Genomic DNA, 144179 nt, shown 5'->3' with positions numbered 1-144179 from the left:
GCCCTGCGGTCCGTCTCTGGCTCATCCCAGAAGCGTCTCTCCGCTCTGCTCCGCTAAAGATACGCACCGAGTCTATTTTTAACAGAGGCCGCTTCAAGCGCACATGAAGCTGAACAGGAAATCACACACAAAAACAGCATACAGCATCCCGTCATTTAAAAATAAAATACCATGTACAGACTGGCCAGCGTCCTGTTTTTGTCCCGTTTTCATAACAACAACACACTGAAATCTTGAAAAAAGAACATTTAATTAAGTAGTGTACTCAGCCATGGTAGACGCCCAAAAACCACATAATGATCTCCAAATGAGCAGATAATCAACCACGGAGGTGCAAACTGAACTGTTGTTTGTGGGTTGCTCTGTTTAACATTGATGTTATTGGGTGATTTCGCAATTCTCGCGCGTTAATGTAATTCTCGCGAATCCAGCTGCTTGGGCCAGCGCTCCGCTGCGCTGCGCAGCGCTGCGCTGCGGATCAGACACGCTTCCTGTGGCCGAGGGCTTGCGCCGTCTGACAGACTGGAACCGCAGCACAGACGGAACGCGCCGCCCACAGATCCTGTGGGATCGAGGCGTAACATTCTTTAAAAAAAAACAACAACAAATGTTTGGTGGTAACATTTTATTAAAAGGTTTTAACATCATAAAAGAATATTATATTAGTTTGTCTCTCTGTGTCTTTCTCCCCTCCTTTTTTGCCAATACATTACAAGTTATTTAGCAAAGAGTGACTGAGTGTGTGACTGAGTAAGATTGTGTATATCTTTATATATCGTCACCCTAATAGCATATCTGCCTAACTCATTTTTTGGCCAAATTGAGATATTGGCCTATTTCTACTCTCCTAACTTTGCTGCATCACCCTGAATAACTGCCTATACCCTCAGCCAATCAGGACAATTGACTCAGTCCAAAATCACTATCTGCCTTTGTCATCTGGGGCGGCTGTGGCTCAGTGGTAGAGTCGGTCGTCTTTCAATCGGAAGGTTGGAGGTTCGATGCCCAGCTCCCTCAGGCTACATGTCGAAGTGTCCTTGGGCAAGACACTGAACCCCAAATTGCTTCCGGTGGCATAGCCAATGGGTATGAATGTGATATCTGAATGACAGTTGGGCACTTTACGTAGAAGCCTCTGCCATCAGTGTGTGAATGTGTGTGTGAATGGGTGAATGTGACATGTAGTGTAAAAGCAGCTTTGGGTGGTCGCAAAGACTAGAAAAGCGCTATTTAAGTACAGTCCATTTACCATTTACCATTACCATCTGGTTGACTTACGCATTTTTGAGCTACATATAAAAGGTGCCCAAGTCATCTCAAATTGACTTGAGCATTTTTGATGCTACACAAAGATGGCCGATCCCATGAAAAACAACGCTCACCTGAGCACAAGTGAAGCATTAACTCTCATCTTTGATTCATCAGGTAAGCTAGTTCATGTTTCTTAAACTTCCTATACAGTAAATGTACTTATGAACTGTGTGTTTCAACTTCTGCAACAAAGGGACAAGTACTGTAAATTAGCTACAGCTAATGCTGAAGCATTAAAAAAAATTAGCTACAGCTAATTTACAGCTTAGGCTGCAAAGGGTAGAAGTCCTATATACTGCATCAGTTGCATTTGGTTTGCTAAAATAAATATGTTAAATATAAGAGGAAAATACTTGATTTGAGTTGAGACCAGTCAAATTCACTGCGAGTGCCGTGAAAGAATTTTACAAGAAAATATTTGAATTTGCTCCTACATATTATATCATTCTCAAAACAAGATCAATAGGAAATTATAACCAGATTTAAGATATCAAGTCTTGGTTAGATCATAACCAGAGTTATCTCGAGACACTTTACAAAAAGAGCAGGTCTAGATCGACTCTTTGTTATGTTATTTAAAGAGAGGCCCAACATGAATCACCATGAGTAGCACTTAGCAATATTCGGCACTTTGGCAGAAAAACCTCGACTGGATGGGCCGAGAATGGGATAGAAGGAGACGCAGGATAGAGACAGGCAAAGAGAGCAACCAGGGCCGGCCCGTGGCATAGGCAGTATAGGCAAATGCTAAGGGCGCCGTCAATCCAGGGGGCGCCACAAATGGGGGAAGAAAAAAAGTGTAACTTAAAACTAGTTGGTATTATTATGTGTTAATATGAAAATAATAAACCCACATTAATTTAACTGCATAGCAAAGCCTGTTAAATAGTAATAATAATTATAATAATAATAATGATGATACGTTATTTTCTGAAGACGCCCCCCCTCCTCCTCCTAACTGTACTTCCTACCTGGGGGGATGGTCACTTTTTGAAGTACCCCCAAGCTCGACAAAATGTCTAAACGTCCCAAACTGTCTGGTGCCCAGGGGAGGAAAAAAAGAAAAGAAGAGGAGAAAAAACGAGACAAAGACAGAGGTAACGTAACGTTATAGTAATTATGATGTCATGACATTATTTGTCTGTTGCAGAACGATGATAACGTCGTTAACCATTAGCATAACATTGTTTGCTAATCAAATAGCTAGGTCGCCGGCGCCCCAGCTGAGTTGTTAGTTTTAACGTCAGTTAATGTTATGGAAGGCCCTAAGCTCTTATGGAAAATAGTAGTGTAACTACTCCCACCTTACCTTCCTCAGGGAAACGTGTAAATATTAGATCTATTCAGCAGGTGTTATACTGTTAAATTTGTTTCCATTTTTATTGACATCTGGTTAGCTCACGTTTCCCCAGCTTGTAATAGTCAATCAAAATGCTATTCCTTTTCCACCCCTTTATATATTATAGTTGTAAGCCTAGCTGTTTGTTGTGTTACAGTTCATATTGTCTAAAGTGTGTTTATAGTGTTAAACTTTACATCAGTGTTAAAGTGCACATCATTAATGTTATAGCATAACCCACATGATATATTGTACTGCAGTTTACTGCTTCTTTGCATTCTGCTAATCAGCATTTCACTGTAATGACAATAAAGTTGAATCTAATATAATTTGCATATCAGAAAAAGTACATTGTGTATTATACATGTACAGTATAGTGAACATCATGCATGTATCTCTTAGGTTTTTCATTTATATTATTTCATTTCATTTTATTCTTGGAATCATATGTTTATTATTAGACTGGTGTCACATACTCCTCTTCTCTCTTCAGATGCACTGTTGAGATTTCTCAGTCCCACCCCTTCAAATCTTGGGCCATCTACTACATCAAGCGTTCCTCCTATCACCTCCACCTCAGCAGCACAACCCAGCAGTGATGCAGCAGCATCAAGCGCTCCTTCTGCTGCTCCAATAGACCCTGCTGACTGGCTGTCTCCTCTAACTGATAAGGTACGAACAGAGTTGGTACACAGGTCCATTTCACATTGAAAACAGCTTCACATTCCCTGAACAAAAGGACGGACGAAGGTGTTAACATGTGTATTTTAACAGACTTGCCATCATAAGCATAAACCATGTGGTCTCAAAACAGTTGTCATATGATGATGTTGTTGATGACTTTGCTGCAAGAAAGACCAGGAGAGTAAAGCTGTAGCAGGTGATGTGAGGTTGAGGAGGTGGTGGTGTAGTTTTTAAGTCATTCAAGTTAATGCAGTACCAAAAAGTTTAATTTTATGTCAATACTGGTTTCTTATTTTGTGCAGTGCCTTATTTATATTGTATTTATAATTTATTTTATATCACTTGTTTACACTTTTTATTTTATGGGTATTTAAATCTTATACTTTATCTAAGCTATTTATATTGTATTTCATATATTCATTTCAGATTTTTTTGTATTTCTCTCTTTCTAATTCTAAGTATTTTGATTGGCAATTGCTTTCTTTAAATAAAAGATTGTCCAAGACGAAGCTATTCAGTTTCTTGTGAGTATATGTACACTAGGGGGGGCGCCACCTAAAATCTTGCCTAGGGCGCCAAATTGGTTAGGGCCGGGCCTGAGAGCAACAACAACATATGTTCTTGTTACATGAACAACAACAGACACATACTTATGGTTACAATGCCAATAATAGTGGTACACTAGTGTGAAAATTAGCAAAAAATAAATTCGCGCGAGAAGCAGAGTAATGATAAAGGCTGTAGTAATCGTAATTCGTAATAACTCTGCACGCTGAGGATTAAGCATGGCCCTTATGCATGAAATGTGTTTGTCTGTATGTATATTTATGTTATATGTTTAATGTTTAATGTTGGAACCTGTACCAAGCTGTACTGGAAACAAATTCCACCAGCCTGGCTGTGTGGTCATTAAAGAATCAATCAATCAATCAATCAATTGTAACAGTTGAAGTCAACAGGTCTACTATTAGCATTAGCAGCAACAATAATGATACTATGGGGAAGACTGATGTTAGTAGTTGTTGCAGTCGAGCAGGTCCACAGCAGCAGGTGGTCTGCAGCAACGATCCCCAGGAACCTTCAAGACAAGGGAGCTTGAGAACTCCCGGGAAGATATGTGGTTAGTAATGTTAATGGGACCAGAAGATACAGAGTTAATGAGCTGCATTAATATGACAGAGAGAGAGAGAGAGTGGGAAAGAGACAGAGAGAGAGGGAGAGAGAGGGAGAGAGAGAGAAGCTTGGTGTGTCAGATCCCCCCGGCAGTCTAAACCTATAGCAGCATAACTATGGGCTAGTCCAAGCCTGAGCCAGCCCTAACTATAAGCTTTATCAAAGAGGAAAGTTTTAAGTCTACTCTTAAAAGAAGAGAGGGTGTCTGCCTCCCGGATCCTGACTGTTAGATTGTTCCAGAGGAGGGGGGCCTGGTAATTGAAGGCTCTACCTCCCACACTACTCTTAGAGACTTTAGGTACCACAAGCAGGCCTGCATCCTGGGAGCGCAATGTTCTAGAGGGGTAATATGGCACTATGAGCTCTTTAAGATATGATGGTGCCTGACCATTAAGAGCTTTGTAAGTAAGAAGAAGGATTTTTTAAAGGGTAACTAAACCTCAGAGTTTCGGCTGAAGTGCGTCTACTCTGGAATTTCAAAAAATGCCATTAGAACGTCATCAACATATGGGGCGGGAGGGGGGAGTGAGGGTGGGTAAGACACACCCACTTATGCGCCACACACGCACGCATACAAACAAACATCCTAAACAGTACATATACTTATTAGCAGGTTTAGCTAGGTTATTTAGCCATGAGCGTCGACTCAAGAAGCAGCGCAGACACTTTTGCGACAGAAATGTCTTTTGAAGTGGAGGATTTTTCTCCTCCAGAGTCTCCTGTAGGCCACGACCAAAGCGGTCCAGAACCATATCAGTTCGAGCCGCTGGCACAGGCAGCGGGTGCCGAGAGTGCCGATGCTGAGGAGAAGGGGCAGGAGAGGATGGGGGACGTCTCTGAATGGTACACGATGCCCCCCGGAGGATTTGAATGTTATGGCTTTAACAGTTTTAAACATATAGACCTGTTTTTGCACTTTGCAATAAGCATATTTCATGGAAAGCCACTTAGATTTATTTTCTATTTACAACAGGTGCTCATGTGGTCACTGCACTAAGCTCTCTCCTAGAAAGAATATCTGCTGCAAGGAGGTGGCAAAGGTAACAGCTCACGAAGAGCCATAAAAAAACATAATCTCTTTGACCTTGTATTGCGACCTGACACTACTGCAAAGCCTATGAACACATAGTGATCACATGCATTATAAGCCTGTGTGTACTGTGAAGCATGCTCTAATATCTAAATGGGGAAGGGGGGTTTTAAGAAAAATATTTCCCTATTTTTTCTTCTCCTTCTGAAAGCGGGACGCCCTCAGAAGCGTCACAAAAACTGAGGCTGTCCCGTCGGCGACGACAGTTCATTAATCTGTCGCCGTAGTGCTCATGGATCACTACAGTGGGACTATGCTAGCGGGCCCTTAGCCCTCAGGGAAAAATACGGCTAGTTTCTCTGTCCCTTGGTCTAGTCACTACCGTGAAACCCCTACATGTCCTTCTCCCACCCTAAGGCCTCGTCCCTGACTTAAGGCTAAAATACAAAAGGGAGAGACGTGGGAAGGGGAGGGGGCTGAAGGAAAAAAGCCCCTTTATCTGACTTTATTCACTAGCCTAAATACCCGTATGAATTTATCTTCCTCCGTATGAGAGCCCTGTTAGTGGGATCCCTGTATGATTTAAATCCTAATTGCAATGAAGGCCTAGACATAGATGCCTAACATTGCTCAGGAAGGGGCCTTCTAAAGGTGCTCTCTGCCCTGTGTGTGTGTGTGGCTATAAATCAGTAATGTCGCGGTAGTGTGAATCTCATGAGCTTACCTCGGGGGCGTAACGGAGTCCTTTGAAGAAAACCTTTCTCACTTTTGATTTAATACCACTCACTCCGGAACAAAAACTCCCTCCAAAGGATTTCTTAAAGTTTTAGATGCCTTTAATTTGTTCACTCAGTTATAAATGACACAAAATATAAAAAAGAAAAAAAAAGTTAAAAACTCAAATTTGTCAGAACTGGTCTGGTTCTGTTTTCAGATGCCTTTAAATAAGGCTGAAAATGTAGAAGTTGGACAATTTGGATGCAATTTAAGAAACCTTAAATTACATTTTCTCTATCTATCAGCTAAATTTGGGGGTCTCTGGCGGGCATCGATTATTCACAAAACCTCGAGTCCTGTTTAGGTTTGTCTAACAAGAGATACCATGCAAACCCTCAATAGGCGTATTTGTCGCCAGGAGCTTACGAGCATCCCCATATGGCAGGCCCAACAGTCATCGATGTCTTGCTTCAAATCTAAATTACGCCAGAAGTTCAAGTCACAAACGGACAAGATTCAGATTTAAAGTTTTTCAGGCTATTTGCTTTACCTCTTTCTGTGAATGGAGAATCTCTGAGAGATGGGTAGGCATGTCCTGCGGAGAGTGGAGCGGAGAGTGAGCCCCGATCTCCGGACATTTGCCTTTATATAGGCCTCTGCGCAAAAGTTGGAATTTCCCAGCTCCTGCACCTGCAAGTTCACGAGGCTGTCCATGTGAGTTGGGGTGCACGTGGCCCGTCCACGTGAGGTAAGGGACCCATGTCCAGCCGACCCATGACTATTGGCCAACCAGAGCCCTACCCCACGTGGGCCAGCTGCGGCCGGGGAGCCAATCATAAGTCTTTTCACAGACAAGACCAGTTTCAACAACTCTCTGACCCACAAATAAGGACTCAAAGAGAAGTTCTCTAACAACTTAATAAATGTAAGTATAAATGATAAATGTTTAACAATACATAGTCAAAAGTCCAATAAATGGATATATGACATGGTTACATGAGTACATAAAAGTACATTGACAGAAAAATCAACCATGCAGATTGATGAAAAGACTAAAGTAACTACTAGAAGGAGAATAGTAGCACAAATCAGTGATTAAAAGTCAAGGTTAAATAATTCCTTGCAATTCACAATTCACCAATAACTTGGGTAATCAAAAGTCAACATAACTGAGTAATACTCCAAAATAATATGTAATCAAACATCATTCTATTTTCTCTAGTTAAGAAATCAGATAATAATCCATTAATTAATAAACTCATATTATAAGTTGTGAGCTATAAACTACACAGTGAGTTTACAATGTTCAAACTTATACGCACACGTATAATGAATCAAAAGAAAAAGACCAAGAGAGCAAAGGCTACAGTACATAAAGCTTGCTGGCTATAATTTTAAAGGCTGACATAAAGTCAGTGTAACTTAGGGAAAACAGGTCATAAATCTAGAATAGGATCTTTAAAGACTCAACTGCAGTAATTCTCAAGACACTCAACTAAGAGCATCAGAGGCCAACATGGCAGTAAAACTAAAAGCATACATGTTAGACACTGACACCACAAGAGGAGTAGATTTAAGATGATATAGAGAAAATAAAAGTGATATATTCTCAAAACTCAAACGTGCACAAGTCACGTTATTCATAATACGTTTTCTGGCTACTCTTTCATGCCAGTGTAAGCTTATGGAGATTTCCTCCTTATCAATTGTTTTTATTATTTTAGCTTGTTATTTATATAGTCCTATGGGCGAAATGCAGGAGTCCGAAGACATGTTACCCATTACATCCTACATAAACGCTCACTTAAAAAATATTCAAATCAAATCAAATCAAATTTTATTTGTATAGCGCCAAATCATAACCAGAGTTATCTCGAGACACTTTACAAAAAGAGCAGGTCTAGACCAACTCTTTGTTAAGTTATTTAAAGAGAGGCCCAACATGAATCACTGTAAGAGCGGCATTTAAGGTTACTTGGTTTATTTCTGTTTACAGGATATATTGATTATTTACGTTGAATTATTAAGTAAAAGCAATGAATTTTATTTGTAGCTGTAAGTGTGTGCCCTCCTGGCTCCTCAGGTGGTGAGGGCGGGACTTAACCTATAAGTTTGGAAGACGGATGTGAGACGGGGGATTGGCAGCTGGAAGCAGCGATACTGTCATTGACCGCAGCATCATCAGATCAATACAACATCATATTTTGCTTTACTTTTTGGGTTTTCATGGTTTTGATAATAAATTCCGTTTATCCGAAAACGACATGGCTCGCTGGATCTTTTGTGACTGCGCGTCAGACACACTGCTCACCCCAACCCGGATAAAAGACAAATAGGACAGGAGTTACAGGACAAACTTATAATTGGAGTTTTTTGGCCACTACAATCACCATGAGTAGCACTTAGCAATATTCGGCACATTGGCAGAAAAACTTCCTTTTAACATATTCAATTATAGTAGTCAAATATTAACAATAATTGCATTTAATTTTACCTGTCCTGTCTAACAACTGAATACAGGAGGCAAGTCATTTACACACATGTACTTACACATTCATCTGTGGAAGACACCACCAAAAATTATGCCTTTCATTTCATGCAGGTGATGCATAGGTGTGAGCAGATTGGAGGTGCAGCCTGTGTGACTTCTTACCCAGGTTTTGAACCACTGGCCCTCAACCCCTATGTGCTGCAGGCTGTGTATGGGACATACAGGAAACAGAGCTCAATAGATCAGTTTTAGGAAATCCAAGTCAGTTTAAACAGGGAATAGTATTTAGATTTGTATTTATAACATGTAGTAAACAAAGTTGGCAAGTACTCTATGAAGTGTAGAAGCACCAACATTCTGTACATACTGATTATCCTTATTTTGGAATACATAACGTTTTTCCCATTTTGGACAAAGCACTACAAAAAGGCTATTAATATAGTACGTTCATTTTTCACAGTTGTTACAGACACCTGGCATACAGGAACTTTGTGCGGTGGTGCTGGGGATACCTGGGCCAGCACATCAGGGTGGTCATCCCGTCCTGTGCTGTCACCCGCATCAGACAAGAATTCCCTTAAACTGGTGAAACTTACAACGGTTTCCAACTCCCTCCCCTTGAATAAAAATATTTTGGAGTGCTACCATGTCCACAGCTGTGTCCATTCCACCAGTTGTTGTTGGGGCAGGATGGTTTACAGTCACATAACAGAATTTAATGCAACACAAGTTTGATCAAATATAGCAGGAATTAGACGTTATATATTTGTCATGTAGTAAAAATATGGGAATATGGGATACACATTTTATGTCATTTATCAATAGAATCCCATGTAGATGGAAATGTCCTGGTCCTGGTTGAGAGGCAGCAGCAACTTCACATGGTAATAACGGCATATCAAAAACAAACAAACAAGCCCTTTGTCATATGAATAGTAGTAGGAGTCACAGTGGTATTAGTCGTAATATTAGCTGCAGTAGTTGTTGCTGTACTAGTTTCAACAGTAGTAGCAGTAGTAGCTCAATAATAATTATAATGTCTCTGTGGGAGGACATTTGAATTCAATGACCTGATTTTGTTTACACATATTTTAAACCAGTTAGATTTGTATGTAGCAGTTGTCTGGATGGAAATACTGCTGCAGATACTAGATAGCTTTTTATCAGGGAGGGGCCTCATTTATTACACTTTTGTTAATTGTTAAATATTCTCTTCTCTGTTTCACAGTTGAATTATGAACTACACCGATTTCAGAGATGTGTTAATGTCTCAGACACCGTGCTCCATGGGAAGAGTGCAACCAGGCAGTACACAGCAGTCTGAAATGTAGTCATTTGGAGTGACAGGATCTGGGCCTTTACTTCACTGGACAGGAACTCAGTGCCTGTTAAAAAAAAGGCAAATATAGTCACATAATCATCCATAACAACAAATGTATTTTTACAACATATTATTGAGTCAAACCTTACATGTTCTTATTTATGAAGGTTCTCGATCATCCAGGTCATGGTAATTCGAAGCTGAATCCAAATGGCAACTGGGCTTGGTTGAAGTTCTTGGTGGACTGGTTCTTGAAATATAAGCCTCTAGAAGCCTTCTCTTCTAGCTCCATCCACCAGTCAGTTTAAAAGCTGAAGAAGCCTTTCGGATGAGAGGTGAAACATCCTCAAGAACATCAACCAAGTCCAGTTATCTTTTGGATTCAGCTTCGAACTTAGATGTTCTTCAAGAACCGTGACTTGTGTCTCGCCACTGCCTCCTTCTTGTCAGGTCTTATGAACTGGGCGCAGAGTTTCTCCGGGTACAGAGACGTGTGTCCAGAAGCTCCTGATATTGACCTGGGTCTTCCCAACATTGTTAAAAAGCAGCTCCATCAGTGTGTCAATGTAGCCTTCAGTGTACAGATAAAACAGAGTTAGAACATACTTTTCCACGAATTAATCATTATGCCGCTCATATGTCTAAAAACAAATGAGCTGAAGTAGGATGAGTCTTCAGTGGGCGCACAGTGAAGTCCCCATGTTGATATTTAGGGTACACAATGGAGTATCCGAGTTCTCCAGCTGCGGTGGATGCATGAAGTCGGTGTGCATTCTCATTGTAGTGCATCGCAGTCAGCTGGAGTCTAATAAGAAACACATTACATTAAGATGGTCAACAAACCACTTAAACTGTTGTAATAAAGACAAAAACAGGAAAAAATGTGGGTATTAGATATTACAAATTGTGTTCTTCACTGTATACCTGCACAACATTCCCATGAAGGAGAACACCACATTTTTGGGTGCAAACTTCAGGATGAGACTGTGAAAAGATTCAATCCCTGAAGTGTGGTGTTGTGGACTGATCTTTTCCACGTCTTTGCTGCTGTATCTACACACAGGAGTTATATAATATGATTAACCCAATTCGGCTACAATAAATTATTGTTAACATGATCATATATAAACCACCAAGAGAGACTTGTATTTAAGAGAGAGAAATCTCAGAACACATAACACTGTAACCCTAGGGCAGTGGATATACAATTAAAGATCATTATGTATTGGTGAGTGAACTACTGTACTTACTTGACGTGAGCCACTGCCTTGCCTGCTCACCAACAAGGGGATAGTGGAGACAACTGGGGGAAAAGGGCATTGTCATGGGTGTGGACATTCTGCATGTGGTTGGCTACTGAACTCCACTTGGCCACAACCTCCACTGCTGATGCCAAGGTAGATGCCGACCAGTAAAGGTGGTTTACCACGCTCTTGGCCCACAGGGCAACATCCTGAGTTCTCCTATTTTATGACAACACGTCCATTTTTTTCCCAATCCCTGGGCACAAAACACAAATTTTGTAAAAGGAGATCTATTAATTTTTTGTCATTATGTTTCAATTCAAAAATGTACCCTTTCCCATATGCCAAGGGTCAAAGTAGTGGGTAATGTCTGGTCTTTGTCCCCGCAAGAACTTCTGTACCCCTGTATGTCTGTCGGTGACAATGGCCTTGATTGGTACTCCTTTAAGCTCCATGAGAGACAGACTTCGCTCAAAGCCCTCCTTCTCCATCCGTAAGCTGTTTCCAACTTCATTGCTCTGCCGATACAACAGAAAATAGACATGGGCTCTTCACAGATTATACAAAAGGACTAATATGAATTCCTATTTCCAACAGTTTTTCAGTGGATCAGTGTTTTACCTGGACTAGTTGAATGTCAATGACCTTGTTTGCTTTGAGATCCATTATAGTATGGCTCCCATACTTGGCAGAATGTCCTAAAAATATAAGAGAGAACTCTATCTATATATATATCTATATATATATTTATTTATTGTTCTTTATTTTTTTCTATGCCCTAGCCGACAATAATTATCAAACATACTCTTCAAAGTAAATTATCACCTGGTGAGTCAGCACACATGTCACCACCGAGTGTCACATCCCCACCAGCTATGGTGTCTCTGATGACATCTTCCTGGTTTCTGTTCCACTGCAAGTTGATGGTGGGAAAAAGGAGCTTAGCCTGGTGTTTGTGGAAGGTTGTTTCCGAGATCCCTTGGATTTTGAAGGCATCCATGAACTAAAAGTAAAACAGCAAGAGTGATGTGATTACATTTGCAATGTACTACTGGAACAGAACCTGTTTTTACTAATTTGGTCCTCTCTCACCTTTGATATCTTGACAAATGATGAGCCTGTGAACAGAACAGCTGCACACAGTTGAAGGTTCCCTGCTGGTATGTTTTTCACCATTGGCTGGCTAGTCCACTGGCGACTCGCAGTGAGCACAACTCTGCCTCACATGCAGGAGTGTCCCAAGAACTGTTTTGGAGATATCACAGCTCCGGGTGCAAATCGGACATGTTTTGAACAGCTCCATTACATTCTCTTCATAGACAATGTACTTGGTCATTGTATGAGGTGGCAAGTCATTTGAGATACTATGAAGAAGAGAAAAATGGAAAGACAGATAACATTGTTTTAATTATACGTTATAAGAGTGAAAATGCACCTACTTTTAACAAAAAGTTGAGTAAATAAACTAGACATGAGCCAAAAGTAGAAGGTTTTTCCTCTTGGGGAATGGCACGTAAAACTTAATTTTGCTGTTGGGTTATTGTAATGAAAATGTAAAATCTATTGAGAGAGATATCATATTATATCTCAGTAGTATTTGAAGGGGAACAACAACTTTGTTATGTAATATTAATTGCCCTTACTGTTGATGGACTCAATTCAATATAAATGTCTATAAAGTCAACTTTATTGGATGCAAACACCAGGAAACTATCCTCAGTAGTCTTGATAACATGCATGCATGCATAAACTGCATGTCAAAGTAAAATATGAACTCATATCTTAAATTTACACTAATTGTTACAAATGCCTGAGCGGTCTAGGAGGAAAATGAGGAGAAGCACAGTCCTGTTTGGCAGTTTCATCATGGGAAACGTTTATTTTTCTTCCTCCAGTGCTCAGATTACATGTTTCACAATCAACCAACCCGCATCAACCAAAATGTCTGCCTTATATACACCATCTCATTGGCTGGATCATACCATTCACCCAATTACCGACCTAAATCAAAATACCTCTAAAAATATACCCCTAAATATTTACATACACAGTCATTAATTAATATAATCCTAATAAATATTTACACACCTCATTTCCTTAAATAAATACCCATAAATACTATATAAATATATACACACACCCACACACCGTAAATCAAACTCCCCCCTGCCCACTTCTCTCACCCCCCCCCGGAACTATAAGTAGTAATTTTACTACACAGTATGGTAACGGCGCACCGTCATTACACTGATATTGATACAGCACAGTCCTATATAATAGAATATAATAATGCAACAACAGTAACATCATTTCTAAATAAAAGACTCATAACAGTGGCTGACACTGTAAACCATGGCAGAAACAGCAGTAGTATTGTGAACTAAATCCTTTACCTTGTAATGGTGGTGTTGGTGCCATCTAGCTGATAGCTTGAGTCATCAGCTGACAACTCACACCTTGGTCTTTTGACTGGGGTGGAGCTTGCCCTTGGAACCTCAGGGATTGCCAGAGCCTCAGGAACAGCCATCAGAGTGCCCTTGTCACACGACACACTCCTGTTAGGAGTTGTGGCCTGAGTAGCTGTGCACAGAGAGAGGGCTTGACATTTAACTTTATGTCCAATGAGCAGCAGCTAGCAACACAAAGTAAAATGTGGGAGAACCAGCTGAAGTTCTATTAACTGTAGGCTTATTGCAACCAATCAACTGGCTAAGGTCCCAAACTGTCACATCTACAAAAATCTGATCAATTGAAAAGGATGTGCAGTCTTGACAGTTTTATCAATATTATTATATTACATTTAATACACATCGGTAAATCGGATAAAGATCATTATGCTTTTAATGACATCGTTTACACGACATGACAGAAATATGGAGAAGCATATCATATGCAATGCTGCCCATTATGGCTCACCTTTGCTTCTCCTGTTAGGCTTCATGTTCACCTGTCCAGCAGCATGTTTGGTGCTGACTGGTTCCGTCTGGCACTTGATTTCTCAGTTTGGGCTACAACACAACATAATGTTATTTCACAATTATAGTTTACTATATAACTACTATTTCGATAATACTCGTGTTTGTAGCTGTTAAACGTGCAATCGTAGTAGTCAAAGTGACATTCTAACCAACAGAACAATTCACAGAAACCGAGATACACAGCGCTAAATAATGGTATAGGCTAACGTTACCAACCAAGCATATTACCAACTCTCCTGATCTGGGGGTTTAGTTACTCTTTAAATTCTATTCTAGATTTTACAGGAAGCCAGTGCAGAGAGGCTAATACAGGAGAGATGTGATCTCTCTTCCTAGTTCTTGTCAGCACACGTGCTGCAGCATTTTGTACCAGCTGCAGAGTTTTTAGTGACTTATTAGGGCAGCCTGATAGTAACGAGTTACAATAATCCAGCCTGCAAGTAACGAATGCATGGACTAGTTTTTCTGCATCGTTTTGAGACAAGATGTGTCTGATTTTTGCTATGTTGCAAAGATGAAAGAAGGCCGTCCTTGATATTTGTTTTATGTGGGAGATGAAGGACATATCCTGATCAAATAGAACTCCCAGATTCCTGACAGTAGTGCTGGATGCCAGGCTGATGCCATCTAGGGCAGCTATATCATTAGAGAAAGAGTCTCTAAGGTGTTTTGGGCCGAGCACAATAACTTCAGTTTTGAATTAAGTAGCAGAAAGTTTCTAGTCATCCAGATCTTTATGTCCTTAAGGCAAGCTTCTAGTTTAGATAGCTGATTAATTTCGTCTGGCTTCATTGATAAGTATAATTGAGTATCATTTACGTAACAATGAAAATTAATGGAGTGTTTCCTCATGATATTACCCAGAGGAAGCATACAGTATATAAGGTAAAAAGAATCGGTCTGAGCACAGAACCTTGTGGAACTCCATGACTAACTTTGGTGTGCATAGAGGACACATCATGAACATTAACAAACTGAGATCGATCTGATAGATAAGATTTAAACCAACTTAATGCAGATCCTGTAATGCCAATTAAATGTTCTAGTCTCTGTAACAGGATGTGATGGTCTATCGTGTCGAAAGTGGCACTAAGATCTAACAGGACGAGTACAGAGAGAAGTCCTCTGTCTGAAGCAGTAAGTAGATCATTTGAAACTCGCACAAGGGCTGTCTCAGTGCTATGGTGGACTCTAAATCCTGACTGAAAGTCCTCAAATAAACTGTTGTTATGAAGAAAGTCACATAATTGATTAGCGACTGCTTTCTCAAGGATCTCTGAAATAAAAGGAAGGTTGGCTATAGGTCTATAGTTAGCTAAGGTGCCTGAATCTAGGGTAGGCTTTTTATGATGTGGCTTAATTACAGCTAGTTTAAAAGACTGGGGTACATAGCCCGTCGATAAAGACATATTGATCATATCTAGTAAAGAAGTGCTAATTGAGGGAAAGACTTCCTTAAGCAGCTTGGTTGGAATCGGGTCTAAAAGACAGGTTGATGGTTTAGACGAAGATATCAGAGAATTTAGCTCACGAAGGTCAATTGGAGAAAAACAGTCAAGGTAAACATCAGGTTTTTGAGCAGTTTCCAAAGATACATCTGCACCAGTTAACGGCAGGAGGTTACAAATTTTGTCTCTAATCTTCAGGTCATTAAAGAAGCTCATGAAATCGTCACTGCTGAGGCCTATAGGAATACATGGCTCGATGGAGCTGACTCTCTGTCAGCCTGGCTACAGTGCTGAAAAGGTACCTGGGATTGTTTTTATTTTCTTCTACGAGGGAGGAGTAGTAGACACCTTGAGCATGCCATAGGGCCTTCGTGTATTTATTACATGTATTATATGTATAGCCATATATCCGTACAAGTGGAGGGAAGTTCGGTAAGAGGCTCTGTCGGAATTGGCGTTTTACCCACGTTTTAAGCCGTTTTTACTGTCACAGTTTTTTGCCTCGTTTATGTTATCCTATCCTGTTTTAACCGGACAAAAGCTTTCAGTAATCGAACGCTTCGTTGTGAAGTTATAGGCCAACTCCACAACACGGAAGTCTTCCGGCCTGTGAAAACGCCGGTATGCGCTGTCAGCTGTCAAGCTGCTGCATCGCTTTTCTTTTATCTTAAGTGATCAGTGCTTTTACGGATTCTACTCCCTGCTGCGGATTTTTACAACTTTTTACTGCTTTTACGGACTGCCGAGGATTCTGGACTTTTATCACATTTGCTATATTATGGACGGAGGGTTATGGCTACTGATGGATCTGAGTGCGCCTCCTGCTGCCTTACCGTTTCAATGATGAAGAAAAGCATCGCTTCAATGAAGGCCGAGCTCAGAGAGAAAGATAAGCTCATCTTGGGGTTTTCAACTGTTGCCACGGCCCAGGCGAAACACCTTGCAGTCCTGAGCTCGTCTGGAGATGGCTACCGAAATGGGACCTGCCGTTCTCACTGCTCCGCGCCAACTTCAGAACTGTTCTATAATGATCACACTGTGCCGTGGTCCGGCTCCACGATCACCGTTACTCCAGAGCCCGAGGCCGCTTCAGTCCTGCAGGAGGATCCGTGGCTTCGTCTGGGAGTGAAACCCAAAGCAACGGCCGGCTCTACTGACTGCCAGATACCCGTGGAGACAAAGGCATGTGTCGGAGGAGCTGACGTGGAAGCCCCGGTGAGTTCGACTCCACGTCAACCGGAGCCCTGGTCGGTGGCATGTAGGGATAAACACCGTACAAAGCTTCCCGCCCCTTTCTCTTCACCTCTGGACCTCCCGCTGGCCAACAGGTTCGGCATTCTGAGCATGCAGGACTTCCCTCCTCTGGTTGGACCCTCTCCTCAGCTTCCATCGCAGGCGGTCAAGTCCGCCTCCTCCTCCGCTCGCCGCAGGAGGCCGTGAGGAAGAGAAACTCCGGAGGAATCATCCCTCCGAAGGCAGCAGGGGTCCCCTCTGCTAGGAAAGGAACCATCACTTCTCTGCAGAGGTCCCCGGTCACAACCAGCCAGCCACACCCTGCGGCTACACAATCCGATGGCTCAGCATCCGTGGACACGGCGGTGGCTGGCTCGCCACACTCGTCTGCCCGGCCACGCACTGTGGGGGGTGCACCGTCCTCACGTAGGTCCTCCCACCTGTCTCCTCTTCGTCCCCTTCTCCCCCAGACCACTTTGATAGTGGGGGACAGCATCACCAGGAACCTTAGCTTTTTTAATGCCACTACACACTGTTTTCCTGGAGCCACAGTCCAGGGCATCTGGGAGAAACTACCTGAGTTGCTGCACTCACTTCCATCCTCCATAAAACGGGTAATAATCCATGTGGGCTGCAATGACACGAATCATCAGCAATCGGAGTTGACAAAAAGGGATTTCAATGACCTTTTTAGCCTTTTAAAAAACTGTGGGAAGGCTGTTTTTATCAGTGGTCCCATGCCAACGCTGTCCCGCGGGGATGAGTGTTTTAGCAGGCTCCGCTACCTCAACACCTGGCTCCGGTTCGCCTGCGGAGCTCACAACTTTGTTTTTATGGACAACTTTAATCTGTTTTGGAACCGTCCCTCCTTTTACAGGAATGACAACGTCCACCCTAACAGTCTGGGCAGCTCGATGTTAAGGGCTAACATGCAGTATGTTGTCCGATACACTCCACGTGATTGACTATTTACATTGCACACCCCTCTACCTGAGCCTCCTTCTTCTTCTCTGCCTGTAGTGGCTCCGTCCACAACACCAACTGCTCACAGTACCCCCACACTCACTAGCTCCCCCTACAGGTCCCAGTTACCTCTACCACCCCCACCGGACATTTTTCCCATTCAGACCATTACAGGCAGACGTTTTCCCTGGGCACACACACAGAGTGGTTTTAACAGAGACAATCTTGTATATGCAGACATTTCACCTCCCTGTGGTCATGAGCATACGTTCAGCACGAACATTAACCTGGCCGTGCTGAACGTACGCTCTCTTTTAAACAGAACTTTTATTATAAATGACCTGATTTTAGACAGCAAGTTAGATGGGATTCTTTTAACAGAGACATGGCTTGGCACAGAGGCACCAGTTGTTCTCACCGAGGCTTGCCCACCAAATTTTAACTTTTTATTTTCTATCAGGGGAGGTAAGAGAGGAGGGGGAACTGCATCCATTTTTAAAAACACATTAACATCAAAGGAAGTTTCTTTTAACAGTTACTCGTCATTTGAGTATCACGCCTTTGTTTTTAGCAGTCCTCCTATTCTCTGCATCACTGTTTACAGACCACCCCATCACTCCACTTCTTTTATCAGTGAATTTTCAGAGCTTTTATCGATCATACACACCACCTACAATAGAATTTTAATAACTGGCGATTTTAACTTACACGTCGACAACATCTCGGACCCACTGTCCAGAGAATTTTTAAACCTTTTAAATTGTATGGATTTTAACCAGCACGTGACACAGCCGACTCACAACAGAGGACACACCCTGGACCTGGTCATAACCTATGGCCTCTCCACTGGTGTGTCCTCTGTTGTTGACCTGGCTGTGTCCGACCACTACTGTGTGTATTTTAACATCCCCAGTTTTAACCACCAGGAGGCCCCGGTGAGAACAGTGAGGAAACGCTACATAACTTCTGAGGTGGCTGCAAATTTTATCGAGATTTTACAGAGCACTCCTGCTGAAATCTTACTCAGAGAGCAGACTCACAGAAACTCACAGTCTTGGTTCTACTGGATCTAAGCGCCGCCTTTGACACAGTAGACCATCACATTTTATTAAAAAGACTCAGGAACCTGGTCGGCCTCTCCGGTACTGTTTTTAATTGGTTCAGTTCTTATCTCACAGATCGATCGTTCTCTGTAAGTATGGATACATGTTCCTCAGGAACACATGAAATTAGGTGTGGGGTGCCCCAAGGGTCAATTTTAGGTCCAATTCTTTTTAATCTTTATATGCTTCCACTTGGGGACGTCATCAGGATGTCATCAGTCTCCTGATCACCTATTGATACCCTTTTAAACTGTATTTTAGATATTAAGTCATGGATGGCAGATAATTTCCTACAGCTCAACCAGGACAAAACAGAAGTTTTAATCATTGGTCCTGAAGGCAAGAGAGAGAAACTTTTACCAAAACTGCAGGATTTTAAACCATCACAATACTTAAAGAATCTGGGCGTCATTTTTGACTCTGAGCTCACTTTTATCCCACACATTAAAAACTTAACAAAAACAGGTTTTTATCATCTTAAGAATATTGCCAGAGTCCGCCCATTTCTCTCTCAGGCTAACACGGAGGTGCTGATGCATGCTTTATCTCCTGTCGTTTAGACTATTGTAATGCCCTGCTCTCTGGTCTTCCCAAAAAGACTATCTCGAACTTACAATTGCTACAAAACTCAGCCGCACGTGTAATGATGAGGACCAAAGGGCGGGAGCACATTACACCAGTTTTAAAGTCGCTGCATTGGCTCCCCGTGTGTTTCAAGATCGATTTTAAGGTTATTTTATTAGTTTTTAAGTGTCTTAATGGTCTTGCGCCATCTTACATATCTGAACTGCTTTTACCATATCAACCCTCGCGGACCCTGAGGTCCTCCGGCACTGGCCTTTTAGTCATTCCTAAAGTTAGAACAAAAACCCACGGTGAGGCAGCATTCAGTTACTGTGGCCCACGCTTGTGGAACAGCCTGCCGGAGAGCATCAGGACCACAGAGACTGTTGATATTTTTAAAAAGAAGCTCAAGACTCACTTTTTCAACTTGGCTTTTAACTGATTTATCCTGGTCTTTTAACTATTTTATTCTATTTTTAATATCTAATAATTTTATTAATTTATTCTTAATTCTTTTTGCACTTTATTGCTTTTATCTTATTTTTTCTATTTTTATCATTTTATTTCTTACATTTATCTCAGCCTATCTTATTGTCTTTTAGCCTTTTACTTTTTAGCTCCAGTGTTTCCTCATGGGAGCCCTCCACACTGGGAATTGTGTCTGGTCTGCCCACGGGGACGTCGTCCTGGAGATCCCTCAGGCCCGGAGGACCGTGTGGCTCTGCACTTTGTGCGGAGTCTATCCCGGTCTTTCCGGGTAGGGGTGGTCCTCTGTGCGTGGCAATCCCTGCGGGCGTAGACTGTGACCCCTCCCGTTGCGGATGGCTCCCATAGGTGGCGTTTTCCTCACCTGTTCCTCAGTGTCCTGCCATGCCTCTCTACCATGTTTTATCCTGAGTGCGTGCGTGTGTGTGGGTGTATGTGTGTGAGTGTGTATGTGCATACGTGTACATGTGTGTCTGTCTGTATCTGTGTGTGATAAAGTGTATGTGTGCCTCTGCGGGTGGGTCGGGAGGGGCAAGTTTCCAGTATTTGTATTATTGTGATATGTTTTTAATTCTAGTGATATGATTTTAATTTTTCTGTGAACCACTTTGTGTTGCATTCTTTTTGCATGAAAAGTGCTATATAAATAAAGTTTGATTTGATTTGATTTGAAGACTATTTTGCCAGAGTAAACGAGACTCTTCTGTTTTGGTGGATCGCCACATTCTTTCAAATTTACGCGACATTTGCTTCAGGTTACAAGTTTCTGAGTCATACCATGGAGCTAGCCTCTGTCGTTTAATAATCTTCTTTTTTAAGGGGGCAATTGAGTCTAGAGTACTTCTCAGCAAACCTGCAGGACTATCAACAAACTGATCAAGCTGAGAGGGACTAACATTAGCATAAGAGCTTTCTGTAGTAAAAGAGGATTTTGTGGGAAGACAATTAAGTTTTCGGTTTCAAGGCCATAAGCTAGAACAAGGTGGAGGGTGTGGTTAAAGCGGTGAGTAGGCTGGTTTACACTTTGAGTGAAACCAATAGAGTCCAAAAGGGACATAAATGCCATGCTTAGACTATCATTATCAACATCTACATGAATATTGAAGTCCCCTACAATAATTATTTGATCTGAACTCAGGACTAAATCTGATAAAAACTCTGAGAATTCAGTTAGAAAATCAGAGTATGCACCAGGAGGGCGGTATACTATCACAAATAAAACAGGCTGTAAAGTTTTCCAAGCTGGGTGTGAAAAACTCAGAACAAGGCTTTCAAAAGAGCAGAAACTAAGTTTTGGTCTAGGGTTGATTAGAAGACTAGAACTGAAGATAGCTGCCACTCCACCACCTCGACCAGTGTCTCGAGGAATATGAGTATTAAGATGACTGGGAGGAGTGGATTCATTTAAGCTGACATATTCTTCCTGACACAGCCAAGTCTCAGTTAAAGAGAGTAAATCAATATGATAATCTGATATCAGATCGTTCACTAATAGAGCTTTAGATGACAGGGATCTGATATTTAACAGACCACATTTAATTCTCATATTTTTTGGCACAACTTTGGTTGTTGTTTAAATTTTTATAACATTTTTTTGATTTACTCCTTTTTTATTTGAGTTTGAATTAACTGTAATAAAAGGCCTGGGTTGGGGGGCAGACACAGTCTCTATAACATTAACATTGTGGCTGGGAAACTGCTCACAGGGAAGCTCAGAGGAGTGTGTAGGACTACAGCTCTGCCTCCTGGTCTCAACTCTTGTTTGTCAGGTTTTACGACTAACAAACTTAGCCATATTACGAGACAAAAGAGCTGCACCATCCAAAGTGGGATGAATGCCGTCTCTTCCGATCAGACCAGGCTTTCCCCAGAATGTCTGCCAGTTATCTATGAAGCTCACATCGTTTGCTGGGCACCACCTCGACAGCCAGCGATTGAATGATGACATGCGGCTATACATGTCATCACTCGTCAGATTGGGCAGGGGTCCAGAGAAAACTACGGAGTCCGACATCGTCTTTGCAAATGCACACACCGACTCAACATTAATTTTAGTGACTTCCGATTGGCGTAACCGGGAGTCATTAACGCCGACATGAATTACAATCTTATCAAATTTAATCCATCCATTTTATCCATTGTCAGCTGTTTTAAATTGGACTAGATGTCGCCCGCTCTGGCCCCAGGAATACATTTCACTATGGCCGCTGGCTTTGCTAACTTCACGTTTCTGACTATGGAGCTGCCAATAACCAGAGTTGGTTTCTCAGCGTGTGTGTCGCTGAGTGGGGAAAACTTGTTTGAAACGTGAAGTGGTTGGTGGTGAACCGTGTGCTTCGTCTTGCGGCTATGCTTCCCTCTGAGAGTAACCCAGCCACTGCATCCCGGCTGCTCGGGAGTTGCCGGGGGAGAAGCTACGCTAGGTCGGCCCGCACCGGCTACTGGCCCTGGGGGCTTGCTGCTGACTACAGCAGCTAGTGTTGGAAAAAATTTTGAAGCTTTATAATCAAATGTTTTAGAGTTGAAGTTATATAATCAAAAGTTTTATAATGATATGTTTTAGTTGAAACTTTATAATTAAATGTTTTAGAGTTGATGTTATATAATCAAAAGTTTTATAATGATATGTTTTAGTTGAAACTTTATAATCAAGGGTTTTAGAGTTTAAGTTATATACCCATAAGATTTATAAATTAAATGTTTTAATGCCTTAAAGTTAACTTTCCTATAGTCTAAGGCCTTAAAGTTAAAGTTTTACAGTCAAATGTCTTAAAGTTTAAGTTTTACAGTCAAGTTTTTTATAGTTGAGGTTTAACAGTCAAATGTTTTATAGTTAAGGGTTTATATTCTAATGTTTTATAATAAGTTTTTATAATCTAAAGTGTTAAAACTCTAAAAGGTGCAGGGTTGGCAGCTGGCCAAGAAAAACAGGTGTCCCCCCTCAGCCCCTCCTTTTTTGTTGTACAGTGCATGAACGCGCCTAATTGGCCGGAGTGAGGAAGAGTCATGCGGAAAAGTTGGAAATGGGTCAGGCAAAACTGAGAGGAAACAAACTGAGGGAAGAGAGCCAGAGCGAGGGGGGGGGGGGGGGGGGGGCTCCAACAGGTGTTTGGGCAAGCTGAAGCCCAGCGAGGGAGGGGTTTAGAGTATAAGACCCGAGCGACTGACCCGTGGGCAGTCTTATCCGGATGGACTCAGGTTTATTTTGTTCTATTTATACGGGAATAAACTCTTTTTGCATCAAATTCTGCCAGTCTCTAGTGTTTGCTTGTCTGAGTTTTTGAAGACTTTCATTATATTTTTAAGAGTTTTTTAACCAAGTTTTATTATCTATTGGAGATTGAAATTATGTTGCAGATAAGAGAGTTTGTGGAACTTTTTTGCCACAACACTAGCGATGCTTGGTTTTCCAAGGTGCGGAGCCGCGTCTCTAATTCCGTGATCCTCGCCTCCATAGCTCCAAAAACACTACATTTCATACAAGTACCCTTATCCGTAAAGGAGGTCGAGGTAGAGCTAAACATCTGACACACCGAACAGGGCAGATCAGGAGAGCAGGAGGGAGAAGGAGAAGCCATTTCAATTGATTAAGCTAGCTGCTAAGCTAACGGCTGAGCGAGTATAAAGTTAAGGGTTTAGCAGATATGACGCTAATGCAACAACAAGAGTGCTTGATGTTTAAGTACACAGCAGCTGAATAACCACAGTGATGATAATTACAGCAGATTAATCGAATTAGCTCGAGCTCTAGCAGCAGCTACAAACAGCACAGAACAACACAGTAGCAGCGAGAAAACAGGAAATGACGCAATACGCTCACACACCATTTATTTTATTTTTTTGAGAATGTGGCTGCATGAGGCCCATTGAGACCTATTTATTACGCCACCTCCAACTATTCTATATAAAACACAGACTGGTCACGTTGTTGTGTGCACTTTACTGATGTTATACATATAGCAGGATTAGCAGTCTTCACTCCACTCATTTTTCTCTGTAATTTGGTGCCACTAGTGCAAAGTAAACTTATGCTGTGTCAGTGAAATAGGCTTATGCAGAGAGGCACAAAAGCAGCAAGATAGCACTAACAAATGTACTCAAAATACTTTGCACTTTACAGTTTTTAGTCCAGGTGGTCATTGAACCCCTCACCGACCGTTCTTGTCATCCACTTTTGTATCTTTATTCGACCACATATCCGTCCGAGATCAGCTGGGGTAGCAGCATTTTACAGTAATAACACTATCCTTAATCTCTATACACTTACTGCAACACATGTCCAGTGGCACGTTTTACTGTTTATGCCTTGCGATGAATAATGATTGACCAGATAGTTGAAACTTCTCACTCAGCATGTGTGGATCCTTTGTGACATCACTATCCTCTCTTTTAAAAGTCCTCCTCCGCAGAAGCCTGCATGTTCTTAAGTCTTGTGATGAGAGAACACAAGAAGTCCACATGTATGTGACGTAATATTTGCTGGCTCTCTCTCACTGTGTTTGTGTGTGTGTGTGTGTGTGTGTGTGTGTGTGTGTGTGTGTGTGTGTGTGTGTGTGTGCGTGTGTGTACATATTTTGGTCTGGTCTGGGGCAACATGCCAACACTGCTCTGCATCACACTACCAGAAGTAACAGCAGCCTTAACTGAAGAGAAAAGAAGAGAGGAGAGCTAACAGAATACTGTCACATAGTGTTTTATTATGACCTTGATCAATTCCAAGCATTTCAACTTCACAAATACAAATTCCAAAGACAAATCTGGACCTGAAAGATTCCACATTGAAATTCAATCAATTTCCAAGGATTTGAAGCACATGCAGCAACAGTGAAATTTTGTGTGTGCCGGTGTGTATTTGGACATTTTGTGTGTGTGTGTGTGTGTGTGTGTGTGTGTGTGTGTGTGTGTGTGTGTGTGCGTGTGCGTGTGCGTGTGTGTGTGTGTGTGTGTGTGTGTGTAATAATGAAGGCTGTCCAAAACTAGGTCAGACACTGAGGGACAGAAAATGAGTGGAGTGAGGGAGAGGAGAGGATAGACAGATATAGGAGAAATTTCAAAAGCAAGTGAAGGATTAGCTAATGCGGAGTTTGATGAAAAATAAAAGCGAAAGAGGCATTAAGATAAATTGTGATTAGGTCAGATTTATCTTGGGCAATGCAACATTTTCTTGCCCACTAACTGCACAGTCTTTACTACAACCAGGGTAAATGTATCTCTTGCAGAATTGTTAAAGCCACAGCTGTGTCCAGGATTAATATTCTAATGATGAGAGAGAGTAAAGTCTCAGACACAGACACTTAGCTGAAAAGAAAGACAAACTGATAAAATAGTCATGAAGGATAAGTTCTCATCTTTGAGCTCATTACACTTGATATGTATCTTGCAGAAGTTAAGGAGTACGTGCCATGAATTTTCAATATGTTTAGTCTTTGTCACCCTCCTTTCTCTTCAGCACATGAAGATGCAGGGAATCAATGCAGTGCCACAGCTCCCCCATATGGATGAAAATAAGTATTACAAGCTGGTGTCCTTTTTAATTTTTTTGCTGAGACAAATGATCTTACAAGTACCAAATGTTTTACCAAAAAAGGGCAACTTAATGCATCTTATGATTTTGGATTTTGAGTGCAGAGTATGCAGAGTGCATCAGATAGAATAAGGAAATAGATAGTTTTAACAATGTATGACCAGCTGGAGCTGGAATTCTGTTATGTGTAACCAGGTTTGACAGTTAATCATCACAAATGATCCTGTTTCAAACCTTTACCATGTAAAGGATCTGTGAAGAACTTAGGTTGGATAAATATGGCAGTGTGGTTGTGGAATGATTATATAGGAGATTTATAGCTTTTAAAGCAAATATTGCTTTGTTGAGCCATTCAGATGAGTTGTTTTTGGGGATTTGGGGGATAATCTAACATGTAATCTTGCGCCATCATCAGGTAAAATTTAGTTTGTCCAGTTGTTTTTTGTTTTGCAACAAATACCTGCCAAACTTCAGTACAGTAACTTAGCCTGCAGAGACACTGTAAATATAAGGCTAGGTCAAGCAGCCAAATATTGTTTTTTTGCTTGGGTGACTTTTGAATTTAAAGCCAGCTTAGATCAGGGTTATAGAGATCAGTGTCCCCTGTCAGAAGGCCTATTATATTTATTGATAGTGCCTGATACCTTGTCCAGGGCCACATTTTACTGTGTATTGATAACTGACAGTAGCATCCTTAAACTCATAAAATGCATATAGATGATACATACATCAGCAGGAGCTCACTGAGGAAGATTGATCTTTATTTATTGAAACAGCTTGCTTACAAAATATATTGCACTATAACCAGACATGTCAACCCAAACATCATTGATAGTATGTACAAAAGGAAAGAAAAAATGTCCAACAGTGCAAACAAGGTTTACAGCTTTTTTGAATACCCTGATTAAAGTATGGACAGATTCTCTGTGTGTCTTTACTTTCTGGCACTCTACTGTTCATCTTCAAAGGATGTGTTACTATTCTTAGTTACTATTTGTCAGCATTATATACACACTGAAATTTTGTGCTGACTGGCACGCAAACAACAAGAAAAGTTTTAGGTCATCTTATGCTGGTCCCACATGAAGAATATTACAACCTCAGCTGGCCTAAAGGCGTAGTGAAGGAAAAGGAATTTAAATATTCTGAACTGAGCTGAGCTAAATTAAACTCTTGTGCTTTCCGAATTCTCTGCATCATTGTATTTTTGAAATAAACAGTATTTAGTCATGTTAAGAAAGCATTTCTAGTCAAAATCAAGGTTTGTTGACAGATAACGTTTGCAATTCAACACCAAATTGTAGTAGCTATAAGAATAACAATAGGTGAATTCAGTCTAATGCCTTGTTCAAAATTGAATGGCCCAATGCAGATCAAATAACTGGGGTTTCACTTCTGCCATCCCAATGGAAACATGGGTAAAATGTGTCCTCTGTACAACAAGTTAAGAAAGAAAAGCCAGCTACTGCCCATGATTTGCTGAAAATTACCCAAAATATGCAAACATTGCATGAGAAAACAATTAAAAAATTCCAACTTTCATCAATATTGTTAACTGACATGAAACTTTTAATAATAGCTTATGAGCTAATTCTCTGTAAATCAAACTTAATTTCACTGTTGGTTCTTTCAAGCTCTGATACAGTCCCTCTATCTCCCTCCATATTATCTGTTGACAACATATATAGCTCAAATGAGAAACATTGTGGAGACAGTTGTATGTGAACCTCATAGCATCTGCTCATGAAATTAGTTGATATAATACACAGAACCAGTCATCAATTTTAATTTTAGAAGTTTCAAGTTAGTGAACAGAGATTCACACTTTTAAAGCAGCATTACTCTTTAAAAAACAATCTTTAAGAATTAATCAGTTTTTGTAGTGGGGCCCTAGTTTATGAAGTACCAAACAACATTTGTTATAGTACTTCCTTAATGAACTGATGACAGGCATTGCACTGCAAGACATGCCAAAACAGTCGAATCTAAAGGACAATACATCTGAAAAATGTGGTTGTCTTTAGCAGTGAATCAAAACGTACACAGTGTACGTGCACTGCATGCAGTTCCTTGTCTTAATCTTTGGTTTTGGATCCAAAATGGTTCACAAACATACAGGTAAATTATTCCAGTGCAACCTTCAAAATAACTTTCCACACCTGAAGTGTTTCCAAGTGCTAGATAGGCTAGATTTTTTCTGCCATGATCTCCACTGCACTCAAGTTATTTGTTTCCATGGCAGGCAACAGAAAAACAGCAGGATTAGACAATAAGGTCACAGCCAGTCATTTTAAGAAGACTGTTGCGTAAAATCCCCAGGGGTAGAAAAGCTTCCTTAGCACCAATTCGTCAATGACCCCAAATTCTCACTGTGCAATACTCTCCCTCATCTTTGTAATTTTCCACAATAATACACACCAACAAGCAGGTTGGAGGACAGCTGAGAATGCAAAGATATTCAGGTTCCTGGTGTGATACAACAAGCTAATATGAATGTTGGACCTCTGTCTGAAGTTCTACGTAAAATGGCTTTTGAGAGATCACTTGTTAAGTGCAAGCACTTGCTGTCTCAACTTTTTGAAAATTCAACACCAATCAAAAAAATAAATAAGGAATAATAATCATCTTCATAATAATAATAAATTATAAAGTTTTAAGATGAACTAAATGTACACCAAAATTTCCGGTGACTGAAAATTAAAGGAAACAATCCAACCTAAAACATGATTCACATGGGTTATTTAATTGAGTATAAAAGAAAGAACTTTTCCCAAAGCTATAGTATGGTATATGCTGGAAGGTATATCAATATGTGTTGTCTTTTAAAAGGTTGAGAGCATTGTTACATTTGAAAAACAGAGCTAGATGACAAATATCTATACTTAGCTAAACTAAAATTCTGCTTGCTTCTCATTATTTACAAAGACTAAAAGCATGGGCAAACAGCTAGCCTGGCTATTTCAAAGGTTCAGAAATGCACCTTTGTACATTTGTGAAGATCATTAGGTAATCTCATTTGTTGAATCTGCACAGAAATATAAAAAGTTGTAGTTTCACGGGGGATGTGCTGAAACTAGTACTTTTTTAAATGTTTTTTTCCCCATCTCTGTTGATGGTGCTTGAACTAAAATTGTGTTTTTGATGCTGGTAGTTGTATTTTGGAACTTTGGAGAGAGTCTTGCTCTCTGTTTCTGTAGGCAAACAAACCTTAACTGGTCTCCAATCACAATCTATCAAGTCCATTTGCTTGTAATTTTCAGATTGTTTAACTGTACCTCATGATTGATCCCCAACATGGCCAAAGAACAGAATTTGGCTCTTTGAAAACAGCTGGTTGTATACAACAAGTAAAAGTAAAAGACCATAAGATGTGGTTGAAAGTCCTTAAAAAATCCAGTAAGACTTGTACTTGGTGTGTTGTTTTTTTCCTAAGATCATATTAGAACTGCTGTCATCGATCAAGAATTAAAACTAAGTACTTTAAAGAGCCACAAAACTTACAGATGTGATAATTAAGATATCTCCATGTAGTAGCAATTTAACCTCAGTTGGACATATTTGATCTCTTTAACTGTCCTAGCTGGAATTGAATAAAAATTGAACCAAGACTTACTCTGAAATAGCTGTCAGCATGCCAATAATAGCCTGCCTACACTACTCTACCAGTCAAAAGTTTGGACACACATTCCCATTCACTTGTATGAGAAAATTTGTCCAAACTTTTTACTGGTAGTGGATGTATGTATGTATGTATATATATATATATCTCTCTCTCTATATATGTAGATATATATATATATATATAGAGAGAGAGAGAGAGAGAGAGAGAGAGAGAGAGAGATACAAATATAGATGTATACATATGTATGCCGTACTACATTTACTGTACTACATATGCACACATATATATTTATCATACATGAGGCTTCTCCCATTTCCATTGAGACATAAATGTTTAAGCCTAGGCTTTTTGGCTTGTTGATAAAAGTTTATTCCATTGCATACTGCACTCCCTACTTTCTGCAATCTCTTTCACAACTCACAACTCACCCTTTTTAATATGCAGAAGTTCTGCAGCACTATGGACAGCTGTGTGTGTGTGTGTGTGTGTGTGTCTGTCCACCCTGCTATAGAGGATAGTATTTCACACATCATAAGGTTTATTATCAAGAGATCTAGCATTTAACTGATATTAAACAGCAAAAAAAGAAATATCAGGATAAGTGCACATTCGAAACAATTGTACAAATCTTTTCTCAGACAAATAATGACATCATTATATACAGAAAGCCCCCCTCCCTTAATTTAGTTTTATATGATACAAAGCAAGTCCATACTGTTGAGACTCTATTGAAAATATGGGAGAGGTTACTTTCACTTGAGCATTTGATGATGCACTGCAGAGAATGCTTACTGGGAAAAAAAGCAAAATGGCTGCAGTGTAAACAGCAAGTGAAAGGAAAAGCCCTAATAGATAACTGATGACTGAAATGATCACAAATGATACAATTGCAAAATACAGTATAAATGAGCTAAAGAAAAAAAGCCTGTTTCATGTTACATGAGTGTTTCTTTTGACATTTTCTCAACGTAAATGTTTTCCATGTGTCATTAATTCTAAAATGAAACTGAGAACGTAACTCGTCACTGGCCACTCCAGTTGAACTTGGGTCAAGAAGGAATTAAAGCAACATTGATTGAAAAAACTAAACTTATGTATGCCTCATGTGTCGAACCTATGGAAAGAATCCTAAATAAATAATGATGTACATGCATCGTACAAGGGTACAAAGATCTCAGGTAAAAATATCAATAAGCTCAAACTCAAAAATCTTCCTTAGTTCCCTTCCTTACTTCAGTTACTGTATGTGAGTGAAAGACAGATAAGAAAAATTACACTGGGTCAAATCACTTCGCTCTCCCCATTTCAAAAAGGGGGATTGTGTGTAGAGATAACTGGCTTTGACTTTGGAACAGAACTAAAGGCATCAAAGTAGCTAATTAAGGTCATGAGCTTTACTTGTCTACAAAAGCTACTGAATCCAATCGGAATACAAATTTACTTGACAAATCAGCTGAACCATGGTCATAAGCTACTGGCTTATGTTTGCCATCTGTACAAGGATACAAAAACCTTTAATGATAAAAAAAGATCAAGTGGTCAAAGCAGGCTGCTCTGCGGTGAGCAAAATCACTGACAGTTACCACCCAACCTTTGGGCTTAAAGGAAGCTCAGAAATACTTGTGTGAATTAATGATGTAACAACAGAAAGTAGCCTTTACACATCTGTTTCATTATCTACATCAATCATCCCTGATTAACATGTCTCAGATGTGAGACTAACCACAATTGAAGGCACATCGCACAATATTTGGTGAGGTTTCTCTGAGCATTGGAGGGAAAAGTTAACTTCTTTTTTTTTTTTCAAAAGATGCTGGAAGTCATCCTACATGAAGTCTACATCTTACAAGGTCTGTTTTTAAGCAACTGTTGAAGATGGGGCTACTTTGAATTTGAAATCCGGTATATTTTGTCTGCCGGGTTAAAATAATCAAACTCACTTAAAAGTGATATTATGCTCTTCTTAGTGAGCAAATGTTTAAAGGAATAATAGGAAATATGCTTTTTTTGTCGTTTTCTTGCAGTTCGATGAGAAAATTGATACCACCCTGATGTATATCTGAAAAGACCTATGCTGGAACTAGTGGCCTGTTAGCGTAGCTTAGCTAAAAACTGAAAGCATGAAAAAGCTAACAAGAAAGCCATTTTGCCTGGACAAAAAGTACTTGCATCCAGCCTGCTTTAAAATTACAAATTGCTCTTTTTTAATATTAGATTGTTTGCAGATTGTTCGACAAACACAATGTTTAGCTTTAGAGGTAATGCATGCGGATTTGAGACAGAGCCAGGCTTGCTGTTTAGCTGTTCCAGGCCAATCACCATCTAGCCCTAGCATCATATTTACTTTACGATTGTGGGAATGGTATCAATATAGAGGAATGTAAGATTTAAGGGATAATTCAACCTGTCAAGTTCTTGCACATTAAAAGTAAAACTAAAGATAACCGCTAATATGCTTCTGACTATTGCACAAAATACTATTGTTATAGAAAGGAGATACAATATTATGATTGAATACAGTATTTCTGAGAAATGCTGAAGCTTACAAATGCACAGAGAAACCTCAAGATTTTTTTTGCTTCACATATGAACATTTTGTTATTTAAACTAATGCTTTTCCAAATCTCTCCGCAATCATTATTTTTCTGTAGCTTATGTCAGTTACTGCAGTTGGTTTGAATTTAAAAATACAATGAAGGACTGAAGTGTACATGTTTATGATCTTAAAGGGTCTTCATGCCACCTTAATCGTAAAACAATCAACCTAATCAATGCCACACAGGATTTTTCCATGCTGCAGATTTATAAGTTGATAACTCTCTGAGGTGTCTAATGAAACAAAGAATAGAACACCTGAAGATAAGAGCTTGACAGCAACACTCAGTTTTTTGTCTGATGTTTCTGACTGTCTTGTCCTTTTTTTGTCTATGTCTACAGCAATCTCAGGCAGTAGCAGTGTCTGTGTGTCACAGAGTATTAAGCGCAAGGCGGACAAGTTCAGAACAACCACAGAAAACTGGACCATTTCTGTCTAAACTAATTATTTTACAATATTAAAGTCCTTCCACACCATTGTGCCTCCCACAAAAAATTCAAACAGAATCGACGATGCAGGAAACACCTGTTTGTTTTAAACCAAAACAAAACAAACAAAAAGAAACACACACAAAAAAAATGATTTTTTTTTTAAGCAGTCTGCTGGTTTTATAATGGGACAACAGAAATGGGGGACCATTAATCCAATAGACGTAGATCTCTTAATATGCCCGAAAACAGACCACAGGGTCATAACTTTGGCAAACACTTTGCTGTTATTCTGGAGGAGATTTCACAAAGAGGCTTAGAAAACTGCAATTCTGGATGAAACTCTTGTTTCTTTACTCCTGACTTTAAACTCTAGCTTAGAGTAAAGTATTTTAAACTGTCCTGACTTTAACTCAGGCAGTGAAATGCATTGTCAGGCAGTAGCAGGAAGTAAATGCACAGCTCCAATCACACATACAAAAAATGCATTGCACTCTTCATGACTGAACAACACCAGATATTATAGTCTAAAATGACAACTTATTGTCACTGAGAGTCCTCCTCTGGCCTACTATTTACAAAACATAGCCAAGAGAAAATAATATAAGAATAATGCACAAAATGTTTAAGTAAGAAGGGTGAGCCCAGAATAAGCTGGAAAACCAGGAAGAATAAAGCTCAGACCAAACTTTTATTGTGTAAAGGTATACCCCAATTAAACGTTTTTTCTACAATACTTCAAACAGATTTTCTAGCTGCAAAAAAATAAAAATAAAAAAGCAGTGAAGTACAAAAATTTTCATAAATAAAGGAAAAGCTCATGTGATCAGCTGACTACATTCATGATGTTGCAGCCTTAATCTTGCAACCTTATCAGGTTTGTCTGAAAGCAAAAGTTGATGTATTCATTAAAATGTCAGAAGTATGTAAATGCCACAGGTCAAAGAAAGTCTAGCTTACAGCCTAAGCTCTCTCTGTGAAATATCCGACTGTTGAGGCTGAAAAGGCTCTCATCAGTCTGGTTCGGAATGTTGACTCCTGTTGACAGGTCTACCAATGAGATATTGAAAGAAAAGCACCTCCCTGTATAAAAAGAAGTGCCAGTCCTGCAGAGTACTACAGACATATTGTGTATCAAAACACCCTGGATTCTCTGTACAACAAAGGTTTTATTCATGACTGTATATTTTATGACTGTACACCAATGTAAATATCAAGTTTAATATGCGTTTCTAACCACTTTATGCTGAATTTATAATTATTTTATTAGTGGTACTTTTTAAGGAAGTATTGAGATTTACAGTACTTGCTATAATTGTCTATTTGTTTTCTTTGATTCCCATAATTGCCAAGGCCAATCCAAAGAGAGATTTTTTGTCGTGCATCACTCATCCATGTCCGAAGAAAAATATTTTGCCGCATGTGTTAATTAACAGTATTTGAAATTAATCATGTATCAATGCATTGAATCAAGGTTCACAGTTTTACTCTGGGCATACGGAGCTTGTGCTAATAAAAAAATCTGTTAATCAATATATTTTAAAAAACGCTATCATCTTACTGTATAATCCTCGTGCAGCCTACTTAAAAAACATTTTTACAGTAAATTTCTGATACCAGACAGCTCACTGAAGATATCTGAGTTCTTTAGTCAGAGTCTGTGAGAGCGTTTTAAGTGTGCTCACACACAGCTCACAATTTGCCTTTGTTATGAATTCCCAGTGACTGTCGGCTTAGTCCACTGGTGACATGACAGGTAATGAAGTTTAAATAAAACCAATGTTTTGGGATCACCATTTTGGATCCTGTTGAAGGGTCCAAGTCATTTGTATCTTTGCTTCTGTAAAGGCAGTTATATGCATTATGTGCCTCAGAGTTATGTTATGTCAATTCTACATCGGTAAGTGTAGAATTGAATTCATGGCAGTAAATATATGGTAAAAGTGTGTTTAGGGGGGCACAGTTCATCCTGCATTCTGAGAGGGCGGTGCTTCCTTGCTTCCTCGTCAGACTGATGATTGCCTTTATTTGTTTGACTTTTTTCATTTTTATAATGTGATCATTTTCAATCAGGGCAGTAAAGGAAAAAAGAAAAGAAAAAAAAATGTCAACAATGATTTTCTTTAGATGGGTTAGGAGAAAGTTTAGGGTTATGACTCTGAGTGAGGAGTTGTTGTCAACTCCTTTGCTTTTCCTTTTGTCCCAAAAGTACTCTTTCTTTTAATCGTCACTCCAGAGAAGAACAGGAGAAACTAGACCAGTCGAGAAAAAAACAGACCAGGACACTTAAAAACCTCAATAGAGCAGACCGGCAGATACTCAAACAACTCTGGTCTACAACTTCACTATGGTAAACTCTTCCATGCTGAGGAAATTTTTGTATTTGTATGTTAGACAAAAGCAGAGAAAGAAAAAGCCAGAGAGACTACGATTGTTTATGACGGGCTGATCACGTGTATTTCTGAGGTGTGTGTCTAAGTGAAAAGGTCCTCCAGTGGTGTTTCTATGACACTCCATTCACCAGCGGAGGAGCGTCCTGTTTGTCCTTCTTCATTCCTCGGTCTCTGATGGCTCTCTGATGGTGATGGCGAGATGGACCCTCACTGCCAGCACTGATGCCAACCTGGGATGAGGAAGAACCTCCTCCTCCTCGCCCTCCTGAGGAGTGCTGCACGCTACGCTCGTTATTACCATCCACACGGATCTATAGGAAACAGGAAGTACAGCCTGATTCCACACTTCACAGCTGTAAGGTGATTATATGAACAAATGCATGATCACTGATTAATTGGGACCTTTTTACCAAGTAAGGATTACTCCCAGGAATCGAGTAGAAATCTAGGAATACATTTACTCCTACCTCTGAGTAGGACAGATAGGTCACCCGACAGGAGATTTGAATATTTGACTTTTTTTTTTTAAATCAGACATAACAAAAATAGTACTGCTGGCTTCAGATGTATAGACAAGTAAGAAAGGTGACTAATTGAATTAATATAAACAAAAAAATATTGTGCCAACATTTTTTTAATCTAACAACACTCACCAATTTGTCATTTGTATAGTAGGAAAAACACATTTTAATAAATAAGGCAGTAAAAAAATATATGTATGTACATATTATAATAGCTGTTAATTTTACTCAGCTGTAACCATTAACCATTAAGATAGTCCTGAAATTACACAGTTTTAGGTTTGCTAAGATAGGAGTGATATGATTTAATCTTGTCTCTTATATATCCTTAAATCAAGCACCAGCATTTGGTCCCGGGAAATAGGTAAATACAGCCAAACACTTACCGACATCCTTTATAAGCAAAGTCTGTCAATGAAGGTAAATATGACAATATACAAAAAGTCCCTTTTCCTTACTCATGCAATACTTTAAGGTGCTGTACAGGCAAGCTTTGATTAGTTACTGCAGTAATGTCATCTTTAGCACGATTAATAATTTCATAATGCTGGCAGTTAAAAAAACGATGGAGCTGAGCCACCAAAAACATTTACTCAGCTTGTTTCTAGAAGCTCAGCTTATTGTTGTTAGGTTAGGATTCCTTCAGCGTTCATTATTCACAAAGTTGTGAGTTAAATGACTAAATAAACTAGTTTTGGATTAAAATCAGATACAGTACATCAATACAGAAGGTCAAAAAATGGGTAGGGCTGCGCTCAAATGAGCTCTGCTTGTTTCTAGGAGTAGTAGTAGTTTTTTTTGACTAGGGCTGTGCAAAAATATCGATAAAGCAAAGTATCATGCTATTTCTTTTTCACGATAATGTATCGATTTTCCCAACCCTCACATCGATACATTTTATGGGTTTAAGTCGCCCTCATATTTCCCTCAAATTTCTGTGATCATAACGACGTCTGACTGCACTCCTTGCCAATGTGCCGAATATTGCTAAGTGCTACTCATGGTGATTCATGTTGGGCCTCTCTTTAAATAACAGAACAAAAAGTCGGTCTGACCTGCTCTTTTTGTAAAGTGTCTCGAGATAACTCTGGTTATGATTTGGCGTTATACAAATTAAATTTGATTGATTTGATTGATTGACTTCGCTTATGTAGGCAAAACAGAAACGAATGCCATTGCGGAGATAAGCCTTTTAAAAAACACAAGTGGAATTTTGCATTTTTCACCCACAACCCCGTTCTGTGAAGGAGCCTTTAAAGACGCTGCATATCAAAACAATCCAAAGCCGACATGGTTCTGGATGACATCGGCACCATACCACAGCAAAACAGCGCCATTACAAGGTCCTTATTTAACAGGAGACGTCGTACCTCAATCAATACATTTACAGAGGGGATGTACCAGCGGACGTCTCTCTGTGTATGTGTGTGTGTTTGTCTGACGAGCATGTGTAGAGACGTTTTCATTTTAGTTCCCTGTCTTTAGTGAAACAGTAAGAACACTATGTTTTAGTTTTATGTTGTGGCATTTAGTGACACATTAAAATATTTGCACTTTATTTTCATATAATGTGTAATGGCAACATTCTATTCAGTGTGTTCAGTGAAATTGCAATTCAAATATTGTTAATAAATTGTAATAGAAATTTTGGTCCTTGCCATTACCCAGCCCTAGTTTAAACACGAAGCCTCTCCACTTCAAATCAGATGGACCTGGTTATCAAAACCAGCAAAAAAGATGTTAATACAGCAGTTTCTGGTTAAAAATATCAGTCTCCCTTCAATGCTATTCTTTAGACAGAGGATGCTCGGCCATATAATTGACAAAATGTCACGATTGCTTACAACAACTTCCTCATTTTTGAAAGATAACAGGAGTGTACTTTCCCCGGCCCCTGTGGCCCCATTTGTTCTATAAATTTTTCCCCTTTTCTAATGAAGAAATCCATTTTCTAAATTGGCAGGTCACAGAATTTGTGCCCTTCACCTTCAAGCAAATAAACTACGGACAAACTGCTGTTGGTATATTTGCTGGGCAATAGGCTGTTTGATCTGTCCATGGTCAAAGTTTTCATAGTTTCTATCTTTTAATTCATGTAAATACAGATCAGAAAAAAAAGAGTTATGTGAGTTACAAATATCATTTTCGTGGTCTCCATAATTTCAATTGTAAACAGGCATTGCATTTTCTTAATTGTGTTAGGATTTAAACACAGCAGAAAAGATCATTTTAGAGCCGAATGTGTGTGTGTATTACCTGTAGTGTGTCTTCCTGCGCTCTTGGCTTGGGGTCTTTAACATGTCGAGGTCTTGGGTCACTCCACTGCATGTCTTCACCTAAAGCAAGACAGACAAGTCCTCAACAAGTCCTCCCAACTCATAGGCCTCATCCCTGTGCTATCACCTCATGGGATTATAAAAAGAAAAATGTTCTGTGTCCAAATGGAATCAAAAAACCCTTACTTCACAAGCCCCAGCAGTTTAAGACAATGGCTCGCAAGAAGCAGTATAAATATGTGACAAAATCAATGTGTTACAAAAGATTAATGGTTGGAGAAAATCTTTAAAAAGCCCAACCTCAAAAAGAATATTTATGAAAGAGTGTCTGTAGAGATCTCACTATTTGATTAATTCCAATTATTCAGGCTTTAATTTAATGAAATGAAATCTCAAACTTTTTTTTAATTGAATGAAGATAATATCCATTCATTATATTTGAAATTAGCTTAATCTCAAGTCAAATTGTAAAAAAAAATTATGGGAAAAAAAGCTGTATAACAGATTGAAAATTGAGTTTATGAAGCCTTTCTTCTGAAAATATTCCAAACTTCTCTCTATAAATTACCCAAAATATCAGCTGAGGACAATCCTGATTGGAACTGAAATGAGTGACAGCAAATGATAATAACTACCTACCTTTATAACCTCCTCTTCCTCTCCCTCCTCTGCCCCGCGGTCCTCCTCCAACTCCTCTCTTTCTCCCGTCTGTTCGTCTGGGCAGGGTCCCGCCTCCCGTCATCAGCTCCTCAGTCGGGGCAAGAGACCAATCACTGAGCTCCTCTCTGTGGTCTGACTCTGTCTCTGAAGCATTTGATGCCTCTGAGTTTGTGCCTGGTTGGTGATCGGAGAACGCAAGTCAAATCTCATTTCAACACTTAACCTTTGATTAATCGTTTTATAATGAAGGCATCACCTGGGGAAAAGACTCTCTATTTCATTATCATAGCTATGTGCTAGCTGGATATTTTACCTTGTATTGAAATAACAGAAAACCAAACATAACATGTTATCCTGAAATGGGGCCACTGTGCAGCTGAAGTGAGGTAATTACCTATCCTGAAATAAGCTTGAAAATAACCTCACTTTCAGCCAGAGCCTTTCCCATCCAAACCAATTAGAGCACTTATAAATCGATCTAAACATATATAGAACACACTTCAGATTAGTATTTGATATTAAAGTCTGAGATAATTAACGTTATGTTTACATGAATAGTAATCATAAAACGAGAAATACAATACATGTTAAGTTCTCATTCATTTTGATCAAGATGCAGTCATTTTATCCAACCTGAGGTGAAAGCTGCACCACCGCCTCTACGCCCTCTGCCTCCTCGTCCTCCTCCTCCTGCATAGGGCTTCCCTCCTCCTCCTGCTCCTCTCCCGATCCCCAACCCCATGCCATTATCGAACACGTAGGTTTTGTCTTTAGGGTTTCGAGGCCCGGTCCCTCCTCCGCCACTTCCCCCTCCTATCTGCCTCAGCTGCTCGTCAATCTGAAGGCGCTCTAGACGAAGCTGATCCACTTCCTGTATATCAAGAAGTAAATGAATATAAAAACCTAGTATGTTTAAATGTGTGCAAGTACCTTGCTTTTATTCATATTCAATAACGTTTTTTGTGAGAAGCTGAAACATTTTAAAAGGTTGGCTATCTTGGAACCTGAAGAAACCAGTAAGTGTGATATGTGTATTTGAGGATTTGGTTTAGGCTTAAGAGGTGATTTCACATACAGGGCCCATACTCTGTTTTTTCTCTCCTTTGCTCTCTGAGATGTGTCTTTGTTTGCTCGAGGGAGGACCTGAGCTGTTATTGACACAACAAAAAAGGAGGACAGCAGAGCAAAGATACTATGGAGGAGAGAATAACATCAGTTTAAGTACTTAACTTTGTAATAATCTTTACATTGAGCTACTTAATGACTTAAGACAGCAGCCCGACCTCCAAAACTCCCTTTACCTGCAACACCATTTAGCTAGTTAGTCAAATCAGCGGTCACTAACGCTAATTCCAGTACTAATTTAATGAGATTCTGCATTTGACATTGATGGTAACACAAAACCTGACACGCTAATCTTCGCCCCCTATCCGGCACAATGCTCTGCTCCGACTGTAACTGCTGTGACCCTTTGTCATCTCAGCTACAAATTCCGCCCGTCTACGTCCGAGCAGCGCTCGAACATCCAAATTTGTTGCGCCGAGTTTGATACATGAACTGAATGAGTAAGAGATACAATTAAGACCTAACCACCGTAACATCTTCACTGGTTACTAACCCTGTCTCCGGCGCGTTTGTGACGTCAGACAGTGACACAACAGAAAAGATACTCAAAGGAGTATACTTCACTGGCAATGGGAAAAGAGACAATCAGAATCTATAAGCGGGTCTTCCCGGGTCTGAAAAACCTGTGTCAATGCGCTAATTTCGGTGGAAAAGGGGTATAATTTATGCAAGCCATACAGTCTGTGCGGTGGCTAATTGATTAGCTGGTGACTGAGCTGATTCACTACTCACTTCAAGAGGGGGGTTAATGGCATGAACCGGGAAACATGTGTCCTGGGCCACATTAAGCACAGCCTACTCTCCCCGTATCCACTGCAATGATCCCGTGGATACAGGAGACCTCTCCTTTCATTCCTGTCTGATTTAACATTTCTTTGCTGTGACTCTTAAAAATCATATTTTTATTTATGTCTCATGTCACTCCAGCTGTGTAAACGTAGATTATGCATTAGAGCGGAGTGTGCATGGAAACACAGACAGATCGTGTCTGTATTTATTCAGAGAGAGAACTTAATTTTTTAATACAGGACGATCCCGAACTGACGAGGGAGAGAGACGGTGAGGGTCGGAGATATGATCAGTCAAGTTTTACAGTGGATATAAAAAGTCTACACACCCCTGTTCAAATGCCAGGTTTTTGTCATGTAAAAAAATTACATCAAGATAAATAATTTCACAACATTTTCCACCTTTAATGTGACTTATAACCTGTACAACGCAATTGAAAAACAAACAGAAATCTTTCAGGGAGGTAAAGTAAAAATAAACAACTGAGATAATGTGGTTGCATAAGTGTGCACACCCTTTTATAACTGGGGATGTGGCTGAGTTCAGATTTAACCAGTTACATTCAAACTCATGTTAAATTGGAGTCAGCACACACCTGTCACCAAATAAAGTGCCTCTGATCAACCCCAAATGAAGTTCAGCTGTTCTAGTAGGCTTTTCCTGACATTTTTGTTGCCACATCTTCCAGCACAAGCCATGGTCCGCAGAGAGCTTCCAAAGCATCAGAGGGATCTCATTATTCAAAGATATCAGTCAGGTGAAGGCTACAAAAGAATTTCCAAGGAATGAAATATACCATGGAACACAGTGAAGACCGTCATCATCAAGTGGAGAAAATATGGCACAACAGTGACATTACCAAGAACAGGACGTCCTTCCAAAATTGATGATAAAACGAGAAGAAAACTGGTCAGGGAGGCTGCCAAGAGGCCGACAGCAACACTGAAGGAGCTGCAGGAATTTCTGGCAAGTACTGGCTGTGTAGTACATGTGACAACAATCTCCCGTCTTCTTCATATGTCTGGGCTATGGGGTAGGGTGGCAAGACGGAAGCCTTATCTTACAAAGAAAAACATCAAAGCCCGGCTTAATTTTGCAAAAAGACATCTGAAATCTCCCAAACGCATGTGGGAAAATGTGTTATGGTCTGATGAAACCAAGGTTGAACTTTTTGGACATAATTCCAAAAGGTATATTTGGCGCAAAAACAACACTGCTCATCACCAAAAGAACACCATACCTACAGTGAAGTATGGTGGTGGCAGCATCATGCTTTGGGGCTGTTTTTCTTCAGCTGGAACTGGGGCCGTAGTCAGGGTGGAGGGAATTATGAACAGTTCCAAATACCAGTCAGTGTTGGCACAAAACCTTCGGCCTTCTGTTAGAAAGCTGAAGATGAAGAGGAACTTCATCTTTCAGCACGACAATGACCCAAAGCACACATCTAAATCAACCAAAGAATGGCTTCACCGGAATAAGATTGAGGCTTTGGAATGGCCCAGCCAGAGTCCAGACCTGAATCCCATCGAACATCTGTGGGGTGATCTGAAGAGGGCTGTGCACAGGAGATGCCCTCGCAATCTGTCAGATTTGGAGCGGTTTTGCAAAGAAGAGTGGGCAAATATTGCCACATCAAGATGTGCCACGCTGATAGGCTCCTACCCAAGAAGACTGAGTGCTGTAATAAAAGCCAAAGGTGCTGCAACAAAGTATTAGTTTAAGGGTGTGTATATTTATGCAACCAGGTTCTTTTAAGTTTTTTATTTTATATTTTTCCCCTTTAAAGGTTTCAGTTTGTTTTTCAATTGCGTTGTACAGGTTATAGGTCACATTAAAGGTGGAAAAAGTTGTGAAATTATTTGTCTTGCTGTCATTTTTTTACATCACGAAAACCTGGCATTTGAACAGGGGTGTGTAGACTTTTTATATCCACTGTCTATCACGTCGTCACTCTAGTCCGCGATCACCCGCTCCCTCCCTCCCCCTCCTTCCCTCTGTACTCGTGCGCAGCTGCTCTCCACCTCTCTGTGCTGCGAGTCTGCATCACACTTTCTTTCATATGATGTTTTATATTATTATATGAAGTCTAATAAAGGAGACTGCGTCTCCGTGTTTATTTGCATACAGAGCGGGAAAGTGAGATCCGATCACAAGTGGTCACTGAAGACGCATTCGAGGGGCTCGTTAATGCCAGGTGTGAACAGCAGGCTTAGAGCTGACCACTTGTGATCGGATCACCCAGGACAGATGCGTAATACCACACACTCATCAAAAAAATGGGGCATAAGCCTCTTGGACATCCTGCAGACAGCCATAGGCATCCACCTCTCAATCAAAGTGACCACCCCCCCTATTATGCATAATTTTAAGCCTTAATATAATTCACATTGATAAGCTATATAAAACACATCCCCTGTACAGTTGTCATGAAGATTGTTTATAAGTAAACAAACCATCACTCAAACAAAAACTGTTGAAGAATCAACATCCAATATCATCTGCTGCTAACCTTACATGTTCAGAATAAAAATGTTTTTCAGTACAAGTGAACTAATTTCTTTTCTTATTTTAAAGTTGTGCCTAAAGGTTGTATAGAGTTTTGTTGTTAAACATAATTTAGTCCATCTAAATATCAATATATATATATAAATATAACAGTCTGCCACACAGGGGGCAGGATGTAAAACCACACCTGGGATAAATTACTATTATTGGGTTGTGGCTATTATAGTTACCTTAAGGTAATTGAGGTGATAGTCCAGCAGTACTGTGGCATTAGATATGCTCTCCTTGGTCCCCACAAATACAAATGGCACCATTCCCTGTGAGAGAGGTTCAAAAAGAGAAAAAAAGATGAATTTATTGTTGAAATCAGACGTCAGTAATGCAGGGGTATGAGGGTTGAGCCTGAGCTGTAAGCTACTTGTTTTGTTGTTACATAGTTAGAGGCATTGGTCTATTCTCACCCACTGACCTCGTCTGCTGCTGCTGCTGCTGCTGCTGCTGCCGCTGCCGCCAAGGGCTTTTTGTCACTCTCAGGCTCAATACGAACACGCACCACCCCAGACTTGTCAACCACCTCTTGGATCAGTTTGCCGTTTTTGCCTATCACCTTCCCTGTAAGAGCAAAAACATGTTGAGCGTCTGCTCAATGAAATTGTAAAATGAAATTGTAAAATCTTCAGGACTTGAAGGTTTAACAGTCTGACTAATTTTTCGAGTGAAATTCTTACCTACTAAGTTCCGGGGAACTTTGATGACATCTTCAGAGAACTCCAAGAAACTCCTCGCTATACGTACAGCATCCTGGTCCTAAGACAACCAACAAAATGAAACAAAAACTCTCTCACTTCCTTGCACCATTTATGTTAAACTTCAACATGAAAATGTAAAAAGCAAGAAGTTCTAAACTAGGCCGTACAGACATGAAGCATATATGGAAGGTAGCATATATGGCTGTCCTACCATACCCAGGAACATTAGCATTAGTAAGGCAATCGTACCTCTCCATATATGTGAAAGGTGCATGTCTCCTCATCCAGGTCTATGTTAGTAACTCCAGGGACTTTTCTTGCTTGCTGAATGTTGGCTCCGTGAGTCCCAATGGCGAGACCCATCAGGTCATCCCGAACCACAAACTGTTCATGAAACCGTGATGCCAGCTGTCTGGAGCTCTGTAGAAAAAAAAAGAAAGGGACAAACAGAGAGAAATAAAAACACGTTTTTATTGCCATAATAGAGTATTTGGATGTTAATGACTCCTGATAAAATATTTTTTATGAATATATAATCAAATTAACTTCCAAATTATCAAATTACACACACACATAGAGCGATGATAACACACACTGACATAGTTGCAATAACGATGCAAAGGGAGGAGACAGACGTTTCATTAGGAAGATCTTTTTGTCTGTCTGTCACTGTTAACAGAGAATCCAGTCCGTTGTGTACTTGTATATTTGTTGTATATTTCACTGATAAACCACAGAACTGTAGAGGACCATCAGGCTTCATGATCGAAAGTGATGATGCCAAAGTGTGTATTGAAAAAACACTCAGAAAACACAGGGTTCAATAAACTGTGCATCTTCCCTATATAATACACAGACATGGATCATTTCTCTGTCATACTGTGCATAGTTTTTGTAGACTTAGGCTAGTTTGCACTTAACCTCATTTTCATCTATTTCTCGGATGAGTTCCACATAGAACTCTTTGACGGCTGCAGAAGTCTCTCTGCATTTTCCCCGGCACCTGGCACTAATGCTTTCTTCTTCTTTTGTTATTTGATGGCAGTTAGCAAACAGCTTTCACATGCGCTACAGCAACTGTCTGGCAGCAGTACCTCATTACAACAAGGCGCCGGTAAAAAGAATGAAAAAAACATTTTTAAGATAATAATAGTCACATGAACTTTCGATTTTTATAAATAAATGACTATTTGAAATTCATGATTCATTCCTAGTGTGTATGTGTGTATATTTACCTCCAGTTGCCTGCTGGCCTCTTCGTTCCTCAGCATGAGAGACAGCTTGGTGCGGAGGCTCCTGAAGTGCATGTCACTCATCATATTGGCCCGCTTTGTTGTGACCTCATTCACAGACTGCAAAAAGAACAAAAGTTATACAGAGTCTTAGCCTGTTAGATCAATTGAGGAAATAAAGCTTTGGATTATGTGTATAAAATATATTTTAAGCAATAGTAAGGTACATTTTCTCCTGTGTTCTTCAGTGAAAAAAAGAAGTGAAACGAACCAAAATGACCAGCTGCTTTTTCTCTGAGTCGTAGGTGACACTGAACGCTCCCACAGCCTTTTTAAAGTCTTTGTGTGCCGATTCCTTGGCGCACCTATCAACACAAAGTTAAAGACAATTCATGAGATATTTTGTCATGTACTGTAATAATTCAGTAATCCTCACCTTTTACACATTTCCAAGTTACATATCATAATGATGCTAAGGCATGGTACCATTTGTAAACACCCCACTTGTGTGTTTCTCTGACAGAGAGTGCAACACAGGGGTGCCGGTTTAGCTCTGCATGTTATCCCCACTCTCTTCCCATACTTTTCCAACTCTATCCACTGTCCTATCAAATAAAGGCTAGGGCCAAAAACACAATCTTAAAGAGAGTACTACACATAAGCAGGACTGTTCAAAAGTTGAATTCGTTTGACAATGTACTTCCAGGGGTCGACAATGAGCACAATTTTCCACTGGCACTCCGGGCCAGTAACTTTACAAATACACTGGCCCTGCCATCAAAACCACTGGCCCTAAAATAATTTGTTATTTCGGTATTATTTTAACGTCAAATTTTGTTTCTCTGGAAGGGTTCTTATTAATGAATATGTGTTCAATTGTGGAATTATTATAAACTCATAAAAGTAGACCATAATAATCATATGGGTATAAAGAGGCTTCTTTTACCACTCTTGGTTCAGCAACTCTAACACCCGCATGAATAAGTAGTAATAGATTGATTGAGTATGTTACCTACCATTACTGACGCTGTTCAAATGTATGTTTAATTAGCGTGATCAGCCCGTGAGAGTTTTTGAAACGAAATCTTACCTCCTCCTACTTCCTGTAGCCGTTAAAGGTAAACAGTCCGTGGCACGTCCACTCTGTGAACGGTCTGTTTATGTAGCTACAGCGCTAACGTGCACCGGGACGCGGTGTCGCTGATAATGGGAATACACACACTTATTGCCACCTCACGTAACTGCCCGTCTGCCTCGATCATCCCGCAGGCGCATCTGTGATGGCCGGAGTGCGCGTGCATGTTTACAGTTTACAGGCAGGTGACTGACACACAGACTCTGCATGAACTGCGGGCAGTTTACTCTGTGCTCTCATTAAAAGCTGCACTATGTGATATCAGACTTTTTCTGTTCTATGTGTGGGAAACACTGCTATGGGTGTTTAGTGGCTCATCAGCGTTGGGGGAAGTAAATCTCCCTTGCGTGTGTATGAAAACTAAAACTAGTTTTAGTTTAAACTAGTCTGCGGTAGCTTGCTAACGTCAATTAGTTTGTTCTAGAATGAGAGCTGATCTGTCGCGACTGCAGCGAGTAGCGTGTAATGTGTTGTTGACAGCAGGACCCAAAGTGCCTGCAGTGATGCTGACATCGGACTGAGATTACCGCGGGGTTCTGCGTACAAAGTAACTCGTCCCGTTCATCATAACTGTGAATCTCGGGAGGGCTACTATATTGTTTACATTGTGGGCTTGTAGATCCTACTGGCACACCGGCCAGTTAAATAGTTAATCTACTGGCCCGGGGGGTTACAAACATACAGACATACCGTTGGGCCACAGGGCCAGTGCTCATGTCGAGCCCTGACTTATTGTCACATTAAAATGATAATATTCAGTACACGCATCAGTGCTTATAAAACTAAAATGTTCAAATTCTTTTCTTGGACAAGCCCAAATTATATGATTACCTGAGGCGTATTTGCTTAACATAAAAGCGTGTGTGTATGTCTGTATGTCAAACTCACATCTGCCGTAGATCCTCAGGTACATCCAGTTTGATCTTCAGGAAGGTGTTTTTGGTGGCTGGTTTATTTGGGTTGACCGGCCGTAACCGCTCCAGTGTCACTATCTCATTTAATGTGGCGTCACATGCAGCGTACTCTATTACATAAAACTAAACATAAAAGATAGACATAGACAAGAACAACATCCGGGTGAACTTGTGTTAAGTCTGAAGAAAGGATAAGAAATAATATGAGTAAAAAGTCAAAAAAATGAGAGAAAGGGAGACCTAAAGGCATAAAAAGATGAAATAAAGCTTAAAACCAGGCCAGAAAAGTAAATGGGTACTAGAAGGAAAAAAGCTTACAGCAGTGAGATGTGTCTGACAGGTTAGCCTAACTCGGATCTCCCTATTACACCTTTAAAAGTTGATGTCTGAATCCTGATCACAACAGTGAGAGCTTGAACGCAGAGAGAAACTCACCAGCATTTATCATCAAAAGCAACATCGGCCGACAGAGGAATGATGGTATACTCAGGCTGATCATTATCACTGACACACTCAAATATTTTGTATTTTTACTAGCCAATGAAAACTAGTAATGAAATCTAACTGTTGTGAGTACTGATGTTTTTGCAATGCAAATTGCTGCAAACTGATTTGTCTGATACCTATATTCTCAGCCTTTCATTACAAAATGATATTTTAACCCACATTTAGAAAACGGTCTGAACCCTACCTCTCCTTTGACCATGCGAACCTTGGCCAGCCACCATCCACACGGCTCCTTGTCATTAGCTCTGGAATATACCTGGCAAAAAAAACACAAAAGACACAAATTTTGCAACGTTTTCAACTTATCACCAAAACCTGACAAAATCACAAAAAAGGTATCTGGCTCAGAGAAATCAGAAAAAGAAGACAACTTCGGAGGCATCAGTTATTTACCGTACAATTACTTTTGTGTATATATATATATTTTTTTAATACATAATCTTTATGACAAACAAATGCAATGCAGTTTCTATGAAGCGCATATTCAAATTATTGTAAAATTGTATTCTGTTTTCTGCTGAGCACACCATCATAACTAAAACCCGACCGATATTGGATTTTGGGGCCGATGCCGATTCCGATATTAGGGAGTAAAAAAATTCCAATATCAATATATCAGCCGATATATTCACATATGTTCAAAATGTAACATAAAATTAAAATTCGGGACTCTATCAAAATGTAACATGATGGTGACACGGCTATCTCTGTGCTCTGCTCTCTGTAACACTGTAACTTCTATACTTTCTTTATGAGACGTGAAAGGGACTTCAAAAAACGTCTTAATTTACCGTTCTGTGAATGAGAACAGTCCGCTCGTGTGTGTGTCTTGCTGCTGTAAGGAGCTGCAGGTGTGCTGAGGGCGGAGTAGACAGACGCACACAGTCTGCAGCAGCGAGACAATGGCTTATTAAAACAAAACCCTGTATCTTCCTGTGGGGTTGTATGGAGGTGTAGATGTGTAAGCTTGTTGTTAAGAGTGTAACCGCTGTGAAACTAGCAGACAATAAAGCTTAAAGCTCCTGTACCTTTGTTACTATCGAACTACAACTAACTGAGAGGCAGACTGTACACACGGGATCTCGTCTGCGCAGTTTAGATGCGCAGAGGGTAGAAACAGCGGTGCTAAGAAAGCAAGCTTTCTTTGGCTGATTACTGTGATTTTAACATGAGTTTGTTGTTCACAATGTTTCGTTCTGTATGGGAAAGATAGTGCTTCCTAATGCTTCCCTTTGCTGTGTGTGCTGCTCTGCTCAGCTGTGACGCGCACTCTGGCAGCGATAGGGGTTGTCCTCATTTCCCATCATGCCTGCCGCCTAGTGCTGACTGAGTAGTTTAAGTTGTTAAGTTTGCTATTTATGTTCCAAAATGCAAAAAATAATTTTGTTAGTGTTTTTAATGGTGTCTGATTAGAACATATGTTCTGCATATGTTGGTAATTGTCATTCTTGTGCTGGCTGATAGTTGTAACCACGAGTGAGTTGGCTGTTACATTTCTTGACTTTAGTTGTATATTGTCATAGAGCTTAAGATCCTGGCACTCACACTATCAAATTTATCACTGCCCCCTCTGTTTGTCAGGAGGTGTAATGAATTTCTCTCGCAGCACTGTTAATATAAAGTAAATGATATCGGAGCTTATCGGAGGACATATGCCCCAATACCGATATATCTGCGAAGTGCGAATATCTGTCGATAAAATCGTCAGACTGATATATCAGTCAGTTCAGTATTAACTTATAGAAGTAAAAGAAAAAAAATGTTTCAAGATGCTTAAAATCCTAAAAAGACAGAAAATGCAATTTTTATTAGATGGGTAGCCCCCCTCATTATAACAAGCTCATGTTTACATAAACCATCTATGCACAATAAAGTCTGCAGCAGGAAACAAGTAAATCAACTTTTTGATGAGTGGAAACTCGAGGTGCAACGGATCATAGTTGATGTGTGATCTGTACGGACCAATTCCCTCAATTTGGCACGCATGTGATGCATGGACAGATGCAAAGTTTAATGATGATGTTTTACACAAATTTACTGCCACTGTATCCCAATGCAGAGTTTTAGTCAAAAGACATAAAACTGAGGCTGTTTGTCTTCAGTGTAATAATTAGAGGTGTCATGCCAACAATACTGCATGAACAATAGATGCTGTGGGAGAACCTAATAAAAAGTTTTGGGGGAAAAGGAGCGCCTGCTGCAAAACTGGGTTGGGAACTTAGTTTAATGTTGGATAATCAACAGAACAGAACAACAGAATTACTTCTGTCTGCTGAATATCCAACTGTGAAATTCACCACGATGCTGAACCTTGCTTGAGAACGCAGTTATGAGGTGCGTGTGTGCCTTGGAGATCCGTTTTCTAATTAAAAAAAAAGGCCAGTCATCTTTAAATATTTTTTGGAAGCTCACAGTTTGTTGTATTGACTGTGACTGAAACAACAAGTGTACTACAGGGGTCCGTTTCACAAAGCAGGTTTATTGAAAACTCTGAGTCTGTTAACCCTTAAATGAGGGAAACTCTGAGTTTTCCGTTTCACAAAGGGAGGTAACTTAAGCTCTCGGTCAGTTACCGTAGTAACAGACTCTATGAACCTAACCTGGTCGTGAGCAGGTTTTCTTCAGGAAACTCAGAGTTTCGCTCCGTCTCCTCCCTCTAGAATATAAAACCGATTCGGTTTTATATTCTCTTATATTCTGTTATATTCTATCAATTCGACTTGCTCATTCATTCAGCCCGTCTCACGCGTGTGTTTAAGCGGTTACCGAATTAAAAGAAGAAACGTTGCGTCTCTGTGCTGCTCTTACCCCTTTGCAAAAGTCTTTTATAATTATGATAAAAAAAATCAAAAGACAAATCTGTGTCAAAGTCATCATTTTTAGATTTTCCACCACCACTGCCGAGAGCACTCAAATATGACACCTTAAGTTATTGGAATTGTTTTATTTATTTAAACTAACACATTCAGTTTAATCTACATAAATTATAATGTATGTGAAGTCAGCATCATGTTAGGGATAAAGCTAATGCACATTAAAACAGCCACTGAATTATATTTCATTAGTTTAATATTTAAAATATGATTGAAGTGCTTCCATGTACGTTTTTCTCCCGCTGGATTGCTCCTAAATTAATATAAATTTTAGCTTCCGGTCGTGATTAAGTATTAAATAAATAGACCAGTTTAAACTTGCGCATTAACTCGAGCAGCAGTTTCTTCCCACGCCGCTTCTCTCTCTTTTGCAGCTGCAGCCGTGTTACTTTATGTTTCTAAAAACATGCTCGTATTCGCTGAACGTCCGCATGAGGATTTCGAGCTCCACTGGTGTGACGTAGGAGGACCTCTTTTTGTGTACCGTTGCCATGGTGAATCGTGGTGTCGGGGCTCCATTAATGCTGGCTTTTTACAGTCAGCGTACACGCACTTAACTCTGGCTGAGCGTACTCAGAGTTGATTGAACTAACTCTGATCAGCTGTTCTGGAACCGAAAACTCAGAGTTTCCTATCTCAGAGTAGATCGACTCAGAGTTCAGGGTTAGACTCAGAGTTTGTTGAACCTGCTTTGTGAAACGGACCCCAGGTGTAGCCAGTAAAAAAAACGTACTTCCCTCCGCTCAAATGTCAGTACACCTGTTAAATGTAGCAAAAGCTGCTGTGTAAAACTTGTGTTTTTGTAAAGTACAGCACACTTAATGCACTAGCCTACAGAAGGATTCATGCTTTGAGTTTGTAATGTTCACAAACCAATAATCACACAGATACTGATGTTGGAAAGATGTAGCTTTTCATAATTGAGACTGTCTCAGTCTGATTTATTCATATCAAGATGCATATAGAATTGTTATTCAGAGTTCAGAGTGACAGTCATGACAAAAGATATTAAAGATATTAGGAATCTTTTTTTTTTTTTGCTGCTCCAAAAAATGCTCCGAAAATGTTGCAAGTTGCAAAAAAATCTAATTTGCCTAAACTTTGGCCCACACACACAATGAATTTTTTCCCTTGTACTCGAACTAGAATGTATTTCTAAATAAACCACATATTTTGGAAAAACTTATTTCTGAAATAATCTCAAAGTGATAAATTATTCCCACCTCAACCTCATCACTCTCATTAATCTCCTTGCAGAACCCTGTTGGAGGAGGAAAACGCACGTCATGGAAAGGGATCTGACGTTCGGCTTGCCAACTGTGACAGAGAAACACATGTACATTGAGAAAAATAAGTGTCAATTTCATCATTTGCAAAGCGTGACATCACAGTATGTTATATTTTGTTGTGTATGTGCAATACTCACTTGTTTTCAAATGCCACAGTGACTGATCCTTCGTGAACGTCCTTCACAAAGGCCTACAAGAATCACAGATTTGAAACAACAAAGGTAAGAATAGCTGTGGCTCTGAAATAGCTTTACAAATAGTCAGTACAGCTTCATATCGGCATCAAGTGTGTAAAAGGGTTCAATGTTTTCTTTTTAACCATAACCAAAGCAAAAAAAACTGTTTTTCTTTTATTCCTGCTTTAAGCTCGAGTCAGGTTTATCTCTGCCTCTCTCTAGTTGTATACAGAGTCTGTGGCCAAGTGTGTCAAGTATTGCAAGTAGGACATGTAATGCCTAGAAGGAAAATAGAGAGATAGAAAGCTTACAGTTGCATTAGCTTGACAAGCTAATAGTGAACAATGGATGAAATGAAGCGTAAACTTTACTGACTGAGAAACATTTTCTATTGTACAAACATTCTGACTTTGTTGGACACTGATACCGCTTGTACAAAATTCCTGACAGGATTATGAATAGGCTACTATTAATAATTCTATACGTTTTTATATAAAGTTATTTATTAATTGGCCTAATTCGAGAAAAACATTTAAAAAGAAGAAAGTATATTATATAGTATATTATCCTATATTGGACATAGGGGTGTGTGTGTGTGTGTGTGTGTGCTGGTGGATGTGAGCGTGAAAGGTTGTCCGTCTCTGTGTGTCAGCCCTGCGATTGACTGGTGAACAATCCAGGGTGTAACTCGCCTCTCACCCAAGACCGCTGGGATAGGCTCCAGCTGCCCTGCGATCCCAGTGTTTCCTCTACATACATATTGCCACCGCTGCTTCAGATTTCTATAACGTGTCCTGAAGTTGCAATTAAATGACGGAGATGTCCGCTCCAAATGAACGGTCGCTGGCCCGCTCTCCTCGTTGAGGAAGAGCCCTGAAACAGTGACAGTAGTCACAGGACATCAATCACACGTGAAGTCGTGGCAACCAAATAAACAACAGCAGGTCCAGTTTACTCCTCACAGTGTTCAAACGGCCGAAGAGGGTCCGACATCGGATGCTCTCTGTCCACACACAACCGTATGCAGTTTTGTTATGCAATCTAAACAGTCATATTGTGTATGCATTGATTGTCGCTGCTTATAAAGCTTATAAAGCTTATAAAGCTTATAAAAGGTGCAGATGTCATTTGGTAACAATCGATCAATCGTTTTGATCGCTACGTCATTAATAACATCCCTCATGCACACGTTGTGCTGTTTTGAATTGCGAGAGAAAATATTTAACTTTTGTATTAATTAAACAGACTGCTAATGAAGACAGTCAACAAAGCAGACAGAGACACAAACAGAAAGAGGGGGCAGGGCCAGCAGCTGTGCAGAGAGCAGAGGTGTGACTGAAGCAAAGCAAAGTGATCAGATTAAAGTAGATTGTGAATTAAAACTTAATACAGTGAAGAAAAGAGTACAATTAGAGTGTGAAAGTCTACATGTGATGTGCTTCTCTCAAAAATCATTGATGTATGCAAGTAATTGCGATCAATTAATTAACCCCCCCCCCCCACACACACACAATTTTGTTGTTCACAATGTATGGTTCTATATAGGAAAGATGAGGTTCCTCCCTGGGATGCATCGATAGTGAGTGTACTGCGTCCTTTTAGATTTGAATACATCAGAGATGCAGGAGGCGTACGTACTGCTACTGTTAGGAAATGACTGATTTTCTTAGCCAGTTGCATATATCAACCTCAAATGAGGTTTGATACGCCTTAAGACCTTGTTGATGCTTTATTGTAGAGTTTTCATTCATGGGCGTGTCCCTGGCAGTACGGGGAACTTCGATGTCTTGCCATGAAACAGGATTTTTATTCTGAAGGGCAAGGGACACACAGCTGATCTGGGTCTGATTGTTGCCAAATGGCTCAGGAGAGCCTTCATTGCCTCCAAATTTTTATGAAGCAGCACCTGCTGTCGGAGATGTATCCTATCAAGGTGAAGCTCAGGGAGCTTATACAAAAGGTATTAATGATGAAAATCTTGTTAAAAGTTTGTTATTTCGTCAATTGGCATTGCCCTGGTGGCACAGCATAGTCTGTGTGTCCCCATTAAACAGGAAGTTGTTGTAACTCAACCATAACAGTGTTGAATCAGCACCAAACTTTCCATGGTTGATTACAGTCCCAACCTGAAGATATCAACATACGAATGTTAGATCAAAGTCATATCACCTTGTATGACATACATCTTTCAATTCACATGAAATTTACAAAGTATTGACTATACTTCATGTAAAGCAAAATCATGCATTATTATTGTGTGTCCTCTAATGCCACATAGTGAACACAGGAAGTTACATTTTACTCTTTCGTGTCATGTCCAAAGTGGGGATGGGGACGAATACTATAGTACTTGTTGTTGACGTCATTATTCGAGTAACGTTACACTACTTGCGGACCTGCGCATGTGTTGTTTTCGGCTAAAGTAGTTTAACTCAGTTAGCTTACATGCACCATGTCAGACGTGACCAAGAAAAGTGATGTCCAGAAGTACTACGTGCTGTGCAAGATATGTGGTGTTAAACTTGTATTTAATAGAAATACTAGTTCGATGCTTAACCACACACGCTTAAAGCACAATGAGAAGCCAGCGGAGACAGACAACAGGCAGTCTCGCGTCACATCATTTGATAGCCCTGTCAGCACACGTGGTTGTGATGATGCCAGAGTGAAGAAGATTAGCCTGCTAATAATGAAAATGGTGACTGGAGATAAGCTCCCGTGAAGTGTTGTGGAAGGAGAAGGCTTTATGTGAACTGATGCAGTTTGTTGAGCTGGAGTACAAGCCACCATCACTCCGGACAACAGCTATGAGAGTGGAAAACATGGATGATGAAAGCGCTAGTTTGCTCAGTAAGCCTATTTTTATTATCATCATCATTAGGGTGAATGTATTATTCACGGCTTATCATTGTGTGATGTTATTTCTTTTATTTTTCAAGGGAAACTGCAGGCTAAAACTGCTGTAAATTAAGTTAATTTAATATTTATTTTAACTTGGAATGTATGACTAGGCTGTTGATTACCCATACCACTGTGACGTTTGACAACAGAATGTTACAACAATGTTAATTGAAGGGCCTGTTAAGGTTGTTCAATAAATGCATTGAAATTGCTCTTGCTTTCCATTGTTGGCTATTTATTTACAGGTCCATGACTGAGATATTCTAACGGTAAAAAAATATATAATTTGCGAGTACTAAGGTAATTCGATCACTCGAATATTGATATTACTGGAAATGCCCATCCCTAGTCCAAAGCACATCATTTGCTGTGGATTAGCGTTTTACGGTGGCCTTTGTCGTTGTGATAAAGTCAGCAAGCACTTGTAGCACCTTGCTACCACCTCTATGCCCTGCCTCACGCTGTCTGGCGTCATGCTGCAATCTTTTTTGTCATCTGCTTCCATCACGGTGAGATTTTTGTTGTTTGTTGCCATTTTGAAACTTATTTTGTAAAGTTAACAGCCTGTCATGTTGCTCTTTCATTGCTGTGTTCATCTTTGTAGCTAAAAAAAATCAAAAGATTACACTTAGGAAGTTGACAATTATTGATGCTACATTGGTTTACATGGAAGATTAGAACATGTTTTTCTACTAATTATTCACAAATACAACTTAATGTGTTTGGTATTTTAACACCATTTACATGGTTAAATACATTGAGAATGTCTGATAGGTGTTGTGTGGGTTTCCTTCCTGCTTTAAGTGTTCAGTTAATGCTCAAAAGGGATATAAATTTGTGTATTCTCTTAAAATTTGACCTCTTTATTTTACTATCGATACAGGGAATCCAGAGGGACCGGAATAAATAAGCAGAACCACCTACTTGGGCGGGTTTCCCAGGTAGGCTATATTAACAGCCACCGAAATGTGGGACCCACAGTAGCATTAAGTATTTTGTATTATTCTATCTATCAAAGAGAATGCTTAATTGTTGGTTTTTTCTGATGTTGAGATGATGGGCTAATGACAAGCAAACAAGCTCTGCAGAGACAGGCAGACATTCTGGTGCTAAAACCATCTATAAATGCACTGATTGTGGTGCAACATATTTAATGTTAGGCTACATTAATCTCACTCTACAAAAGCCTTTCGTTTGTGTTAATATGGGATGTCATTTACAACAAGCCTCCTATCCAGACCACTCAACTGCTGATAGTGAAGTAGTGTTGTTTCAGTGACATTAAAAGAAAGTCAACAGAGCAAAGACAAACAAGAATAAGAACCAGGGGAGGTGTGGAAGACAAACCAGTGTGCAGTATTATATCAACTGTGGTACTTGAAGTAGCTAAGGCTATTTTACTTAGGCCTATTAGTTCCAGATTTGCTTCTTTCTGCTATCCTTACATTAATTCAAAGGCTTAAGTTACTTGTTAATATAGAAATAAAGGCGTAACTTGACCATTGACAAAAAATCTTCCGATACTGACACCATAATCAAGAAGTATGCCAATCCATGTACATATCATATATCATAATTTATAAGCCCCAAATAAAGTCCCCCCGTTTTACCTAGGAATTATTTCTTCTTCACCACCCTAAAACAGCAGCTAGAGCTGTACTACCAACATGGATGATTTTTGGCTGCCACCAGTAATTAATATTTTAGAGCAAAAAAGAACAGCTTTTTGCTAATTTATAACATTGCGATAGCAAACAAAACTGCAGAGAATATAATGTCAGCCAGAGCCAAACTGAACAAAGCTGTGTCATGTTATAAAGGTGTTTCTTAGATGCTTCTAAAGCAGGTTTAAGGGGCTTGCTGTTTGCTGTTTGTTTGTTTTTAGGTTAGCAAACCTCTGTTAGTAATTCCTGATGTTTTTTGCAGTAAAGACACAACTCTCCAATGCACTAAAGCAGACACAAGTTAGAGAGAGGCGTCAAACAAATATTCACCATACTAAACCATTATACATTCCAAAATCTATTTATTTATAGGTTTTTTTCAGTTATCACAGTCAAACCATCAAACAAAAAAAAGTTCTATGTCATACATAGTCTTAACCTATCCATCTAGTATATAGCCTGTATACCATCCATACAGGTTTAATAGTATGCAGGTGTGAATTTTTAAGTCTTTAATTTAGCAATATTTGAATGTTGCATTTTTAGCTGTTCCTTTTCTTTTTTGGCTTTGCCGATGTTTAGCCTGGGTTAAGTCCTGTGTATCCGCCATCTAAATCTAGTTGACTGTAACAGAGTTGAACATTTGAGAAATCTTTCTGATATTGCGCAAGCTTATATTTCCAAGCTTAAGGAGTTGAGTATTTCAACAAGTTACAAGGTTGATAATAGGATCAATTCCTATATGTCAATATGCCAAATACTCAAATAGTAAGACTTCTAGCCCTTGCCTTGCAAAAGACTCACAACCAACAACAGTGTCACCTTGAACTAAAGTATAATATGGTCAATACCAAATGCATATCCCATCCACTTACGGATCGTGTCTTTCTTATAAGCCCAAAAATCTCTGTAGCTCCGGTAAAAGAAAAAGTACCTGCCCGCTGGCGGAAACACTAGGGCAAAGCGAAACAACTCCCAAATTCGTTGAAGTTGAATGATTCGTTGATTCCTATACTATAGTACAAAAATTACTACTCTGGATAACAAAATTCCTGACCAACTGTTGGCACTATAGCTTCTTCAATTAACTACTGCTCATCAATTTACAGACAACATTGAATAACAAGCACGTCGAGGTAATAACGTTACTACTATATCAATGTATGGACTTAATATCGTCAAAATCGCCAAGTCAATTCATTGACATAGCACCTATAAAATAAATTGAGATATACGCAATGAGGTTACAGCTGCAGCTTAGCATCAGTCTTGTTTACAGATTTTCAGCGTTCACGTCCCGGTGGAGGCTGGACAGAAGCACTGAGGCCGGGGTTACAGCCAGGTATCTCTAGGCTAATGTCAGTCTGGCAAGACAATTCCATGTCCATTTGCCTAACGTCAGTGGATTATGGGGTTAATGGGACGATACAGCTCTACAAAAAACACTACCTTACCTTATAAAATGCCCCGCTGGTTCCCCTCACTTCCACGACTAGTTCATCCATGACGCAAGAAACCACAGCTCGCTAGCTAGCTAACTACCGTTAGCGATGTTAGTAGCTAGCTAGCTAGCTGGCTAGCCCGACGCTAGCCAAGGAAGACTTTGCTATCGTTGGCTTTGCTAGCTAGTCAAAATAGCTTGCCAGTTGGATCTTGGATGAGCCTATAATAACTGTATGAGACGGTAATGTTATTTCCCGTTTTGCAGGTTCAATTAATGAAAGGTTTAACATTCCGGATGTATAATAAATCAAATGCGAATAATGTAGCAGGCTATGTTAGCTTTTACTAGCTGGTTATGATAACGTTGTGTGATTACTGGTGAAGCAGCTACTGCTGGTTGCATCTCTCCATGTGACGTCTGCGCTTTCTTCCTCTACTAAAATCGGAGGCTGGTTACACTCATCCAAGGCTATTGCTGCTCTCCACAGGCAATAAGAAGGAATGGCTTTTTCACAAAGCAAGACATCTTAATAAAAATGTACATTGTCTTAATCCCACAAATAACCTCATAACGTTTCCGGACCCAAAATGAATAGCCTACAGGAATAGGCCTATTATCTTAATGACCCCTTGCTGAAACAGCATCCTTACCCCGACGTTACCTGGCCTTTACAAACATTCTGAATTGCATGATTTTAACAAAATGTACGTATAAAAGCACAAGTCATTTAGCTTTTAAATACTGATTATACATACACTTTCTTGTTTTGTTTAATTATGTGCTGGTTGAGGGCACATAACTTAAGTTCTCCCATTTGTATAGGTATAACTTTGTTTAAGGTTGACAACTATTGATTCTTTAGCTTTAGAGATTATGACAATCCCCACTCAGATTTCCCTACGAATTTCCACAATTACAGCTCTTAAAATAGCCTAACTTTTTGAGTTTTACAATCACTGGTCATCTGCTTTCAATCGGGTGGATTTGATAGCTAATTTAGCAAATCAGAACATCTGTTGCAAGAAAAAAAGCCAACCTCTCTGTATTGTCTCAACATTGCTTAATTTATAACATGACCCCAGAAATGTCTAACCATGTTTTTTGTAAGATGTCTTAAGGATGATGCTTAGGGCACCAGATGCAGTTTATTTAATTATAATGATCCTAAACAGCAAGACATGTCATGGATAACTGTACAGACTTAGACCTTTATATTCACTTGTAGACCTGGAGAGTCAGGACCAAGAAGAAGATAATAACCGATTGGTGAGCATGTCTTTTGATTGCCCTTTTCTATCGTCTTACACATTCAGCATTCAGAAGGCAGAGAGTGACAACAGTGTCAACAGTGACGATGGGCAAGGAAGGACCTAGTGGGTTAAACTTAGATAACGAAAGATAACGACAGAAAAGAACGAGAAGGCGCAGACATGGTGCCACATGAAGGGTAAAGTAAGAAAGAAAATGAAAAGAAAAACACACATGAAATATGTAGTGCCTTTGTGTGGAAGCAGTATAAGCCTAAATGGTAAAAAGCTTAGTCAGAACAGGAAAAGTACATGGTTAAAAAAACTACGCTGATCTACCATTCAGTGAAAAGTTTGGTATAGAATGATCGGAGGCTCCAAAGAATGATCTGAGAAAGGTAAAGCTATTGCAGCAGTTTTATAAGAAGTCTGTTTGTCATTATAACAACATCAATGTAACAATATAAACTCAAAGCCATAAAATTATTAACATTTTAGTCCTTAACAACAGTAAAAAAAAAACATTGTAAACTAAATCACGGGCTGACACATGGACAACTACGCTCATACTCACACCTATGGGCAACGTTTGAGTCACAAGTGAACCCATAACTATATTTATTTATATCCGAATGCTTTGTAGTTTTGACTAGATACAATATATTACTTTGTAAGGATACATTTCTGTCAGTAGGAGTCCATTATGCGGAAAAATCCGTGAGAAAGAGCTGCTGTCCTGTGGCTGACCTCAAACTCTTATGGTGTCATATTAAGCTCAATTGTGCGTAAAGCAAAACATGTCAGTTGTATTTTGTCTTGAATAAATTAGCTTTTATCCTTTAAAGGTTCACACAGGTAGCAGCAGTTGGTCTATTGGAAGACAGTGTGGCTGCAGGATTAAATCACTTCAACAATTATCAAAATAGTTTCAGATTTATTGTATGTTGATCATCTTGTTTCAAATGAGAACCCTGCATAACTCATCAAGAGTTTGTGCCCTGATAACACAAGGACCCATTCCCCATACTGGTCTTTTTTTTACTGAGTGCCGGTTATATTTATTATTCCACATAGAGACTTACTTACTACAAATAAACAAAAATACCAGACTAAATTTTAGATTGACAAGGCATCCCTTTAAGAACAAACGTTGCTTATAAAAATGACACAAATCAACTGCAACTAAAGAGAGCAAGATATAATAACAAGTAAAACATAGCGAAAAAGGAGGACAAGCCAACACATAATACATTTGAATTTTTAATTTTAAGACCTTGATAAAACATAAATTGGTTATTGTTTCAAATTACTTCAAAAGTGAGAGACAGCTTAATGTGATATATGATACTCACAACAGCAATGACTGAAAATACAAATAAAAAGGCATACCTTTTAACACCTCCCTTTTTTCAATCATTTGCATAAAAGTCAAATGTTGTCTTACTCAGATCTGGTAAGTTTGTGATATGTTTGTATGATTAAGATAGTCAAGTTTTCTTAAATGTATTACAGTGATTTATGGCAGGTTATAATGATAAACAGAGCTATAAGTATTTGTTTACAGACACCAAGTTGTGGGGTTTACCTCCTCTCATGTACCATGCACGCAGATATGATCCCGCCTCGCAACACAGTGACTGTATAAAGAGGGATGACACGTCTCCATCTCCTCTCACTGTACACAACTGAAGCTAAAATACCCCCCATGACAGGTGCTGCCATCCTGCCCTGGTGACATATTTGGAGCCAGAGCTGCACAGTAGTGAATAGCGGGTGTAGCCACTTCCGCTAACCAAAGCAAACGCTTAACTTACCGAACAAAACGGCAACGATCCCGCATGTCTTTGTATTTAAAAGCAGAACAGCTTCTTGTGTTGGTCTGTAGCAAACGTTCACATATATGATTGTTTTAGTTTCCTACTATTTTGCAGCCAGTCAGCAGGGGGCGCTCGATGTGTTTTGGCTTCACTTTTAGGGAGCTGTCATGTTGTCCATCTTTTTATACAGTCTATGGCGCAAGACAATAAGAATGAATAGGGGTAATTTTGGTGCTGTATAGTGATGTAAATGTATTCATCTGAGCCAGCTTCTTGATCCTGCACAATAAGAAAGAACAGAGGACAGAGAGGCAGAGTTTATTTTTTATAAAGCTGTTTGGATTTCACTAGCTTGTGCACAGTGTTTGGATTGCTTAATGAGATGAATTAAGAAGATCATCAGCCTGTCTGCTTAGAGGGAACACCCAGGCCTCCAGGAATCGCGCTGGGCTTTGAAGTCAATTTGAAATAGCGGCCAAACCTGTGATTACAAATTCTGGGCGCACATCGTGCACTAACAAATGTACAAACAAAATGTTTGGTAAATCTGCTGATATTTTACTTAAGAAACACCAACATCCCAGTATGAGTTTTTAATTCACAAATAGCCAAATCCAAACTTATTTTCCCCGGCATAATCTGCCCTTTCCACGTGGATTGGAATGGAGGGTTAAAATGAAATGCTTGTGCGTTGTCTTCTGATACATCCATGGGAACAGCTCTGAAATTCTTGCTAATCAAACTTGATGGCTGATGCCTTATCACCAAGGCTCCATAGCTCCAACAATAAATCCAACAAGGGGCTTTCTCACTGCACATGGAGACTGTATGGATAACATGACAGCTCCCTAAAAGTGAAGCCCAAACATCTCCAACGCCCCCTGCTAACTGGCTGTAGTATAGCTTATATACCTGCCTCCTCCATGTTAACAGACAAACTATAAAATAAAAATACGAAATATGTAATTTAATTTCAAATACATTTTTTTTTTCTATCATTAACGCTACTTTTCATCATGGTATTTATGTCCAAATGTTTCTTTTTCTGAAGGGTTTAGTTTTAATTAGTCATTTGATGCTGTTAAAAGGGCTCTTACGCCATGACTGACAGCTCTGTTGAGAATAAGGCTCTTGCAGCCCAAGATGGCAGCGACCGCTTCTGGGGGTATTTTGGCTTCATTTTGTACAATGAGAGGAGATGGAGACGCGTTGTCCATCTATACAGTCATTGATGTAGAGCATACAGCACCTCTTAGAACTGTAAATAACGAATATGGCTTTCTACAGTGTTTTATATAGCCTGTGTCAACCATGGTTCTGAAACTCCTGGACTCATTCATACGAACAAATTTTTTCTTATTTAAACTTTTCACAAAATCTTTTCTGTCTTCTCTGAGACTGGAGGCAGTGATATTGATGTGGAGAGCACATCACCTCAGACAGAAAAACGGCGGTTACCTTGAAAAAAATTCATGACAGACTAGGAAATTGCTGTGGCTTACTGGCTATCCTGAAGACACGTCTGACAAAGGCTGGATCTTTCTGTACCTCTTCACAAAAGGAAAGCTGGATAATATTTCTGTGTATGCGTAAATAAATTGAACAATGTTTATACTGTAGTTAAAAAGGCATCATTGTCTTGGTCTTTCAGAATTGTTAATTAAACCACCAATCTCTTTGTCCCATTTGCTCTATATCTTCTCATTCATTCACATTCTCAATACACTCAACCATAAGAACGATAATGCAAAAGCATTACCATTCCCTATCTTCCACTTCCTTTAAGCACAATGCTCTGAGCGCCAGGCCCAACCCCTAATCCTACTCCTAAACCACAAAAGTTACCCATGGTTTAAAAGACTTGTTTTAGGCTCGTTCTTCAGTCACCTCTCTCCTCCTCTTCCTTGACATGTACAGTTTCTCCTCTCTCTTTCCCTTCATATTGCCTCCCACTTCTCCTTTTCCTCAACATGGACAATTACTCTTTGTTTCAGTCTCTTGTATGAGTTGGACTTTCCCATCCTCTCTCTGTACATCTCTGTAGAGCAGGGATTTCTGGGCTTTGAGGCGGCAGGCAAGCGACATGAAGATAGAGTCGACGTTCTGAGTCTCCCTTGGGTCCTTAGCCGACGTCTCAAACAGAAGCATCTTGTGGGCGTCAGCGAACTTCAGCGCTGTGTTGGAGGGCACCTGGGAAATCACAATATTTTGGTGCAAAGCCTTTATATTATAGACAGGTAATAAATGATTATTATGTGTTTTGGTCCTCACCTGGTACACTCACCTGAATTTGGTCCACAAGGTCACACTTGTTTCCCACTAGGACTCGAGGTACTGATGCTGAGACACGATGGCCATTACATTCCTGGAACACAACAGGAACCACACTATATATTTACATACCATACTTACATACATTTAGCTGATGTTTTTCTAGGAGGCCCTTTTTTAACACCCTAGTCAGAAACTAGACTAATAAGACTACCCCTGGCCAACTAGTCACAATTCCAAACAGCTCAATGTACATAAATGTCACCTGTTTGTTTGTTTGTTACTCAAATTATTTCAAACAAGTTATGTGTTATTTTGGATTGTTTGCTCATGTTTAGCAGAGCACCACTTTTTAATATTATATTTTACTAGTTATAAAGCTGTTGCTAGAAATAAAGCTACTGCTGCTAATGTTAACACAAACATAAATTGAAATAACTCATTTTGATAAATGGCCTGAAGGACTTTGTTACGTAGCTTGCTCACAGCAATGGTAAAAATTATAACGGCATTAGCACTCAGAGATGCAAACCCAACCTTTAAGGTGAAAACATCACAGTGTGGGCTCACTGCTAATAAATAGTACTTGGGGACAACCAATGAGAATACACAAAAGTGAAGATATGTTGAGATGATAGAGATGAAGTTGTGCCTGTGAGAAAGACATTGGATGTGCTGTGTGGTTAAAACATTCCTTTTCAACATTTCTAGATTGCCAAAGACTATCTAATTGTTTGTCAATTAATTAAGCCAGTTACCAACCTCTATCCATGTCTGTAAATTGCGGAAGGAAGCCATCTTAGTGACGTCGTACACAAAGACCACTGCATGGACATTGCGGTAGTAGTGTTCTACCATGGACTTACGAAAGCGCTCCTGGCCGGCTGTGTCCCAAACCTGCACCTGTGGAGATATTCAAGATAAGACTGTGTTTTGATATGATGAAGAAAGGTAATATGTGCAGTATTTTCAAGTTCCAAGGCTGCTGTATTTTAGTGTGTGTGATTTTCCGGTCAAGGCTTACCATAAACCATAGTAGTGCTAGATTAACAAAATCCAGACATCCAAGTTAACTATGAGCACATTCCATTGATCTCAGGAAGTTAGAAGACTGCAGATCTGAATTTGGCAACAATGAGTTGTCTGCCTATAAGAGCTTACAACAATCAGCACATAGCAGTGTACCATGTCAACTGGAAAGAGTGCTAAGATATAACATAAGATTATCATAATCATTTACAAGCATGTCAACTTTGGTGTGGCCAAATTTCAGGTTCAAAACCACAGTGTGTCCATGGAGGCTTGCCATGTTTATAAAATGTTTCAACTCTTAACTCCAGCTCTTCCTTTTTCATTGGACTTTAGTTTGAGTGTTTCATGGACTATTTTTGAGTAAGTGTTTTCGATTTAGCCTTTTTTGGTTATTAAATAAATTACTACTTCACCAGTCTGCACCTGGGTCCTCAACTTACCTTTTTGTTTTAAACTTTAACCGTGAGTCCCATACAGATTGATTACTGACACAAAAACAGCAGTATTTGAGGCAGAGAGAAACATACAGGTGAGAGGTAATTTACATCAGTCAACATTCCTATGGTCATGGAAACAGCTTGACTGGATATTTCAAATTGAAAACATAAAATAATCCTGCAGGTTTTCGTTAAAACTGGTTAGAAAACATGAAAAAATGTTTAGAACAAGACTTTTTCAGATATTTACAACTACGTCATTACTATGACAAAGTGGTAAAAAATGACCCAACAGATGTGAATGAATGAAGGATTTATAGGAGCCTACAAGTCAGGCAAAAAGAGGCATCATATCCAGACTGTATAAGGGCTTCCTTACAAAAAATACCCTTTGAGTTTAGCACATATTTTTGGAAACATTCATTTCCATGCAGGCACTTCAATGTTTGTTTATTTAGCACCTTGGTATTAGCTGGTAAGAAAACCATATATATCCAAATATACATAATGGAAAAAAATTACCTTCACACTTCGCCTACAATTTTTGGGTGTTGCCTTTTTAAAAAAAAAATTTTTAAATCACTGCTACCGCCTAAGGATTTGGCATAATGTATGTGGATATATATATGTATATGTATATATATATATATATATATATATATATATAATATTTTATTTTGTGTCATTTATTGATCTTTGCCTTTTTTTTTATCTTTGGCTTCAAAATGTAGAAAACATTAAACTGTCTACCAACAGGTTGATGTGCATTTTTGTACATGCATGTACTGCACATCCCTCTTTATGGAATGTAAATAGTTATTGAGCATTGAATAAAATGCACATTGTTTAAAAAAAAAAAGACAACCAACGACATTGACATGGAAAGGGTTTTAAGAAACAATTTATTTGTAGCAAAGCACTACTCCTGCAAACCCTTTATGCTCTCTGTAACTACACAGCTATTTCTATGTAAAATGTTCTCAACTATCCTAAATAAAGAATTTGAAAACGAAAAAAAACAACATGTTCTTTCAATAGCACACATGTAGAGTAATGTACTATTAAAGGACATATGATCTGATCTAAGATGATATGATGTCAATTAGATTCAAAGCTTAATCCAAAAGGCACTTAGGACTTAATTTTTGAGGATGTTTCACCTGTCATTTGAAAGGCTTCTTCAGGTCTGTCAATTAAATGCTGATAATTCTTTTGTGTCCTGATGGTGGTATAATTCAGGTCATCTTTTGAGGAACATATACTGTATATCTACATACATACCTAGCATGGGACATGAGTCTACTGTGGAGCTGGCTGTGGCTCTGAGTCAGTCACCTCTCAATCGGAAGGATGGGGGTTCAATCCCTTACTGCTAGAGTCACATGTCGAAGTGTTCTTGGGCAAGACCAAAGACTATAAAAAGATGGACGACATGACAGCTCCCTAAAAGTGAATCCAAAACACATTGAGCGCCCCCTGCTGACTGGCTGCAGTATCGGTCATAAAGCCTGTCTCCTCCATGTTAACAGATAAGTCAAAATACACGGCAAATACATTTTTAATCAAACATGGTTTCTGACATGATAATTAGTTCTTATCATGCTGATTTTTGTCCAAGTGTTCATTTTTCTGACAAGTTTATTTTTTATTAGTTATTTGATGCTGTAAAAAGGATGATTGACCGCTGTGTTGACAAATATGGCTCCTGCAGCCGATCAGTTCCGGATTAGCAGAGTGGAGGACGAACAGCTAAAACAATCACTACAGTCATTGACGTTTCCATAATTGTGAACATTTGCTTCAGACCAACACAAAGACGCTGTTCTGCTGTTTAATATGCCGGCGCGCGATATCCTGGCAGTTTTTTTCAGTAAGTTAAGTGTGTGTTTTGGTTAGCGGAAGTGGCTACGGCAGCTCCGCCTGCTGATCTCTACTGCACAGTCTCCAGCTCCAAATGACGTCACCATCACTAGATTGCAACACCTATCATTAGACACCATTAGACTATAGTTATCTAAATATTTTGTACTTGGCCAAGAGAAAAGACAGACAAATATTACATTCCTTGGTCACACTTTTAGAAGGACAAAAATGTAGAAAGATTATCTTGAAGAGTGGGAAATAATGCTTGCAGGAACAAGGGTTAACTACATGATCAGGCTTAATCTAGATACAATCTTAAGAAAATGTAAATTATTCAGACATGCAGATGTAATAGGTGTAGTCTAAGGTGTAGGTATGAGTGTGTTTGTGAGTCAGCCTTAGGGGGCACCTGGAGGTTTCAGACAGTGTTTTACTGAGACAGAAAGGGGGAAGGGAGCCTACACATTTACGTGTGATAGGGAGCTACAGGCCAAGTGAGGAGGGAAGACAAGGAGGATTTTTATACATACCCACGCACAAGCCCACACACACACACACACACACACACACACACACACAGTGAAATATCTCAAGCCAAACATATAGTCACAGATCATTTAAATGAATGAATGAAGGCATGAGTAAAATTCAAATGTTGACTGATGTTATTTGTCAACTTCAACTAGTCTGTTACTATACTGATGAACAGTTGGTTTGCAAAGAATAATGGAAATCATCACATTGTAATTGATCGGACACCTTTACAGTAGGCTACTATAACCTTCATTTCTAATGCTGTTGCTTTTACTTGGGTAGAATTTGCTGTGGCTGATATATGTGATACACGCCATTCCAACAATGAATTAGATTTTATTTATGGGTTTACAAAAAGACTTTATATTATATCTACATCTTTTCATTCACCTTTACTTTTTTTTCTTTCAAAACTGATCCAATGCGGGATGATCTTTGTTTGAGTCTTTGAGTTGATTTAGTTCACAAACAAAGAAAAAAACTGAACTGTCAATGGCAGTGCTAAAGATATTAAGTTTACCATTATAAAAGCATCATCATCAAATCAAATCAAATTTTATTTGTATAGCGCCAAATCATAACCAGAGTTATCTCGAGACACTTTACAAAAAGAGCAGGTCTAGACCGACTCTTAAAAATTTTAAAAGCATAAAATCCTGTGATCAGTTGGACCTCACTGTCATTTTTAACTCTATGAAACACAAAGGTTATGTTCTGTTCCAGTTCTTCAAAATAAAAAAATAGAGTTTTAACAGAAAATATCCCTAAAGAAAGAAGGGCTTGTGTGATCCACTGGCAGACTTTAAGCTGCAGCTGCTCAACAACAAGAGAGGGGGAAGGGGGCAGGGTAGTGAGGAAACACCATTGATCAACATCAAGCCTCTCTGAAGCTTTTACCTTGATAGTCTCCCCTTCAATCTCCACCGCCTTTTCCCTGAAATCCACGCCGATTGTGGCCTCGGTCTTGTCTGGGAAGCTCCCTCCGGTGAAGCGGAAGGTGAGGCAGGTCTTCCCAACGTTGGAGTCCCCGATGACAATGATTTTAAAGATCCGCGTCTGGATGCTCAGCTCCAGGGAGGAGGCGCTCATATCCACGGAGGATGTAATGCTCGGGGCGGCATCGTTGCTGATACTTGCTCGGCCCCGGCTGGCTCGGTGTAAGTCCATGGAGGATGTTAGGATCGTGACATTGTCGTCCTCTCGCTTTCTTCGTGTGATTCCTTTTCCACCTCCACCTCCGCCGTCGCCGCCGCTGCCGCCACCGCCACCGCCGCCCGGAGTTCGGGTCTCCTCCTCCGGAGAATCGTTGGTCATTATGAGGAGGCGATGCTGAATTCGGCGTGCGTTTGTGGAGAGGAGAGGAGGTGGGCGGATGGACGTATAATTGAAGTGAGAGGAAAGGAGGAGGAGGAAGGAGGAGACCAGAGATGCAACAATACCAACGATGCTTTCTTTCAGCACAGTGTCGTCTTAAAGGGAGAAGCATTATACAAGACAGGAAAACCGGAGTTAAGCCTCTATGCAATAAGTTTTTTATTTTTTATTTGATAAGGTATGAAATGTGATGTTCAAAAAATACTAACTATACTATTACTATAACATTTCTTCAAAATGATGCCATCAGAGACTATAAATTACCTGTGGAAATACAATATTATATTGTATTGTGATACAAAGGGAAAGCATAATGGTGTCTTGGAGTAACTAAAATATCACCAATGAGTCACAGGAGTTATACTGTTGTTTTAAAGTATAAAAAGAAATGTTGTATTTATACCATTAAAACACTGCAGGTCACTATTTCAGCACTTCTGGACCCACTATCACTGGTGGAAATTAAATCGGCATACATTTAGGCTACTTAAATACTATAAAGATTAATCTATAATCTAAATCTATAAGGATTCTTATTCTCAACTACATTTCTTAGGGAAAATGTACTTTTTATTCCACTTCATTTTTTTCACATCTTTAGTTATTAGACTTTTCAGAGTGAGATTTGATTTAATCACAGGTTCTCAACCTTTCCAGCTTGTGAGTCCTTAGAAAAAACTCTCCCTGTCACATTTCAGATAACTTTTTTTAATTCTTTGCCATCCCGTCATGTGATCTCATCAGCTGGCCATGTTATCACATTCCATAAACCAGCATTGCTGTCAGCTAAGGATTCCAGGCAGGATGAGTTTGTCCTTCAGGATCTATTTTTTTAATACCAGTACTTCAGTCATTCTAATAGAACATATAGAGAAATGATTTATTCTGATTTTGAAACGATTTCACAAACATTACAAAGTTTACTCTTTTAAGTCAAAGGAAAGTAATGCTAGTTTTAACACATTATCTGTTATTGTCCAATCTTACTTTTACAGATAAAGCCGGTATTCTGAAGCGTAGTTCATACTAGCTTGCCTTCCTGGCTACATGGCTCTTGGTTATAAGCTAACAACAACAAGAGGCCAAACAGCTTTGGGCTAACACATTATCTTTTTCATCAATCATTTTGTTGATTATTAACAGGTACAATGTTTACCATGTTGACCCTTTTAGAAAAGCATGTTAGCAAGTTAGCATTGGGTAATTAGCATTGAACATTTGTTTGGGATGTATTTGGTTATGAACCAAAATACTGAGACAAATTAAAATTTTGATCTAGTGATGGGGCAAGAAGGATGATCAACACAGTCACATAGTGAACATGAATGTCAAACAAATTTAATTGCAATCCATCCAATAGTGATCAAGACCAAAAATAAAATGTCAACATCATAATTCCCTGACTTTAGAAAAAGTTATAGAATCAACAAAGTCATTACTCGTCCCTTAGGGACCACGAATATCTGTACAAAGAGTTCATGTGTACCCAGCCAATAGTTACTGACACATTTGCCATTGTTACGATAAGTTTCCACTCTTTCACCGTTGAAACAAAATGTGAGAAAAAAAAAATCCTTCTCACTCACCTTAGGAAATATAGCTGTGCACAGTGCTGTCTTGTGTCTGAGCTGCTTTGTTTCCATTTCGACTAAAGGGATGAGGAAAAACAACAAATCACTCCCTGTTTGTTGATATCAGACTGAAATGCAGGCAGAAATCCTCAAACACTTTGAGTTTTCCCTCTCTCAGTCAATGTTTCTCACAGACACAAAAAACAAAACACTGTCACACATAGAGGCACATCACTTGCTGTGTTGAACAATCCCTCACACACTGAAACAATCTCTTCCTCAGAGACATACACTCTCTATCTCAAAGGGACACTCATAATCCCTTTCTCACAAACACGCACAACAAACACACACAGAGACTCTCGCTGTGTCAAACAATCCCAATGCCTGTGTCTGACAAAGCTCCCCTTTTCCTCACTGAATGGCCTGTTTGTCTTGAAGCAAGGCTCAATGGGACATTTTTGGGAACACAAACCATCAGTGAAATATAGCATGCATTTAGATACATACATACACACATTTGGATGCATGCATACATGAACACAATTTCCTGTTTACACACATTCCTATATGGTTGTAATACAACAACCATTTGTAATAAAGCATGAAATACATTTGGTGACTAGGGCAACAACTGAGATCACTTATCATCACTGTCCTCTGACAGTCAACAGAAAAAAAATCCAACTGGGTTCTCCTAAATGACTTAAGAATGTATGAATGGGCATAGATCTGGTTGGAGATGGGCACTTAGGCCTTTGCCATCAGTGTGTGAATGTGTGAATGTGACATGTAGTGTAAAAGCAGCTTTGAGTGGTTGACTAGAAAAGTGCTATATAAGTACATTCCACTTACCATTACCATTTTAACATGTGCATCACTCTCTCTCAAGTGATATTGCTTAAATATCACCAAGGCTGTTATTCTGTCACAAGGCACAAGGTGGCAGGCTGAAGATAATCACAGCACTGATGTTCAGAACAATCAAGTGTGACATTGCTTCAATGCAGTTCTACAACCAACATTTTACCTAACAGGGATAAGCAACATCAGCCTCAACCTCTGAACACCAAAGGATGTCACCAGTAACATACAAGCTGCAAACAGTACACTGCATCTCTGAAATAGGCTAACTAATATTTTGGATTGCATAAGCAATCATCTCACACCCCATTTGCTATGTAATTCACCTCTTAAGGCTGCTGCCTAGAGTAAACATGCCCTATTTGTTTGTGAAAATCATCATGTGGATTTTGGGACAATGACATTCCTGAGTTTTTAAACAGACTATCAAATTACATTTACTTTATCTTGCATGTCTTGCAAGCATACCATGAGCTCTCTGTCTCAAAGATGAGCCAACGTGCCCTAAGAGCTGCACTGTGACTCAGGCCCTTAACACACCTGGCATCAACATGTGGTTTTCATGATCGGATCACAAGTGGACAGCCTTAACTACAGGTGTGAACGCTCCCAGGACAGATTGAGGACGCATTCAGATCCGATCACTCAGGCCACATACAGAGGTGGTCTGGGACGCATTTACATACGTCTGGTAGTGTGTACGTACGTGTCCTGGGCCACATTAAGCACCGCCCACTCTGCCCGTATCCAAGGCAACGATCACACGGATAGGGGAGATCACTCGTCTCTCATTCCTGTCTGATTTAACATTTTCCTGCTGTGTCTCTTAAAAAATTTATTTTTATTTATGTCTCATGTCACTCCAGCTGTGTAAACGTAGATTTACACAGTGTGCACAGAAACACAGACAGATAGTGTGTTTATTCAGTAAGAAGACTACATTGAAGTTTTTAATACAGGATGGTCCTGGACGGATGAGGGGGAGAGACAGCGCGGGTCAGAGATACGATATCGACAAGCATTTTTTCACAGTTTAACAATCAAGTGATCCACAGTTATCAGAGTTTAATTATGCAGCGCAGTGATGACACAGATCTGTGTGTTTCTCAGGCTCTGCCCCTGACTCAGTAGGGTCGCGATCTGTCCGTATTTCCATGAACAACCTTTGTAAAGCATAAAAACTCTACTTGCTGTGCATAAGAAGAACCGCAGGTGATCCACGCGTAGTTTATCAGAGTTATCGTGCCGTGTGGGGAGGACGTTAGGAGAGGAGCAGATATGACACAGATTTGTGTGTGTGTCTCATAGCTCAAAAATGTTGCGTCCTGTATTTCCGCACACAGTTACTATAAAGTATAAACTCCATCTCCACAAGCTATCATCTGTCCATTTGCTGTGTAGTTCATATATTTCACTAATGAACACAGAGCTGTAGAGGAGCATCAGGCTTCATGATTAAAGTTTCATTTCATGACATCACTTCAGTCCGTTTACAATGTCTACATTGCATTACAACATAAATGGTGTGGGAATGGCTGTTTAAGGTGTTAGTCAGGCGTAACCAGGGACACAGAGTTACACCTTGTTAGAGAAACACAGTCCTTTTTTTTCACCAAGTGACCATATAAACTGCATAATGCCCATCGAGCCACAGTGTCCATAAAAACCTGATAATAGACACTTTGTCGGGCATTATTCCTTACCAATGACGGACACAGATGGAAGCTCACATAAATAATGTAAAGTAAAAAACACATTGTTGAGGTAAATGGAAATGGATTTTGATGAAACATATATTATGTACAAAATAATTCAAAAAGTTGATCTGGGCCAACCGGAGAACAAAGTTTTCAGGTCACAGAGGGAGACAAGGCCACACGAACACAGCCCCAAGACCAACAAAGGTCAGTTAGATGACAGGGAATACAGTAGCAAGGTGGGGATTTTTGAACCAGATTGTGGCTCCTTGCAGGTACTTTAGCAAAGCTATGTATCAGAAACCATTTCTCCACAAAATATGTTCCAGTTTCAACAAAATCACAGGGGTGTTTTGTCACATAGTTGTGTTGTTTGTTTGTTATCGCTGCAGGAGTGAGCAAAAAAACTGAAAAGCTGGTGTAACCATAACCTTATGCCTTAACAGCTAGGCATAAAATGAATTAATACTCATCATGTAAAACTCAATTACAAAATTCCCTTGTTGTTTTGTTACAGCAAAAATAAGGCAACAATCACATAGTTATAAATCATGTATATGACAATATGTGCACCTTTGTTTTGTATTGGTGTCCCTTAATAGTCTTAATAAGTAGGCCTACAGTAAGCTCACATCATAACTATTGTGAGCAATTACTTTATGAATTGGATAAATGACATTGATACATTCAGTGATTTATTTACTAATACACATGGTAAAGCAGCAATATAGGGAATTTACATTTGAAACAAAAGAGTCATTGCTTATTGAAAAATATGGCACATACACACAATGACACACAAGTATATGGTGGATGATTTACCCACATGCGATAATTCTAACACTCAACTTCTCTACATGTTTATGAATTGTAAGTGTTTCGTGTCCAATCTGTGATGTCAGCAACAGAGTAATTGTATTTGTAATGTACAGCTATAATCACTATGAACTGTGATTCTACCAGCACAAGGACAATACAAATCATACAAGAAGTACACATTACATTTAGGTATCATATATAATCCCACAGAGAGAAGAATTATAGGTTATTTCATTTGCGGAACAAGCAGTTTAAAGCAGCGTAAAATTGTAATATAATGTCAAATTTAACAATGATGTGCAGTGTGAAAATATAATGATATGAAAAGACCATAGAGGTCAGAGAGGCAATGCTTTGAACAAACATTTAAGAAAAGGTGGTGTATTTTAAGGTCAGAGAGATCAGTATAATAAAAAAAACATATGCATTATTTAAACAGTAAAGCAAAAAACGGCAGTAAAACACCCCGAAAAGTGAAATATTTGATAAGACTTCCACATCTGAAACCTTGAGACATTGTTCAGTGGAAACTGCTTTTCAAGGTTACTCAAGCCAAGCCCTCAGTCACACAGTTTTAAAGTTCTCCCAAGAGTTTTTTTGTTATGCCATGAAATCAAATTCTTAAGTTGTATTTTTCCTGATAAAATACTTATAATTGTCACTCAGACCACTTGTAGGTAAGTAGATTTAAAGTCTGTTCCAAGGGCATTTTTAGCGTTGCATTTGTAAATGCCAGAGTTCATAAGTACAGGGTTCTGGATGAACAGACTGCCCTCTTCTGTCATATGAATCCCTCCTTGAACTGTGAAACGGTTATGTGGAACCAGCGTTGTGCGTCCAGGCAATGTCCATGAAATATCTGGCTTGGGAATACCAGTCGCAACACAATTTAACGTCACCGGTGATCCCCGGCTGGCTCTTGTAATTGAGGTCAGTGTGTTTGTGATGTGAGGTGGGAAAACCATCACTGAAACTGGGTAGGATAGTGTTGACGAGCCAAAAGAGTTGGAGGCTCTACAGATATACGTTCCTTTGTCAAAAGTGGACACCTGCCTGAGTTGGAGGGTCCCATTGGAGAGTAAACTTATTCGGCCCACAGTTTGAGGTTTGTCCAAAACAAGACCATTAGGTAGGTTCCACGTGATTGACGCCTGCGGCCAGCTGTCCACACTGCATGGTAAATTGAGATTTAGGCCGTAAGTGATCTTCATCCCCCCTGGAAAATTAGAATGACAACAGCAAGTCAATTTTGCCTAAAATGATTTATACAACTAAAAATACAAATAAGGCAGTATTGCCAGATTTTGCATTGGTTCTTTATATTCTTTTAGGGCTTTATCAAACCTGAATTTTTTAGTCAGGCTTCTCCTTTAATATAACTTGTTTGGGCAGATCTCTATACAGTAAACATCTTTGGGTGTGGACCTAAACAACTGCTCATATACCCTCTAGTGGAAGTGGTCTCTGTCTGGTCACAACATATTTCTGAACCACTTCATTTGTGGTGGAAATGTGATCGGAACTCAATCCAACTCAATAATGAGGTGAATCTTCAAGTTTGAGCTCAGCCAGCTGAAAATGAATCAAGGATAAGCTGACAGCTAATTTTGTTGCCTTCTTGACTAAGAGAGATATGACCTTCTTCAGGACCTTCACACTGAATTTACAAAAGGTTTAAGAAACGCCTTTAGCCTATTTATTGACTATATTATAGACATTTTTACTTCATAATTTTAAATAAGATCAGCTTTATTGATGCCCACATGGGAAATGTACTCATTACAGCAGCTCACAAAACAGGCAAATTAAATAAAGTACAAGAGTTAAATGCAAAAACATACCTGTAGATCCTCTGATCACTGGCTTTTTGCCCGCCTCCACTGCATAACGTTTTTCAGCTTGTCCTGCCACATTTTTTGCTAGGCAACGGTATACTCCCTTATCACTTGCAACAGCTGGAAAGATCTGTAGAGTTCCATTACCCAGATAATGTGTGAAACGTTGGAGTCGAACACCAGGCGTTAATATTGTCCCATTGGGTAGAACCCAGGCAAACTCTGGTTTTGGCTTGCCACGAGCTGGGCACTCCAGGATCAGTGGCCCACTATCTTGCTTTAATGGTAAGATTTCAATATTGGGAACAGCAAAACTTGGTTTCTCGGCTAGTGATGCCACGTCAAATTCAAACAAAATAGAGGCTTCACCAAGATTGTTTTTAGCCAGACACATATACTTTCCTTCATCTGTTTTCCTCACCCCTCTCAGCTCTAAGCTTCCGTTCAAATGGACTTGAAAGCGACCGCCCAGGTAGGGTGTTGGGAGCGGGTGGCCATTAGAGGTTACCCACCAGACTCTTGGTTTTGGTTTCCCTTCCACTCTGCAATCCAGAAGCGCTGTTTGGTAGGAAACAGCCAAAACCCTTGTGGTGCTCTTCCCTTTCATGCCATTGATAAAGGGTTCCTGTGGTTCTACTTCAAGCTTCATGTTTTTAACATCATCACCAGCCAAATTTCGTGCTACACATGCATATTTACCTTCGTCAGCCAGAATTACTTTTTTCACCACAAGCATCCCATCATCCATGATCTGAAATTTGTCCGATGAGATTGATATCACATCATTTCTTGGTGAGATCCACGTAATCATTGGTGTTGGTTCACCTGTAGCCTGGCAATTCAATTTGGCTGATTGTCCTAACTTGACTGTCACCTGTGATTGTAGTTTTAATCTAATTTTTGGAGCATTGGGTCCCAGCTTGACGCTTACTTTTTTTTCGTCCTTTCCTAGTTTGTTCTTGGCATAACAAGTATAGTCACCTTCATCCTTTTTGCCCATTTGCTGGAGAAGTAAAGTTCCATTGCCGAAAATAACATAGCGGCGGTTGCGAAGGCCACTGTCGTCTGATTGAAGTGCGTTGTTTATTAAAGTTCCATCTGGAAGACTCCAGGACACATCTGGATCAGGGAGGCCAGTTGCAACACAGTCCACCTAAAATGAAAGAAAGCGACAGAATTAGTGAAAGTGGTAGTGTTAGGAGGGAAAGTAGGTGATCTAGGCTCATTTCTTAATAAAGACATTTCCCACAGGAGTTGTGAGATGTTTTACAGTTATAAGAGAAATATTGACTATAGACACTACAAATAAATGTATTCACTTTGTATTAAGTGCATGTGTAAATTGAATCTTTACTTATGTAAATAAACTTTATGAGGTAAAAAAATGTCAACTTTATGTTAACAGCTTTTTCTGCTGCCCCAGGTGGCCATAAAAAAAACAGTCAATAAAAATCAATAGTTTTGATAAACTAACTGTACTTATATAGCGCTTTTCTAGTCTTTGCGACCACTCAAAGCTGCTTTTACACTACATATCCCAGTCACACACACACACACACTGATGGCAGAGGCTGCTACGTAAAATGCCCAACTGTCAATCAGATATCACATTAATACCCGTTGTCTATGCTACCGGGAGCAATTTGGGGTTCAGTGTCTTGCCCAAGGACACTGCGACATGTAGCCTGAGGGAGCTGGGGATCGAACCTTTGACCTTCCGATTAAAAGATGACCGACTCTACCACTGAGCCACAGCCGCCCCATGATATCCCTGATGACTTTATTTGAAATCAAATATATACATACATATATAATCATACAGTGGCCTAAAAATCAATACAATATAGTAGAAAATGTGATATGGAAACGTGTCTAACATGTCTGACCCAGCGTATCTTATTTTAAAAAAGCTCTGAGATAGCCCCCCAAAGCTACCTGGAAATTTTCTCCAAAGGTGACACTGGTCTGCACAGTCCTCACATGTTCAATTCTAGGAGGGGTCATTACCACCTCCACCTGTTAAGCAAAAACATAAAGGTGTATTGGCAAATACATTAAGAAACTTGTAAGATGAGAAAATCCTTGTGAATGCTTGTAAATACTTGCAGACTTTTGTCTGAAGTCATGATCCGTCCCGTTCATACCTGGAAGAGTTCTATGTCCTCCCCATTGGGCCGCTGAAAGAAACACAGATAATTTCCACCATCCAGCTCTGTTAGCTGAAGAATTCTCAGTGTTCCATTACTGAAAACTTTGATTGGTCTCTCTGGACTGCAGGCAGATAAGGAAGAGAAAGTCAGTCCAGTATGTTGAAAACCCAAACCTTTTCATGGATTTATAATTTTCTCAGCATTATATGAATTCATTAATTTACAAAAGTTACCTGTATTGATGTTCCATGATGGTCTTGGAGGGTAACTGCCAGATTGTTCCTCTCGTGGATCCAGTAGACTCTGGACAGTGGAGGTAGACAGCAGAACCGTACATAGCCGAGACAGAGTGCTGGCGAGATGGAGCACCATGGTAATGGGAGTGAGGGATAGGAAGAGGAGGTGGAGACTGGAGGGTGACGGAGGGAAAATCTGTCCTCACCTCCAACTGGATGGTTCTTTTTGCAATGCCCACAGCATTAGTGGCCAAACACTCATACCTGTGGAAGGATCGACAGCAGTCTACTTATTTTTTTCTAAACAGACATCTTGGTATTATTTTGGTTGAATACTTTGAATACTTTGCCTGATCGTACAAAATCTCTGACATCAAAGGCAATATAGAATGCCTCCCTATATTTAGCTACTGTTGTATGCCATTTAAAGTGAGAAGTGAAAAAAAGAAAAAAGAAAGCTCTAAGGATCACCAAAGTGAGTAGGATTCATCTTCTGTGGACTATGAACGTCTGCACACTATTTAATGGACTTCCATCCAATGCTTGTTAAAATATTTCAGCCTTGGCCAGACAGAGCACCCTGCTCAAAATTGCAGTGAATGCTGCAATGAAGACATAATCTAATTCTTACATGGACTTGGGGTTCACAAAATTTAATTGGACGTTTACCGTCTTTGGTTATGTATATATAACTTGACTTGAAGAACCTCCATTGTCTTGTATTGATTGTGTACTCATATTTACAGTCTTATGCTTTACAAAACAGTTTCTCTATTCACCTGGAATTCTCCCTGTATCTCTGCTCACTAACCAGCCAGCTTCAAGCCTCCACGCAAGTTCCTTCTGCTCCTTCTGCCCCCCCCGATAAGCTACACTTATCTTCTGCAGTTCTACAGTTGCATGATCTCATTCACCTCCATCATTCCCTCATCCTGACCCCGATTATAATAAAAACACTCTGTGTGTTTGTAACGATTATTTATTTAAAATTAAAACAACAACAACACTTGATGTCCCTCTGCAGCTTTGGGCCTAACTGACTGAGATAATTGTCTGGCAAGGTTAAGTGATTAGGGATACATTCAGATTAGCTAGGTGGGTCAGCTTTAACACAAGCTATGACTTATTATAAAATAATTTCCGTACCTATATTAAACCAGAAATTCAACCAGTGCATAGACTAACTCGTATGAACATAAATTGAAAGTGTGTTGACATCTCTTAGTTCTTGCTGTAAGTTACTGACATCGGGCAGGAGGAGGTACTGCACCTTTAAGGTTCTTCCCAAATAGCTGAATCGTCCATGTTTTTTAGTTTACACAGGACGGCCGAGCAGTGCACATGCAGGCTCAGTGCAGTCACACAGAGATTTTGGTTTGAACCTTGAGTAGATCTGTCTGTGAGTATTGTTATAATTACACTTCAATATTATATGCGTCAAGCTATGTTAGTTATGTGCTTCAAAAAATGCTGTTAAAAGGATTTATTATTGACAGTTTGAGATGAGCTAACAAGCTGCTGTGCTAACCAATTAAGCTAAAAGCTGGCAGAGGCTGCTTTCTAAGCTATTACATTACTAATGCAGATATAGCTTAGTTTGTCTGTATGTGGCATCGTCTTACAGTTACTTACATCATTTGGAAACCTGTAAACATGAAAATCATTGTAATATGTGTGTGCTAGTATTTCATTGTTAATGTTTAAGGTGTCATATATTCTTCTCTGTTTTTTTGCTTGCAGTTTCACAATAGGGCTTCAGTAAACCACACTTAATGACAAGTACAGCCTACTGAGTCTTGTGTTAGCTATCTGTCTAGCTATGCAGTATGACGCATCTGCGAGGGCAAAATAAAAAGAATTGCAAATACCTCCCAGCATCAGCTGGCGAAATGTTTTTCACAAACAGTGTCCCATTGGGAAAGACAAAAAGCCGGCGTCCGAGAAACTGTGAAGGCTTAACATTTACACCAGCTGGAAGCATCCATTTCAAAGTGGGCACTGGTTCACCCTTCACAGAGCAGTGGACATACACACTCCTTCCTGTTAAAAAATGTATTACTTTAGATTACTTGTAGTTAATTTGCCAACATTTAATTTATATTGAAGGAAGTTTGGGGAGGTTTTCTGTTTGCATGACTTCCAAATTCGGTACTATACCTGGCTGAATGATCACAGTATCCGTTACTCCTTCACTGATGCTTGGAGGCAGAGCTGCCACATGGAGGTGATAAGTTATGGTATCAGCACCTGCTGCATTGCTTGCAATACATTTATAGTCCCCTTTGCTGGAGAAGTTGGAAGAATGAATTTGCAGGGTTCCATTTTGAAGCAGAGACATTGGAGAAAGAAGAGTGTGAACAGTCCCCACTTCACGCACAAATGTCCTGTCAGGTAGAATCCAGGACATTTGGGAAGGTGGTTTTCCTGAAGCAAGGCAGTCAAGAGTAACACTTTTCCCTAAATAGACAGCTATCTTTGTTGACTTTGGGGGCTGGATCTTGGGAGCCTCGGTCTGGACAGCTAAGGTGGTGACAATGCGATCTGACCCGAACCTGTTCTGTGCCGTGCATAGGTACTGGCCTCTATCCTGTAGCTGGATGTTTTTAATAACAAAGGTTCCATCTTTTAAGACTTCAAAGCGGGTTCCATGTTTGGTGTTGGCTGGGATTGTGGCACCTGAGTGGAGACAGAAAGGAAAAAAAGAAATGATAAGAGAGAGACTTAAATTCAGAATCTTGATTATTGTGAGTAATAATGGAATATTTAAAAAGTATTTCTATGACGTTCTGTCAATGGAGTCAAGACAGACATAGTCAGGCAGACCTGACCAGGGGGCCAAGGGGATGATTGAGCAGACAGCCTTACAAAGACTGTGACTCTTTTTGTTTTTGGCTCTCTGCTTCTTACCTGTGGAGACTTTCGTCCATGCAATGTTAGGTCCTGGATTCCCTGTTGCTTTGCAGGGTAGGAATACATCACTTTCTGCCAGTACTGACACACTAGCTGTTGTTACAGTGGTTATACGGGCCTTTACCCCACCACCTTCACCTCCCAACACCCATGGAAATGGAGGTGCAGCTGTGGGCCGCCGAGAGCTGATTCGTCTTGCTACAGACATGATGAAACATAAAAAATAATGTAATAAGGACTGATTAAAATAGTTTAAAATATACTGCTCTATTTCGCATTCCATGAAATACATAGCCTATGTCTTTTCACTAATGCTCTTACCTCCAACAGGCCACCGACCTCCATACTGTGCCCCTGGGGTGGTGGGGTGGTAAGGACGAGGGGTCAGGATGAAACCAGAGAATGGGGATGATGAGGGTTTAGCAGGCTTCAAAGATTGCATGGTGTAGGAGTAAGAAGCTGTAGCTGCTGGTTTGGGAATGTAGGGTCTATGTGGAGATGGATGGTTGGGTTTGGCTGTGATCAAAAGTGGAAAATTGTGGTAGCTAGTGCGGGGTTTAGGTGTCACCATCCTCCCTTGCTGAGCGATGCGATCTAGCTGCGCCTGGAAAAATCCAAATGAAAATTAGGAATTATTCAAGTATGAACTTATTAAGCTGCAGTTAAATCCCATCTCTGAAAGTATTGTCATCTTCATTGTCATCAGAAGCAACTGTGTTGCTAACAAAGCCAAGCAAAAATACAAAACAAATTGCCAGCAAAAACATCATCTATCCGCATAGAAAAGCCAATGCATTCAGAAAAGAAATGAACACTAGGTGAGCTTGCAGCATTCAGTAGAAGATAAAGCACCTTTTTACCACTCCAGTTACAAATGCCTACTACAACAGAACAAGTTCCATTGAAACAAAATACAAGGTGCAACATATATTAGCATGCTTATAGTGCATACTATGTTTTGGATTTCCTTGATAAAAGTAAAACCTTGTGATGACACTACAAATGAGTGTTAACAGATCCAGCATCAGTTTCAACTCTGAAGAAAGATTTGGTTGAGATAATATGACAATGACAATAATATGACAATGAAAACTAAATGGACTCTTGATTAATTAAGCTAAACATCCAGGACATAACTCATAACCTAAATTCACATCCAAAGTGAAGCACCAAAAACTAGGGCAATAAATATTTCACATTTATGGGGCCTATACTGGTTTCTGTACTTCAGATAATAATTTGCACAGGACTAATCAGCTGGCTGTGTAATATTGAATGAGGATGTGGTAAAGAAGGCAGTTAGTGTTCCCAGTAGGTAAATAGGTAAAAAAAATATTTTTCACTATTAATACCCTCTATGATGTACCAAATACAGTAAGTACCATTACATATATTTAGGTACTGCGAAAAAAAGATGTGAAGGTATGGAATAACAAGGTAACAAATTGGGATCTTACAACAAAAAAATAAACTGTAGTTTTACCTTTTTTCAAAACAACAGTTTATACGAGGCTTGAGACTTTCAGTCAGGATTTAGACTCCAGCATAGCACTGAGACAGCCCTTGTACGAGTTTCAAATGATGTACTTAATGCTTCAGACAGAGGACTTCTCTCTGTACTCGTCCTGTTAGATCTTATTGCCGCTTTTGACACGATAGACCATCACATCCTGTTACAGAGACTAGAACAGTTAATGTTCATTACAGGATCTGCATTCAGTTGGTTTAAATCTTATTTATCAGATCGATCTCAGTTTGTTAATGTTCATGCACACCAAAGTTAGTCATGGAGTACCACAAGGTTCTGAACTTTGACCGATTCTTTTCCCTTTATATATGCTTCCTCTGGGTAATATCATGAGGAAACACTCTTGTAGGTTCCTGGGGATCGTTGCTGCAGACCACCTGCTGCTGTGGACCTGCTCGACTGCAACAACTGCTGATATCAGTCTTCCCCATAGTATCATTATTGTTGCTGCTAATGCTAATAGTAGACCTGTTGACATTACAATTATTATTATTACAGCCTTTATCATAACTATGCTGTTCTTGATAATCTTTACACTAGTGTACCACTATTACTGGCATCATAACCATAAGTATGTATTACCTGTTGTTGTTGTTGTTGTAACAAGAACATATGTTGTTGTTGCTCTCTTTGCCTGTCTCTATCCTGCATCTCCTTCTATCCCATTTTCGGCCCATCCAGTCGAGGCAGATGGCTGTTCAACATGAGTCTGGTTCTGCTCGAGGTTTCTGCCTGTTCAAAGGAAGTTGTTCTGCCAATGTGCAGAATTGCTAAGTGCTACTCATGGTGATTCATGTTGGGCCTCTCTTTAAATAATATAACAAAGAGTCGGTCTAGACCTGCTCTTCTTTTAAAGTGTCTCGAGATAACTCTGGTTATGATTTGGCGCTATACAAATAAAATTTGATTGATTGATTGATATTTGATTGATAGTTATTTCATAACTATTAGTTACTTATTCTATAACTGCAGGATATGTACTATATAACCTAGGCTGTGTCAGAAGTCACTTACTACTCTTTCCCATTTTCTTGTGCATTCCAAATGTATAGCGAGAGTTATTTTATGCTATATTATGCACTCATAGTATATAGAAGTGTACAATCAATGTTCACTAACCCAGCACTATGTACTACATACGTATGGTTATGATGCAATGCATCATTGCATTGCATTGAGAAAGCAGCAATTACGCTAGTAACAGCACTGTATTGTCCTATACATAGAAATCTGTTGATTGTGAGTGGGGAAAAGTGGATGAGTGAATGCTTTTATCCTCCTCGTTCTGCTCATAGCCTACTCTGAAAGGATTACTGCAAAAGAGTCATGGTGCACATAACTTAAATCTCTGTCTGTAATCCATGATATTTAATAATGTATTCATTTGGCATCTGTACTCTTTGCATTCATTTTACTGTAATGTCTGTGAAGACTTGTTGCAGTAATAAACATGTTTAGCCTCGCTTGGAGCTAAACTAGATGGCAAGCCTAGCTAACTTTCTCTAAAGTGAAGTGAAGAGAAGATCCTTAAAGAAAATTAAAAGCTTTATGCAGCTAAATCTAGCAGCCTGGGATCATGTTTTGAAAAGTTATAAGAAAAGTGAGAATTTCTGACACACCAACATTTACTCTCCCTTAAATAGCTATACTGTTATAAAACAAATCTCTTGGTCACACACAGAAGTGCTGGCACTGTGGACAACAAATGGGCCTTTTTCACAAGACTGTCATTGTTATTTGATTTCAGGACAAATAGTGCACATAATACCATGCTACTCAGCCATCACACAAAATAAAAGGGCTCTGAAACTCATCAAGCTAAACAGAGTTCAGCCAGTTTTTATATTTTTAAATACACACAGGGTTTTTTTTGTTTTGTATAACATGTCAAAATATCTGTCAAAGTTAATTTATTGGGTCACTTTCTAAATGTTTGTGTACCTCATTTTACTATTTAGGTGTTTTAAGGTCCATTCAAGCAATTTCTTCATCATACCTGTCTGTATCTGTTCCTCAACCTTGATAGAAAGAGTTGATCTCTGGTTTGGGTTTTGCCTTCCACATGATGATTTTGAGGATGATGTGACAGGTGAGGAAGAGAGATTTTAAGTTTGGAGTTTCCTGTTGTTCTAGGAACAGCAGGTGTGGGCTTCATTGTTTCAGCAGTGATTTCTGGTCGGTTAGTGACAACCAGGTCATGAGCCCAGGGGTGGGGGAGAGGCCAGGGTTGGTGCATGGGCACAGATTGTGACTCAGGCCCTTGAAACAGAGAACAATTGTTAAATTAATTTCCCCCTGCATTCCGACACATTCCATCACACCAAGCCAACATGATAATGATTTTTTTTTGTAGTATATAAGAAAGTTAACTCAATATTATATACCTATTCTGTATTGTTTATTTTATCAATTACATTCATCATTACGCATAATCTATAATAATGAAATAATCATTCCACAGCTTTTTTTTTTTTTACCTTGTCTTGAATGAGTAGGTGATCTTTGACCTGGCCAGGAAGGGTAGAAGGGGTAGTGTTGATGTTGATGTTGATGGTAAGATGGCCAGCGGGAGGTCGGGGGGACACTGGGAAGCTGGAAATGCCTGAATGAATTTACTCCACCATGTCTTTGTGAATTTCTTTGTTGGTTTGCATGTGTCGTAGGAGTAGTAGTTTGCCCTCCTCCGTGGTTGCTCTGATGGAGCCAGGGATGAACAGGCTCAATTACTGGGAAACTGTTGACTTCCATCTTGGCTTCTGGCTTATAAACCTCTTTGTCTTCTACCTTTGTGTCTTCTCTTGTTCTTACTCTTGTTGAATGTGAGGTGGTTCTTGTTTGTGTTGGTGTGTTTTGTTCTTGTGAAGTTCTAGGGTTAGAAATTGATCTATTTTGTGTTGTTAACTGGATGCTATCTGGGCTAATGTTGCTCAGTGAAATCCACTCCTTACTAGAATTTTCTGTGTCTTTCTCATTGCACTCTGTGTCTATTTTAAGTTTTTCTTGCCCTTTCATTAGGGTCATAACATCTTTCTCACTGTCTCCTTCTTCAACTTCACCTGCCCTTTCAGTTGGATGGGGGGTACTATCTAGGCTTGGAGTAAAAATCAAGTTTGGATAAGGTAAATTCTGTTTGCTCGGAGAGCTGCCTTTATGGGAATCTTGTTCTGGTGGAAATGTGGTAAGGTTTCTTTCAAATTTAGTAACGGTATGGGGGGTTTTAGTGTTTAAATCTTCCCTGGCATCCAAACCATCACTTTCCTTGTAATTATATTCTTCATAGTAGTCACCTTCATTTTCCTCTGTCTGACACTCTGCACATAAGGTGTCATAGTTTTCCACTGTGGTTGAAGCAGGTGTAGTAGTAGAAGTAGTGGTAGTTGTAGTTGTGGTCATTGTTGTTGTGGTGGTGGTGGTGGTGGTTGTGTTTGTCGGCGGGACGTTTGTTTGGGCCTTGTTTGATGAATGGTAGAAGGGGTGTACCTGCGATTGGACCCTTCTCATTGGGGGTTTTCTACGTCTATAAGGTGGCCTTCTCCTGTTTGACTGATTAGGAATGAGGTTGTATTTCCTTGTACCCTCTCGTGAGTGCTTATTTTCTGACTGATCAACAGGTTGAGGAGTTCTAACAGGAGAAGGGTCTGTGACTGCCTCTGGTTTTTCTGTGATATCGCCAACATAGTGTGGGATGGGTTCTGTATTTCTTGAAGTTGGAGGTTGTAAAACCTGTGGAAGATTTTCTGACATTTCCAAGTCTTTTCCATTAGCCCCTTTCTTCTCTGTAGTATAGGCATAATTCGTGGCTTGTGTGTTGATAGGGAATTTTGTTTGCTCTATACTTATATCAGAAGGGGTTGCAGTAGGGGCTAAGCTGTTACTGTAAGAAGCAATTGTAGGGGCAGTTGTAGTAGTAGGTTTGGACATACTTGTATGTAAAGTAAAAGTGCTTGGCTCTGGTAGTGGCTGCTCTGTGGGTAGAGAAACACTTGGTTTAGCTTTAGCAAATATCTCTGACCAGTTGTTTCGATCTAATTCCTTAGCAGATTTATTGGGTTTTCTTTTTGAATCTTTGATTCTTATCGTTTTTGAAAAACGACTGGGATTTCTTTGCTGTGTTCCTATATTTTTAGGGAACTGCGTAGCAAAAGGACTTATAATTTCCTGGTAATTTCCCCCTGAACCCTCTCCTTCCACCACACCAACTGGCAAGATTTGCTGTTCTTTGGATCGATCAGAGGTCTTTTTTTCTGTGACTTCCACCATGTGTGACAGCATGTCAACTCCGTACAAATTTGAGGCCAAACAGCTGTATTCCCCAGCATCTTCTTGTGTCAACCTCTTTACCACCAAAGTCCCATTTTCCATCACTTCTGCCCTTCTAGTCCGTTGTGTGGGGAGAAGAATTTGGTTTTTGGGCAAATACCATATAGTTTGACTGGGCTGGACTGAGGTAACTTCACAAGGGAGAGAAAAAGTGTGTCCCATTTCAACTATAATTTTCTGACCATTGAAAGCAGTTGGCCCAAGTGAGTGTTCTTTTATAGTGAGCCTTAAAGGCATCAAGTCCACACCTGCTTTGGTTCTCACCATACAGTGGTATAGACCTGAGTCAGACAATGTAGCATTTAAAATCAAAAGTTCTCCTCTTTCAGAAATTTCAATTTTGTCAGTTACATCTTTGGCAATAGACTGATCTGGAAGCATCCATTCAATTTTTACCGCCGGCTCTGAAGTGACAACACGGCACTCCAATTGAACCTCTGAACCATCAAGAGCAGTCTGAACCCGCCCTGTAGTCCTTCTTTGAATGAAAGCCCAGGACGGGGTGAGGTCATTGTCATCCTCTTTCCCTTTATAACTGTTCACGTGCTTTGTAATTACAGTAGTGAAATCCATAACCAGTTTCTTGGTTGTTGTCTGCTGTCTGTTGAGCCTCAAAGTAACTCTTGGTTGAAGCAGCCACAAAGGTTCTGCAACCAAATACCCTTTCAAATCTGTGAAATATGGGGAATTTTCATTTACTGCTTGTGCATATTGATAGGTAACTCCGCTTGCATTTCCTCTCTGTTGACCTCTTTCCAAGATAGCAGGGCTTTCATAGTAGTATGCAACCAATTGCCACAGATTTTGCAACATCTCCCGATCAATCTCACATTCAAGGACAGTTATGAGAGATATATTGACAGACAACTCCCCAAGGGAAAGTGGATTTAGTGTCCAAGTGATTGGTGAGCTGTCTCCAGGGTGGCGCACATCACATGCCAGGTGAGCACTGTTTCCATGGGTGTCGGAGAGAACAAATGTCAGATGGCCTAAAGGCTTCTCAAAGTCATGGGTGTATGGGAGGTCAGGTTCTGCTTCAGATTCAGCCCACCTAGGATTGTCCCACTGTTTGAGAGAGGAGTGAAGAGCTGGCGGTACACAGGTAAGCTTGTCTGGAGCCAATCCAAGCAACAGAGTCCCATTTAGGGGTTGAGGGGAAGAGCACAGGGGACAGGTCTCACTGGAGCCACGATCCTTCTTGCACTTAATTACACCTGGAAAAAAGGGGAGAGGAGGAAAAGAGAGGGTGAAATTAGAAGGACGTAGGAGAAGGAAGAATGTTAACAATTCTAGGAAAAAGAGGGAAAGGACGAAGGAGGAGAAAGGGTAAAGGGAAGTTACGGAGTATGTAAAAAACACTAAGGGAAAAAAATAAGGAATTGGTTGAGAAAAGGGGTGAGGAAAAGCAAGGAAATACATCTGGAATAGTAGATATTTGGGAAAATGCTAAATGGACTCTACTTATAAAGCGCTTTTCTAGTCTTTGCGACCACTCAAAGCTGCTTTTACACTACATGTCACATTCACCCAGTCACACACACACATTCACACACTGATGGCAGAGGCTGCTACATAAAGTGCCCAACTGTCAATCAGATATCACATTCATACCCGTTGGCTATGCCACCGGGAGCAATTTGGGGTTCAGTGTCTTGTCCAAGGACACTTCGACATGTAGCCTGAGGGAGCTGGGGATCGAACCTTTGACCTTCCAATTGAAAGCCACCGACTCTACCACTGAGCCACATGCAGCATTTACAATTTAATCTCTTTAGGATGATTTATGAAAACTCAAAATACTGAATGGAAATGAAGAGTAAACAATATTACATTTTCTTCAATCAATTTTTATCAATTTCCCGGGCATGTTCGCGAGTGTAACCACTCTCTCACCCCTGATCTTATGGCTCCGTTCCTTTCCATGAGCCGTTAAGATCCGGCTCCCTTCGAAGAGCCATAATTCCCAACACTAGTATATTGTGCTAGTTTCTTAAAAAGTGGCTATAATCGATATATTTATAGTAACAATGTGTCAAATGACGTGAAAACAATGTCACAGTGAAAGGCATCTCTTGCATTGATGAACTTACTGAGTTTTTATAACACAGACAGCAGGCACCTTTATAGTGAGGGTCATCTCAGCTCAAATAGGCAGTTGTTTGCTAACATGCAATACAAACTCTCAACAACGACCAACATAGTCTAGTCGTTACATAGTCTTTATACTTTACAAAGTCTTTGCCTGAAATGTTCAAGAACAGAAGTAAAGAGGTCAAAGTCCATATGGTTCCAATTCTAAGGACATAAGACTACAGTATTCATTTGCGTTCTTACCTTCATGTGAGTTGCTCCATTCTAACAACCACTGGAGTTGACAGTCACAGGTCCACGGATTACCATGTAGAGTGAGGAGCTCCAGTCTGGGAGCTGTTTTCAGTGCTGCGGCAGGGAGCTGCTCCATGAGATTGTCTGACAGATGTAAATGTCTAGGACAATAGCATTATAAAATTTCTCTCATTTATATGTCAGAAGGGAGATAGGGAAATTGAGCCTATTCTTGAATTCATTGTGTAAAAAGTAAGGAAACATATACTATAAAAATACATGTTAAAGCTGCTGTGAGGAACTTTGGGTTTGTGTTGATTTTGGCGCCCCTTGTGGACAAAGCAGTAACTCATATCTCTTGGCTGAATCTTTCCTGTACATGTTTAAGTTGTCATGAGTTATTCGAGTTTAGTTTTGTTTTTGATTTGTATTTCAGGGTTCAGATATTATTTCCTGTTTTACTTGGTCTCTTGTTGTCATGTATTCGTATTGTTTAGTTTTGTGTTTAGTGTATTCCATGTTCTTGTCATTATTTAGTCTACTTTAGTTCTGCATTTCATTTGTATTTCATGGTTTAGGCTTTTCCTGTTTTACTGTGACTCCTTAGGCCTTTCTCATTTCTCTATTTTGTGCCTGCTCGTCTCCTCGGTCCTCCTGCCTGTGACCCGAAAATCAATTTCAGCGCGTAATCTTGAAGGATGTCTCAATTTATAATATATAATTTTGTCTTTTTTTAATATACATATATAAACGAGCAGTTAAACAGTTAAAAAAACAAAACAAAAACAAAGCTTTGTTGCATATTTCTGCTCCTGGCACATCTGTTCCGTCTGAGCAGGTATTCTTCGTGGCGCGTCACAAATAACAGAGTGCGCACACGACCAACAGCATGTCGATATCTTTCTCTTTCTTCATCAAAACCAGAAGACAAACGGTCTCCTACATAATAAGGACTGTTGTAGATCTGGACTTTTTATTTTATGTTTCCATAGCCTGTACTGACTGTTTTTGAGCAGAAACAAAACATTTACGCGTGAGGCACAGCAGGTAACTCATTAACAATTTAAATCTGCAGACACGCCATCAGGTCCGGACAGGATCTCGTGTTTATTAAAGTTCTGTGTGCTGACCATCAGAGAAAGGTCGGCTGTAAATGTTTATTTACTTATTGTTGCTGCTGGATCACACGGCTGTATGCTCACGTGCGTGCATAAAACAGACACTGGATAGTTAATATCTGTGGCCATGATTGATGGTGACACAGGTAGTTATGTTTGAGGATTATAATAAATTAACCTCTTAGTTGCGTGTGTGAGTGTGCGAGTTAAATAAAAAAATAAACATGTATGACATTTGTACATTCGTGTCACATTATGCCACGTTGTGAATTGAATTAAAAGTGAAGTAACTTGTCATAAACACTGTTCTGCTGACAGAAATCGTTAAAAAAACAGCAGTAGGCTGTAACAAAACAGACAGATGATGCACCTGTGCCACACATCATATTTAATTGATGTCACTTTTAAATGACGGCTCTGAAGCAGAGATGTCTCATGTTGGGGCGGCTGTGGCTCAGTGGTAGAGTTGGTCGTCTTTCAATCTTTCGAAGTGTCCTTGTGCATGACACTGAACCCCAAATTGCTCCAGGTGGCATTGCCAACGAGTATGAATGTAGCAGCCTCTGCAATCAGTGTATGAATGTGTGTGTGAATGGGTGAATGTGACATGTAGTGTAAAAGCAGCTTTGAGTGGTCGCAAAGACTAGAAAAGTGCTATATGCATACGGTGCAAGGAGGTACAAACTGAGAAATGAGAAGAGCCTCTTGAGCTTCTCTCTTGTGATAATTCACTTCCTGCCTTTGCATGTTTTCCTGCTTGTTTGATGATGTGCCCTGCCCTTATTGTTTTCACCTGCCCCTTGATTGTCTCACCTTTCTCTAAATAGCATCACCTCCAAAGTTTATTTAGTCTCTGTGCTCCCTTGTCTCAGTGTCAGTTTGTCGTCGTCTTATGTCCATTGTCTTTTCTAGTGAAATGTTTGTCTTGTCAAACCTAGCATCTTCAGCAAGTGTCCCTGCGGATTAATAATAGTTAATAAATAACTATATAGAAAAAAACAATGTTTGCTTTTGTAGTCATATAAGAGTACTACTCCAAATTAATTTCAGTCTGTTTCATAACCGGGGAAAAACTCATCATAGAAGAGCTTGAACTAACTAAATATATATATATACATATATATATACACTACCAGTCAAAAGTTGTTTTTTTTAATTTTCTCATACAAGTGAATGGGAAAGTGTGTCCAAACTTTTGACTGGTAGTGTATATATGTGTGTGTGTGTGTGTGTGTGTGTGTGTATATGTATATGTATATACTTACCATTAAACATAAATAAATAAATACAAGCTTTATGGGTACAAATTCTTTGACTTAAGTGATTTTAAAATGGATATTTCAATTTGTGTAAAAATAACATTCACTTCTTTTCCAATAAATGTAACATCTTACTTGAGTCCAGAGGTCCAAAACGTTGCTAGCAGTGACACCGTTATGAAGGTATGAGGGTGGATGTCCTGGAGAAGGTTTCCCTCTAGTTGCAGGAGTTTTAGGGAGGTCAGGCCAGAGAAGGAGTAAGGCTCTATAAATTCAATGAGGTTATGGTCCAGATGGAGACGGATCAAACCAACAAGACCCTCAAACAGACCCGGGTTTACCGATGTTATCTTGTTGTAACTCAACTTCAAGATCTGGAAAAAATGAATTAGTATCATAAAGAAAGTTGTTGTACACTAATGCGTATTAAGAGTACATATTCAGCAGTTTTCTAGCTCTGGTTAAGCAGGTTGTTTTGTTCAGCTAGTAGTGGACAGGACATTTCAGCAGAATGCTCGTCCTCCACACCTGGCTCCAGTCCGCCAGCAGAGCACACAATATAAGTTTTATTGACCATTTTAATGGACTTTTTAGGGGATTGTGTCAGAGACTGCTCTTCTATCATGTGATGTTCCCAAGGGATCCGTCTTGGGACAGGAAATTAAGTAGAGAATTTTATACATGCCTTAATCTCATCATGTTTTAGAATACATGTAAACATTTTGGTGCTCACCTACAGAACTCTACATGACCCCAGAATATATTGTGGACCTTGTGCAGCCCGTATTATGAGGTGAGAGCTTAGGTCCTCAACCCAGGGTCTATTAAATGTACATAGATCATGTTTTAAAACAACAGGAGATTGTGTTTTCTGGACAATAGCTCTTAAACTTTGGAATAGTCTCCCAATAAGCCAAGGGTCTCTGTAGACTCTTTTAAAAAGCAGCTAAAAACCCATGTATTCAGACAAGCGTTTAGGTAGCATGTGAGTTAGTTTTATCTCGTGTTCTATGTCTGTTCCCCTTGTTTTATTTTCTGTGTTGTTCATATTCTATATGGTGTTTTATTGTATTTTTAGTTTTGATTGTATTTGCCTTTTTGACTGAAGTAATTTGTGTCTGTGAAAGGTAACTATACTTAGCTTGCTTGCTATTTTGTCTCCTTGCTATTTCATGCTTGCCAAGTAGAATAGACTCAGCTTGTCTTAGCTATATTTTACGTTCTATCTGAAATAAAACATATAGTTGATGTGCAACAGGAAACATCAGCAAAGAGTAACTTAGTGGCTAATATATTTCCAGAGCTGTAGAGAAGGCAGCCTTTTCTCAGTGATTCTGACAGTTTAAACAACCTCAAGACACTTTTTGTTGTTATACAACACAATTAGGATAGTTGCCTCTCTCCGACCAACAGTGTCACACGGACTGAATAAGAATATAAAAGTAATGTAAAATTAAAAAGGGTAAAAGAGATAAAAAGATAAAACAATAACAGGGGCTGGGCTATGTGAAGTGCCATTGAGACTGCAGACTGTTGTTCTGTTGCCCTGGTAGGCACACTGGTGGCTGTCCAGGTCAGTGGGGATGATGCCCTTGATATGTGATTGTATAATCATCTCAAAGCATTTCATGATGGGTGGGTTTAGAACAACTGGGCAATAGTCATTAAGACAGGTAACACCTGACTTTTTGGGAATAGATATGATGAATGAAGATTTAAGTCAGATAGGGACAGTTAGACCCTCTCTGCGGCTGTGCATGTCAAAGTGTGCAAAGAACTGGTTCAGGATGTCACAAGGGATGTTTCTGGGCTGATCTGTGTGGTGCTGCTCATGTAGCCCGTCATTGTTTTGATACCTCTCCACAAGCTCCAGTAGTTATTGTTTTCAAATTAGCCCATGATATGAAAGAACTAACATTGTTTTGTCATGTAACACAGCAGTAAACTCTCACAAATGGTTATGTTTGCAAGAAATTTCTCGAGCAATGATTTAGAAACAAAGTACAAGATCCAGAAACTTAACATAAATTACATCAATTACTCTCCTTAGCTTCCGCTTTGTGCCTCCCTTTGACTAGTCTTTCAGACACACAAGGGAGCCTTTTACTTCTTGTACAGATGAACTAGGTAGCAACCGTTTTCTTCCTGTCTAACACCTGTTTACATTAAGGGGGGGATTCACTAAAGGATTGCGTGGCTTTTGCGTCTGCAAAACCTGTGCAAATGACACAAAAAGACTCCGCCTCGTTCTCCAAGCACATGCAGAGGGTTAAATGCACCCCAAAGTGTGCTGCAGAGCAAACAGCATCTCTGTGCTCTGGTGCCGTACGCACATATTTAAATGAGTCATTATGCAGACATTCAGAGCAAATTTGGCCCCTTTATATGTAAATGTGCCTTGAGGCAAAAAGCACCTAATTCACAAATGCCAGCGCCAACAGAGCCGCTCAGTTAGAGTGATAAATATTACTGTCTGCAGAGAGCTGGAACTGCAGCACAGTATTATAAGGGCTGTCACGCTCTGAGTTTTCAGTGACCATGACGACAATTCTACCTTTTGTATGTTCACAAAATGTATTTGTCTGTAAACGTCAGCGACTTAATAACGCGTTTCCGCTGTTTGTTTAATGATATCCCCTCTCAAACTACGGTGATTCAACATGATATTGATCTTAAAGACGCTCGGCCCATAAAACAGCACCCTTACCGCGTCAATCTAGCCAAGCGCGAGTTAATGAAGAAAGAGACCGAGTATCTCCTCCAGCATGGCTTAGCCATTCCCAGCTCTAGTTCCTGGAGTTCTCTGTGTCTTCTAGAGACCAAGTCTGATGGGTCCCTGCGGTTTGTCACGGATTTCCGAAGGGTGAATGCAGTAACTGTTCCTGATTCCTATCCTCTCCCTCGGATGGAGGACTGTGTGGATAATTTAGGTACTGCCAAGTTCGTCACCAAGTTAGACTTGCTTAAAGGTTACTGGCAGGTACCTTTGACTGAGCGTGCCTCCAATATCTCTGCCTTCGTTACTCCCGATCAGTTTATGCAGTTCACTGTAATGGCGTTCGGCATGTGTAATGCTCCTGCCACTTTTTAGAGGTTAGTTAATACAGTTCTGAGCGGCCTAACAAACTGTAATGCCTATTTAGATGATCTCATTGTGTTCACCACCACATGGAAGGAACAGATGCAGGTTTTGGAAAAAGTGTTCACCCGCCTTGCTGAGGCTACACTCCGAGTTTTCGGTTCCTACCACTAGAAAATTGCTTCGAAGCTTTCTGGGCATGGCAGGTTATTACCGCGGCTTTTGTCGAAACTTTTCATCTGTGGTAGAGCCTCTGACCAATCTGCTTAGTCCCAAAGTTGATTTTGTCTGGACCCCAGAGTGCCAACATGCTTTTAACAGTGTCAAGGCTCTCCTTACCCACGCCCCCGTGCTCACTGCTCCCAATCTTTCTCGGCCTTTTAAACTCGAGGTCGATGCGAGTGCCGTTGGAGCCAGGGCTGTCCTGCTGCAGGAGGATGCTGGTGGGGTTGATCACCCGGTGTGCTACTTCTCACGTAAGTTTAATACACATCAGATCAAATATTCTACCATAGAGAAGGAGGCTCTTGCTCACCTTCCTGTCCCGTATGTATAACCACAACCAGAGGTTGATGCGGTGGGCGCTGATCATGCAGGACTTCAATCTGGTAATCCGACATAAAAAGGGGAGTGACAATGTGTTAGCAGATGCCCTGTCCAGGCTTTGAGTTTTTTTTCTTTGTGGTATGTTAAGGTTGTCAGCAACCAATAGTTGTTGTTTTAAAGGGAGGGGTGTTGCGGCTGCTGCTGTTATTGTGTTGTTTTGTGTGTGTTCTTGCTCTCCTCCTCTTTGACTGCCAGGTTGGAGCTTCCTGGTTGGAGCGATTGGCGGCCGGACCAGCCAATCAGAGGCCTCAATCACAGCGGACATCTTCAAAAGGACAGCTAGTCCCCCCAGTCGGGGCGCTGGGATTTGATGTGACCAGATCGCCACTCTGTCTGTGCTCGGCAGCTTCGTTCATGTTGTGATACATGCCCAGTCTTTTTCAGCCTCTGGCGTACCTTTTGTTAAAGTCTTATGTTTCGATTATTAAGTTCAGGAGTGATTTGTGATCAAGATATTGTACCGAAGTTTTGCCTTTGTTGTAGTAGTTTTGTTTTGAGTATCTCTTTGGCTTTTGCTTTCTTTTTTATATAGAGTCCTCCCTGGGGTGTATTTTGGTTTGTTAAAACTTGACTTTTTTGTTATGTAAATATCCTCTTACAAATTAAAACACCTGTTAACCTTTTCACATCTTGGTTTTTATGTTACTCCTTTCCCTACTGAGCCGGGTCGTAACACAGACACATACAAACAGACACATACAGACACATACGAACAGACAGACACATACAGACACATACAGACACATACGAACAGACAGACACATACAGACAGACACATACAGACACATACGAACAGACAGACACATACAGACAGACACATACAGACAGACACATACAGACACATACGAACAGACAGACACATACAGACAGAAACATACAGACACATACGAACAGACAGACACATACAGACACATACAGACAGACACATACAGAAACATACAAACAGACACAAACAGACACAAACAGACACATACAAACAGACACATACAGACACATACAGACACATACAAACAGACACATATAAACAGACACAAACAGACACATACAGACACATACAAACAGACACATACAGACAGACACATACAGACAGACACATACAGACAGACACATACAAACAGACACATACAGACAGACACATACAAACAGACACATACAGACAGACACATACAAACAGACACAAACAGACACAAACAGACACATACGAACAGACACATACAGACAGACACATACAGACAGACACATACAGAAACATACAAACAGACACAAACAGACACAAACAGACACAAACAGACACATACAAACAGACACATACAGACACATACAGACACATACAAACAGACACATATAAACAGACACAAACAGACACATACAGACACATACAAACAGACACATACAAACAGACACATACAGACAGACACATACAGACAGACACATACAGACAGACATATACAGACAGACACATACAAACAGACACATACAGACAGACACATACAAACAGACACATACAGACAGACACATACAAACAGACACAAACAGACACAAACAGACACATACGAACAGACACATACAGACAGACACATACAGACAGACACATACAAACAGACACATAAACAGACACAAACAGACACATACAGACACATACAAACAGACACATACAGACAGACACATACAGACAGACACATACAGACAGACACATACAAACAGACACATACAGACAGACACATACAAACAGACACAAACAGACACAAACAGACACATACGAACAGACACATACAGACAGACACATACAAACAGACACAAACAGACACATACAAACACATATAAACAGACACATACAGACACATAAGAACAGACACAAACAGACAGACACATACAAACAGACACAAACAGACAGACACATACAGACAGACACATACAGACACATACGAACAGACACAGACACATGCAAACTGTACCTGTAAAGATCTCAGGCTGTAAAATGCCCCAGGATGGACAGTGCTAATATCATTGCCATGCAACATGAGCATTTCCAGTTGCCGTAGTGAACTGAATTCCAACCCCTCCACTTCTGTCAGGCTGTTATAACTGTAACAGAGAGAAAATCAAAATCATTTGAGCGCATCATACTCAAGCATCTGAAAACTGTCACCACCCCCCTCATGGACCCATACCAATTTGCATACAGAGCCAACAGGTCAGTTGAGGACACCGTCAACTTAGCAATTTATCACATACTGAACCACCTGGAGTCCGCAAACACATATGCCCGCATCCTGTTCATAGATTTCAGTTCTGCATTCAACACAATAAACCCGGCCAAACAATAAACAATCAACAATAAATTACTGGACATGAACATTGACCCATGCATCTGTCACTGGATTCACAGCTTTCTCTGGAACAGGCAGCAGAAGGTGAAGATCAACAACAACACATCCTCCCCTCTGTTCCTCAGTACAGGCACACCCCAAGGCTGTGTTCTCTCATCCTGGCTATTCTCCCTTTACGCAAACCAGCTCACATCTCACCACAGCTCTGTCAACCTGTACAAGTACGCGAACGATTCGACCATCATAGGACTCATCACCAACAACCAAGAAACTGAATACCGTGCACAGATCAACCAAGCAGTGACCTGGTGCACAGACCATGACCTCTTACTCAACACATCAAAAACAAAAGAACTCATCGTCGACCTAAGATGCCAGCCATCCCACAAAACTCCTGTGTTCATTAAAGGTGAATCCATCTCCATCACTGAAATTGCTGAAATTCCTTGGAACCCACATCAGCAACAACCTCAAATGGAAAATAAACACAGACCACATCTATAAAAAAGCCCAGCAAAGACTTTTCCATCTCCGACAGCTCAAGAAGTTCAGAGTAAGGTTTCATCTCCTGCTCCGCTTCTACACAGCCATCGTCGAAAGCATCCTCACTTCATCCTCACGTCATCCATTACAGTCTGGTTCGGCAGTCTCGACACTCTCTCCCGGAAGAAATTACAGCGCATCATTAACAGAGCATCCAAAATTACTGGCTCACCCCTACCATCCCTTGAAACACTCCACCGCAAACGGACACTGCGCAGAGCCCGCAAGATCATCTCTGATCCCACTCACCCTGCACACTATGTCTTCCAGCTACTGCCCTCTGGGAGGCGCTACAGGACAATTGCCTCCAAAACAACCCGCTTCAAAAACAGTTCCATTCACATTGCAATAAACATTCTAAACTCTGAACGCTGAAGATAAAGCATGGCCTTATGCATGAAATGTGTTTGTCTGTATGTATATCTATGTTATATGTTTAATGCTTAATGTTGGAACCTGTACCAAGCTGTACTGGAAACAAATTCCACCAGCCTGGCTGTGTGGTCATTAAAGAAAGAATCAGAATCAGAATCAAAATAAACAGGACCAGTTACTGAAATGAAAGAGTCCATCCGTCCGTCTGTCCATTTACTGCAGTATGCATTAGCCCAGCTAAAATTGGAAATTTAGTATAGAGAAGGGCTGTTTATACTAGTTTAGTCCTGTTGTCAACAGCACCAACATAACAAATTTAAGTAGCTAGATCTGTGTGCCTAGGGCCCTGGATAACGAAGCAATCAAAAATTCTAAGAACTATTTAAAAAACTTTTGCTACAACCTGTCTTCAGATTTTAGCACATTAGAAAAGACAACTGTCAAAAAGTAGAACTCTTTGCTAAGAACACTATAGAACAGTAAATGCCTGGGCCAAAGTTATTCGGCTATCTAACACAACCGAGCATGTTGTCTATTGGCAGGGACTGTCAGCATTTGACAGACTGTTTCACTTAGTCAGGCCTTCCAACAACAGGAATAAGCACCATATTGTCTTGCAGATACTTCTATCCCGTTGTGAGTTCCTGTAAAACGAAAACATTCCCCTAGTTCAGTGATCCCTACCCAATTGGACACATATGGGAGATCCTGTATTTTTTCCACTACCATCAATAAAACAGCCAGCTCACAATATATCATCTAGTGCTTTTCAATACAATGATGCACATATGTTTAGTGTAGTGTAGTTTAGTGTAGGTTTCCTCATTGGGAAGTGAACTTCAAACCCTGTGCTTTGCTCTTCCACCTCAACGAAAGCTTATGCATTCCTTTTATATTTCAAGTCACACTAAAGCTGATCACTTTTTAAATTTTTTTTGCAGTTGCATGTCAAGCTATTCTGGGCACTTTATTTGCAATATGACACTACCTGCAATCAGGTGATTACAATTGTTTTATGCATGGATTGTTTTTGCTGGAAGTCTCCTGCCTGACATTGAATGAATCCAACCATGATCTGTGATATTTGGGCAACATTTTACTAAAAAGAAAAGAAAGAAACTTACTTAAATTACATCTGTTTGTTTATTAACATTGGATATGTTATGTCCAACCTGATCTGAAAGAAATGAGTTATGACCATAATTTCTTAACAATCATAACCAAAGTTAACACTGTTACATGGTGGTGGCATGTCATGTGTTAAAATGACATGTGGGTACAACAGAAATGATAGCAATGCAAAGTGCATGCCATACCATGAGGTTTACAAGCTTATGGTCATTTCACATTTTGTGACAATTGACAAAAAAAAAAAAAAAATCACACATTTTTGGACCGCCCTTTAAATTACTTGAGTGGATCCTTCTCTGATTGCTTCCAACAGTACACTTTGGTCAACAATCACAAGTGTTCATCCACACTGTGGTGTGTGAGAAACATTTAGATTTAGATTTACTGTGAAGATTAAGTAGAAAAAAAAAATCTTTTGAATTACCTTGCTTGGCCCATTGAGTTTATAGAAACTTATGCAAATACTAAACTAATTAACTTATTAGTGAGTCAACATTAGCTAGCTTTGCCTGCCTGACTCGCTAATGTTAGCAAACTAGTAAGACAAGATTAAGCAGTGGAGATGGGACTTTGCTAAGGAGCTAAATCAAAGAAGCTCTTTAAAGTGAAATATTGATATTAATTGTGGTCGGCTCTGCTAAAGTAACCTTGTGGACCAATAGAACCGACACTGCCCACACAAAGAAACAACAGTTAGAAATCAGGGAAAAAAATACATTGCACAACATCAAACCATAGATTTTTGCAACTTTGTTATGATATGCATCTACAATGATAAAATATATTCTATGTGTCAATGTATGCTGTGTATGTGTGCTTTGCAATATATCTTAACAATTGTTAAAGACAGATCCATACACACAGGCCAGAATGCTCTGTATTCGTAGGACTAATGCACTTTGTCTCAAATTGACCTGAAGGGGGAGGTGTAATTTCATATAAATGTAACAGTTGATTTTTTGCCAAAGTCTTTCTAACCTAGTCCCTGTAGTCCAGTGCTGGCTATATAAAACAGCATGTGCTTTTGTTTTGGTTTAAGACCAAGATTATTTGGAATGCACTTATAGCTCCCATAGTACTGTTCCCACAGTACAGGGGCTCATATGGAGACACAATCTTGTGGACTGAGCTTGGCACCACATTGTACTGTACCCTTTCCTACTGAAATGGTCTGTCACATTTAAACATAAACCCAAATGTTAGGCACCTGAAAAGCAGTGATAGCTGTTCCCACAAAATATCCCTACATGCCAACGGAAAGTATAGGTCTAGCTGATGTTTGCCAAGTAATTTGCCCTGTAAAATGCATTGTTGGTAGCTTATTATTAAATGAGGCAATTATAGATATAATGCAGTTGCTATAGGCTTTTTCTCTGCAGTGCTCAAGGGGCGGTGAAAGCCTGAGTCACAATGCAAATACCCACATGGAAGTGATTAGGAGATTTATCCCCTCGAGAGTAAGTTCAGTTCGACATGCTGGCCCTCATCTTCTTGGCTTAAAGCAGATGTTAAATTAAATGCAGTATTGAGTTTTATCCCACCTCCTATGGCAAGCCAGTTCTCTGGCCATGGCATAAAAAAGTAAAAATAAATGGTCTCACAAAAACAAGAAAGCATTAACATCAGCGTCATTTATAGCAGTGTTTACCATTTGCCTGCCAAAGAAACCATTTCTCAGGCAAAACAGCTTCACCACATTCCACACTTATTTCCTGTAGAGTGTTTTTTTTCTTCCCCATGGGCATGCATTTATAACAAATGTCCCAGTGTGTGTTAAGGCATAGTGACATACAGTACTTACCCTAGGTTGAGCCTCTCAGTGTCTTTTGGAAATGTTTTTGGTATATTGGTGAGGTGTCTGAAAGTACAATGGACCTCTTTAACTCCTGGACAACTGCAGCTCCGTGGGCAGGATGGGATAGCATGTATAGGGGAGATCTACAAACACAAATTAAGTGGAGTTATTAAGGAAGAAAGTTAAGATAGAATGTGAGGAAAGGGTAGAAAAAAACACAAAGCAATCACAAGAACACTGGAAATAAAAAAAGGTAGTGGGAGAGGGCAGTAGAGATAAATGGGGTAATGCATTTCATCTCCCCTCATTTAAAAAAAGAGGTATAACAAAGCCAAGAGAAGAGGCTATACTGTACTTTTTATACTATATATACTGAAAAGTTTTTGCTTTCCATAAAATTGAACACCCACAGCTTATAAACACTAACACTGTCTTCACAGATAAGGCTGGCTCTATTTTGCAAATCTGGTCATTTTACACGTCACTGTTATCATTCCAGCTTTAGTGACTTAAAGTTGTATAAAAGTCAAGACCTTGTGCATTTAAGATTTACCGTTTGCCACAGCAGTGATGAGAAGAGCAGGGGAAACCACCCTGCAGCCAACCTGCAGAAGATGTTGGCAAACCACCACAGCAGCATGACTGGATGGCTGTCTGACTGCTCACGTCATTAATACACCTGCAGCAAGTAGTGAAGAGATTTAATTCAGCATCAACCAAATATAAACACAAGATAGGACTTATTACATTGCTGCTTTGTTGTACAAGAGTACTCTATAGATCGATGTGCTCAGGAGATGATGATGTTGAGGAAGTGAACCGAAGAGAACTCTAGTACACTTTTTCCTTTTGCATAAATGAAAAGGTTCCAGCCCTAAACAGAATAAGCAGTTATAGAACAGGGCAATGTGAAGAACAATTATTTAGCTGCCACATCACAGATTTGAGCCCTTTTTTCATTGTGCTTCTGCCACAGTGCCATAACATTCCACCTGTGTAAGTTATCTTACACAATGTTTCCTTATTAAGAAATACATTTCCTGCTTTTCATTCATTTCACCAATAACTCAACACATTTTGTAAGAAAAACAACACAAAATTATCAACATTTTTCACAATATTCAGTAATAATAAAAAAACACACACACCCTTGACCCCTCATTTGAGTTAACACTTGTTGCTTTTCAAGTAGTGATCACAGCTTTGTCAGCATAGTAAAACAGCCAAAGGTGAGCTCCCCTGAGCTGGAGAACAATTGATGCCAACTTGCAGAGAGGGGTTACACTTTAGCTGCTTCTGAGTGGCTTTAATCATCTGGTTTACAAAAAATGAGAATTAGTAAGATATCTACTCCTCTTACTGTAGTACTGCATAGTGAGGAAGTACTCAATGATAACTGTTGATTAGTGCAAAATAATTTAGTTTCATGTATTTGAGAACGGCTCAATTGTCAGACTAATATTGTTACAGTCTTTTATAAAATTATAATTTTTAATGTACTTTTTTTGACATCCCCAACAGAAGGCTGAAATAATCAATATGGTTATAGTAGAGGAAACAATGCAGTAACACTGAAGCAAATACAAAGTCAAGCAACCTTATTTCATTTTTCTTTACAGCTTATGGATTACTTTCTATTTTCTCTTGTTTTACTGATTTCTAAAGGTGTATGAAGTACTTTAGAATAAAAAAAACATTCTACTCTTTTATTTGTGCATGTTTGAGTTATAAACAGGTTGCCATCAGACTACTTTATACACATTTTGTCATAAAATATCACTGTTCACTGTTCACTTGGTTCCTAAAATATCAATTTATTTGATGGTATGTATATAAACATCCAACCATGACGCCATCAAGACCAATTTGACAAAACTATAAACATTATACCCCTGTTTCCTGAAATGATTGAGCTTAGTTGAACTTCTCCACACAAATTACTTGACATATCAGTCTATCATTTAAAAAAAAAAAATCACATTGGCAGCCTTAAAATACTGTGTCCTTCGTTGTTGCAGGGCATACATGAACACAGAGCTGTTCGAGTGCAACTCAGGAAGGGTCAGAAATCAATGATTTCAGTATGTGCAAGTCAGTGTACACTCAAACAGACCTTGTAAGTGCAGGTGCTTACAGTAAAACTTTAATTTATTTTTTTCAAATGACGCTGGCTACAATCCGAGGTAAAGGAGAAGGGAAGGCAGAAATACAACTGGCCCACGTGTCACTGTGATTCCTGGTCAGCATGTTGGCAACCTGACCTTTAGTGTAGCCATAAGAAATTGCGGGGTTCACATCTTCTAACATTACAGGGTGGTCTTTGTCTTGTTTGAGTCTGAGCAGGCATGGCATTCTGTCTATGTCATGGTTTGGGACTAGGTGTGTTGTCACCATGGTTTCCAGATACATGAGTTGTTTAACATCAAACAGTAGCTGTGTCCCAATCCAAGGGTTGCAGCCTTCGAAGGAGGCGGTCAACGGAGGATGTTCCATTCATAGCCTGCGTAGGCCGTTAAAGCCGAACTGAAATGAGACGGCCTGTCACCTAGCAACAGGTAGCTAGCAAGCTAACTAGCTAGCGTAACTAATGTTGCGTAAGTTAACCTATTATTTTAAAGATAATTTAACTTCCATTTCCCATTCACATGTGTAACACTGGCTATTTGATTGAGTTGAAACCAAAAACTTTTAAATTTTTAAGCATATTCCTTGGCCATTTTAAAGTCTGCCATTTCGTTTGAATGACGCGTTTGCATTTGCATCTGAAGGAGCCTTCGAATTGGGACAGCCTTCGACTCGCAACAGTGATGCAGTCGGCCTTCAAATACGGCCTCCAAAGGCTGTAGCCCCTGGATTGGGACACAGCTATTGATTCATAAATACTCTCCACCATATTCCCCTTACCTTCATACCACTCATAGGCCACTTGATCCCATCGCAGTAGAAACAATATGTGGGACTCCCCGTTAAGAAAGATGCTGAGCTACTTTGTACATGAACAGAACCCTCAATTCATGGATTGATTATTTAAATCTCCAGACACACCAACAAGATGGGTCAGGATCTTGTGTTGATTAATGGACTGCATGCTGAGCATCAAAGAAAGGATGATAGTTGTCTACTCATAACATGCTTCACTTGAATGGACATTGGACAGTTGGTATTAATATCTGCATTCATGATGTCATAAGCAGGGGTTGTTATGTTTAAGTCCAACTATAAATGTACCTCTTAGTATTTATTAGCTATTATCAATGATATTGATTATAGCAGCATTAAGGTAGTTTTTGATTATGAAGTGACAATACAGTAAAGTTATTGAAGCTTGGTGTTTTCTCTGACCAATATCTTTTAAAACAGCCACAATGACCAACACAGGGCCCCGATTCTATATACAAAGCTGTAAGTGCAAGGACATTCTGTATGTACACACACACACACACACACACACACACACTCACACACTCACACACGCAGACACACGCAAGAGCTAACGTTTTGATTTAGTTTTTACATTTGGCTTCACCTAATTGAAAACATAATTAACATAATGACTTGCATCCTAAGTACTTTACAGTTATAACCACTTAAAACAAGCCCAAGCTGATATATCCACAAACTTTAAATGACAGGACAGACAGAAACAAAAGTCAGACAGAAGAAAAGAAAGAAAGAGGGAGAGGAAAAGAAAACTTGCGTATACTGTACAAGACAGAGAGCATAAGTTCTCCTGTGGCAGCAGCTTTCCAAATAACAAACTATTCGTCCCTTCAAGGTTAAAAAACAACAACAAATTCCTGTCTTTCTTTACGAGACTACCCACTGGGGATTCATTAACACAAAGTCACACACTTGAAAAACAATAACTGAGTATAATTAAAAACAAAACAATGAAAAAGAAAAAAGACTTTCAACCAACCAAACAACCAAATAACAAAGATACATATTTGCAGTCATCAGAGGCCAGTTTGGGGTTTCTGGTTTCCACTTGTATCTCTGTGTTATCTCCTCCGAGGGAGGCTAATTCACCTTACAGCTGTGAGTGTGTGCACGTTTAATGTATGTGTAGGTTGGTGTGTGCGTGTGTGTGTGTGTGTCCGTGTGTGCGTGCATGCGCGCGCGTGCCTGTGTGTGTGTGTGTGTGTGCGTGCGTACGTGCGTTTGTGTGTGAGAGAGAGAGAGACATTTGTGACAGGAAGGGGCTCTAGATTTTCACCTGGAATGTGTGTTATTATAAATTCAAAATACATATGGATAATCATGCTCTCTCTCTCTCTCTATAAATATATATATATATATATATCTCAGTCCCTCACACACACACACACACACACACACACACACACACACACACACACACACACACACACACACACGCACACACACACACACACAGACTGCTGCATGTCAGTGGTCAGAGGTTTAACATCGTTGACATTGTAACAAGACAATGGGCCCCATTTAGATGACGGAAGGTGAATAGTCTAAAGCGCATGGCGCTCAGTGATTTAGGGTGTGTCTGACACATTTCTGTTCTGACGGCACACAATCTGGGTGCAACGCGAGGAGCAAGGTGCAAAGAGGTTGGCTTAAGTCCCTGGATTATTCAAAGGCGTGTTTTCGGCGTAACATGAATCAAACCAATCAGAGTGTCAGCTGTCATTCCCTTTCAGAGCCCGGTGGGCCTGCAGGCAGGCGTGTTGCTATTTACACGGCGGATTTCAGTCATTAGTTCTTATATAAACCGGACTCAGGCCGGCATGTTCAACTTATTTCTTTCCACTGTGCCCCTGCACATGCAGAAGACGCTGAGTCGCCACCAGTGTTACAGAGCTGTGTTTAGATTGCAGATGCTTCTTTAAATTTAAAGAAGAGCCGTTTGCAGCTGACAAGCCCTTAACCTCCAGGCACAACTTACATTTCACCATGATGTTCTTATCCCTTTGCCCTTGCCCACAAATTCAAAATAATAGGAATATTTCCACAAAGTAAATGTAGTGCGATCTAGTTGAAACAGCTAGCTACGTGTGCACTGACACAAATGTAGGTTTACCTTCTGCTGGTATGCAGCTGCCTGCCAAGAAGCAGGAGAGAAACAGAAACAGAGCTTTTCTTGTGGTGACAAAAGGAAAAGAGAAATACAGCTTTTTCCAGTAACAGATTACTTTTTATGAAAAAGCAACTAAATAATCGATTACTTGAATTGCAGTAGTGAAGCGTTACGTTACTCGTTACAACAAAAAAGTACTCTAACGCAGTGGTTCTCAACTGGTCTCGCCTCAGGACCCACCACCACCTCCTTAATGACAAATCGCGACCCAAATATCAGAAATTTTCAACCACTCAAACGTATTTAATGAAAAATAGTGCAGTTTAATACAGTAGTATTAACAGTACAGTGGTATAAAAAAAATATAAAAGTTGACCAGCAGTGCATAAGAGGAAAATAATTTCTCTACAAATCATTCAGTAAGCAGCCTTTTTTCAACAGAATAAACACCAATTGCATAATAAATGCAACTACTGTCAGGCTCATCAAGTTTTAAGAAGGTATATGTTACTGAAGCTGGGATTACCCAATTAGTGGATACATAAACTACACTACTACTGCATGCACATCATGGGAAACCCATGATCCTTCAAAATAAAAGCACAGCATAGACTTCTTGACACAACTTTTTTTTTTCAAGCACACATCCGCGAACCCCTGAAAACAGCTCCGCGACCCACTCTCAGGTCTCTAATGACTGCCATCTGTGCCAAGATCATAAAAATTCATACTTAACCTTTTTAAAAAGGCCAGTATCTGACATTGGCCAAAGGAAACACTTAACATAGGGCTCACCATGAATGTCATATATTGTCTGTGTAAATTTGGTCATCTGTCCAATGATCTAAATGACGTGTTGAAAGTATATTGCACAAACTTGTTCACTGACCCTCACTTTTACAGCTCAGGTTAAGACTTGAAGAACTGTTGCTGCAGCAGCTTCTGCTTTGGCTTTATGGAGCAATAAAGGTGTCCATTCAGTCAGAATCCAGTACTGAGGGTCACGATGATCACAGATAAACACTTTCAGCCAGCTAGTTCTCTTTTCCTTACCTCCTCTAATGGCTTTACCAGATTGCCTGTTAACACTTCGGAGAAAGAGAGAGGACAGTCGAAGAAAAGAGAGGCGAAGGTAGACCGGAGAAGACAGAAGGCGAGAGATTGTAAAGGCAGAGTGGACTGGAAAAGAGGGGTAGGATAAGTCAGGAGAGGACGGTTTAATCCCCCCCCCACCAAAAAAGAAACTGATAAGAAGAGATGAGTTGAAAATATAAGAAACTGGCTTCCTTGCACAATGAAATCCGCTAACACCCCTCTCAGACTCTCACCTGCTTACTTCCACTGAAAGAGTCAGAGCACTAAACTGTATGACCTTTTTATTGAACTTAAATGTTCAGTGGCACACCGTTTTGTCTAAGTCGGGCCAAAATGCATCCTTCTTTTCCTTCGTTTCTTTCGACATGGACTTCTTCAGGATTAGTGAATGAATTACTGGTATGTAAAGGGTCATTGTCATGTTACCATGCAGCATAAGATAGGGGAGTGAAACAGTTATTTTTTTACTCCATGAATGAAGGATGGGCAGAAACAAAACAAAATAATGTACCTTAAATGAATAGAGTGTACAACATTATATTCAAAAAGAATTGGCCCCAGCATGACAAGCATACTGGCTGTATGCTTGTGGCCATATTGGACTCACATTGGACATATTGTTGTAAATCTGTTTCCGTGTGGAGCTTATGTCTAATTTCTTTATTTTTCTGAGCTTTTTCATAGAAATTTCAAGAACTTTTCTTGCACTGTCTTCAGTGTAACTGAATTGTTGACATGCTACTAATGCACTTTAAGCACTTTATTTGCCCATTTGTCAGACTTTTGAAGTAGCCTTCCAGTCAAATAACAACATAGTTTGGTTACATCAGCAAGAGGCCTGTATCCCACAAGTAAACATATATTATCTTAAGGAAAAACATTGTCAGGCGTTTTGCTTTTTGAGATGTCCACAGTGATAGTACATGTTAGTGCTTGCAGGCAGCACCACAGGTCAATAATAGTTTGTGCACAATGTGGTAGCACTTAATCTGATCCAAAGCCAAACCAATCTCCTTGAAACATGGTGTATTCCTTAAAGAATGTCTGAGTGAGGCCAATATATCTTTATATCAAAAGCATTAGGCCAACTGCCAGCAAAGTCACAGCTGCTCAATTCAAGACAACACATGTCAAGAGAAGACTACAATATTATTCCCACATGTTTTCCAGGCTAGTCTGTAATACCATGTGCTGCCCAGATATCCTCATTCAGAAATCTCCTTCAACATACTGTGGGGAGATTTGTCCAAAAGATTATTTAGCAATTTGAAATACTGTATTTTAAGATTGACAATCATTATAAAACAGTTCTATTTGAATAAAATCAGTGGGAGTCATGTGATATAATAATTATTACCAGCCCTACTCATTTCACAAATGTCTGGCTCATAGTAATTTCATTAAATTTATTACATAGTTACATAACTTGTCATATCCTTTTATGTGGGCTTATTGTCCAAGTTGGTTTCAAAAGTCAATATTATTTATTGATGTCATAAAATGTGTCAGTCCTTTGGGATAAAATATGGAACAAATCTCTCTTTTTTACTTTTTTACTCTTTTTTTCATGAAGCAAAGTTTTGTAATTACATTTATCACCTGAACTATTTTCATGATCAGATTCTTTTCAAATTTCCTTTCCAATTATTGGCTGTAAATGTTTAGATTGATATCTGTAGCGACTTGAAGAGAGGCCTTTTCTTTGGCTCATAAGTTAATCTAAAATACTTTGTTCAGTCGAGCAAAGTCTAGGAACCTTTCCTTTGCCTCTGGCATATTATCACTGTAAGCGTCGTTACATCAAAGCTACATGTAGCTGATAAATACTAAAGAATGTATTTATATTGAGCGTCTGTTTGCCTGAAGTGCTCATTGAACCCATATTTAACCAATCTGACTGAACTTTGCAGAAGGACCTGGTTATAGTAAACAAACTTTCCCAGCAAGAGTCTGTGTTTGCACACAGTATATCAAGTATAAATATTAGCAATTTCAGATGTTCTTTGAAAACTTAAACATAGGAGACCAATGCTATTACAACTGTTTTGGGTGGTTGGTGGGCAAATAGAGGGCACGCAAAGGTCTTTTGAAGAAAGGTTCCATTTCAGTTCCCTTATACCGTAGTTTCACACTCAGAGATGCTCAGTAGACCAGATACATGTCACTGGTCTGTTGTCCGCTGTTGGTCTCACTTTACAAAAGTTTATCAACAGATTCATTACTGTGACACTAACCATATTGATCACTATTAGTATTAAATAGATTTAAAGTGAGATGGCATTCTTTATGTTGCAAAGACAAACATGTCTCTAAAACTGTCACTTTTGCAACTTTTGGCAAGCATTTAACTGAAAGTTTTACAGAAGGACCTTTGGCAGTAAACTGTTAAGATCACATTTTGTAAAAAAAAAAATATATATATATATATATTATAATAATAAACCTCAATGCACAACTTATGCAAATGTTTGAGCTGTTGGTTAAACACAGGAAAAGCAATTTCCAAAACTTAAATTTCAAAAAGCAAGTCTCCATAGTAAAGCCCAAGATCAGAAAAAAGGTGCTTTGAACTAACAAACCTTTAATCCAAACAATAGCCTTTGTTAAAGTTAAAGCATCTAGGAGCATTTAACGAGTTCTCAGTAAAAAGAGCACTAAAGACTCACCTGGAAACTCCTCACAAGGGGAAAAATGAACAGTTTATGTAGAAAATTGACCTCAAAACAAGTCCTCCTTTACTGGAAGCTGGATGGTCAGAGTTTTACAAGAAAAATGCTCTTAAAAAGTATCCAGTCTTGTGGTTGTTTGCTGACTTGTAAAGCCATTGAGGTCCCGAAGTCTGTGAAAGAGGGAGCAGGAGAAGGGATGGAGGGCTGAGTGGATAAGTCTGACCCTCTGTTGGTCCTTAAAGCATCTGGATTTCAGATTACTTTCTTTCTTGTTCCGTTCTGTAACTGTGCGGTCAGGAATGTTGCTTCTCCATCCCCTCCTACACCTACGCTCATTTCTTCACCCCCTACATTCATCTCCTCTCCCGCTCTCCCTCTTTCTGCTTTGACTACCGTATCACACAGGCAATCCTGGTGGAATCATTCTCACTTTCCTGTCTTTTTTCACTGTTTTCTTTCTCTCTCATTCCAGCTGTTTACCTCCTCTCTCAATCTCTGCTCTCGTTCTGTTTTACCGCTCTGCCTGTTTTTCTCTTTACACAGTCTCATATTTCCAACCCTCCACCTCCCTCTTCCTTTCTTTGCTGCCTCTTGGGGTATATTACAGCTTTTGAATACAGATAAGCCAATTATAATAATCTTTCTATAGATGTCAAGCCTGTGCCGGCGGCTACACACACTGACACGTACTATGCCAATGTTGGCAGGCAATCAGTATTATTAATGTGATCAGCCCAGATTAAATTTACAGTGAATTAAACATGTTGAGCGGTTTTGACAGCCCAATTGCCCTTAAAGCATTGATACTGTATGTAATACCTGCAGTGTTGAAACACTGTGACACAAAAGCTTGGCTTTGTTGACATAGTCATTTATTGAAGACCTTTCTTTCATGTAGGAATGTAAGTCTAGGCGTTTCACAACATGATTGGTGGCATATAACAGCTTCATATTGTGCATGTTGGCAGCGTAGGTTTGATCTTGTTGTTACACTTTGCAAACACTTACTGACCTGTTCATTTTGTTTATGTGCCCAATCTCTTCCTGTCCTTTTAGATTACTGCAGTATGGGAGGAACAAAATGAAGCCATTAATGTGTTGTCTTGCTAAAGCTTGTGAAATCCAGTAGACCATATTTGTGAAATGTTTTGACAGACATTGGATATATGGACAGTTATTTGAAATAGATGGTGATGGTTATGAATCAAATTAATTTGGTGAGTTTTCATGAAGCGAAACCAGCAGGTCAAGGTTCTTTACATATCCCATGAATACATCCATCAGGATGTATCGTGAAAACTAAGGTAATCAAAGGATTTCCTGAAAAAACACTTTTTCAAAACATGTTGGGCTAGAAGTCCGGAAAGTGGTCAGTGAAAAATGTTCTTCATTGTTGATATTCTAAAAAACAGGGAAAATGTGAACATCTGAGTGACATCCCTGATTGACATTCATCTGGAGGCAGTGCAAATTTAAACAGGATGAGTAGAGTTAGTGAAAAAACAGTATGATGCAAATGTGCATAAAGATTTATCACCATTAATAAGTGGGCATTAAAGTATCATAATGCTCTAAGTCCTGGTGTAAATTCACTTTTCAGTCTGTTCGTCGTTTGCTTACTTCCCCCTGCCATCACCGAGAGGAGTTGTACAATCTTACGGCCAGGGGGCCAAAAGAGTTCCTGAATCTGCCTTTGGAGCAGGACTGGGACAGCAGTCTGCCGCTGAAGCGCTGCCTGTGCTGTGCAGAGGGTGGTGGCCGTTGTCCAGGATGGATAACAGTTTATCCAGATTTCACTATATTCTGCCTCAGTGCCGTAATGAAGCTCCATCCTCATCCTCTTAATTCAGACAAAACTGAAGTCACCGTGCTGGGCCCCAAACACCTTAGAGATTCTTTCTCTAATGATATAGCTGCCGTAGATGGCATCAGCCTGGCATCCAGCACTACTGTTAGGAATCTGGGAGTTCTATTTGATCAGGATATGTCCTTCATCTCCCACATAAAACAAATATCAAGGACAGCCTTCTTTCACCTTCACAACATAGCAAAAATCAGACACATCTTGTCTCAACACGATGCAGAAAAACTAGTCCATGCATTCGTTACTTCCAGGTTGGATTATTGTAACTCGTTACTATCAGGCTGCCCTAATAACCACTGCTTGTGGTACCTAAAGCCCGCCTCCTCTGGAGCAATCTACCAGTCAGGGTCCGGGAGGCAGACACCCTCTCTTCTTGTAAGAGAATACGTAAAACTTTCCTCTTTGATAAAGCTTATAGTTAGGGCTGGCTCAGGCTTGGACCAGCCCAGAGTTATGCTGCTATAGGTTTAGACTGCCGGGGGGATGTGTGTGTGTTTCTCTCTCTCTCTCTCTCTCTCTCTCTGTCTTTCTGTCTGTCTCCCTCCCTCCCTCTCTTATATTAATGCAGCTCATTAACTCTGTATCTTCTGGTCCCATTAACATTACTAACCACATATCTTCCCGGGAGTTCTTGTGCTCCCTTGTCTTGAAGGTTCCTGGGGATCGTTGCTGCAGACCACCTGCTGCTGTGGACCTGCTCGACTGCAACAACTACTAACATCAGCCTTCCCCATAGTATCATTATTGTTGCTGCTAATGCTAATAGTAGCCGTTAACTCCAACTGTTACAATTACGATTATTACAGCCTTTATCATGCTGTTTTTGCTAATTCATTATTATAAGCCTGTCATCATTACTCTGCTTCTCTTGCTAATTTGGCTGGCCATGATGTGAACCTTGCTGTCTTCAAAGAAGTGTACTTTTTCCTTTAGATGTAGGTGGACAGCTGAGTCCTGACCTGAGGAGCTGGCTCTCCTATGCTTGGCCATGCGTTTGTGGAGGGGATGTTTTGTTTCCCCCGATGTATGGGTCCCTGCATTCCTCAATGCACTGTATTTTTTAATCCCTGTCTGAAACAGTAGACAACATCACTCCACAGTTTTCTGCTATCCAGCACATTGTGTACACACACACACACACACACACACACACACACACACACACACACACACACACTACAGGGCACACTTAACAGGGTCCTGAGTTCGAATCCCCATTCGGACGTAGGGGGTTTCTGTGTGGAGTTTGCATGTTCTCCCTGTGCATGTGTGGGTTCCCTCCGGGTACTCCAGCTTCCTCCCACAGACCAAAGACATGCACGTTAGGCCAAATTGATGACTCTAAAGTGCCCGTAGGTGTAAATGTGAGCGTGCATGGTTGTCTGTCTCTGTGTCAGCCCTGTGATTGACTGGCGATCAGTCCAGGGTGTACCCCGCCAAGATTTTGCAAGAGGGTGCATGAAAGGGCAAAAGATGATGCAAATCCAGTGTCTGTGTTCCATTCAGTTGTGTAACACCAACATTGGAACAACCAACACCAACAAGCAGATAAAACTTGATGGATTAAAATGTAGCCATGAATTAACCAATGGAAGAATAATAAGGTACATGTTAATCTTCTTCCATTTCCTTGATGCTACCTATGCTAGTTCATTACAATAACAATAACAAGAACTTTATTGATCCCCAAAGGGAACTTTATTTGTCTGGCATCTCATCTACCATTTAGTGAAGAACTAAAAAGTCTGATGGCTGTGGGTAAAAAAGATCTTCCATTTCTCTTCGTCCTGCAGCGAAGAGAGAGGAGCCGTCCACCACCGTTGTTTCTTTGATCCATCAAGGTGTTATGAAGTGGATGATCCGTGTTGTTTAGAATGGCCTTAACCTTCTTCAGTGTGCATCTCTCCGCCACAATATTATCTATCTCTCCATCCTGATATTATTAAAAGTGCCTCAGGATGTTTAGTCTGTATCCGAGCAACTATATCATGGAGAACTTCACATGGAACTTTAGCAGTTGCCTTGGCTGGGATGTACACCAGTATTGTTATGATATGACTGAATTCTCTTGGTACATAGTATGGTCGCATATCAACCGCCAATAATTCAATATCTGGACAACACATCTTCTCCTTGAGCAGGATTACACCATCTCTGGTTCACAAGCCAGACTCCCTCCTTCTCTCTTGCCACTAGCTTTAGCATCTCTGTCTGACCGTATGAGAGTGAAGCCAAGTAGATCCACGCTGGAGTCTGACAAGTTTTCATTCAACCAGGTTTCAGTAAAACACAGAAAAATGCACTCATGGTATACTTTCTGAGTCTTCACCAGTATCTCCAGCTCATCACTGTTGTTGGGCAGAGAGGTGACACCTCCCATGATGACGGATGGGAAAGGGCTTACATCTCCATTTCCAAGCCTTCACCTTTGCACCAGCATGGCAACCACAAAAACACCTCTCTATCTCAGCTGGAATAGGGTGGCATCCTCCAGATTTGCTCCGTTTCAATAAAAGAAGCTCTTCTCTTGTACAAACTCTTCTCACCACAGAAAAATCCATCAGTAGTTGACAAAACATGATAAAAATACAACAGAAGTCAAGTAAAGATTCAGAGAAATTCAGAGCTACCAGACTTTGCTGCTACCAACTGCAGCGCATGTTCTAGAATGAACAATGCATGGCATGTCTACAGAGCTAAGAAAGGCAGAGATACACTTGATTTCAAATCATAAATTGCCATGGCAACCGCATACTTCCCTGCACACAAGAAAAGGGGACTGGTAAACACAACTGCAGAGGTTTTTCAATGAGAGGCTTTTGGCACGCTGCTTTTGCTTTGCAGCGCGCCTCGCTTTTTTCCGCTCTGTGTGCCTTGCCTTTTTGAGGAAACGCTCCGGCACCTCGAGTTGAAAAAACTTCAAATCAAAGCAGAAAAGCGCCCACGGGCGTTTTTTCTCATTGTCCAATCTGATGAAAGGAGAGGCGAGCCTTCTGTCAGTTTACAATGTAACGGTTAGGTTAATGACAGTTAATGATTCGGTGGTTGCCTTAACAACAGTAGAAAAAAAAGCCGCCCCCAGCTGATCGGGTGTTTACTTCCACAAAAAAGGCAGTGCTGTGCGCCTCGCGTTTTACAGCCTGCAAAGCGCGTTCTGTCTGATCGGGCCCTTAAGAGGCATTCTCTCTGTTCTTTTTTTTGTACAATTCAGCAAAATCTGCAAAATTAGGAGAAATCCTAAAAAAAAAATCATTTGAATTTTTGATAACTCATGAAGTTTTTAAAATTATAAATTTTTAAACCTGTGTCTTTAAGCTCAATTTTAGAGAAATGTTCACGAATCAAATCTAAGCTTTATTGTGACCCAATGGGTCATGTTTTCGGATGCCAGATCAAAGCATTAACTGGCAGTTCTGGGATTGTCTGTTTCTGTGTCGACTTCTCTACTTCAATGTTCCAATCAGCTACATACATTTTCATGACATTTGTGTTACATAATCTATAGGATTATGACTTAGATAATGCAAAAAATATCTTACCCCATTCTCCTCCTTGTCCTCAGTGCTGCATTTGACCCTCATCCATCATCTGAAGCACTGGCTTGGCCATGAAGGTAAAGCACTGAATTAGTTTCCCTTTGTTTCTCAGAAACAGAAAGCTCTCAGTTAATGGACAGTTTCTACTCACCTCTTGCCAATCTCTCCTGTAAAGTCTAACTAGGTTCAATCATCCTCCTCACCATCTTTTTGCTCTTCTTCAGCAGAATTTTTCAGCTCAGCAGCTCAACTAGGGTAAATCGGAGATGCTCTTCAGAGACTTTATCGGACTATATCCCAACAAACTAGCACAGCAGCCCTTTTACCTAAAGCCCCATTTCACTCAACCCTTGTTTTGTTTTTTGTTTTTTTCCGGCTCTGCCCTAAAATTTGATAAAGACATAAATGCAATTTATCTAGTTTATGGAGCTTTTTTTCTGCGCTGATCCATATCAAAATAAAAGCCTATCTCCTCCCTTTTTAGATCAGGAAATATCCATGCCTTCATATCCCCACTCCCAGTACTCTGGTATGGTCCCTGCATGTTTTCCTGGTCCCGGTCTGGCCTGAAACTTGACTAACTTTGACTTAAATTGTTAACTGCACTATACCACGGTATTATTTACTGTTCTTTAATTAACATAACTTCCTTATCTACCCCGAGAGCTCTCGGTTTCTCTGACACTGGTCTCCTAGTCATCCCACAGTCCATTTAAAAACTGAACTGCGCCTTTGCAGTCATTGCCTAAACTATAGGACTGTCTCCCACTCTCCCTTTGATCTGCCCCTTGCCCACACTTACTTGAAACTTAACTCAACACCTACTTTTTTCTTTAGCATTTGAGTCATTTTAATTTTGCCATACTTTTTGATGGACATATAGCGTCTCCTTCCACCTTTTTCAACCGATTCAAACCATTCAAACATCAAAACATTCAGCGCATTCGCGATCAGTGTGCTATGAGCTTTCTTATTCATACCACTCATCATTTCCGAGATAGACACTTTGCCCATTCAAATGAATGGTAGAATGTTCAAAAATTCTACATTTTCAACCTTTTGCAAGACTTCACAGCTCATTCATACATTCACTCAGAAACTCCATTTCAAAGCTCATAAAGTTTCAGTGAAATGTTCAACATCAGAGTGCAGGATTTCAAACTCAGAGGGGGGAGGCTGCTGAAAAATAACTTGGACACCTTCTAAACAAATTGCAACTGACCCTTTTGTATTGCACTACCCTGGCAACATTTTTGGCAGTAGGGACATAAAATTCAAATGACGGCTTCATCAGAACCTTGTGATGGTCACATTTAATTTTTGTGTTGATAGCATTTACTGTCTTGACACAAGCACAGAAGTGTGACAGGGTGTTTTCACCTTAAATCTCATTAATATCAACTGCCAAACTAAGAAGTCACACAGCTGCTACTCATGAACCATTGCCACGGCAACAGCTGAGTTCAGCAGGAGGTCACTTGAGGTCAGTTGGAGCTCAATTGACACACATACAGACATTTGAACACACTTTCAAGACTAGTCTCCTCATCACCTCCTCAGTCATCTTCCTCACCTCCAGACTCTCACCTTACACATCTTTCGTACTTCTATTCATTCATCATTCAAGCACAGCATTAGCAGTTTAGCGTCAGCTCTTCAACAACATATTCCACAACTTTCATACTTAAATTCATTGAAAATTCAAGCACAGCATTAGCAGTTTAGCGTCAGCTCTTCAACAACATATTCCACAACATTCATACATTACATTCATTCAACATTCAAGCACAGCATTAGCAGATTAGCCTAAGCTATTCAGCAGACAGCATTCACACCACAATTTCTTTAGAAATTGCATTTTCTAGTTTTTATTGTTGTTTGTCCTCTACCACTGTAAAGCACCTTGTTTAGCCTCTGTTGTTATATATGCTACATTAAATGTCGTGAAGGACCATATTTTGTTGTAACTGTTGCCGGTGGGGGTGGGAGCCCTGGCATTAAAATGGATACATTCCTGTTAAAGAAAACGTCACATAAAACGTAAAAAACATACCTTACAAGGATTGAAGACATAAGGTCTGCCTTATTGTACATTCCAAATCTGTGTCAAAACTTGTCACGTTCTACGTGTACGTTGCGAGCTCAGAGGTTGTTGTTGATTTACATAATGACAGGGATTTCAAAAAAAATGTGGCTGCCAATGGTGGGCTTATACGCACAGTGTGAATCTGGAGAATATGACTTGGAACATCCTATATATCATTGAGAAAATCATTTGGCATCCCTTCCTGGAAGTTTATTAATTAGTGATTTATAAGGCTGTGATGCCAGATGGGATAGTATTAGCAAGCTAGGTTACAATAGTTATTTTCCATGATGTGAAAATGTTTTTACCTTCTGGTTCACTGCTTCTGGTGTACATTAATAAAACATTCTTACTTTGTGTTCCTACAGACAATAAGCGAGAAAGACATGACTTGAGCATGTGCTCCTTTCAGCAGTGTTATCTGCCTTACTGATGGTTTTAATTTTCCTTTTTTTTGAATTTATTATGATCCTCAGCAAAAAGTTCAGACTACTGTTATATTATTTTGTCTCAACCCTTAGTATGGCTTTCTAGTGATCTCCCCCATTCCTTTGTCATTCCTTTTAAATCATTCACCACTGCTCTCTTATTCCCCAAATCTCACAAGCTCTGAAGTTCTGTGTTATAGTACCTCTCTCGACTTAATCTCCCTAGTTTCACATTTCTATAAGCTGCCCATGCTTGCTCTTTGTTTCTTTAACCTAGGCTCCTGTGAGAAGCAGATGTAAACGCATATCCCTCTTGAAAAGAACTCTCTAGTTTATTTGAAGTTGCTATTGTGAAGGAGAGGATCTCTTTTAATATTGGTTGGTGGATTAGGCCCTTGTAGCTCAACTAATGTCTTGATCCAGCTGGTCCTTCCTGACCCTGTGTTGTTTGTGAACTTTTCTGCTTCTCACATTGAAAACTGATTTTAAAAGTACACAAAGAAAATTACATATTTTGCACCAATACACATTTGTTCAGGTTGTGTAGTGACATATGTCGTAGGATGTTGAAACATAAATAGGTTTTTATAATGGTAAATGGTAAATGGACTGTACTTATATAGCGCTTTTCTAGTCTTTGCGACCACTCAAAGCTGCTTTTACACTACATATCACATTCACCCATTCACACACTGATGGCAGAGGCTGCTAAGTAAAGTTCCAAACTGTCAATCAGTTATCCCGTTGGCTATGCCACCGGGAGCAATTTGGGGTTCAGTGTCTTGCCCAAGGACACTTCAACATGTAGCCTAAGGGAGCTGGGATCGAACCTCCAACCTTCCAATTGAAAGATGACCGACTCTACCACTGAGCCACAGCCGCCCCATGAATGTTCTACTTTTGCATTTTCATCATGCCCTTTTATAATAGTCTAAAAAAAGTCTCCAGCCATGTTAGCAACTCTGTGAGGCTTAACTAACATTTGCTAACTAGCAGTTGTTCTTGGCTAGATGTTAAAAAGGGTTCGACCCAAACCTTCGTGTACATGAGAACAACAAGGAGGTAAATTCGGAAGCATTAGGTAAATGAGACCCTTTTGTGAGGAATAACCTGTGTACAACCTTTACAAAATACTTCTCTCACTGAACACATAAATTCCCTCCTTGGGGATCAATAAAGGATTATCTTATCTTATCGTATCGTATCTTTTCTTATCTTATCTTATCTTATCTTATCTTAAATATTATAAATCAGATGATATCAGAAGTTCCAAAGCTCTTAAAAAGACCTAACTACTATCAGATTTACAACCCAAGGCTAGGTGGGAAGGGAGAGAGCAGAGATGGTGAAGTAAGCTAGAGAGGGATTGAAAAGAGGGAGAACATTTTTTTAGAACAAAGCAGTGAATCACAGAAATAACAGTATTTTCGTATTGTTTCCTATTCTAAAGGACAGAGAAAAGCCACACCACACATCCATATTATATCCACTCAACCTAATGGGAAGGTGCTAGCCTTTGTGTTTATGCAGCCAAAGCACAAGCCTCATCCTGCCTTTCTATGGCCTCTGTGTGTGTGTGTGTGTGTGTGTGTGTGTGTGTGTGTGTGTGTGTGTGTGTGTGTGTTTGTGTGTGTGTGTGTGTGTGTGTGTGCGTGTGCACGCATGCGTCTGTTTGTTGGACATACAGAAACACACTTGGATGGTAAATGGACTGTTCTTACACAGCCCCTTTTCTAGTCTTTTAACCATTTTAAGCTCTTTACATTATGCATTAACACAAACACATTCATACAGTCATTCATACACTCAGGAATAGCTAGAGAGAAATTTGGTATTCAGTGTTTTCACTGAACCACAGATCTTCCAATTTGTGAATGATCTGCTTTCTCCTAAGCCACAGCACAGACAGAGGGACACAGAGACACCAACGGCACCCTCGCTACCTCCTTTTTCCCCATCTCAGATCCTGCCGGCAGTTTTACAAAAATCCTCATCAATAATTTTTGTTAATATCACTTTATTTTGATTGTTTACACAAATTTCTTGGGAACAAATCTTATATTCTTGGACCCTCCACACCATTCCAAAAACATAGACAGTTAAATATCCAAATAAATGTCCTGCAGATAAAACTCTGCATGCTTTTTGTTTAAGTATTCGTGGTTTCCTGTTTTACTGTGTTACTCACCATTACCTCTCATGTCTGTAGCTTTACTTTACAGAAAACTAACAGTAGTACAGTAATCATGAAGTTTGAAAAGTGTTGGTGCATGAACTAAAAAGGTTGTTGTCACTGGTCTCAGTCACAAATAATTATGTTGAGTGAAAAGCTGTGTTATTACTTTATTACACATGTTGGTTTGTGTACATGCACTATGTGCAGCTTGAAAAATATATATTCCAAGGATATAAGAATACTATATGGTTTTAAGTATTGCGTTGAAGTTGAAACTTCTGGTGTCATACCAACCGTTTAATGCACCCCTATGTGTATTTTACAACAATTATTATTAATAATAAAGCTGTTGCATCCTCTTGGTGAGAAGTCCAACGTGCATAATTACAGGTTTCTCTAAAATTTCCTGAGAAAGCTGCAAACTTGTAATACCTCAACAACTAAGCTGTTGACGAAGTCGTCCAGAGATCACGGAGTGATACATGGCTATGGATTTTTCCTTCTCTTCTTTCTGTCTTTCTGTTATTTTTTTATGGTAAATTTTATGTCCATTTCTCTTTCCTGTACTTACAATGTAATATCAAGCCCAGCTGTGTTGATTTGTCAGTAGTGATGGGAACAGAGAGAGAAGGAACTGAAGCACCTGTGTGTCTCTCATCGATCTCTCTCACCAGCTCTTGTCACGCACTTTCTGTCTTCATTTCGTCACTCACTTCTTCACAGAGCCAAGATTCCACCACCTAATGGACCATAAAAGAATAATTCTCTCCATTTGTTGTACTATTTTATGTTTCCATAAGCTTAAGTTTCTACAATCTAAAGACAAAATAAATGTTTAAAAAGGGGATTTTGAAAAAAAAACAATTTTCACAAAGTCAAATTTTAACACTTGTGTGTCGTTGCAGCAGGTGAACCCAATTTAAAGAACATACTATCATTTTGTCTTATTTTCATCACGCTCAAATTTTCATATATTGTTACTATATTTTTCAGCTGAAGGCATTCGACTTAATTTATTCTTTTCAATTATCTCACTTTCTTCTATTGCTCTTCTCTACTGAAGTACTAGGAAGTTCTTGTATGCTCACGTTAACAAATGTGGATGTTTAGCCAGCCCAAATCACAGAGCTGACAATAGTTTTGGAGTATAATCCAATTTAAAAACTCTGAAAAAACTAAATATAGGGGCGGCTCTGGCTTAGTGGTGGAGTCGGTCATCTCCTAATCAGATGGTTGGCGGTTTGATCCCTGACTGTAGTTAGTTCCTGATTGGAGATTGGTACTTTGCATAGAAGCCTTTGCCATCAGTCTGTGAAAGGGTGAATGTGACATGAAGCGTAAAAGCGCTTTGAGTGGGAGAGAGAAAAGTGCTATATAAGTGCAGTCCATTGCTGCTTTTTTGTGTGCTTTCCTTTTTGATTTGTGAAGGACTTTTTAGGTCATATGACATGTCAGAACAATAGATCATTGGACTGTGGTTTCCACAACTGTCGTGATAATAGTGAACTTGCTCTGTCTCACAGGAGACCAAGGTCCTACAAATTGATGCTGAACCTTTCCCATAACTCTTATATCTTAAGATGAAACATGAAGTCAGAGACATTGTTTTGCACTGCTATCTTGAGGCATCAAAAAGTACTTGCCCCATAGACCATCAAAAGCCTGGCCTTTATTAAAGTGTAGTATTTCCTGCTATTATAAAGGGCATATTATTATTAAGATAGTAAGATTGGCGTATGGTTCACAGCCTCTTCGACCATACAGGGACATGCAGAACCATATTCACTTAAATATTCCTAATTAAGAGGTTTAAATCAACCCTTTGAGCCTTGAGCCTTACTCAGTTACTTTAACATGCCCTTGATGCCCGTGCATTTTAGATCATTGCTCCTAAGTTTCCTAACATTTGAATGAATAGTGTTTAGTGAAATTTAAAGTTGTGATTTACTCATCACTTATTAAGACAACAAAAGCCCCTTTTACACAGCCTGTTCAAATTAGAACTTTAACATTGTTAGTAAGTTAGTTAATGGCAGAATGCATTAATTGGCTGTGATATTAATGTAGCACACAGTGTTTACAATGACAGTCACACAGTCAAAAGATCACTTTGATGAATACCTATCAACAGGCATTTCATCAACTTATCTGCTACATTATTTCAATCTGATAAATTAAACATTATTGCTTAAATGATAAGGACAAGCTTGTTTTAAAGCCTATCAGGTATTGTAAAATAACCATCAGTTCCCATAAAGGCAAAGTCTTGTGGTATCTTCTTCTTATTCATATAAATCTCCACAGAAATGACGGCCAAGCCTCTTTAGATTTCAGCGCTGCCTGCTACAACAGGTTTCTCCTTGTTTCATGAAGCTTGATGTTACTCATGCTCATGGTATTTCTTAAAGTATTAGCAGCCTGAATTCACTAATTTACCTTGTGTGTCTCACTATCAATACAAGTTTTTGCTACAGTCATATAAAAGCCTCTTTTAGTCCTGCTACATTTCATGATACTGAAGTTGTTTTTTCCTTGCCTGAACACAGTGAGCATTTGTTAATGTGTCCCTTTCCATTCTCAGTTAACTCTATGATAAAAGCTCAAACCACTTTTTCTGTTTAGCAATATGCCAACTCTATATCCTCCAGGGTAACTATGGGCCCTTTTAGATTCAGATTCAGTCTAAATGTATCAGACAAATAGACAAATAGACTTGAGCACATTCATTTAGAGACACTCCTGTTTTACTGACTGTTACAGCATGATGTGAGTTTTTATTGCATGTATCCACTGGGTGATTTACAACTTGGATGGCTGTTATTGTTATTAATACTGGCTCAGCAGCTGATGACATATACTGTAAATCTTTGATGTAAATTTACAGCAAAACTACAACAATATTCTACTGTATAAGTTTCATACTGTAAGCTGCAATACAATCCGACACTTTACAGCACTTTGACAGAATACAATTATTTACAGGATTGTACTGCAAACTTACTGTAAACAGCTGAGCATCTAAGGTGAAAGAAAAGTGAGGGAACTAAAACTGAAAACAAACTGATGCAACACAAACATTTTATTTCCTTCCTATTTCCAGCTTGCATTTTATTTTTGTTGATTTTGACTTTTAGAAAACTTCTGTCAGACTGTCTCTGATGTCACAAAGATTGGCCACACTACAACCTGCTCAGCCTTTTGTCACAGATGTCCAGAACTTTATTGAGGCAACCTCCACTGACTAATGTGAACATTTTTGTTCTGACCTAACCTATTATAATGTTGGGAGATGGCATTCCATTATCCTTTTCAACAGAAAAAAAGAATATTTGAGGCTTTCTCAAGTTGACAGTGTCATAACAAAGCTAATAATCAGCTTCATTTGCAATGAGTAGTTAGCTAATACATGTCAACATTTTATCTGTGTTCACATTAACATGAAACAGCTCTTGACTAACTAATGTGGCAAGGTACTAAAGTCTAACCTGGTACTTTGTGTTGTCTACATTTGCAAAAAGAGCCATCTAAAGTGTCAAATTTGAAATGTTTGAGTTTTGAATTAAATTTTATTTTTTAAGTATAAGTATGGTTTGCCTGTGTCATTACACAGGCAAAAAGAAAAAGAGGTGCTGTGTGAAGTCCTTTTGTTTGGCCTCGTTGTATTCTTCCCTTCCTTTGGGACTTTTCACTGCACGTTGTTCTTGTCCAATAAGCAAGTAAGAACCACTGGTGCTTCCTACAGCAACTACAAACAATCCTCCCTGGCCAGCAAACATATTACTAACTCAGACTGGTCCAACAGCATACCATTAATATATTACGCAGACCATGTGTATTCAACAGCCAAAGTCAGACTTTGATGTACAAACTACTGTGTTCTTGAACACATCTACAAATGCACATCCACATACATGGTGATAAAACATAGTTACACTCAACCCCCTTAACTTCCGGGACTAAATGCTTCATCATCCAAAGATAGCAGCATCACTAAACAGATCTGGGAAGAGGTTTGTTCACTCTGCAACCAATGAGACATTTAGTATCTGTGTAACATATTTGTAAGAAAAGGACCTTTAATTTGAATGTTTAAGCAGCTTGAGGAGTATCACTAGGATTTTAAATAAAAAGATCTGTAACCTTTAAATATTGAAATTAAGTCTCCAATTGAAAGTATGAATGAGCAGAAAAGGCTTGAAATACTGTGAACATGTTTGTGAGCGTGTGTTTTCAGAGTCAAGCTGCACTGATCAGCTCTCCTCAATCAGCTCCCCTACTGAAATCAGAAGTTGCCATGTTGCTGGTAACTGCTATGTGTGACTCCTGAGTCAGAAAGTGCATGTAATAAAGGTTTTAGCTCAGACACACTGGTGTTTTGGACCAGACCGGCAAACCACAATTGATCACACAACACCCATTATTCCAAAATACATTATATAAGGCAACCCTCCTGCTCGCAGGAGTGGAGTTCATCATCATCATATGGAGGAAAGAATTAATTGACTAATTGTCTTATCAGTTTATTGATGTTACCATAAATACATATCAAACAGGCTGCTCTATACATATTAGAATTACAAATCTACAAAGCTGTAGAAACTCACAAAAGCTGAAATTCTAAATTATTTACACTTGAAGTTGCATATTCATAATCTGAAAATGCATGTCCCTGTGGAAATTGAGGCTCATCACCAGGTTCATCACATCACGATGTTTTGTCATAGAGCTGATTACATCAGCCTCAAGTAAATGTAATCCAGATGGTCAGAATCTGTTTGAAATTCTCACATTTTAAAAAACAAACTTAATAAATTCAGTTCAGAATCAAGAAAGGTATAGTAAATTCTAGTGCAGTGGTTTTCAAAGTGGGGGCCGCCAGTGGGCGCTAAGGGGGCCTCAGAAAATTGGAGGAAAAAAAAAAAAAATGCAAAAAAAAGAAATATATATATATTTTTTATTTTACTTTTTTAATAACCATTTGTCCTGAACCGTACAACACGTAAACTGCCGTAATCTCAGATTCTGAAATTCAGCTGCAAATTCGGCATGACGACGTCATAACGACGTCATAATCTGTGTAGACCTGGCGGTTGTTATCAAGCTGCTCTGCTCCTCAAGCTTGTGTGTAGCTAGCTAGCGCAAAATGGACAGGTTTTGGACAACAAATAGACCGAAGGAGCAGACCAACAGCCCTGCCATGGAGGACTCTGCTGGAAAAAAACCTAAGAACACAGCAGAACTCACTCTCATGAGGCAGCATACATTAAGTATGGCTTTACAGCAATACAGAAAAATGGCCATGTTTGCCCGAAATGCGTCCTCTGTCTGGAGACCCTTTCAAACGAGTGTTTAAAACCTTCGAAACTTCAACGTCACTTGATGCAAAAACATCCGGCAGAGGCCGATAAAACAGTAGACTTAGACGTAAAGAAGAGCAATCTGCTGCATTCACACAGCAAGCTACCGTGCCCGAGCGGGCCCTGAAGGCATCGTTTTTAGCCTCATACCACATTGCTCGTGCTAAAAAACCTCACACAACTGGTGAAGGATTTGATTCTACCAGCTACCAAAGACATTGTCCGAGAATTGCTTGGTGAGGATGCTACCAAAAAAATCAACGCTGTCCCACTCTCTGTTGTCTGTGGGTTTGGGGGTCCTCGGCCAGAAGCTAATGCTGTTTGGCGGGCCTTGGCATGGAAAAGTTTGGGAACCCCTGTTCTAGTGAACTCAAGTCTGCATTTCTAAGGCTACATGTACAAGTGTCTTTGGGCAAGACACTGAACCCCAAATTGCTCCCGGTAGCATAGCCAACGGGTATGAATGTGATAACTGATTGACAGTTGGGCACTTTACATAGCAGCCTCTGCCATCAGTGAATAAATGTGTGTGTGAATGGGTGAATGTGATGTAGTGTAAAAGCAGCTTTGAGTGGTCGCAAAGACTAGAAAAGCGCTATTTAAGTACAGTCCATTTACCATTTACCATTTCTCAAAAAAAATTATTTGTTTACTATTTGGTCTTGACTGCTCCGATATAAAGCACAGATGCATTCAGCAGCAGCTGTTTGTCTGTCTACAGGCACTGAGCCTTAGCAGATTTGAATTGGCAGAGCTGTGCCAAATAAGACAAAAAAAATATGCCCATATCAATCAATCAATCAATCAAATTTTATTTGTATAGCGCCAAATCATAACCAGGGTTATCTCGAGACACTTTACAGAAAGAGCAGGTCTAGACCGACTCTTTGTTAAGTTATTTAAAGAGAGGCCCAACATGAATCACCATGAGTAGCACTTAGCAATATTCGGCACATTGGCAGAAAAACTTCCTTTTAACAGGCAGAAACCTCAAGCAGAACCAGACTCATGTTGAACAGCCATCTGCCTCGACTGGATGGGCCGAACATGGGATAGAAGGAGATGCAGGATAGAGACAGGCAAAGAGAGCAACAACAACATATGTTCTTGTTACCACAACAACATGTCCTTGTTACATGAACAACAACAGACACATACTTATGGTTACAATGCCAATAATAGTGGTAGACTAGGGGGAAGATTGGCTAAATAAATAAATAAATAAATAAATTAGCGAGAGAAGCAGAGTAATGATAAAGGCTGAGGTAATCGTAATTGTAACAGTTGAAGTCAACAGGTCTACTATTAGCATTAGCAGCAACAATAATGATACTATGGGGAAGACTGATGTTAGTAGTTGTTGCAGTCGAGCAGGTCCACAGCAGCAGGTGGTCTGCAGCAACGATCCCCAGGAACCTTCAAGACAAGGGAGCACAAGAACTCCCGGGAAGATATGTGGTTGGTAATGTTAATGGGACCAGAAGATACAGAGTTAATGAGCTGCATTAATATGACAGAGGGAGAAAGGGAGAGAGAGGGAGAGAGAGAGAGAGAGAGAGAGAGAGAGAGAGAGGCTTGGTGTGTCAGATCCCCCCGGCAGTCTAAACCTATAGCAGCATAACTATGGGCTAGTCCAAGCCTGAGCCAGCCCTAACTATAAGCTTTGTCAAAGAGGAAAGTTTTAAGTCTACTCTTAAAAGAAGAGAGGGTGTCTGCCTCCCGGACCTTGACTGGTAGATTGTTCCAGAGGAGGGGGGCCTGGTAATTGAAGGCTCTACCTCCAACACTAATCTTAGACACTTTAGGTACCACAAGCAGGCCCTGCATCCTGGGAGCGCAATGTTCTAGAGGGGTAATATGGCACTATGAGCTCTTTAAGATATGATGGTGCCTGACCATTAACAGCTTTGTAAGTAAGAAGAAGGATTTTAAATTCTATTCTAGATTTTACAGGAAGCCAGTGCAGAGAGGCTAATACAGGAGAGATGTGATCTCTCTTCCTAGTTCTTGTCAGCACACGTGCTGCAGCATTTTGTACCAGCTGCAGAGTTTTTAGTGACTTATTAGGGCAGCCTGATAGTAACGAGTTACAATAATCCAACCTGGAAGTAACGAATGCATGGACTAGTTTTTCTGCATCGTTTTGAGACAAGATGTGTCTGAGTTTTGCTATGTTGCGAAGATGAAAGAAGGCTGTCCTTGATATTTGTTTTATGTGGGAGATGAAGGACATATCCTGATCAAATAGAACTCCCAGATTCCTAACAGTAGTGCTGGATGCCAGACTGATGCCATCTAGGGCAGCTATATCATTAGAGAAAGAATCTCTAAGGTGTTTTGGGCCGAGCACAATAACTTCAGTTTTGTCTGAATTAAGTAGCAGAAAGTTTCTAGTCATCCAGATCTTTATGTCCTTAAGGCATGCTTCTAGTTTAGATAGCTGATTGGTTTCGTCTGGCTTCATAGATAAGTATAATTGAGTATCATCTGCATAACAATGAAAATTAATGGAGTGTTTTCTCATGATATTACCAAGAGGAAGCATATATAAGGTAAAAAGAATCGGTCCGAGCACAGAACCTTGTGGAACTCCATGACTAACTTTGGTGTGCATAGAGGACACATCATGAACATTAACAAACTGAGATCGATCTGATAGATAAGATTTAAACCAACTTAATGCAGATCCTGTAATGCCAATTAAATGTTCTAATCTCTGTAACAGGTTGTGATGGTCTATCGTGTCGAAAGCGGCACTAAGATCTAACAGGACGAGTACAGAGAGAAGTCCTCTGTCTGAAGCAGTAAGTAGATCATTTGAAACTCGCACAAGGGCTGTCTCAGTGCTATGGTGGACTCTAAATCCTGACTGAAAGTCCTCAAATAAACTGTTGTTATGAAGAAAGTCACATAATTGATTAGCGACTGCTTTCTCAAGGATCTTTGAGATAAAAGGAAGGTTAGATATAGGTCTATAGTTAGCTAAGGTGCCTGAATCTAGGGTAGGCTTTTTAAGAAGTGGCTTAATTACAGCTAGTTTAAAAGACTGGGGTACATAGCCCGTCGATAAAGACATATTGATCATATCTAGTAAAGAAGTGCTAATTGAGGGAAAGACTTCCTTAAGCAGCTTGGTTGGAATCGGGTCTAAAAGACAGGTTGATGGTTTAGACGAAGATATCAGAGAATTTAGCTCACGAAGGTCAATTGGAGAAAAACAGTCAAGGTAAACATCAGGTTTTTGAGCAGTTTCCAAAGATACATCTGCACCAGTTAACGGCAGGAGGTTACAAATTTTGTCTCTAATCTTTAGGATTTTGTCATTAAAGAAGCTCATGAAATCGTCACTGCTGAGGCCTATAGGAATACATGGCTCAGTGGAGCTGTGACTCTCTGTCAGCCTGGCTACAGTGCTGAAAAGGTACCTGGGATTGTTTTTATGTTCTTCTATGAGGGAGGAGTAGTAGACACCTCGAGCATGCCGTAGGGCCTTCCTGTATTTATTAAGACTATTTTGCCAGAGTAAATGAGACTCTTCTGTTTTGGCGGATCGCCACATTCTTTCAAATTTACGCGACATTTGCTTCAAGTTACGAGTTTCTGAGTCATACCATGGAGCTAGCCTCTGTCGTTGAAGTTCAACATACCCAGGATTTATTTTGGTTATCTTGCTTCACTAAGCCTCGCAAAAGCAATGGGTGTGGTGGTGACATAACGCTGGTTATCATCTTGGGAAGTAAACCAAGGGGAGCACAGATTAACAGGGGGACTTGTGTTTAAACTTCTAGCACAGCAGCTATGGACCACCGGGAAGATGGGGCTTTCCTTGGAAAGAGGGTACCCAGCAGGGAATGCTGGCGGGCCAGAATGGGCACCAGAACTGGAGACTGGGTAACTAGGAGTGTGTGTTTGTGAAGTGTGACACTTGGCAACTTAACTTTTTGCATATTTATATATAACTGTGAAACTGTCTGGTTGCGTGTGCTTGTGTGTGTGTGTGTGTGTGTGTGTGTGTGTGCCCACAGGGGCCAGACATCAGTGTAAGTTGTTTCCATTTAGAATGTGTGTCAGTGATAATACCTTACTCTTCTACTTTGTATATTGTATATATCTCCATGGCAATGACATACAGGAATGAGTTAGAGAGGGCTCTTGTCTGTGTGTATGTGTCAGTGTGTTTGTGTGTGGGTGTGCGTGTGTGAGTGAAAGGGAGTGAGTGTCTTCCAACAAACAGGCAGAGACAGATGCTTGACAGAACAGAGTTGGACCCTGGGGCCAAAACAAGCCAGCTAGGGTAAGGTTGAGGCCCTCGCACACACACATGTGCATGCACACACACACATGCACAGACTGGTCTCATAGCTATGCAGATGTAGACGTTGACAGGACTCTAACAGTGATCTTCATCAAGTATTCTTTTATTAAAGTAAAAAATGTGCCAGACAAAACAGAACAAAATACAAAAGATGTAAAAAAAGGGAAATCACTGTTTGAAATTATGTGCTCTAATAAAAACAGAACTACATATTTAGGTGGAAATCGGTAACATAAAGTGTTTAAATAACTTACACAATACAATGTAAATTACAATACATTGCCAAAAAAGTTAATTCCTAATGTTGAAAATAGTAATTAAGTCTAAGTTAAGTAACTTTTTTTCCTGGAGCTTTCCACAGTATCTTGTGGGGCATGTGAAAGTGATGGAGCAACAGAAAAAGGAGCAACAGAAAGGCTTGGTTTCAGCATATGCTAACTGAAAAATAATGGGGCAGGTGGACCCATGCAGGCATTATCATAAAAAAACATTTAACAAATAAATAAGGGAGATTCCAGGTACAGTAACACACACAAACACACACACACACACACACACACACACACACACACACACACACACACACACACACACAGAAACACTCACAAACCACAATCCAATCCTAGCACGATCCATTCTTAAACCATTCAATGCAGGTAAGCTCTGCCATTTAGCTAAAGGCAGAGAAACATGGAGCTGGAAGAGAGAGGTTGGGTGGGTGGGTGGGTGGGGATTAGCAGGAGATAAAAGGTCAGATGTACATCCAGACATTCCAGCGCAAAAGAACTGACAAGCCAACACACATACTGTAGTGAAGGCGAGGCAGTGTTTCTCTAAACTATTATTAATGCCAGCCTCTCCATCTTACTTCACAATTCATGGATGGACTAACTATCTTTGGGGTCACAGTTAAATGGAGCTGTGCTGGAAATTACATGAAGTCACCAAACTCCATGTAATAATGGGAATGACAAACGAACATCAGTGAAAACACCGGTGTAGGGTTTGAAGTAAGAGTGTCCTCCAAAGTCAGATAAAATGAAGCTGTAACAATTATTTGATTCATCAATTAGTAATAAGATTTTTTCTGACATCTTATACACTAAAGATGAATAAATTAAAAAGTACAAATATTGAAAAATAAATGGATCGAAAAAAATCACTAGCTGCAGCCAAGGGATAAAAAATGTAACATTAGGAGAGCTTGTCACTCTCAACTAAATTAGTAATTCTTTCTTGTGTGTGTAGGATTGGCAGATAGCAATGCTTAGAAGGGGGTTAAAATGAATCACAAGCGCAGACGCACACACACACACACACACAAACACACACACACACACACACACACACACACACTTTTTTTATTACAGTACATGTGCATGTGTTTGTGTTTACAAACACATGCACAAGCCCTGTGTCTGTTATAAATCCTGCAGCTGCTAATTTTGTAATCTGGAAAGTCTCCATCAGCCTCTTATCCAGAAGTTTTTTTTTTAATGAGCAGGTGTTCACATACAGTTTCATACAGGTAACTCTTCCGTGCTGTTTTGAATTCATGTTCAGGTTATGACTTAACCTGCAGAGACTTGTTGTTCTACCTGACATATGCTGTCAGAATCAACAGATTAACAAAATAATCCTTTGATAACACCTCAAAGGTAAGCATCATCTGCATTTAAATCCATGATTGGACAGTGCCAGACTGTTTTGGGATTTTTCAACTGTGCTGTGCTGTAGTCAGTTGTAGTAAACTGAAGCAATTTGTTTTCCAGACGTGCATACCAGTGAAAAGATTCAGTTTAGATGAGTGATAAGCACTTTTGAAATTAAATCCATTCTACTTTTTACTAGTTTACTTTTTATACGGATGACTCAGTAGACATGACCCTAAAGGTGTTTTTAGAAAGCCAAGCTGAAAAATTGCCTTATTTGTGAATACTTTTCTTTATTAAGAACATTTTAAAAATAAATGACAATCAACAAAACCGTAAGTTTAGTACAAATACTTTATACAGAAAGTTTTTAGATATTGCTGTATGTAGCCTTTCGGAAAGAAGGTCTGATAGCCTAGACTGAGACATGCCTATTAGAGGGTAGGATGAGTAGCGAGAGAGAAGCTTTCTTTAATTTTTCTTTTTTTAATTGAGCAGATAGGGTTACCTAGTCTAATAATAAAACAAGTAGTTTGCGGAAATGCAACCATTTGGATGTAAATCCTCATTAAAAACCATACCAAATACTATTTTTTTCTGCTGCTAAGGCACAGAATGTAGACCTAAGTAATTTAAAAGTAAGCCCCACAGTTCCATCACCAGCTATTCCTCCCTGGAGGTTCATTATACCATCCATAGATACAAGTCTGCAGAAAAAATTGAAAGACAAACCTAAACAGATACCAAAATGGTTAATATTACAAGACTGGGCATACAGGTGCTGCTATCTTCATCCCTCACTGTGAGATAGCAGTGAAAAAGAGAATAACTGACCTCCTCTCAGTGTACACTGCTGAGTTACTAGGAATATTGTTAGCAGTACAATGGGTGAAAGAAAATAACCAATCTAGTATCATAATTGCTTCTGATTGTTTGTCAGCCCTTTCAAGCATAAAGTCTGGAAAGTTGTCATCAGGCAGGATATTATATATGATATTTTTCATCAGACTTCATAATAGAGGATTGGATATCTCCTTCCTTTGGGTGCCGGCTCATGTAGGGGTGGAAGGAAATGAGAAGGCAGACATACTGGCTAAACAATCATTAAAAAGACAGTTAATTGACATACAAATACCAGTAAGTAAAGCAGAAGTTAAAACTGTCATAAAAGACCATATCCTACCAAAACCTGGCAAGAACACTGGGACCTTAGTGAAACAGGAAGACATCTTTACTGTATTCAAAAACATGTAGGCATTGGTGGAATGCAGAGCAGGAACCTAAGGGAAGAGAAGGTTATTATACGTCTGAGAATTGGACATACAGGATTAAATCAAACACTTCATAGAATAAACAAGCACTCGACTGGACAATGCATAAACTGTAATAAACCAGTGAAACTGTCAAACATATACTAATAGATTGCAAAGGGTATGATGGGCAAAGAAGGGAATTAACATCAGAACTAAGTAATGAAAAACACAATATGACACTGGGGAATCTGCTAGGAAAAACATCATGTAAGTTTTGCAGTCTTCTAGTCAAATTCTTAAGATAAACCAGAATTATAGAGAGAATTTAATCAATAGATTTATTTGAGAATTTACAATTTATTTCTATTTTTTTCCTGCCAATTTACTGCTCCACACTCCAGTCCATTAGGTGGCGGTTATGCACCTTTAAGCTGGTTTGCCAACCGCCATTAAAACTCAAAGAAGAAGATATTTTTCTGCGGTTCTCTTTCCAGCTCCTCCTCCTCTCGCTGCAATTCCTGTCGACGATTGATGACGTAGTCGAGGCGCTGTTTACCATGGCGGCGATCTGCTAATTGAAATAAAATTGTAGTTTTACAGTTGCAGGAACATTTAACGAAAAAAGTAAAACATATTTCGTTCAGAATGACCAACAGGACATCTTATTTTTATGACCCAGACGTGGGGAACTTTCATTATGGTAAGTTTGGTTGCTGTAGTTAACAGGCTTACAAAGGGAAACGGTGCTATTGTAAACTAGCTATATGCTAACCTTTTAACTAAGAGATGTGTTGAATTTTTTTGGTTCTCATGTTTGTAATTTGTAGCATTTCATGCTCTCTCAATGTAACACAATTTGATATTTATCGCTACATGTGTAGTTTCCCAGTTATCTGTATTGATAATTAATAAAAACGTTCCATCATGGGCCACTGTATGCTCGCTAGCTCTTTGCTTTGACATTTACTCCCATTTATAGGTAGTTCCTCCAGTAACTTTAACTAACGGTATAAAAGTGTTTGTAGTAAATGCAATTTACAAACATTGAGCATCTGCGAATATTTGGTGTATTTTGTTTTTGTTTTTGTTTTAGCAGTATAGCAATATCATTTCTCGTAGGTTATACAAATAAAGCCATGTAATTAAGCCAGTAGTAATGTAACCATGATCGTGCTGCACAACGTGTTTTTTATTTATTAATTGTATTATTTATTGATATTTGTTACTCCGCTCATTGTGGTTACAAATTTCAGATAACTTATTTCAATGTTGAGTGTCACTCTAAGACACTATGAAAGCATTAGTGGAATCTGTCTGTCTCTGCCAGGTGCTGGCCACCCAATGAAGCCTCACCGTTTGTCTCTGACTCACAGTCTGGTACTGCACTACGGACTCTACAAGAAAATGATGGTGAGCATTTCATAGAGATGTTGTTAGAGATTAGGACACTGCTGATACTCAGCAAAGATGTAAAAAACAAAAACCCTACAAGATTAATACTGCACTGTATTCAGACTGTTCTTTATCAAATTGTATGTCTTTTTTTCCCCCCCGCTATTAGGTGTTCAAGCCATACAAAGCTTCTCAGCATGATATGTGTCGGTTCCACTCTGAAGACTACATAGACTTCCTCCAGAAGGTCAGCCCCAATAACATGCAGGGCTTCACAAAGAGCCTCAACACTTTCAATGTTGGAGACGACTGGTGAGTATTACTGCTTTTACATTAAAATGGTCTATATATATATTTGGACATAGTATTTAGCCTTTGTATGTGAATTTTGCATGAACTCCCAGTGTGTGCGTAAGTTCTGTCCAGGTACTTCAGCTTCCTCCCACAGTCTAAAGAAATGCTTGTTAGGTTAATTGGTGGGTCTTAATTGCTCGTAGGTGTGAATGTGAGCGTGAAAAGGTGTCTGTCTCTGTGTCAGCCCTGGGATTGACTGGCAATCAGTCCAGGATGTACCCCGCCTTTCACCCAATGACAGCTGGGATTGACCCTGAACAGGTTAAGTGGTATAGATAATGGATGGATGGATATATATTGCAATTTATTGCACATATCATAAAAAAAAATCCCCCTTTATTCTCCACTGGACTTTCCCTGTTTTTAAGAGGACTTCGCCATTAGAGACATGATTAAATATTATTGTTTTTGTTTCAGTCCTGTGTTTCCAGGACTTTTTGAGTTTTGCTCAAGATACACAGGAGCCTCCTTACAGGGAGCTACACAACTTAACCACAAGGTAACCCACACACACACACACACACACACACACACACACACACACACACACAAGAAAAGGCAAACACAATGAACGTCACCCCTCGATCCCACAGGGTCCATCTCCAGCGCGTTCCGTGTGTCCCACAACCCCTGGAGTTGATCGCACCCATTCAAATCAATGCTCGTGACTCCAGGCACGCGCTGCGGTCTGTCTACGGCACGTCACAGAAGTGTCTCACCAAGTCTATTTTGGACGGAGGCCGCATCAAGCACGCGTCAAGCTGAACAGAGCAGATTGTTTTCACACAGGAAGTCAGACATGAACTGACTCCCATTTCTTTTCTTCAACATCAACACACTGAAATTTTGGAAAAAGAACACTCCTCCAGCCAGTCAGCAGGGGGCGCTCGGAATGTTTTGGCTTCACTTTTAGGGAGCTGTGATGTCCTCCATCTTTCTATACATTCTATGCCAGTGCTCCGCTGCGCTGTGTACCAGACTCGCTTCCTATGGGCGTGGGCTCGCGCCGTCTGACGTACCAGAACCCTCAGCGCAGGTGGAACGCGCCGGACATGGATCCTGTGGGATCGAGTGTTTCCACAGTGTGATGTCAATGGTCTCTTCCTTTTAAGCAGTTAATTTTTTTTACAAGCATCAAAGGCACTGATTTAGTAGTGTTTCATTATTTCCATTGCAGCCACATTAACTTTCTGTCCTGCTCTGAGGCAGCTGATCAGCTGCCCTTGATTAAAGATGCAGATGTGTGAAGCAGATGATACATCAGTGGACATTCCAACCTCTACTCTTTGTTGAACTGATACAATAGCTGTATTTTTCCAGCATTATAGCAGCACTTCATATTTATCAATTTAACTTTTTTTCCCCAGATCTGTGACATTGCCATTAACTGGGCCGGTGGGTTGCATCATGCCAAAAAATTTGAGGTCAGAGCAAAGTCCTCTATGTTGATTTCATTCTTCTCTGATAAACTCCTTCAGTTAAGCTTTGAAAGTTAAAAGCACTAAAGAGTTTTTTCTGTTTGCAGGCATCTGGGTTCTGTTATGTCAATGATATCGTCATCAGTATACTGGAGCTACTGAAGTAAGAGGACTCGTCTCTGAAAAACCTTCACCAAATGTCTTTCTTTGTCTGTTTCTCTCTTTAAGTCAATGTTTATTATAGCCCAATATCACAAAGCATGCCTCAAAGGACACCTGTTACAACTTTACATCTGATTGTGTTACAGATACCACCCTAGAGTTCTCTACATTGACATTGACATTCACCATGGTGACGGCGTCCAGGAAGCCTTTTACCTGACTGACCGTGTCATGACTGTGTCTTTCCACAAATATGGGAACTACTTTTTTCCAGGAACAGGTTTTGTACCGACCCTCTTTAACACTTTCTTTGTAGAATAGTATCTTGCTTTCCACTACACTCTAAATGATTGTGAGCAGATTGTGAAAGTGCCTTTTATCAGGATCTTGCAATGTTACTAAGAAGTAAGAAATTATAAACAAATGAAAGGTTTCTTTGTTTATTTTATGAATGTTGTAAAAAGTGGGATACGTCACATCACAATTTCTAAAGCAAAACTTAGAAACTGTTAAACCTGAGAATCTGAGATGCTTCAGCACATTGTTAATTGTATTGCCCTATAACTGTGTGTGTGTGTGTGTGTGTGTGTGTGTGTGTGTGTGTTTTCTGCAGGGGACATGTACGAGGTTGGAGCAGAGAGTGGACGGTACTACTGTCTCAATGTTCCTCTCAGAGACGGCATCGATGACCAGAGTGAGTGCACAAATTTCTTTATTGTTTAAGATAACAAAACACAGAACTGTATTATTATGTTGAATGTGACTGCCAACACTTGTAAGTGTGTGTGTGTGTGTGTGTTTGTAAATGCCTTATAGTGTTTTACACGACACTAACTCTTACCGTGTCCCTTCACACACCCCAATGGTTATGCCTTAAGGTGGAGCGTGGGAAAGAACCTTAGATCCTCCCATATTTTGAGGATCTGCTCCACCTATGAGCCCAAGCTGGCCTGCTCTACATCTAATTGTGTTGTGTGTTTGTCTCAGGCTACAGGCAGCTTTTTCAGCCAGTTATTAAACAGGTGGTGGATTTCTACCAGCCGACGTGCATCGTTTTACAGGTCAGTGGGTAATTCTAAATCTCTAGTCTCGTCTGTTTAATATACACCTGCCATCAGGTAACAGGTAATTCAGTCTGTGTTTGTTAGAACAACAGATGTTTGTGTTTTATAGTGATCATATATCTACTGTTAACTTGTTACTTTCTAAGATTTTGAGGCTGTATGTACTCGTAGAAAGATTGTGAACATTTTCGTTTCAGTGTGGAGCAGATTCTCTCGGCTGTGACCGACTGGGCTGCTTCAACCTCAGTATACGAGGACATGGGTGAGACTGACTTTTTTAAATTGCAGTTTCCTGGGTAAAGTCAAGGATCTCCGTTAGATTAGTAGACTTAATTACAAAGTAGGGTCAACCTAGTCTTTGTGGCAACGCTGTGTTGTCCAGTCTAGCCATGAGTGGGGTTGTTAATTACGAGCAGCATTATCAAAACGATGAAAGAAGTACTTGAAATAAAACACATGAGATTAAAGGTTAAGGTTTTTGAAGTGGGGTTCTATGAGGAACTTATCAATAATAATTGTACCATGTACAGTAGATAACAGTCAGCCGGCCGGAGTTCCTACATCGAAGCTAAACTATTTACTGCTGCAGACGGGGCCAAGAGTACCATGTACTTTAGCCTCTAACAGAGTCCTACATACAAACAAACATGTCAGTGTGCGCTGTATTTTAGTTTTTTGTCACTACATTGACGTCAGGCAGCCCTTTCCCTCAGGCACTGTGTCTAACTCTGCACAAAGGCCCTGTATACCTACGCATGCAGGGCGCAGTATCACAGCAGCTGTTTGGGTCAGTGGTTTGTAGAGGAGACAATAAGTAAAAGTAAATACAAGATTTAGGAAACTACGAAGTGCTATTGATGGTGGAGAAGCAGGTTTTTTTTTACTTATTTGTACTTCTTCAGTTGCAACAAAATCCATGCAATCATTTTATTTCTGTCTTTGTAAACATTGTAGGAATGTGACTCATTTTAACACTTTCCTCTACTGTATGCACAGCATGAGTACACCACAGGTCATGTTTAATTAAAGGTATAATAAATTTCCTAACTTGTGTATGTGTACCCATGTGTGTATGCTGTGCTCTCTTTCTCTGTCTTTCAGAGAGTGTGTGGAGTTTGTCAAGAGTTTTAAAATTCCTCTGTTGGTGCTGGGAGGAGGAGGATACACAGTGAGGAATGTGGCTCGCTGCTGGTAAGTCTGATACACAGACATACAATGTGATGTTATGTTGAAGAATAGAGGAGTTACAATTTGTAAAAAAAATATTTTTTTAGATAAAATGAATGCTGTTTTCTTTCCTTGTAGGACATTTGAGACATCGCTGTTATTGGATGAATCCATCAGTGATGAGCTGCCTTATAGCGGTGAGTTTAAGTGGTCATTGGTCTTTTTTTCATGTTGTTGCTGCCCAGTACAAAACTAAAGGAAGTATCAGAGTCACCAAAAATGCCAAAGAGCATTTACTGAATTCAATTTTAAAAGCATTGTTTACATTTATGTACTAAAGTTGGGCAGTTTGATGCCATTATCAATGACCATCTTCATAAGTCTTCCCTATCACCGGTACCCTGTCCACGCCTGAGTATTGTCACATAGTTTATTCAGTTTCGGCGCCACACCTTGTCACACACCAAGTCTTGTTTTGACTCACTTTTAAATGCCTTTTCTTTTCATCATTTGTGATGTGAAAATTCTTACCAATTTGTTCTTCTCTCTTTGTGTGCTCTACAGAGTATTTTGAGTACTTTGCTCCAGATTTCACTCTGCACCCTGATGTTAGCACCAGGATAGAAAACCAGAACTCTAGACAGGTGAAACATCAACGCACACATTTACTAGTTACAGCATCATAGTAGCTTATTTTAACAGACACTCCACAGTGTCTGGAGAATTTAGCAATGCTTAATTCAGCCTTATGCCTGTCCCTCAGGTGATGCAGTAATCTTTGAAGACATAAAGATAAAATCTCAAAAGCACAAGTCCATTTTGCAATCATTGAAACTTTGTTCACATTGGTGCAGTACTTGGAGCAGATCCGCCAGACTGTGTTTGAGAACTTGAAGATGTTGAACCATGCACCCAGTGTCCAGATCCATGATGTTCCCTCTGACATGCTGAGCTACGAACGCAATGACGAGCCCGACCCTGACGAGAGAGGAGCAGAGGAAAACTACACCAGGTCAGAAACAGCTGGACAGCAGGCAGAGGCTAAAACGTGACTTCTGAAATATTTAATATCTCTGACCAGTTTCTGTACCTAACTGTCTGTTTGTAATGTCACTTCCTCAGGCCAGAGGCAGCCAACGAGTTCTACGATGGTGACCACGACAATGACAAAGAGAGTGATGTAGAGATTTGACCCACGCGAATGAGAGTAGTCTAGTTTTCCATGGCATCATTTAGTTTGAAGCAGCCTCATCAAGCAGTCCCTGCAGATTTAAGCAAAACTTTTGTGGGAGGCTCAACTGTACCACTCTGAAGGTTCTCGATCAGCCACCCTTCATACTTTCTTTGTGTTTGTTCCACAACCATGGCTCACCAGAAAAGACATATGTGAAATATAATACATGTACTTTTATAATGCCAGACACTGAAACATAGTTGTAGTGTATAGCAGCTAATATATCTGAGCTGTCATATACTATATATTTATGCTCAAGATTACAGATAAGCTGTTCCCTCTTGTTTTGAATTTACAAGCAGCATGGACAGGTATCAGGACTGTATGTGGCCATGAATAGTCAAAAATCTACATTTTAATAGTATCGTTTTTTTCTTTACGTCTTTTCCACTTGTAATATTGTTTATGGCATCCGAGTACTGTAAGCAATTCACTTGTTTGGGTGTAGTGCACATTCATGTTTTCCCACACAGTGTGATGAAGAATTTTGAGTATCCCCCATGTATGTTCTCTGAACCCCTGAGATTTAAGATCAGTTATCGTGGAGCTTACAAGTGATGGCACTCATTGAAAACAAATAACAGTTATCACCACGTCACCAAGGGTTTTTGTTTAATTTCGTCTCACAGGACATAAGTATTTGGGAAGATGTTCAAGTGCCTACCAGGATCTATAATTCACAAATTAGTCAGTTCATATGTTTAAAATCATTTAACAGTTTGAGACAGAATGTCACAGCAAAAAAAATAATTTCAACTACTATTTTAGTTCAATACTTTTATCTTACAGTGAATTTCTATATGCCTAATGGACTTCAGCTGATCTAAACAGGAATTATTTCCCTGTTTTCATTCCTTTGTCTTTCTTGTCTTTTTGTTTTCTCTACTCATTGTTTAACTACATATAAATGTGTGGACTTTGAGTGTTCTCACTATGTAGAGGAGTATGGCGGAGGTGACGAGGCTGGTAGTTTGGTAGTTAAATGATCTTTTACAGAAGCATGTAGTTGACACAGTGATAACATGAGAAAGTGACTTTATTCAAATAGGCTCATTACAGATGTACATCACATGGTAAAAATAGTTTCTACCATCTGCCATCCCCCAACCCCCCCTCTTTAAGCCAGTTTTTATGTCATTTTTGATATTGTTGTCTACTTTTGTTTGTAATAAAAAAGAATATTTGAGTCACCTGTGTGCATGTAATAAATACAGTTAATGAAAGCAAAACTTCATCTGCAAGTCTTGAACACTGCCACCAGAGGGCAACATGATGGCATTTGTTTTTGCCATTTGCTTACACACTGAAAGTAAATGCTTTAACAAACGCTTTAGTGTGCATGTCTTTAACAAAGGCACCAAAAGTATAAAATCATTTTACTCTTTGCACTCGGTTTGCAATTCTGCAACATACTTGTTACTAAGCACTACACACTATTACATCGGCCCTTGTTCAAGAATTCTTGCAATTACTGGGAAAACTATCGTATTAAAATGCGAAACATACCTGGTGTTTGCCACAATTGCAGTGTGAGCCTTTGCACTACAAATACACCTCTGGTAAGCTCATCCCTTTCATTAGACCTTTGAGGGAGGGATAGGAGGAGGAAAAGGCAATAGATGGAGACATACTTCTTGTGACAAAAGGGCCACTTTGCCACCATGTCTTTAATCATGGCTTGACCGTGAGGTACCTAGCCAGGGATGACTTGTGATGTGGCCACACAGTAACACAATGGGGGGATCCATAAAACCTCCTCCCCCATATTTTTAAAACATGTTCCTAACTTTCCACCAACCAGAGGCTCTGTGACTGATTGTGTCGGCAGTGATTTATTTTTAGTCATTTTCCAGTGAGATAGTAATCACCCTGTCTCTAATTAATTGAGTTATGCTGCCGCAGCAGCCACAATAACGATACACAACAGCATACATGTAATAAATAATGAGTAGATTCTCCTTTGCACACAAGGTATTGTAATGTGCATACGCAGTGAGAAATGAGCATTTCATGGCTATGGACTGTATTGTCATTTAATTTTTACTCATTTAATTGGCATCTTGTCAGGAGCATCACAAACCCTCGACAAAAGAAAAAACAATAAAAGAACATACATATTTGACAATTGACTAATTAACTAAAAGTGGGGGATGTCTGCTAAAAGAAAAGTTTCTCTTTCCTGTTTCTCCCCACTGATGCCTCACACGACACAACTGTTTGTGTGGAAAGTGTCCGCTTTGTTCAAGCTGCATGTCAATGCAGTGGACAACCAACAATTATCATTCAGAAATGCAGTAAGTAGTGTTAAGATTTGTCAAGAGTACATTAGGGAAGTGCATCGATTGCCATGTAACCAAGAGCGTTAACAGGGGAGCACTTAAACCGAGCACTTTGAATACTTTCTTGTGGCTTATGGATTAGCGTATGAGAAGATTGTGCCCTCTTTTTAATTGGCCCAAAAAACATGCAACAAACCTGCTAAAGCCAGCTAAATCAGGCAATAAAACATACAAAGAAATTGGGGACACACTGACAAACCATTTTGTATGTATAATGACTCAACAGGAGGAGAAAAAGTCCAACACAATGTTTGTTTCAATATCTTGCAAGTTAGTATAACACTGTGAAATTCAGGTTGCTTTAAATGTCACTGAGAGACCGATGTGTGTGGATTACGGAATGAAGCAGCACAGAAGAAATTGCTCAAAGCATATGACCTATTGAGAAGCCATTATGATTAATGTAATATTGAAATTGCAGTAAAATTAGCCCAGCAGCATAAACTCAGCGGTGGTAAACCAAACAAACAAAGCCGATGTTTTCACTCTGGTAAATCTGGATACATTGCATTGCGACTCATTTAACTGTAGAAAAAAGTCCATGTAGACCAGACATGCAGAAATAAAAGGCACAAAGACAAAAACTCTAAGACTGAAAATAAAGTAAGAAAGAAAACAAGAACCTGTGAAGACGCCCACCCTTGCAGGGTTAAAAAATGATGGGGGAATCTGGAAAAGTGGAGCCTTCAAGGTAACACTTAACCCTGTGATAGCCACAAACCAATATTCTCCTCTCCTAATTGACAGACCTGTTAGATGGACTAAGTGGGGGACAAAAATTAAGATAGACCTCAGATGGGGTCACCTAGTACAACTCCTTTTAGGAGGACAGTCAGGAAAAATGCAGACCATTAACAAACATGAGGGACTATTCATATACAGCAGACTTTTGGCATCACGTCGTCACTGTTTCAACTACAGTAAAGACCTGAAGCACATTGTTGGAAAGATGGAATATCACACTCTCATGCACTGCCCGATGGTGAGGAAAGCCAGTTGCTTTCTAAACAAGGACATTAAATAAGGCAGACAGAATAATCATGCTAATTTAGAATGAGAGGCACTGAGAATTGTCGATCAGTACTTGGAAGGAAGTTTAACCACCCAGATCTCTCATGACCATCCTCAGTCCACATGCTAGTATTCCATATCTCACTGCATCTCAACCACAGGACTGGGCTTTGCTGATGTCAGCACATTTGTATGATATTAAGTATTGCAAGTCAGACACACTGCAACACAGATGGTTTATTCAGTTTGCCACTACCTGTCACATAGCCAGAGTTAAATACTGTGGAAATATTGTACTTCAGGGAAGTAGGGAAAGTTCCTATTTCAGCTGAACAGGTATTTTGCTTTAGGAGAGGAGATTATTCCACTGCCACTTTTGATAAAAGTCTTCATGCAGGATGCAGTGGATACCACAGTACAAATGGAAAACGGAAGGAACCATGCCAACTGACGGAAGAAAATACACACCAAGAGGCAAACGTAAGTTCGCACAAACTTTATTCCTCATTCATCCTGTGATATGTAGAACTTCTTACACAACAAACAGTACTTGAGGAGAACACGCACTACTACCTGCAGTTTCATTTCTAAACAGAAAGGTCCAAACATCCTCAAACAATTGTAAGTTAAAAGCACTTTCATTGTTAATGGTCAAAGGGGTCGAACTCCACTGCATGTAACCAGAAAATGCAGTTTTCATCTTGACTTTCCTCTTGTGACCTAAATCTGTTTACATGCACATCTAGCCAGAAATGTTTCGATAAATGAATTTTGTCTGGCAGTAACATCAAGCTGTGGTAAGCAGGCAAACCACTTTTTGATAGACCTTTTTATGTAAGGCTCTGTTCAGAAATGGAGTTTGCAGTTCTGGGCACAGGCTGATAGACTGATACTTTTTCTTGAACTGAACATACAGAATGAATTATGCATAGATGCATGAAGGGAGAAGATTATTTTCTTCAATTGAGTAAAGTGTAAAAACATAGCATATCTGCACTGCAGATGTGACTAAATGTCAACTGCTTTAAATTAGATCTGAGTGTCCTTCTAAGTGAAGATCAGTTTGGTGTTCAGTTGTGAAGGCTGGGTATCAGAATGGCAGCCTGTTGCTCTCTGCCCAACTAGCGGATGTTATACACCTCTGGTTTTGCAGGCCAAGAGAGGCAACTTCAAGTCCCAACACTGATAACTAATAACTTCATTTCAAAATGATAAATAGCTTCATTCACATACACTGTATATTAGAAACCAACTTTAAAAACACATATGAGGCTGAATTTATACCAAGAGAATCTTAGCAGTAACTAAAAGTTGCATCTGTCTGTCTAATACGGTGGTCATGGTTGGGTTAAAAATCTGCTTTTCCTCTCTGGTTACAGACACACATCATCAGAAGAAACGGCAGCTGTAGTTTAGGGATAAACATTTGTATCTGGAGGTTCAAACAACATCATCATGATTCAGCAAAACATTTTGAACTAAGGACAGCAGGTGACAGTAAAAGGCAGATAGGATTAAGGTGCAGTTGTAGATGTTGGCAAGGTTGAATTGTGAGCGTTAGTAGGTTTCTTTCTGTTTTCCAACCTAAATAAATGACCTTGCGTTCTGTTGGGTTTCTGTTTTTGTGTCGCACGATTTTAGTTAGCCATACTGTGTACAAGTCTATGAATACATCCATTAACTAGACACACCATTTTGCTTGGAGCAGACAAGGAGATAAAGAAACAAATGGATGGAGTGGAGAGGGTTAAAGGGTGTATCAGACATGAGCTTTGTAGCCTGAAAGAACAAATAGACAGGTAAAGGACAGGCATAGTGGTGACAGCAGCAGTATGAGGTGTAATAACCTTAATGCAGAAAGCATTTCACAACAGAAACATTTCTACCAATGTTTATGTTCATATCTACCAAGTGCTCCTTATGCTTAGGGTTATTGTTTCCTTCAGGTTTGTAAATAGCATTTAATGGAGGTTAGGTTGTTTAAGCTTGTTAGTGACACACATTTCAGCCTTTATCTTGTGTTGTAAATGTACAACTTAATTTGTTTGAGAAATTTCAAATAAATGTAAGTTGTTTACTTGAC

General features: G+C 39.8%; 6 protein-coding genes across 6 annotated transcripts in view; 1 reads left to right on the top strand and 5 right to left on the bottom strand.

Annotated features, from left to right (window-relative positions):
- Positions 1–21871: 21871 nt before the first annotated feature.
- On the bottom strand, positions 21872–23645 carry LOC138597767 (uncharacterized; the record flags this gene model as incomplete). The annotated part of the gene is given in 3 exon segments (XM_069669270.1): positions 21872–22210; positions 22213–22546; positions 23476–23645. Coding segments are annotated over 3 exon segments (843 nt in total), but the record flags the coding sequence as incomplete, so codon positions are not given.
- A 9282-nt stretch (positions 23646–32927) lies between these two features.
- On the bottom strand, positions 32928–57786 carry fmr1 (fragile X messenger ribonucleoprotein 1). The gene is made up of 15 exons (XM_069669610.1): positions 57419–57786; positions 51361–51413; positions 51158–51251; positions 47246–47317; positions 46529–46677; positions 44777–44870; positions 44509–44625; positions 43523–43693; positions 43253–43331; positions 42994–43136; positions 42755–42841; positions 38739–38976; positions 38085–38279; positions 37426–37505; positions 32928–34959 (listed from the first exon to the last, which is right to left on the bottom strand). Exons 1-15 carry the CDS (start codon positions 57467–57469, stop codon positions 34759–34761), a joined length of 1824 nt encoding a protein of 607 aa, XP_069525711.1. The 5' UTR covers positions 57470–57786; the 3' UTR covers positions 32928–34758.
- Positions 57787–59071: 1285 nt separating this feature from the next.
- rab33a (RAB33A, member RAS oncogene family) lies at positions 59072–68014 on the bottom strand. The gene is made up of 4 exons (XM_069670469.1): positions 67507–68014; positions 63506–63646; positions 62757–62837; positions 59072–62662 (listed from the first exon to the last, which is right to left on the bottom strand). The coding sequence occupies exons 1-4, from the start codon at positions 67921–67923 to the stop codon at positions 62438–62440; spliced, it is 864 nt and encodes a 287-aa protein (XP_069526570.1). The 5' UTR covers positions 67924–68014; the 3' UTR covers positions 59072–62437.
- A 4826-nt stretch (positions 68015–72840) lies between these two features.
- LOC138598314 (matrix-remodeling-associated protein 5) lies at positions 72841–101114 on the bottom strand. The gene is made up of 16 exons (XM_069670077.1): positions 101028–101114; positions 100481–100617; positions 96256–96385; positions 90751–90989; positions 88248–88399; positions 84071–87127; positions 83590–83852; positions 80387–80669; positions 80063–80263; positions 79313–79831; positions 79024–79195; positions 77153–77419; positions 76914–77040; positions 76705–76785; positions 74776–75922; positions 72841–74150 (listed from the first exon to the last, which is right to left on the bottom strand). The coding sequence occupies exons 1-16, from the start codon at positions 101112–101114 to the stop codon at positions 73597–73599; spliced, it is 7416 nt and encodes a 2471-aa protein (XP_069526178.1). The 3' UTR covers positions 72841–73596.
- Positions 101115–132497: 31383 nt separating this feature from the next.
- hdac3 (histone deacetylase 3) lies at positions 132498–139860 on the top strand. Its single transcript, XM_069669946.1, has 15 exons — positions 132498–132655; positions 133283–133365; positions 133517–133659; positions 134119–134200; positions 135069–135125; positions 135227–135282; positions 135428–135561; positions 135895–135975; positions 136269–136342; positions 136543–136607; positions 137447–137536; positions 137651–137709; positions 138077–138156; positions 138367–138524; positions 138635–139860. Exons 1-15 carry the CDS (start codon positions 132601–132603, stop codon positions 138702–138704), a joined length of 1287 nt encoding a protein of 428 aa, XP_069526047.1. The 5' UTR covers positions 132498–132600; the 3' UTR covers positions 138705–139860.
- A 2730-nt stretch (positions 139861–142590) lies between these two features.
- myot (myotilin) overlaps positions 142591–144179 on the bottom strand; it is a 24916-nt gene continuing 23327 nt past the window's right edge. Inside the window, exon 17 of the mRNA XM_069669208.1 lies at positions 142591–144179. This exon is cut by the window's right edge and continues 324 nt beyond it. The gene's annotated coding sequence lies outside the window, so the exon portion shown is untranslated.

Source organism: Semicossyphus pulcher, unplaced genomic scaffold, assembly GCF_022749685.1.
Source record: "Semicossyphus pulcher isolate SPU_LCO1_2020_fin unplaced genomic scaffold, fSemPul1.0.p SCAF_2, whole genome shotgun sequence".
Taxonomy (NCBI): Eukaryota; Metazoa; Chordata; class Actinopteri; order Labriformes; family Labridae; genus Semicossyphus; species Semicossyphus pulcher.
The sequence above is the reverse complement of the archived record's forward strand: the minus strand, read 5'-3'. Positions and strand labels throughout refer to the sequence as shown.

Excerpts from the sequence above, each read along its gene's own strand:
- fmr1 (XM_069669610.1), bottom strand. The coding sequence starts at position 57,469 with ATGGATGAACTAGTCGTGGAAGTGAGGGGAACCAGCGGGGCATTTTAT. Across the intron at positions 51,414-57,418 it reads CCAGCGGGGCATTTTATAAG|GCCTTTGTGAAGGACGTTCA; the intron begins GTAAGGTAGTGT and ends TGATTCTTGTAG. Across the intron at positions 42,842-42,993 it reads CAGCAGCAGCAGCAGACGAG|GGAATGGTGCCATTTGTATT; the intron begins GTCAGTGGGTGA and ends CCTCTCTCACAG.
- rab33a (XM_069670469.1), bottom strand. The coding sequence starts at position 67,923 with ATGACCAACGATTCTCCGGAGGAGGAGACCCGAACTCCGGGCGGCGGT. Across the intron at positions 63,647-67,506 it reads TTGAAGGGGAGACTATCAAG|GTGCAGGTTTGGGACACAGC; the intron begins GTAAAAGCTTCA and ends ATATCTCCACAG. Across the intron at positions 62,838-63,505 it reads ATTTACAGACATGGATAGAG|GAATGTAATGGCCATCGTGT; the intron begins GTTGGTAACTGG and ends GTTGTGTTCCAG.
- LOC138598314 (XM_069670077.1), bottom strand. The coding sequence starts at position 101,114 with ATGCTGCTGTGGTGGTTTGCCAACATCTTCTGCAGGTTGGCTGCAGGG. Across the intron at positions 87,128-88,247 it reads ATGGAGCAACTCACATGAAG|GTGTAATTAAGTGCAAGAAG; the intron begins GTAAGAACGCAA and ends CCTTTTTTCCAG. Across the intron at positions 83,853-84,070 it reads ACCTACTCATTCAAGACAAG|GGCCTGAGTCACAATCTGTG; the intron begins GTAAAAAAAAAA and ends CTCTGTTTCAAG.
- hdac3 (XM_069669946.1), top strand. The coding sequence starts at position 132,601 with ATGACCAACAGGACATCTTATTTTTATGACCCAGACGTGGGGAACTTT. Across the intron at positions 135,283-135,427 it reads AGTATACTGGAGCTACTGAA|ATACCACCCTAGAGTTCTCT; the intron begins GTAAGAGGACTC and ends ATTGTGTTACAG. Across the intron at positions 138,525-138,634 it reads GCAGAGGAAAACTACACCAG|GCCAGAGGCAGCCAACGAGT; the intron begins GTCAGAAACAGC and ends TCACTTCCTCAG.